General features: G+C 46.8%; 2 protein-coding genes and 1 pseudogene across 4 annotated transcripts; 2 read left to right on the forward strand and 1 right to left on the reverse strand.

The window, feature by feature from the left end:
- Positions 1–38,426: 38,426 nt before the first annotated feature.
- On the reverse strand, positions 38,427–73,142 carry CCL25 (C-C motif chemokine ligand 25). 2 transcript variants are annotated; one of them, XM_080673493.1, is made up of 8 exons: positions 72,930–73,137; positions 56,139–56,192; positions 42,847–42,882; positions 41,900–42,001; positions 39,661–39,778; positions 39,439–39,563; positions 39,034–39,138; positions 38,427–38,795 (listed from the first exon to the last, which is right to left on the reverse strand). In XM_080673493.1, exons 4-8 carry the CDS (start codon positions 41,970–41,972, stop codon positions 38,788–38,790), a joined length of 429 nt encoding a protein of 142 aa, XP_080529619.1. In that variant the 5' UTR covers positions 41,973–42,001; positions 42,847–42,882; positions 56,139–56,192; positions 72,930–73,137; the 3' UTR covers positions 38,427–38,787. The 2 variants fall into 2 exon arrangements, 1 of the variants encoding a protein (XP_080529619.1); XR_013960869.1 differs by lacking the exons at positions 38,427–38,795; positions 39,034–39,138; positions 39,439–39,563; ... (1 more) ...; positions 41,900–42,001; positions 42,847–42,882 and adding exons at positions 47,904–48,907; positions 49,257–49,422 and having other exon boundaries at positions 72,930–73,142.
- Positions 57,126–58,638, forward strand: LOC308251793 (26S proteasome regulatory subunit 4-like; annotated as a pseudogene). Its single transcript has 2 exons — positions 57,126–57,202; positions 57,451–58,638. The product of its transcript is annotated as a 26S proteasome regulatory subunit 4-like (transcript).
- Positions 73,143–73,225: 83 nt separating the features above from the next.
- On the forward strand, positions 73,226–115,493 carry ELAVL1 (ELAV like RNA binding protein 1). The gene is made up of 6 exons (XM_080673734.1): positions 73,226–73,417; positions 88,210–88,397; positions 100,171–100,274; positions 102,106–102,259; positions 107,597–107,822; positions 110,650–115,493. Exons 2-6 carry the CDS (start codon positions 88,226–88,228, stop codon positions 110,972–110,974), a joined length of 981 nt encoding a protein of 326 aa, XP_080529860.1. The 5' UTR covers positions 73,226–73,417; positions 88,210–88,225; the 3' UTR covers positions 110,975–115,493.
- The last annotated feature ends 28,246 nt before the right edge of the window (positions 115,494–143,739 follow it).

The raw sequence follows: 143,739 nt of genomic DNA on the forward strand, positions 1-143,739 counted from the left end.
TGATAGAGTGTGAGTGTGCTCAGGGTGACATGAATGGTGTGGCCATGTGACAGGACAGGTGGAAATTTATAGGAACTGAGGGTGATGGAGAGACAGTGTGACAACAACAGGTGTCACCGTAATTTTAAAAAATTCTACTGATTGGGTTGATGTTGGTAGGGAGGTGGTGATATGGTGACAAAGGACAATAAGGGGACAGTGTATGAAAATGACAGGTGACCGTGTAGAGGGAGTTGCAGTAAGAGATAATGACAATAAAACAGTCTATGACAGCCCTGGCCGGTGTGACCCAGCAGTTAGAACACTAGATTTCACACCAAAAGGGGGGGTGGGAGACAGCCAAGCCATATGTCTCTCTCACTCCTCGATGTTTCTCTCTCCCTCCCTACCCCTCTCTCTCTCCCGCCCTTCCACTCTCTCTAAAAATCAATAGAGAAAGTATCCTTGGATGAGGATTAACAAAAAAACCCACAAAAAACAGACTATGACAGTGATAGACGACAGTGTGATGGAGCAGGGACAGATGACGAGGTAGGAAGAAAACAGCATACAGAACCTTTGCCATGTACTTGGCTATCAGGTGACTCAAGTGACCTGCCCCTGGGCCTGGGAAATGCCCCCTTCAGGAGGCAGACCCACAACAGAACTTCAAGACACAGGGTCCCCGTTTTCCCAGCCCCCTCACAGCAAGGAGGGGGGGTACACATCCCCGCTTCCCAGGTGAGTTTCCCACATCGCCCTTGGAATTCTTGCCCGAGGGAGCGGGAGGAGGCTTGGAAGGATGTGGGAGAGCTACTAGGAGGGCCTCACCTGGGTGAGAGCCGAGGCCTTCAGGTCTGCCTCTCCTCCAGGCCACCCCAAAACCGAGCCCAACCTCAGGGCCACCTCCAACTCAACTTCTCTCTGAAAATGCTGTCCCCTCAGCGCCTCGCTCCAAGCGTCTGGAGCCCCCCACCCCAAGTCTCAGCCCCTGCCCTGGCTTTGTGCTCCCTCCCATTTCTCCAGCCCCGCCCCCCAGTTTCCCCCAGAACCCCAGGCCCTCCCCTAGCCCCAGCCCGGATGGGAGCCCCGGGAAACTTGGAGGCGCAAACGTGCCCTCCCCCAACTCCTGCCGCCCGAGCTCCCCCGAGTGGCAGCTCTGGGAACGCCGTGGGCTTGGCCTCCCGATTCCGTTTCTGCTCCAGTCCCTGGAGCCCGCTAGTAAGGCCTGGAGAGAAGGCTGGGGAGCCGGGGCGGGGAGGAACAGGGGGTTGATTCCCTGGTTTGCAGCCCGCTGCTCGGGCCCAGCCCCTGCCCTGAGTTGGGCACAGGTCTTGGGACACGCGCTGGCGGGAGGAGCACAGCACGGGCTGCACGCCGGGCGCAGACCCTCGGGTGAGCACGGAGCCCGGCGTGGTGGCAGCCCGGACTTGGTCTTCGGCCCTGCCTGCAGGAGAACGCGGCCCGCGGGCTCCGGGCACGCATCCCTCCACGCTTCCCGCCTGGGCCGCCTGCGCCATCCCTGCTCATTTACCAGTATGTGAGGCGGGATCCCGCCAGGCCAGGCCTGAAACACCCTGGAGAAGCATCTTGGAGTGCAAATGGGCCTGGACACCTTGGAAGCAAGAGGGGGTGACCTGCCCAGACCCCTCCCCCCTCCCCAAAGCTGACAAGGCTCGCTCCCTCCTCTGAGAACTTTGGGACCACCGGGTTGGGCTCTTGTGTCATCCCAAGGCCCAGAAAGGAGCAGCCACTGACACAGCGCACTCCCCACCCACTCCCCACCCAGGTCCCAGTCCTTTGTTTCTGGTCCTGAAAATGGGACCTGAAAGCCTCCTACCCCCAGGGCCCCCTGGCTTCCTTCCCCTCCGTGTTCAGGCTCCACCCTCCAGCCTTTGCCCACTCATCTCCTCCACCAGGAGTAGCCCTGTCCTCCTGGCCTTCCCCTTTGTTCAGGACCTGGAGAGAGCCAGCCACCTCCTTGGGGGAGCGTGCCCCTGATCTGCTTCTCCTCCCTCCCTTCTGCCTGAGTGTCAGCCCCTGCTCAGCACCTCACTAACTGTATGATGGCCTTAGTTTGCTCATCTGTGAAGTGGGCACAAAAGCTGGCCCTTCCTTGTTATGTGGAGGGGTGGGTTCTACACTGGGAAGTTCCCACCTCTGCCTGGTGTCCCTGCCCAGAAGGTCCAGCCGCCTCCCATAGACTTACCACCACCCTTCCCAACCCACTTGGCCCTCCCAGCCAGAATTCCCCATCCAACACCCATGCCTGCCCTTGTTCCTCACACTTAAAGCCCTTCAAGGGCTCCCATTGTCCTTAACCTACACGTGGACGCTCCATCACACAGCTGTGCACTCTTGTAACACTGTCCTGCTAGTCCCGCTCTTTCCTACACTCAGTGCTCCATGCCCTCTCGCCTCGGTTCTCACTGTGAATGCCCTGCCCCAGCACCCTTCTCTTGGCGAACTATCTCTGAGCCATCACACTTCCTCCTCAAAGCCTCCTCCGACTATTCACCTCCGGGCATAGGGTTGGATCCCGACCTGGGCTCCCGCAGGCCCGAGGTAGCTGTCCCCACTGCTCCTGGTTCTCCTGGTGCCCCAGGCCAAGGGCTTCTACTGGGTTAACTCCGCTTCCTGTCCGCGGCCTCTGACACGTCATGGTCTGGAGTGTCTGTGCTTGGCAAGGAAAGGAGCCAGTGCCCTCATCATGGCCTGGGGCCCCCTGGCTCTGCTCCTGCTGGTCTGGGTGGCCCTGTCATGCATGGTGGGTGTCCAGGGCCACTGGGATGGGCCATAGCGCCTGCAAGTTCTGGCTGTGTGCGCAGGCGTGGCAGCCAAGATATCTTGCAGGGGTGCATGGTACTCAGGATGCTGGGAGGTCCCAGTGTGTGGGGGCTGCTGCCGGGACCCCCGCAGGATCAGGCCTAAACCGGCTGTCGGACATCTCTCTTGTAATATGGAACCACTGGCTCCTAACCGCTCACCTGCCTGCCTGCCTGATTGCCCCTAACCACTCTGCCTGCCTGCTTGGTCACCCCTAACTACCCTCCCCTGCCACCCTGGTTGCCCCTAACTGCCCTCCCCTGCTGGCCTGGTCACCCGTAACTGCCCTCTGCTGGTCTGGTCGCCCCTAACCACCTCTGCCTCAGCCCCTGCCACCATGGCTTTTCCGGAAGGACGTCCAGAAAGGTGTCTGAAAGATGTCTGGTCTAATTAGCATATTACCCTTTTATTAGTATAGATTAGACAGGAATCCATAACCATCATCCAATCAGTCCAACTTAACTCTCTACATCGAATGTTTTCCAAGAGCCTACCGAGGCCCTAGCTGGTTTGGCATCAGTTCACCAATTGAAGGATCCTGGGTTCGGTTACGGTCAAGGGCACATACTTTGGTTGCAGGCTCCATCCCTGCCCCTGCCAGGGAGGGTGTGGGATGCAACCAATCATTGTCTCTCTCTCAGCTGATGTTTCTCTCTGTCTCTCTCCCTCCTTTCCATTCTCTTTAAAAATCAATGGAAAAATACCCTCGGGTGAGGGTTAACAACAATAACAAAAGGAAGCTACAGAGTACTAGTATACAACATCATGCTATAGGTGCCATGGGGGATAAGCAAAGCATGGTTTTTCCTTTAAGATCCTCATAAGGCTAGAAGAAAAATTTACAACTCACCTGAGCACCGGAAAGATTATGATTAGTGTTAGAAGGAAGGGACCTGGGCAGGAATGTAACCTGGTCCACGCGCCTCCCTCACAAAATCAATAACAGCAACAACAACAACAATGAAGAAGAAGAGGAAGAAGAAGAAGAAGAAGAAGAAGAAGAAGAAGAAGGAGAAGGAGAAGGAGAAGGAGAAGGAGAAGGAGAAGGAGAAGGAGAAGGAGAAGGAGAAGGAGAAGGAGAAGGAGAAGAAAGAAAGAAAAGAAAAGGACTTAGGAGATGGCCAAGCTTCCTTCCTTCCTTCCTTTCTTTCTTTTTTGTAAATATGTTTTTATTGATTTTTTTTTTTTTTTTTAGAGAGAGAGGAAGGGAGAGGGAGAGGGAGATAGAAACATCAATGATAAGAGAGAATCATCGATCAACATGTGCCTTGACCAGGAATCGAACTGTGACCTCCTGGTTCATGAGTTAATGCTCAACCACTGAGCCACACCATCTGTGCAGAGATGATTGAGTTTTCCATCCACTGCTGGGACACTGGGGCTGAACAAATGCCCCACCCTACTTACCCCTCCCACCCCCACCCCAGTTAAAGGCACAGATTATGGCGCCAGCTAACTGGGTACAAATCCCAGCACTACTATTTACTGATGGAATAACCCTGGGCAAGTGACTTACCTTCTCTGTGCCTCAGTTTCCTTTTCTGTAAAGTGGGATTAATAATAGGACCCATTTTAGGGCTGTTGCAAGGATCAAATGAGTTAACATGCTTGACACAAACTAGTAAACACCCTATAATGTTATGTTTATGATCCTTTTTTTTTTTTTTCTTCATTGTGTTGCGGCTATATAAAATGTTCCATAGATTCCAAACTGGGGACAATTTATGCTCCCCAGGGGGATATTTGGCAAAGTCTGGAGAAATATTGGGGAGGGAGCTACTGGCATCTCATTGATGGAGGCCAGGGCTGCTGCTCAGCATCCTATAATAATGCACAGGACGGCCTGCACAGCAAACGATCCACCATCAAGTGTCTAACGGTACTGAGAAACCCTGGTTTTGACGGCAGTGAGGCAGGGTGTGGGCTGGAGCTCTGGCCCTAGCTTTTGGATACCCTGGTGACAGGCTCCTCTTGCTGCGGACATCAACAAATGTACCCTTGACCCTGACCTCTGTGCCAATGGTGTGTGTGAGAACCTGCCAGGCAGCTACTGCCACCTGAGCTATGAAACAGGCACTGCCAGTGGGAGTGCACCAGTGTGTGTGCCCATGGATGCTGGGCAGGTGGTGGGTGGGCCTCCCCATTGCACAGCTCTCACCAAGCTCTCTCGTCCCACCCTGCAGATGTGGATGAGTGTGACTTCAACAGCCTCCTGTATGACAACAGATGCTGCCAGAACAGCCCTGGCTACACTGCTTCTGCCCCCAGGGTTTCAGCTTCTGGCTGGGCACAGAGACTTGCAAAGGCACAGGATCCCAGGCATGCTGCACAGGGCATACACATGCACAGACACCCACTCATGCTCAAAGGCACAAGTATACCTGCATTCACCCACACATTTACACTCATATACACTCAAAGACATATAAATATATTTACACTCAGTCTCATATACACTCATGGATACACACTCAAACACACATATACCCACATTTACACACTCACTTATTCTCATACTTTACACACTTGTATTCACACCCACACACAGTTACACCTTCAAAGGCTGCACTTTGTATGCATTCAGACACTCATATATTCACACACACACGTGCATATAATTAGAGACTCATTTATGTACATGAGGACTCGCTCAAAACACAGGCACATATTCATATTCACACAGACACTCCCAGGTACACCCATTCATGTGCACATACTCAAAGACAGATGTGTACCTACACTTGCTCACACTTTCACACATTTAGGTTCACAGTAACACACACGTGTATTTACACAACCCTCTTACACCCCCCCCCCACAGGAATATGTGCCCATTCTCACAGTCACACTCATACATGTTTAAGCATGCATACCTATTGTTGCCCCCACATACTTTGTGGTGATAACCTTGCTTGCCTGTCCCACAGGCCCCCTAACATTCACAGAAATGTGCGCACGCGCGCCTTCCACCTGACCCCATCTCTCCCCGAGCTCTGTGCCTCCTGCCCTTAAAAAAACACTTCCCACAATGCCCACCTCACTTCCACCTCACCTCACTCTTGTTTTCTCTTGTGCCATGACCCCCTCGAGGGTCACCATTCCCCTCTGTGTCTCTGCACTTTTCACACATGCACACAATCAGGACCCTGCATGCCAGCATGCTTGCCTGGGTGCACAGATTCAGTGCAAATACATGAGTGCACTCTACCCACATGCATACACCTAGTCTGTTCAGCCACATGCATGGACCTGGGTGTACCCCATGCTGCTGGGCTTTGGCAGCCCCGGGAGAGCAGGGTGCTCTGGCCAGGTGGGGCTCTCCTTCCTACAGCTTAGGACCCAATGGGGGGCTGTCCTCATAGACATTGACGAGTGCCCATCCAACTCATGTGTGAATGGTGTGTGCTGGAAACTGGCCGGCTCCTACACCTGCCAATGTGCCCCTGGCAGCCTGCTAGGGCCCTTGGGCACTGTGTGCCTAGGTGAGAGGCCCCAGTGCCACGAGTTCCAGGGACCTTTCCTTCTGACCCTGTATCCTACCAGGGTTGGGGGGAGTTTGGGCCTCTGTGGTCAGTGTGCAGGTGTGGGCCAGGCAGGTCAGACAGGTGACCCTTCTGCAGGCAGCACCGAGGGCACCTGCTGGCTGGAAGTCCAGGATAGCTGCTGCAAGGTGAACCTTCATGGAGCCACTCTGTGGTCTGAGTGCTGTGCCACTCCGGGGGATGTCTGGGGGAGCCTCTGCGAGCTCTGCAAGATGGGTAACGCCCTGGGAACACCCCTAGCGTGGGTTTCTGGAGGCCTCCCAGGTGTGGCCACTGGGCCTGCCTGGGTGTCCATTGAGAGAACTAAGGTAGAACAGGTGACTCAAGTCGGGGTGGAGAGAATAATTCTGTCCACACTCTGGTTCTCCGGTCCACAGACCCTGCCTGTGCCCATGGCTTTGGCTGCATGAAGGGGCTCACCTGCGAAGGTAACTAACTTCCTGCCCCTCTGGGGTCACCCCCGCCCCCGGCCGCACACGGGCAGCTGCATGTTCTGGGGGCTGAAATGTTTGAGATCAAGACAGACACCCGCTCCTTGGCACCTAGATCTTCCCTGTGATGTCCCTTTAATGAAGCTCATTGCAAATAGTAAAACCTTGTGAAATGACATCTGCGGGGTTGTTTGTTGTTTTTCTTGACCAGAGAAGACTGACTTGGAGAATTGAGCGTGAAGCGCCCTCAGCATCCAGGGTTCACACACGCACCCTAAATGGCTCCCCATCAGGTTCAAAGGCTCTGAGATACTTTTCCCCTGAATGAGGATTTCTTAACTTTGCCCCTATCAACACCTTGAGCCAGGCATTTCTTGGCCACAAGCATCTGTTGGCCAGTAGATAGGGTTCTGCGTTCCATAGTTTTTTTTCTCCTGTAGTCCCATCAGCTCATTAGTAGCCTTCTTGTGGGCACTTTGGGGCCCGGTCAGCTGTAATGCAGTTGGCCTTGGTGACCCTTCTCAATTGTGATTTCCTTCTAACCTGAGTTTCAGGTGGCAGCAGGTCTTTTCATTGACACCCGAAATGTGCAAGGAAAGAAAGTAACTGAGTAAAGGGAAACGTGTGCCCTGTGCTGAATTCAGGGCCAGGTGAAATGGGGACATCTGGTCAGGTGTAACCAGTAGCCTTGGACCAAGGCACTGGGTGCAGGAGAACTTAAGGGGCTCTATACAGGTTGCAGCACTTCAGGATTTTTTTTTAGAAATTCTACAGGACTCATCCTCAAATTGGTCTATTTAAACATGTGTCCCTTTTGTTAATAGAGAAATGTTGTCCTAGACGAGTAGTCAGCAAACATTTTCTAGAACGAGCCAGAGAACGAACATATTCAACTTTGTGGGCTACACAGTCTCTGTTGCAACTATTTCAGCTCTGCCATGTAGCCCCAAAGCAGTCACAGACAGGATGGAAACAAATGAATGTGACTGTGTGTCAATAAAACTTTATTTACAAAAACAGGTAGCTGGCTACCCCAGGGCCACAGTTAGCTAGCCCCTGTCTAGACACTCATGTTGTATCTGGTGTTGAGGAAGGCGTCTGCTGTCAGATTGTTCTTGGAGTCTTACAGATTAAGCACTCAGCCTCTGGAGTCAGGTGGCCTAATTTGAACTTGGCTTTACCTTTTACTAACTACCTGGCCTCAGACAAGCTATTTACCCTTTGGTGCCTCAGTGTTCTTGCCTGTAAAATGGGCATGATAATATTTCATCTTGGTGTTATTTGAAGATTAAATGGATAGATGAGTTTAAAATAGTGTCCACATAGCAAACACCCTAGTGGTGGGAGTTGTTATTAAAATGAAACTGTTGGATGACATTGAATTGCAGTGTGAGCCCATTACCCCTTTCACTTTCACTGTTGGGAGGTTTCAGATGGGGTGCTGCTGAGTGAGGCTGTACCTCCTTTCTGGTGGCAGGCACAGTGTGGCAGGGCCTGGATCGGTGACTGTCTCTCATGCCTGGAGCTGTGTTTCCTGTGCTGGGACAAGGATGGCTGTGGGGCCGCCCTGCCCGGCAAGTACCAGATGGACATCTGCTGCTGCCCTTTGGGGGTTGCATGGGGACCATGTGTGAGGCATGCCCTGAGCCTGAGTCCCTGGCATTCACTGGCCTGTGACCCCAGGGGCTGGGCTTTGCCAGCAGGGACCGCCTGTCAGGCCAGCCCTTCTATAAAGGTGTGTGGAACCTGGAGGACTGGGAGAGGCCACAACACAGGCAAAGCCTGGAGGTGGGAAAGCTCAGGGCTTGAGCCATGGGTCAGGGCACTTGGCACAACACAGTGGGCCGTTTCCTCTGCTCCTGTGCGGGGGCCTTCACCCTACATGCCCAGGAGAGGACCTGCACAGGTACATGCCCCCCTCTGCCTCTTGGGGGGTGGGGCACCTGCAGGGTTGGGGCCATGAATCAGAGGTGGAATCAAGGCATCTATGCTTAAGCACCTCTTGTCATGCCTGCCTGCCTGCTGTGGACTCAGTGCAGACCACCACCCTCTCTGGGCCTCAGAGACCTTGACTATAAAACAAGAGGCTGGTAAAGGTGACCTCCAGGGGCCTCCTGGCTAGGAGGGAATTCTTGCCCTGTCTAGTGTGCAGTCACAGCATTCCCATTCTCCCACTCAGTTCGGTGTGGCAGCTGGGGCTGCTGGGTAGCCCTGTGTGTCTATAGATGTGGAGGCCCAGCCCGAACCCTCCGTCCCCAGACATGGACGAGTGCCGCACCTCCCCAGATCTCTGCGGCCAGGGTGCCTGTGTCAACATCCTGGGCAGCTTTCGGTGCGAGTGTTTCCATGGCCAGGAGAGTGGCTTCCTGTCGATGAAGAGATGCGTGGGTAGGTGGCAGCCCCCGGGCAGGACAATGCCTGCGGGGTTTGCGGCCAAGCAGAAGGATGGTGGGGACACTGCTGTGATGGACGTGGGTAGAGGGTCAGGTGTGGGGATAGCTGTGATCCAGCTGGGACACAGCCAGTGTCACATCAGGCCTGGCCTGCAGAATTGAGGCCTGGGGACCAACCTTCCCGCAGTTTCCCCAGGGTGGGTGTAGCGTGAGAAAAGAGGGCCCAGAAGGGAAGAGCTGCTTGCCTCCTTCCTGCACTTCTGCATGTGCTTCTACCCAGGGACTGCACAAAATTCGGCAGCAGAAAGTCATATTCTTGGTCCCGTGGCCTAATGGAGAGACAGGCGTTAATAACATAAATCCCCAGAGAAATGCAAAATGGCCACTGTAGAAAGCGCTGGAACGGCCACACAGTGCAGCGGGGGCATGGAGCTGGGGGATATGTCCATTCTGTGGGCTTGAGGTTGTGGCTGAGAGAGTAGACGTAAATGAAGTGAAGAGGGGCTGAGAGAGGCCTGGAGAAAGAGCAGCACATGCCAAAGCTCTGGGTGGGCCCGAGGGAGAGAACGTGGCATGTGAGACTGGAGCTTGGGGAAGGTGGGTGGCTGGGTGCCTGTTCCCTGCACTGACACTTGGCCAGGCAGGGCCCATGCCTTCCCTCTGTCCTCTAGAGGGTGTTGTTGTTGCTTAAATAATTCTTTATTGTTGAAAGTATTACATATGTCCCCTTTTCCTCACATTGACCCCCTCCAACCAGCCCCCACCCACCGCCCCAGGTCCTCACAGCAGCATTGTCTGTGTCCACAGGCCATGCATATATGTTTACAAGGTCCTTGCTTGATTGATTGCTTCCTACCCACCCACCCACACTCCCCTGCCTTCCCTCCAAGATTCTGCCCTCTGTTCCATGCTTCCAAGTCTCTGGATCCACTCTGATCATCAGTTTATTTTGTTACATAGATTCCACATATGAGTGAGATCATGTGATACTTGTTTTTCTCTGATTGACTACTTCTCTTAGCATGATACTCTCCAGGTCCTTTGATGCTATCTCAAAGAGTAAGAGATTCTTCTTTTTTACTGTTGCATAGTATTCTGTGGTATAAATATACCACAGCTTTTTTATGCACTCATCTACTGATGGGCACGTGGGCTGTTTACAGATCTTAGCTATTGTACATTGTGCTGCTATGAACATAGGAGTGCATACATTCTTTCTGATTGGTATTTCGGGCTTCTTAGGATATATTCCTAGAAGTGGGATCACTGGGTCAAATGGCAGTTCATATTTCATTTTTTGAGGAAACTCCATACTGTTTTCCATAATGGCTGCACCAGTCTGCATTCCCACCAGCAGTGCATTAGGGTTCCCTTTTCTCCACATCCTCGCCAGCACTTATCATTTGTTGATTTGTTGATGGGAGTCATTTTGACTGATGTGAGGTGGTACCTAATTGTCATTTTAATTTGCATCTCTCTGATGATCAGTGACTTTGAGCATTTTTTCATATGTCTCTTGGCAATCAGTATGTCCTCTTTGGAGAAGTGTCTATTTAGGTCCTTTGCTCATTTTTTAATTGGATTGTTTGTCTTCTTTTTATTAGGTAGTATGAGTTTCTTATATATTTTGGATATTAACCCTTTATTAGATGTATCATTGCCAAATATGTTCTCCCATACAGTAGGCTCCCTTTTTGTTTTGTTGATTGTTTCTTTTGCTGTGCAGAACCTTTTTATTTTGATGTAGTCCCATTTGTTTATTTTCTCTTTAGTTTCCTTTGCCCTAGGGCCTAGGAGATGTATCCATAAACATATTGCTATGAGAGATGTCTGAGATTTTGCTGTCTTAAGGGGAGGCATGGCACAGGAGTTGGACGAAAGCACCCCTCACCTCCGCCTTGACTTTCCAAACAAGTCTGAACCCCCGGGTGTTTACTGGAATCTTTATGTTTAGTCTTTAGACGTCCTTGCTTAAAGGGCACTACAGATGCATGTCTCTTCTCAAGGATGCTTACCCTGCTGATAGCATCTAATAGTTAATTTTAGTTCAAGCTGTTGTTACAATAAAAGCCTAAGGAGGCAGGTGAAGGGGGCTGTTTGGTTTCTCAAGCCAAGCAGTCCCTTAGCCCTCTCTTTCACAGAAATGTGTGTCAGAGTAATCACTCATCCATCGCTCAGAGTCTGCTGGTCATCCCAGGCAGGTGGTGCCCCGTGTGAGGAGGAATGCAACGAGATGTGGCAGAAATCTCGAAAATGAAAAATAACTGTGCAGTAAGTCATTGGAGCCCGCTTGGGATTTCCAAGTTCGAGGAAATTGTTTCTCAGCTAAGGAATTTACTATCTCTGTTATGCTTCTTAAGAATGTAAGTATATTTTCCATTGGAAAAATAGGACTATTTCTGAAAGTAAGAAAAAAAACTTTTCCCCATATTTGCCTAGAAAGCAAAGGTTTTATATATATTATTAAAATAGTTATGTTATGTTCATCAGGAAGTTGATTACTTTAAATGAATAGAATACTTAATAATGTTTAATAATAATAATAATATATAATCTTTTAGTTTAATGTATTAGACTACCTTCCCAGGGTTTGAATTTTAAGAAACTTTCCTTGACCTAGAATTGGCTTTGGGTCATTCCAATGGGCTGTGGAATGCCTCAAGGATTTGCTTTCTCTCCTTATGAAGGAAAATTGTATACTTAAGGTATATGGGAAGCTCTGTCAAATAAGGAAATAATAATCATATTCTATTTATATATACACTAGAGGCCCAGTGCACGGATGGGGTTCCTCAGCCTGGCTGGTGATCAAGGCTTATTGGGGGGCAGGCCAGCAGGTGGAAGTGACCGCGGGGTAGGCTGGCTGCCCCTGCCACCCGATCAGGGCCATTAGGGGGGCTGGCCAGCTGGGGGGAGGGGCTGCAGGAGGTTGGCCGGTCAGCCCCCCGATGGGGGCCTTTGGAGGGGGCAGACCGGCAGGGGGGAGGGACCACAGGCAGTAGGCTGGCTGGCTCCACCCCCACCCCCCAATCAGGGCCATCAGGGGGGTTGGCTGGCCGGGGGAGGGGCTGCAGGAGGTTGGCTGTGGAAGGGCACTGACCACCAGGGGACAGCTCCTACATTGAGTGTCTGCCCCCTGGTGGTCATTGAGCATCATAGCAACTGGTCGACCGGTTCCGGTCATTTGGTTGTAATGGTCGCTTAAGCTTTTATATATATATAGATACTAAATACATTCTAATATGCTTTCATCTATAGATAATTGTTATTAGTTATAATATTGTGGAATATTGTATTTTGCAGAAAGGACAAGATTCCATGTCATTTGCATTGTAATCAAATCAATAATCATGTCATTTTAAATTTCTTCTCATTTGGAGACAGTCATTGTTTTGTTATGATGCATTTGAAAAAAAATAGTACATCTTCTGAGAGATCATGGAAAAAGACTGACATTTTCAGATAATCCCCTCAAATTAGATGAAAATTATTAGATCTCTATAGAGTATCTGGATTTATAAAAATACTGGCAAGAAAAATCAGTAGAAACAGAATTTGGTTATAGGACTGAATGAACTAAAAATAATTACAGTTTTTGTAATTATTGTTCACATAGCAATGAGTTTGTTTGCATGAATCCAATAAGAATCTGATTTCTTCATAACAAAACATAAGTCAGTTTCCAATTGTGGTTTTATTAACCAAAACTTTGCTGGAATGTCATGTCTGACAGAGACATGCCAGGACTCTGGATGTCACCAGAAAGGAATAAAGACTGACTATAGTACTATAGTATACTAAATTTACTACTATAGTATACTACTATAGTATAAACCCCTTGGATAAATAGCCTGGTACCTTGCTTGGTCACATGGCTCATGGTGGTCTTTCCAGGTAAGAAACGAAGGTTGCTTTCGTGAGAGATGACATGAAAGGAACCTCAAGACACCTGTGGGGGATTCAACTTAAGGAATGCACCCCAATTCTATAGGTATTTCAGGCAAAGCCTAATGGCAACTGTGTGGCTTGGCTCCTTTGCCCTAGGAATAAACTTTCTCATAAGATTCCAGCAAAGCATATTTTTAAAATATAGTCTATGTCAGTGGTTCTCAACCTTTTTAATGCTGCGACCCTTTAATACAGTTCCTCATGTTGTGGTGACCCCCAACCATAAAATTATTTTCGTTGCTACTTCATAACTGTAATTTTGCTACTGTTATGAATTGTAATGTAAATATCTGTGTTTTCCGATGGTCTTAGGCTCTACAGCAGCGGTTCTCAACATGTGGGTCATGACCCACATGTTGAGAACCGCTAGCAGGGTTGCCTAAGACTCTATGTAATCAACTATTATTCTTGTTGTGTTCATGCAAATAATTAGGCCAAATTATAAGTAGACTTAATACAGTAAATAGATTAGTCTTAATTTGGCTCTTTAATAAAAATGAGGGTGATTTTAAGAAGAAAAATTATTTCAACAGGAAATTATTAGAACTAAAATGCTTTTTCTTCCACCAGACCATTAGTCATAATTCTTGCTGTTCTAACTTTTGCCCAACAATTAATAAATTTATAGCACAGTTTCTCTTAACCAGGTAAGGAGCCCTACTCACACCTGGAGAATACCACCTCTAGGCACCAGTGCCATCTCCTTCTGTGTCCAGGCGTCATCGTCCCTCTGACAGAGAGCAAGGATCTCTTGGCTCTGAGAGAAACCTTCAACCCCTCATCAACAGGAAGCAGTTTCAGAAGGAAACCGGCATCCCCTTTCCTGAAAGAATTCAGAGCCAAAATCCTTGAGGGGGATATGGTAGGCAGTTAGACAGACATGAGCAGAGCAAGGACGATGGGCCAACTGGAGGAGAAATAGATGGAACCCTGAGATGTACTTCTCAACACTCCAACTGTTCTGAAGCTAGCAACAGAAGAACTGGTATAGAACTGACCTTCACATTTTGCTTTGTAAGAGTTAGGACACCTATTCCATTAAGTAATTGGAAAGAATTTATAGTTTTGATGTAATAGAAGATATAGAGGTGAAAAAAAAAAGAAAGTAAATTAACAAACTTAAGGGTTTGTGTAAGTTACAGAGGATCTATAAAGAATTAGAGTTCAGGAAGTAAAAATAGTAAGAAGTGATATAAAGAAAGGAATATAATAGGAAGAAAGGATATTAGAGTAGGAATACTTAATAGAAGGCATAAAGAATAGAGATACATTTTAAAGGAAAAGAAAGTAAGTTAAAGTTATAAGAAAGTTTATAAAAGTCATAGAAGGGTTATAAAGAGAAATCTTAAAAGAAATTTACTACTATAGTATAAGGTTGATAGATATCAACCAATCTACCTAATCAGAGGGGGGAATAATAAGGGAGACCTATAATCTTATAGATAGAGCACCTGTATTAATCTGAAAAATAATCATATTCCTTTAAATCTTAGAACACATATACTTATATGAATAGGGAGTTAAGTTTCTCAAATGTGAATAGGAAGTTAATTTTTTCTTTAAGTTTCTTTTTCAAGGCCTGTGAAGCAATTGGGGAGGTGACTCAGTTGTGAATCCATCAAGCAGAACCGATAAGCATGGTCAGACCGACCCATCAGGAGTCAAAATATCATCTCATCAACATCATCTCATCACCTGATGACTACGATAGCTGATGTCTGCAGACCCCAGGCCTGCATGTAGCTACATTCCTCAGCCTAGCCCCTTTCCCCTTTGTAGTCCTGTTCCCTACACCTTGCTAGAAGGCAGGATTTGATGCTTATAAATGCCCTGTCTTCTTAATCGGACTAATCATTACTATCATTATAATTCTCTTTGTTTTTCTTATAGTTTGTAAAATTGGAATGCAGTGAACACACTTCACGGACCCCAACATTCCAAAGCAGAAAGTTCGCGGCCTCCCTCTGTCTTCTGCAGCCAGCAAAATAAAATAGTGGGAGATGTGGGGAGGCATGGGACAGGAGTTGGCTGAAAGCGCCCTCCCCACCCCCGCCTGCCTTGACTTTTCCAAACAAGTCTAAGCCGCTGGGTGTTTACTGGAATCATTATGTTTAGTCTTTAGACATCCTTGCTTAAAGGACACTACAGATGCATGTGTCTTCTCAAGGATGCTTACCCTGCTGATAGTATCTAATAGTTAATTTTAGTTCAAGCTGTTGTTACAATAAAAGGAGGCAGGTGAATCGGGCTGTTTGGTTTCTCAAGCCAAGCAGTCCCTTAGCCCTCTATTTCACAGAAACGTGTGTCAGAGTAATCATTCAGCCCACACTCAGGGTCTGCCTGTCAGCCTTGGCACTGCCTAAGGTTTCTTCTAGGATTTTTATGGTTTCACGACTTACATTTAAGTCTTTTATCCATTTTGAGTTTACTCTTGCATATGGTGGTCTAGTTTCATTTATTTTTCATGTATCTGTCCAATTTCCCCAATGCCATTTATTGAAGAAACTGTCTTGACTCCATTGTCAAATATTAATTGAGCATAATGGCTTGGGTCAATTTCTGGGGTCTCTGTTCTGTTCCATTGATCTATATACCTATTCTTGTGCCAGTACCAAGCTGTTTTGATTATGGTGGCTTTGTAGTATAACTTGATATCCGGTATTGTGATTTCTCCAACTTTGTTCTTCTTTCTCAAGATTGCTGCAGCTATTCCGGGTCTTTTTTGGTTCCACATAAATTTTTGGAGTATTTGTTCTTGGTCTGTGAAATATGCTATTGGTATTTTAATACAGATTGCATTGAATCTGTAGATTGCCTTGGGTAGTATACACATTTTAATTATGTTGATTCTACCAATCCATGAACACAGTATATTCTTCCACTTGTTTATTTCTTCCTCTATATCTTTTTTCAAAGTCCTGTAGTTTTCCAAGTACAGGTCTTTTACCTCCTTGGTTAAGTTTATTCCTAAGTATCTTAATTTTTTTTGCTGCAATGGAGAATGGAATTGTTGGTTTAGTTTCTCTTTTTGAGAATTCATTATTGGTGTATAAAAAAGCCATGGTTTTTGGGTGTTGATTTTGTATCCTGCTACATTGCCAAATTCATTTATTAAATCTAGTAGTTTTTTGTGAGTGGAGTCTTTAGGGTTTGCTATGTGCAATATCATGTTATCTATGAATAAGGAGAGTTTTACTTCCTCCTTTCCAATTTTGATGCCTTTTGTTTCTTCTTCTTGTCTGATCACTATGGCTAGAATTTCTAGTACTATGTTGAATAAGAGTAGTGATAGTGGACATCCTGTCTTGTTCCTGTTCTTAGGGGAAATGGTTTTAGTTTTTGCCCATTGAGTATGATGTTGGCTGTAGGTTTGTCATATATGGCCTTTATCATGTTGAGATATGCTCCCTCTATCCCACTTTACTGAGGGCTTTTATCAAAAATGGGTGTTGGATTTTGTTGAATGCTTTTTCTTCGTCTATTAATATGATCATGTGAATTTTGTCTTTCAGTTTGTTTATGTGATGTATCACGTTTAATGATTGCAAATATTGTACCAGCCTTGTATCCCTGGAATAAATCCCACTTGGTCATGGATCTTTTTAATATATTGCTGGATCCAATTTGCTAATATTTTGTTGAGGATATTAGCATCTATGTTCATTAGAGCTTTGGCCTGTAATTCTCTTTCTTTGTAGTGTCTTTATCTGGTTTTGAAATTAGGATAATGCTGGCCTCATAAAAAGAGCTTGGAAGTGTTCCTTCCTCTTGGATTTTTTGTAATAGTTTGAGGAGTATAGGTGTTAGTGCTTCTTTGAATGTTTGGTAAAACTCCCCTGTGAAATCTTCCGGACCCTGGCTTTTGTTTGCTGGGAGTGTTTTGATTATTGCTTCTATTTCATCAGTTGTTATTGGCCTATTCAGGTTTTCTGCTTCTTCCTGATTCAGTTTTGGGAGATTGACTTTTTCTAGGAATTTGTCCATTTCATCCACATTGTCCAGTTTGTTGGCATATAGTTGTTCATAGTATTTTCTTACAATCCTTTGTATTTCTGTGGTGTCAGTGGTTATTTCTCCAAGTTCATTGCTGATTTTATTTATTTGGGGCCATTCTCTTCGTTTCTTGATGAGTGTGGCTAATGGTTCATCAATCTTGTTATCATTTCAAAGAACCAGCTCTTGGTTTCATTGTATCTTTAGTCTCTATGTCATTTATTTCTGCTCTAATCTGTATTATTTCCTTCCTTCTACTTACTCTGGGCTTTTCTTGTTGTTCTCTTTCTAGTTCTTTATATTGTAGGGTTAAATAGTTTATTGTTGATTTTTCTTATTTTTCGAGGTATGCCTGTAGTGCTATGAATTTCCCTCTCAGGACTGCTTTTGCTGTGTCCCAGAGATTTGGGGTTGTTGTATGTTCATTTTCATTTGTTTCCAGGAAGTTTTTTATTTCTTTCTTGATCACACTGATAACCCATTCATTGTTATTAACATGTTATTTAGTCTCCATATGTTTGAATGTTTTGGAGTGTTTTTACTGTAGTTGATTTCTAATCCATTCCACTGTGATCTGAGAAGATACTTGATATGATTTCAGTCTTCTTGAACTTGTAGAAACTTGTTTTGTGTCCTAATATGTGGTCTATCTTTGTGAATGATCCTGTGCACTTGAGAAGAATGTATATTCTGCAGCTTTGGGGTGAAATAAATGTCTATTAAATCCATCTGATCCAGTGTGTCCTTTAGAGTCACTGTTTCCTTGTTAAGTTTTTTCCTGGAAGATCTATCCAGTGAAGTCAGCAGGGTGTTAATTTCCCCTGCTATGACTGTATTGTTGTCTATCTCTCCCTTAAAGTACTCTAGGAAGTGTTTTTGTTTTTGTTTGTTTTTTTACATATTTAGGTGCTCTTATATTGGGTGCATATATGTTTGCCAGGGTTATATCCTCTTGTTGGATTGATCCCTTTAGCCCTTTAGTATTATGTAGTGACCTTTGTTGTCTCTTGTGATGGACTTCATTTTGAAGTCTATTTTGTCAGATATGAGAATTGCTACTCCAGCTTTTTTTCCTTTTCCATTTGCATGGAAAATTATTTTCCATCCCTTCACTCTCAATCTGTGTGTTTCTTTTGTTCTGAGGTGGGTCTCTTGTAGACAGCATATAGTTGGTCATGTTTTTGTATCCATTCAGCTACCCTATGCATTTTGATTGGAGCATTTAATCCACTTACATTTAAAGTTGATTATTGAGGGCGGCAATGGTAAGATATGTACACATATAATACCTTAATAAAAAAATTTAAAAAATAAAGTTTATTATTGATAGGTACTTATTTATTGGCATTTTAATTCTGTATGCCTTGGTTTCTCTCTCTATTTCTTCTTCTCATTACAGCTGTCCCTTTAGCATTTCTTGTAATGCTGGCTTGGTGGTGAAGTACTCCTTTAGCCTTATTTTTATTTTATTATTATTTTTTTTTGTCTGGGAAGATCTTTATTTGACCATCTATTTTGAATGATAGCCTTGCTGGATATAGTAATCTTGGTTTCAGATCCTTGCTTTCCATTACCTTGAGTACTTCATGGCATTCCCTTCTGGCCTGTAGAGTTTCTGATGAGAAATCAGTTGTCAACCTTATTTGAGCTCCTTTGTAGGTAACAGTTTTCTTTTCTCTTGCTGCCTTTAACATTCTCTCTTTGTCTTTAATTTTTGGCATTTTAAATCAGATGTGTCTGGGCATGGGCCTGTTTGGGTTCTTCTTACTTGGGGTTCTCTGTGCCTCCTGGACTTGTGTAACTTTTTCCTTTGCCAGGTTAGGGAAGTGTTCTGCCATTATTTCTTCAAAAATGTTCTCTGTTTCTTCCTCCCTTTCTGCCTCTTCTGTCACACCTGCTATGCAAATATTGTTACATTTCACATTGTCCCATAGCTCCCTTAAGCTGTCTTTCTGTTTTTAAATTGTTTTTTCTTTATGGTTCTCTGATTGAGTGATTTTTTTCAACCCTGTATTCTAATTCACTGATTCAGTCTTCAGCTTCCCCTAATCTGCTGTGTATTCCTTCCAATGTGTTCTTTATTTGTGCTATGACATTCTTTATTTCTGTTTTTATAGTTACTATATCTTTTCTCATGCTGTTGAGCATCTTTATCATCACTATTCTGAACTCTGTATCAGATAAATTTCTTATCTCCATTCCATTTAGCTCTTCTTCTGGAGAATTCTCTTGTTTTTTTATTTGGGGGTTGTTTCTTTGTCTCCTCATTTTGGCTACCTGTTTGGATATGTGACTATGTATTAGGTAGATTTGCTACACCTTTCAATCTCTAGTGCAGGACAGTGTCAATCACTGTTTCTCACTAATTAGGTCAGGCAAAGATTCAAAGCCTCCAGAGACTGCCTCTGTCTACAGACTGATAGGATTTTATCTTGTCTTACCCTCAGGCAGTCGTCCACAGGTGTGGCAAGAGTATTTTTTAATAGAGTGGGGAAGTTGCTTCTGCCTGGAGGCTAAATGTTATTCTCAGTCAGAGGGTGTTTTTCACTCCTGGAGTGTCAGCCTCATGGCCCTGATTCTCTTAAGAATTTCACTTCCCTCACCATCTGACTTGTCACTGCTCCTCCCAGCTCAAACTCCATTCCCTGGGTCATTGGAACCCCAAACCTCCTTGCTCCAGCTTGGGTGATGGGGCTGTAGGGCTGTAGGGAGAAGCTTCGAGAGCCACATCACATCCTCCCATGCCTGCATCGTCACACTTTCTGTCTCCTTCCATGTATCCAGACGTGGATGAGTGTGTGTGGGACCCACTGCTGTGTTAGGAAGGTACCTGCACCAACACAGACAGGAACTACACCTGTCATTTCCCCGTTGGACACGTGTTGACAGCCAAGGGTACTTCCTGTGAGGGTGGGTGTGTGAGTGGGGAAGTGAGTGTGAGTGGTTTGATTAAAATATTGGGAGTGTTTATGTGTGTATCTCTCTGAGTATGCACTTATTCACAGTGTGCACGTGTGTGTCAGTGCATCTGAGTGTTGCGTGCATAAGATAGTGGGAGTGTATATTCGTGTATACGTCTGTGAAAGAGAAAGTGGAAAACCAAGTATGCAAGTATAGGTCAATGTGTGTGTGTGTGTGTGTGTCTACGTAAGTGTGTATCTCAGTGTATTTACACAAGGGCAAATATGTTTGTGTATGAGTGGGTGTGAGGTGTGTTTGTGTGTGAGCCTGTGTGAACGTGCCTATGGGTACATCTGGGTGTGGATGTGTGGCTGCTGAGGGTGAGTGTATGAATATGTGAGGGTGTTTGTGTCCTGTAAGTGTACAAGAGGATGTGCATGTGTATCTGGGTGTGGGTGTGCTTGTACAAGGGTGGGTGTGTTTGTGTGTGAAAGTGTGTCTGTGTGTGGACTTGCATCCCTGGGTGTGGATGCCTGTAGCATGAGCTCATCAGCATGCATGTGTGTCCGAGTGTCTCAGAGTTGCGCAGATGGCAGAGAGAGCCCCTCACCCATCTGTGCACACTGGGTCCTAGTCAGCCATGTGCTACTTGGATGTTGATGAGTGCTCCCTGAGTGATGGGCTGTGTCCCCATGGCCAGTGCATCAGTGTCATTGGCACCTTGCAGTGCTCCTGCCATGCTGGCTTCCGGAGCACATTTGACCACCAGGCTGCAGGACTGAGACTGCATCCACCTGCCACACATGGATATCACCCTACCAGTCCCTGGTCCCAACCTCAACCTCCTGACCTCCTCCAGCCCCCCAGATCAGTCCTATGCTTGACCTTCTCCAGGCCCTGCCCCTCCCCTTTGACCTTGACCCCTGCAGACATCAATGGATGCCTCACTGGGAACGGTGGGTGTGCTGGTCGTTGTGCCGTGCACTGCGTTAACACTGAGGGCAGCTACCTATGTGGCTGCGGACACGGCTTCTCACTGATGCCCGATGGGTGGGTGTAGCCCGATGCGGGGGAGGGAGGTGTGTGCAGTCCCCTCCTACTATCTGGACGGGAGAGCCAAAGCAAAGCTAGCTAGATAAGGGACAGGCTACTGACCCTGTGGGAGGGTTTCTGGGGCTCCCCCTTCATCGCTGCTCGCCTGTAGCCCCGCCCCTATCCTGCTGCCCCAGACATGAACGAGTGTGAAGAGAACCTGGACATCTGTGATGGCGGATAGTGCACCAACCTCCCAGGAGGTCAGCATTGTTTGTGCTATGATGGCTTCATGGCCACACTGGACGTGAGGACAGGAGTTGGTGAGGAGCTGGGACTGCCAGGTGGAAGAGGCAGTGTCAAAACTCACACAACAGGCCTTCCTCAAGGAGGGTGAGACAGAGACCAGGTCCCATTCCTGTCACACATAGAGAGCAGGCTTTTCAGCAGCACTTGGTGGACTGCTCGTGGCCCCAGTGCCCTGAGCCTGCACCAAAGTTCATGGGATGTCTTTCATAGCAGCAGAGCTTACCAAACCTTGTTCCTTTGAAGTACATTTGTTCAACACTCACTGTATAGACAACACGTATCAGAGGCTCACACCCTGTTCCAAGGGCTGTATTTTATTTATTTATTTGAGAAATATCTCTTTAAATTTTTATTTATTGAGTTTTTAGACAGAGGGGGGGGGCATTGATTTGTTGTTCCACTAATTTATACATTCAGTGGTTGATTCTTGTATGTGCCTTGACTGGGGATTGAATCTGCAACCTTGGTGTGTCAGGACAATGCTCTAACCAACTGAGCCACTGAACCAGGGCCAAGAGCCGTATTTTACAATAGCCACTGACTGAGGTTTTTTAATTTGTTTGTTTAAATATGTTTTTATTGATTTTAGAAAGACAGGAAAGGAGAGAGAGATAGAAACATTGATGAAAGAGAAACATTGATCAGCTGCCTCCTGCAAGCCCCCTGCTGGGGATCGAGCCTGCAACCCAGGCATGTGCCCTGACTGGGAATCGACCAGAGACCTCTTGGTGCATGGGAGGACATTCAGTCCAGGCGCAACTGAGGGGTTGATGCAGAGGATGGTGAGCAAGATGGAAAGACACTCAGAATTATGTTCTCTGAGCCCTGTGTGGAGACCCTCTGCTATCTGGGCTGCGATGACTGTTTTCTCCTGGTTGGAGGTCACTAGGCTAGGGAGTGATGTGTACTGGGTGCCCTACTAGGACAGAGCTGAGGGCCAAGTGGGGGAATTTCCAGGAAGAAAATATATAGTAATTGCCTCCCAAGAAGTCATGCCCAGCGCAGTGCAGCTTAAAGAATTCCAGATCACAGGAGTCTTTAGGAAGCACTTAAGAAAAGGGACCAAAGATATTCAGGGAATGCTGCCTACTTCATACCTATATTGCAGATCCACATTGGCATAAAGGCTCTGAAAAGGTCTGCAGTAGCAAATCTGGTTAGCTTTGTTTAATTCCGTATTCTTTAAATGTATTTGGCCATAAAATCCTTTTGGAAATGCATGTCTGCTGCGCTCTACAAACCATTGAGGTAACACTCACAGCTGCCTGATGGTGGAACCGATGGGAGCTCCCCATCCCTGGAGATGGACAAAGGGTATCTGTGTGGCAGGGCACTCAGCAGTGCTGATGCAACTCCTCCGTGCTCACCTGCTTCCTCTCCCATCATCCCACAGATGTGAACGAGTGTGACCTGAACCTCCACATCTGCCTCCACAGACGCTGTGAGAACACAAAGGGTTCCTTTGTCTGTCCCTGCCCGCTGGGTTATGTCATCAGAAAGGGAGCTATAGGCCGCTCCAATGAGCTGGTGGTGAGAGTGCAGGTGGAGGGGGCTCTAAGGGACCAGCTCAGGAGTCATGAGGTCTGCCCTGTCCCTTGAGGCAGAGCATGGCAGACCTCATTCTTACAGATTTCTGCTGGTGAGGTTCATGTTCAAGCAGAAACAGGACCCAACTGAGAGTCCCTGGGGCTCCCCTTAACAAATAGCTCAGTGGGGAAGCCCTGGAGCCCGAAGTGTCCACAGCAACTTTCCCCAAAGCATGCAAGCCTGATGATTTTCAGTGATACAGGGACCAACATGTCAGCATTTTAGCAGCTACTGTTTTAGCTTCATAGGTTGCTGTAACCAACTACCACAAACCTGGTGGCTGAGAACCACCAGGATTTATTCTTTACCCAGAACAATAGCTCTGTAGGCCAGAAGTCTGAAATCAAGGTGTTGGTGGGGTTGGCTCCTCCTTGGGGGCTCAGAGGGAGAATCTGTCCCATGCCTCTCTCCTGGTTTCTGATGATGGCCCTCAGTTCTTTGTGCCCCTTGGCTTATAGATGCATCATTCCAAAATCTATTGGTATTGTCTCTTTCTATCTCCAAATATTTCTTTCAAAGGATACCAGTCATTGGGCCCACTGTCATCTAGCATGACCTCATTTAACTTAGTCACATCTACAAAGAACCTACCTGTATAATAAAAGCCTAGGTGGCGCGACACCCTTGTACGATGTCATCACAAGATGGCCGCCACAAGATGACCACCACAAGATGGCTGCCCTCATGACATCACAAGATGGCTGCCACAAGATGGCTGGCAGGGGAGGGCAATCGGGCCTGCTGGGGAGGGCAGTTGGAGGAAACCAGGCCTGCAGGGGAGGGCAGTTACGGGCAAGCAGGCCTGCAGGGGAGGGCAGTTGGGGGCAATCAGGCAGGCAGGGGAGGACAGTTGGGGGCAATCAGGCCAGCAGGGGAGGGCAGTTGGGGATGATCAGGCTGGCAGGGGAAAGCAGTTTGGCAGTGAATGGGCCGGCAGGGGAGGGCAGCTGGGGGCTATCAAGCCAGCAGGGGAGCGGTTAGGGGGCGATCAGGCTGGCAGGCAGAAGCAATTAGGGGCAATCAGGCAGGCAGGTGAGTGGTTAGGAGCCAGCAGTCCTGGATTGTGAGAGGGATGTCCAACTGCCTAAACCGGCAGTCAGACATCCCCTGAGGGGTCCCAGATTAGAGAGGGTGCTGAGGGACACCCCCCATGCATGAATTTTGTGCACCGGGCCTCTAGTTTCCAAATAAGGTCCTATTCCCAGGTTCCAGAAGTGAGGACTTACTAGTAAACATATCTTGTGGGGGATCACAGGGCCTATCTGTTAAAATTATACAATTATTTTAACACATATCAGGCTTAAACATTATGTGAAAGCATCAAATCCTTGACTTCTAGTGACGTGATGTTGACATAAAATTTTCTTTGAAAATCCTATATAATAAAAGAGTAATATGCAAATTAACCATCACTCTGCTACACCCACAGGCCACGCCCACAGGCCACACCCACCAGCCAATCAGGAGCGAATATGCAAATAAACCCAACCAAGATGGCTATGGCCACAGAGAGCAGGAGGGAGGCTTGGGTTTCCCCAGCAATGGAGGAAGCCAAGCTTTCCACCTGCCCTTGCTGGCCTAGGCCTCCACTCAAGGCTACAAAGTTTCAATGACAGAAGATACATAAACCCAAACAGAAATGGCGGCAGCCACGGAGCTAGAAAGAGCAGGAGGCTAGGGTTGCCCCCAGTGACGGAGGAAGCCAAGCTTTCCACACATCCTGGCCAGCCCAGGCCTCTGCTTAAAGCTACAAAGTTTCAATTATAGAAGATACATAAATCCCCCAAAAAATGGCTGCCCCCACGGAGCAAGCAGAAGGCTTGGCTCCGCTCCAGGCTACAAAGTTTCAATTGTAGAAGATAAATAAACCCCAGATACCAGGGCCTCCTCTTGGGTCACCAGGGGGTGTGGCCGGCCTGCAAACCACCACAGGCCCCTTGCCCAGGTCGCCCCACGCCCCAAGGGAACCCCCACCCTGATCCGGGACACCCTTCGGGGCAAACCAGCTGGCCCTCACCCGTGCACCAGGCCTCTATCCTATCTAATAAAAGAGTAATATGCAGATTGACCATCACTCTAACACACAAGATGGCTGCCCCCATGTGGTCAAAGATCCTGCCTCCATGTGGACACAAGATGGCCACCACAAGGTGGCCTGCAAGGGAAGGCAGTTGGGAGGGACCAGGCCTGCAAGGGAGGGCAGTTGGGAGGGACCAGGCCTGCAAGGGAGGGCAGTTGGGGGCGATCAAGCCTGCAGGGGAGGGCAGTTAGGAGTGACCAGGCCTGCAGGGGAGGGCAGTTAGGGGGGACCCAGGCCTGCAGGGGAGGGCAGTTGGGGGCGATCAAGCCTGCAGGGGAGGGCAGTTAGGAGTGACCAGGCCTGCAAGGGAGGGCAGTTGGGAGGGACCAGGCCTGCAAGGGAGGGCAGTTGGGGGCGATCAAGCCTGCAGGGGAGGGCAGTTAGGAGTGACCAGGCCTGCAGGGGAGGGCAGTTAGGGGTGACCAGGCCTGCAGGGGAGGGCAGTTAGGGGTGACCAGGCTGGCAGGGGAGCAGTTAGGCATCAATCAGGCTGGCAGGGGAGTGGTTAGGGGGTGATCAGGCTGGCAGGCAGAAGCGGTTAGGGGCAATCAGGAAGGCAGACAGGCGAGCAGTTGGGAGCCAGCAGTCCTGGATTGTGAGAGGGATGTCCGACTGCCCATTTAGGCCCGATCCCACCGGGCTTAAACGGGCAGTCAGACATTCCTCGAGGGGTCCCAGATTGGAGAGGGTGCAGGCTGGGCTGAGGGACACCTCCTCCCCCATGCACGAATTTCATGCACCGGGCCTCTAGTATATTTACATAAGTGAAAATGGAAGCAGTGGAAAGAAACGTTCAGTAAACAGTAGCTCACTTAGATGGTGTATGAGTGTTGCAGAGAATATAAAGGTGATGCTGAATTGCTGGTTCAGAAGGCTTTAAAGAGGTGACATGTACATCAGGACAATTACTCTTTTTAAATTTTTTTATTTTTCAATTACTAGTACAGTTAATATACAACATTATATTCATTTCAGGTGTAGGACAGTTACTCTTAATGTCTACTTTAAGTCTCTCATGCTGCCATTTTTTTATTTTTTTTAAATATTTTTATTGACTTCAGAGAGGAAGGGAGAAGAAGAGTGATAGAAACATCAGTGATGAGAGGGAATCATTATTGGCTTCCTCCTGCATGCGGCATGTGGCCTTGACTGGAATCGAACCCAGGACCCTTCAGTCCTCAGGCCGATGCTCTATCCACTGAGCCAAACCAGCTAGGGCTCATGCTGCCATTTTAGATTATTTCTAAGGGGTGCTGGGAGTCATGCCTGTTAGGTTTTGGGGTTTCCCTCTTGGCTCTGGTAGAAGTTCCTGGAGTGATGGGCAGACATACCTGGCTCAGCCCTGTCCTTTATTCTTTCCCCTACTACTGCACTCAAAGCCCTATTCTACAAGCCCCAGGCCTTGTGGGGGTGCTGTGTCCCTCTCTTGGTCCTGCCCCTTCTGTAACTGGGTCCCTGTCCTCTCAGATGTGGACGAATTTGAGCTTGGATGACATAGCGGTGATGGCCATAATTCCTGCCTCTACTTCCTCTGGAGTTTCAGCTGCAGGTGCCAGCCAGGCTGGGTAGGTGATGGCTTTGAATGCCACAGTGAGTGCCTGGGGGCAGGAGGTTTGGGCAGAGAAGCTGAGTTAGGTTGGGGGCAGGACTTAGGGGTGCCGATGGGGAATGTTCAGGGCTGAGATTGGGGGTCTGCCTCCTGCAACCCACTAATGCACACATACAGGGGGCTGTGGGCCCTGTACCCTGCAGATCTGCATGAATGCACCTTCCAGGAGCACCAGTGCAGCCTGAGCACCACCTGCCTCAATGCCTCCGGCTCCTACCACTGTGCCTGCCGCCTGGGCTTTGCTGGGAACCGCTTCTCCTTTGAAGGTGAGATCTGGGAGGGGTGGGAGGGCAGGAGGGGCCCGAGAGGGCAGCTATGGGGGCTGGATTCCGAGGTGGCCACTGTGGTCAGTGGTTTCCTGACTCACATTGACTCACCCAGGGCTCAGTGAGTGCTGGAGAAGATGTGCCTCCAGCCAGCGCGGCTACAGGCCAAACCCAGCTACCTGGGGCAGTCTTCTCCCTTGGGCTCTAAATACATGCAGCCTCCTGAATGTGGGGACCAGGAACAACTGCCTACTTGCCAGTGACCTTCCACTATGGATCCTGAATGTCTAGGTTTCCTGACTGCTCCCTGGCTGGAATCCCAGTGACCAGTTCCCTTTCCACTTGCTCCCTGGCCCTGACTTGGTCACCTGCCCACCTAGTTGGGGTCTGAGTTCCCAGTGCTACTGGAACCTCATGTGACAGTGAAGGGTTCGAGTGACCAGAGCCATCGGCCCACCCTGCGTGAGTCCTGGCCAGCTGGCTCCAGCCCCTCTGCCTCTTGGGGCCACTCATACAGGGACAAATGTGAGAATGGACAGTGCCTTCATATCCCCGGTGGGTACCATTGCAGATGCGAGATGAGCTCCACCCTACAGAGGACCACTGTGCCTGCCAGGGTTGGGGACAGAGCAGGCGAATCCCCACAGGCAGGGCAGGCTGACCTAAACCCCCACAGGCATGGATGAGTGCGTCTTGGGAAACCTCTGTGTTCAGGAGTTGGCGTCATCCAAGCATCCTGCTGTTGCTCACTGGGCCGGGCCTGTGGCAACTCCTGTGACCTGTGTCCTATGGCCAACACCAGTGAGTCCCAAAGTGTGAGGGACAGGTGAGCACTGATGCCTGAGCCACAGAGACCAAGCTCTTGCCTGGGCTCCCCAGAGCATGGGGGTGGGGGTCATCCCTGCTGAGGGAAGAACACTAGGAACCAGAGAGGGAGGGACTTGCCCTGAATCACAGTGTATTCTTAGCAGTTCATTATCTGGGCCTTTCTTCAAGGTGTCCTTCTGTCATCCCTTCCTGCAAATTCTTCTCTGTATGTTATATTCACTCACTCGCTCATCACATTGACTACCTGGCTACCACTTCCAAACACTGGGGTTCCTTGGGGCTGGAGACCCAGAAAAGGACCAGTCACAGTGGCTGTACAGTGTCCTTCACCAATAAACCAATGGCCCCGAGACTGAGAGTAGAGCCATTGTAAGGGTCTGTTTCAGGCACAGTGATGGCACGCGCACACACACACAGACACACACACACACAGATACTGGGCCTCCGAGGATTGGCCAATGTCTCCTGAAAGGCTAAGGAGATACAACGATGTAGTTGGTATGGTAAAGGGATGCAGGACATACTCTTGAGCCTTTCTTAGGAGTCCTCCCCTCCCTGGGGTTTGCTAAAGTGCCCTGTCCCTTGGCACCTCACAAGAGCCTGCCTCCTTTCCAGCTGAGTCTAGAACCTTATGCCCAGGTGGCAAGGGCTTCCGGTCCAACCTCATCACTGTCATTCTGGAAGGGGAGATCTTGGCAGATCATCCATCATGCACCCACTGATTGACCTTTCTTTCAAAACTACCTCATCAGAGCCTAAGCGGGCAGTGGAAGGGGGGCACCAGATCCTCCTGCCTGGAGGCCCAGCAATGAGACCAAACTGTGCTTTTAGTTTGTGGTGATTTTTTGTTTTTTTCTTTCAGCTATCTCTTCTTTCATGGATCATTGTTGACCCATCACATGTATTTATCCATCCGCTCACCTACCCATCCATCCATCCATCCATCCATCCATCCATCCATCCATCCATTCATTCATCTACTCACCTATCTACTCACCCACCCATCCATTTACTCATCCATCTTCTTGTCCATTGACCCAAATGCTAATTCACTCAACCACTACTTTTCATATCTATCCACCCACGCACCGATCCATGATGCATCCATCCATCCTTCTATGCACAGGGCATGATGAGATTAAAGAAGTCCATTGAGAAGTCCATGTGATGGATGGAGGGATGGACTATCAGATGAAGGAAAAGGTGATGAATTCAGGTGACACTGACCCAAGAGAGTCTGGGTATTGTCTCCAAGACAGACCCTAACCTGCCCTTCAAATATTTAGCAGCTCCCAGATATTTTTGAAGAAGCAGGACTAGTTCCTCTAGAGCCCTGGAGATCCCTGGATAGGGCATGGGTGTCCCTTGAGTCCTCTGCTTGGGTCTGGCTTCCAAGTTCGGCCTCGGCCTTCTCACTTCCTGACAGGTATTGATGAGTTCCAGGTGCAGCCAGGACTCTGCCAGAGAGGAGACTGTGTCAACACTTTCAGCAGCTTTCAGAGTGAGTGCCCACCTGGCTATCACCTCCATTTGGTCACTTGCATGTGTTAGAGTGAGCCTGGACCCTGCCTGCCCACCCTGCCTTCTCATAAAGCCTTATCTCAGGTACTGGGGCCTGAAATGCCCTACGAGCCTGTTCACCTGCCTTGCTGCTGAGGCCCATTGGATGTGTGGGGAAGGCTGCAACAAAATACTCATCTATACTCTGCTCTGCTGCCTCCTCCTCCTGGCTGCCTGACTCTGGACTTATTCCCACTCAGAAATGACCTGGCTTTATACAGAAGTCATGCCCTTCTCCCTTTGGGCAAAAGATGACAGAGGCCCAGAGCTAAAAGTGAGAAGGCAAAGACACAGAAGGAACAGTTTCACCTTTCCTTCAAGTATCGCTTCACTTGTCTTATTGTTCTCATTTGAGCATCATAGTAACTATCAACAGTTAACTGGTGTCTGTGACTGTGCATTACCACTGTCATGAGCACCCATATTTGTCATTCATTAATTCATTCATTCATACATTCATCACAACAGAGATATTCCTTTTACGATTTCATTTTTCAGATGTAGCAACCAAGGCTCAAGGAGGTTAAGTGGCTTATTGAGAGGTACCAGCTAATAAGTGATGGGAACTGGCTTTTAGCCCAACCATTCTGATCCTTGAGCCTGAACTCTTTCAATGCAATGTACCAAATTCATTTATTCACCCATCAATCCATTCTTTTTCTTTCAACAATATTAGCTGAGCACATATATGCAGCCCGACACCAACATCAACACACAAGGATAGCATACCTTTTGCTCTGAGCAGCACTGTTTAGAAACTCAAATGGTGAAGGAAGGGAAAGATTTAAGATCAAAACACCTATTTCCTCTGTATGTGGAGGTGGGAGCTGTCAATCCAGATTCAGAACCCAAAATGCTTGAAAAATATCTCTTCCCTTCCTGCCACCCTTATCCCATAGAATATCAAGGAAAAAAGAGAATCGACATCAACAAATAGGACCGTGTGCCAAGTTTTTTGAATGTCACAGGGATGGGAGGCTTTAACCTGAATGCTGACCTTGGATGTGTAACCTTGTAGGGTCAGTTTGTGCAATTGAAAGCTGCAGCCCTTGCAACCCTTTCCAGCACTCAGACTCAAGGGCCCTGTATTCCAAAGGGCCCGGCTTGCTTTAATTCTTTACCGTCTCTATCTTGACATTTTTTCATATATTTTGAGCAAGAAAGCTCTTTTGCACTGAGCAAATTCTGTCTCCAGTCCTTGCCAAAGAGTTTGTCTCACTCTTGGAATCACTGATTCATATGCTAACACTATGTTGACTTTTTGAGGAACTGCCAAATTGTGTTCCCCAGTGACTGCACCATTTTACATTCCCACCAGCATTGTACAAGGGTTCCTGTATACTTATTTTCCATTGTTTAAAGCTATACCATCTTAGTGGGTATGCAGTGGTATCTCATTGCACTGATCTGTAGTTCCCTAATAACTAATGAAGTTGAGCATTTTTTCATGTGCTTATTAGCCACTTGCATATCTTTTGGAGAAATATCTATTCAAGTTTTTTGCCCAGTTTTAAATAGGGTTGTTTTTTTAAAATTGTTGAGTTCTGAGTGTTTTTTATATATTATGGATATAAGACTCTTGTCATATATGATTTGCAAATAGTTTCTCCCATTCTGTGGTTGTCTTTTTACTTTCTTGATAATGTCCTTTGATGCACACTGGTTTTAATTTTGATGAAGTCCAATTTATCTGGCTTGTGTTTGTTTTTTAGCTTGTGCTTTTGGAGTCATATCTAAAGACCTGCTAAATACAAGGTCTTTAAGATTTACCCCTATGTTTTCTTCTAAGTGTTTTAGCTCTTACATTTAGTTCTTCTATGTTGAGTTGATTTTTGTTGTTGTTGTTGTTGTTGTTAATCCTCACCCAAAGATATTTTTTCCATTGATTTTTAGAGAGAGTGAAAGGGAAGGTGCACGCACAAAGGGAACAGGGGGAGAAAGAGAGAGAGAGAGAAAGAGAAACGTTGATGTGAGAGAGACACATCCATAGGTTGCCTCCCACACGCACCCTGATCTGGGTCAGGGGTCAAACATGCAACCCAGGTACGTGCCCTTGACAGGAATCGAACCTGAGACCCTTCAGCTGAGGGCTGATGCTCTAACCACTGAGAAAAACCAGCCAGGGCCCAGCAGGGGCAGTTTCTGAAGATTCTCTTCCTGGCCAATAGATGGGTGACTGTCTTCTCATGCACATTCACAGGGTAGAGAGAAAGCAAGCTAATCCCATCATAGCCACCACCCCCCATGACCTCATCTAATCCTAAGCACCTCCCAAAGGCCCCATCTCCACTAGGGGTTCAGCATACAAATTTAAGGGAGTCACAAACATTCAGTCTGTAACACTGGCTGACATCCTATGATTGTCAGGTTTCCATGAGGACAGAGCACAACAGTTATCCCGAGTCACTTTCCCATGAAAAGGAAAAGGGATTTTATTATTATTTTACTCCCCTGCCAAGCACTGTCCTAAACCCTTTACATGATTAGGTTAATTTAATTCTCAATGAGTGGGTATTGTTACCTGCATGCTATAGCTAAGGAAACTGAGGCAGAGAGCGGGAGGGTAAGTCAGGCCACACAGCTTTGAGGTGGTGCAGATTCAAATGAGATTCAAATGAAGTTCTATATGTGTGTGATCTCAGATGTCTGTGGCAATTCTGTGAGGCAGGAACTGTTACAGATCTCATTTCACAGAGGGGCAAACTGAGGCACTGAGAGGATAAGTGACTTGCTCAAAGCTATACATTTGATCAGGTGGTAGCCCCAGCGTCATGGTGCCTGACATTTTCCCCTAACCCCCAGGTGGCCCTGCCCATTTTCTGTCCTCTGCAGATAATGTGAATGCTTGGCCCAGCCTGCCCTTTATGGCACCTGTGGACGCTGCCACAATGCTCGAGGCAGCTTCGGCTGTGACTGCTATCAAGGTTTCACCCTGGACAGCTCAGGGTGTGGCTGTGAGGGTAGAGCTGGGCTTTGGGTGGAGTCTAGGCCTGGGAGGTGATCCTGAAGGATGCTGGGTGAGACCTTTATCCAGACTGGGCAAAGGTGAGGGGCTTGAGTGGGATGTACCCAAACTCTCAAACCCTGGGGTGTCTGCACACGGGCAGGCCTGTGCACACATGTGTATACACATGCACAGAAAATGGGCACAGAGCCCCAGCAGCAACTGTACATGTGTACACACAAGCTCACATACACTGTGGTATAATTGTCCTCATGGCACTCCTGCATGATTGCACATCCACAGGATGGATGCACACTTCTTTAATGACGTGCACATGAGCACAGCTCACACCTATGTCCACAAGCCCAGGCACCCTTGTGCATCCATATATCCAATATGCATGTGTGCAAGCACACGTTGACATCCCAGCATGCACGCAGGCTTGTACATGCACTCGCCCCTGGGTACACGAAAGTACATTCATATACTCTGAGTGCATGCAGGTTCACACGTCTCTGCCCAGTTAAGCCAAGGATGCATGTTCCCGTGCGTGCGCGCGTACACACACGCACACACACACGCAGACACACTCCTGGAGAGGTTCACACACAGCCACACTGACACATTTGCATGACACCACTTGCGCCCAGGAGCAGTGTGGCTACAGATGAATTATGGGGGTGGCAGGGGAGGCCTGCTGCCTCCACCTCCATCCTGGCGTAGGCACTGTCTTCAGCCTGAGCTTCAGCCCCAGATCTCAGAACACTCCGGATGAGAAGAGCTGCTCTCACCTAAAGCCTGCTGTGAGTGCAAGATCAAGGGCCTCCCCCCATAGCACAGCACGTACAGGGACCACCAGGTGCCATGGAGAATGCACTCGGTGTGGCAGTACAGTCAGTAGTGGGGACAGTCAGAGGATGAGCCAAAGGTGGGAACACCAGACTGTCAAGCTCGTCCCAGCGTTGTGGTACCTGCCTAGGCCTTCCTCCACTTCCTCAGCTCCTGGATTCCCCTTGGGCTCTCTGGGGTAAACAAGCCCCACAAGCACCCCACTTCACTCGCGGTAATGAGTCAGATACCTTCCACATAGACTCTGGCCAGGCGTGATGCCCCCCATGATCCTTTCCATGGCACTTGGATGCCCCCCAACCTTATTTGCACCCCAGAACTTGTCACCCCTCACCTCTTTGCTGGCAAAGCCTTCCCTCAGAGCTCCTCTGAATTTAGCACCCATGGGGCCCAGAGTAGCCAGTTTAATCCCTTTGTTCATTCATAGGTTAGTGGTCCTCAATCACTTCTCTCCTCTCCCCCTTCAGATCCTCCTCCTCTGTACCTCTTTCCTGCACCTTTGACGTGTGGAACTCTTGAAGCCACCTCAGCTCTAGAAATCTCCCCACACTCTCAGAGACAGCAGAGCACCTGTAGCTTTGTCCCTCTTGTCCTCTAGGGCCACTCCAGCCATGACCCTGACCCCAGGTTGTGTAGAACAGTGATTTTGTCCCTGAGGCCACTGCGGGCCAGCCTTGCCATCATCCCCCAAGGGATCTGAAAGCTAAACATTTATTAAGTGCCTGCTGGATGCACACACTACTCCAAGCACTCTGCATTCATGGCCTCTCAATGTTTACCACAGTCTTGAGAGGTGTAGATGCCTCTATCCCCATTTTACTAATGAAGAAACTGAGGCACTAAGAAGTTAGGTCACACTGCAGTTCTGCTCACATTGCAGAACTTAAAAGTGGCCAAGCAAGGGATTCCAGAGTGGTAGCACATGGCCTTTTCTTTACCAGCAGCCTTGGTCTTCACGACCAGGCATCCTAGGCCCCTCTGCAGTCACTACCCTCTGAGACCACCACGTTATGCTATTTCCAAAAATAATTGAGCACAGAGGCCATTACCCACATCTGGGACCAAACTTCTTCACTCCAAAGGTTTTTCTGAACACTTACTGTGCACTGGGAACTGTAATGGAGCAACAGTAAACAGCAAAAAAAAAAAAAAAAAAAGTTTCTGCCCCCATGGGGCCGATACTCTAAAAATAGGGAGACAGATAATGTAGAGGGCTGCCTGGGAAGGCACATGGGCATTTCTTTAAATTGTTGTCAGCTGAGCCCGAGGCGACTGGCAGAGCCGCGTCTCGGTTATGCCCTCCCCAAGAAGGTGGGGGGCGTTATCAGTACTGACTTTTTACCTTTGTCCAGGTGCTGGGGAGCGGGCTTTGATATGTAAATCCAGGCAAGCACCAGGAATACTAGGGCGTACTCAAGAATGCAAATAAGCTCCTTTGATCCTAAGTTTTGGTGATACTTCCTGGTATTTGGGGGTATAAAATAAATGTGCTGCGTGGGCTCCGGGGTCCCTGCCTCTCCATCAGAGAGGATGGCGTCCCACCTGGCTCCCAGCTTTGTTTCTATCTTTCTATCTGGACTCTTTCTTTCTTTTATTTCTTAATCCCCAGCTCCTCCACTCAGGAACCAGACCTGTTCCTTTTCCATGCTGGACGCGGAAAAGAGAGAACACCTCTACAGATAAGATACAAGTAAAACATTGTATTTTGTAACACATGATAAAATATGATACATGATAAATGCTGGGGAAACAATGAAGGCAGAACTAGGATATGAATTGGATCTGAAGGGCTTTTAATATTAGATTAAATATGAGTGGATTACTTTGCCCTGTTTTTTCCCTTTTGTTTTTTTTTAACCTCTTGCTGGAAAAAAACAGTGACTGTATGTGTTATCCCATTGTTACCATTATTTTCTGTAAGCTTTGCAAGGGCAGGGTCATGTGTCTGTAAGGCTTGCCACTGTGTCACCAGCCCTTCCTTGATTCTCAGAGGGAAAGGAGTGGTTGTCTGGATTCTGTGACTTTGCCTGCAATACCCACAGACTGCCAGTAGGTGCTAATAGGAGCACATGTCTGCAACACTTAATGGGCGGGACGGAAATCTCCAGAACTCAGGGGTTAGGACACAGGAATAGCTTTCACTTTTAATGCAACAGCAAAACACCCCGGCAGCATATCAATTAGGCAAAACAAACACAGCACTGCCCGGAGTAAAGGAGAAGAAAACACAGTTAACCTCCTGTGTGACTGAATATGGCATCCAGCCCTGGTTAGTCTGCCATCGCGGCTGGCTGACTTAATCAGAGCCCTATCTGGCTGCCAGGACCAGGAACATACTCACAGGAGCTCAGATAAAGCAGAGTTTGTCATCTGCACACAGAGGGCTCTCAAAAAGCCCAGATGCAGAAAGTGCAGCGGGCCTCCAGGAACCGGAAAGCTATCTGGCAACTCCTCTCTAGCCCAGCCGGATCTTGTGTTTCTCTCACTGTGTTGGGTCAGGCATCCTCTCGTAGGCTGGCTTCTGCTACAAGGCCCTTAGTCATAATTCCAGCCACCTCATCCACCTTTGGGATCTGACGCTGTCTGACTGAGTCTTATATAGGACTCTTAGGTCATATCCTCAATCCTCTCTGCCCAGACTGGCAGGAATCTCACTAAAGCCCCTCTACTGAGATTAGGAGTCTGGAGTTAGTGTGTAAAACTGGCGGCCTACCTTCCCTCTTTGCTTTCCATCTGAGAACCAGCCTCTGATTTCATGCCTCTATCTCTAGCCCACGTGCTGTCCATTGGCCTTGTGGATGGAGGGCTAGACAGAAGTCAAGGGCAGAGGCTGTTCTGTGTTTTCCTCCTCTTTAGAGATTGGCTAAAACCTACCCTTGGCCATGACTTCGTGGCCCCCTATTTACCGCATTCCAGTTCTGCCAGCCTCTAACCATCATCCACTTGGTTTTTCTTCCCCAGGTGAACCTAGCCAGCTTTGATGTGGAGGTCCTGCTGACCTTGGGCTTGAATCTCTTGTGCCTGGGCTAGGCCAAGCACATCCTGGAGCTGCAGCCAGTGCTGGAGAGTTTAAGAGGCCAGGTCCACTATGTTATTGTCCCCAGCAATGAGCAGTTTCTTCCGCATGCATTGCCTCTGTGGTCGCAGGTCCCTGCAGCTGGGCGTCAGAGGCGAGAGCCTGCAACCTACCAGCTGGAGGTGGTGAGCATGGCAGGGCCTGGTGCATCTGGCCAGAGGGACAGCCGAGGCCAAGGGTCCAGGCCCCTCCTGCAGCCCCCTGTCCAGACTCACCACCTGGGCACCACCCAGCCACAGCCTCATTCCATGGGTTTTGGGGGAAACAGATAAAACTCTGCTCACTACACACTGCAGGGAGACCCTGGTGACGAGCTGGGGCCTTACTAAGGCCTCCATGCCTCCTCCTCTCCAGAGCCAGGATATTTGGGAACTGCTAAGAATCCATCCTGGTTGCAATGGCTGACCAGGTGGAACCCTGAAATTCAGGAAGAGTGACATGCTACGTTATTACCTCAGGCGAGACGAGCCTCTCCCCAGCACTCTTTCCCGGAGACAAATGGAAGTTGTGGCCTGCACCTCCACCTCCAACACTAGGGTCAAGCAGGGCCCTGTGATTCACTGTATCTGGTCAATCTCATGCTAAACTTTTGCACTGCACCAGGACTCACCCCACACCCCCGGGCTTGGTGGGCATGGAGACAGAAGCAGAGGTGGGCATATGGCTCATCCCTCCAAGCTGAAGGGCCCACCAGGCCCCAGCCAGAGCTGGTGACACACAGCCATGTTCATGCCCCCTAGGGTTCCAAGGATGCTTTATATTAGAAGTGGAAAAACAATAGTTATTTTTTGGGTTATGTCTGCCTCCTTAGCACGTTCTCGAAGTAAATAGACACTGAAGGGCTACGTGAAGAACCGGAGACCCTAGGAGGGCGGAAGCTATGGGGAGGATGAACTATAGCGCAGGGCTCTGAGCAGAAAGCGTATAGGTGAGAGATGGATGGAGACCACCTTCCATCTGGGGGTGGAGACCCGGTCCTGGGGTACATATAGGCTCTGCCAATTCTCAGGCCTGTGTGTTTGGCATCAACTGAGCCATCGTGGGTTCACTCAATACTGATAAAAATGGCCTGGCGGGTGTGGCTCCATGGTTGAGTATCGACCTATGAACCAGGAGGTTGGGTTTTGATTCCCAGTCAGGGCACATGGCCGGGCAGCCTACCAATGATTCTCTCTCATCATTGATGTTTCTATCTCTCTTTCTCCCTTCCTCTCTGAAATCAATAAGAATATACTTTTTTAAATATTGATGAAAATGGCTCACATTTCCAGACCACATACTACATATCGGACACCATTCTAAGTATTTTCCAATTATTGACCCATTTGTTACTACAGCCTCATGGAATAGAGACTGCTATCCTCATCCTTTCAATCATTTTGCAGATTGAAAAACTGAAGCTCAAGGAGGTCAAGCAACTTACTAAGGTGACTCCAGGTTGGAGGCAGCAGAACTGGGTTCATCACCTGCCTGGCTCCAGGTTGGGCCAATTCTACCGAGTTTGATGGCTGAGGTTCTCATCCTATAACATGTAGTCAATGTGTGTGTATGTGTGTGTGTGTGTGTGTGTGTGTGTGTGTGTGTGTGTGTGTGTACAACACAGATAGGAATATATTTAGTCCCCACAAATTTGTATGAGGCAGGCAGTGCTATCACTCCATTTCATAGGGGGGAAAACTGAGGTTTAGAGAGTTTGTGGAATCTGCCTGGATCACAATAGCATAGTGAGACCTGGATGTGACCCAGTTTCCTTTAAGTCTGGCCCCTGGCCCCAAACTACCTCTTGTCCTCTAGAGATGGTACATTTGCTTTCATTCAGAACATTCTTTGTCATGGATATGGGCTGCCTGAGGACAGCACATTTGGGTACATTGAGTTTGAGTGGTGACCTGGACCCTGAAATTTGCCCCTTCCTTCTTCTGCAGAGCAGTCACTGAACTGTGTCCTACCTGGGGTCTGGTTCAGCCAAACTATCAGGAGCTTCTGGGCACCCATCAGAACTCACAGAAGCTTCATCCATTAGCTGGTTATGACAACCCAGGGACCTGGGCAAAGCAAGCATGTGACCCCACTTTAACAACCAGGAAGGAGGCAGCAAGAGAATGAGAGGTTTGCTCAAGGTCACCAGCTGAATATGCACCTGGTCCAACATCTAGCAATCCAGTACTCGGCCCCCGGGAGGTGTCTGCTATTCTGGAGTGAGAGGGGATCATGTGAAATTCAGCACAGGTTGGGACTGGCACCCCATAATGAAACGTGACAGAGACAGGAATGATGTCCCACCAAAGGTTTATTTTTAAAAGCACAGCTCAAGAGGGGTGTCCATGGATGGACTAGAACTTTGCAAGGGCCCAGAGGGACTCAGGCAGGTGTGGCCCCAGAGTCGGTGACAAAAGACTGCAAATGGGTGGTATACCTTGATGATTTTCTATCAGAACCGTTGGCCAGGGCTGGCTCTGGTTCTCAAAGAAAACAAAGGGCTTGAAATGAGGCCAGCTCCCTCCTTACAGCTGCCTCAGGGGCAGGGCTTTGAGAGTTGGCTTGGAGGATAGAGCAACTGGGGGGCGGCAAGGCCATAGTCAGATGGAGAACTCCAGTCCATTTTGTGTTGATTGATCCTGGAGATGTGCAGTCTCAAAGTCCTGCAGGCGAGATGGGAGAGGGCTGGAGAGGACGGCAGGTGACAGAGAGTGGAGTGGAGCTGAAGTTTCCTGGGCTGGGTCAGTTGTGGACACCTAGGATGCTCTCATGTGAACCTGTGGGACTGTCCACAGAACCAACCCTCCTTGGTTCTGCTGATGAGTCCCCGACCCAATCTGGGCTCATCATGAGCCCTCATCATGATGAGCCCAGAGATGGTCACATGATCCAAGTCCTTACCTGGATTAGCTGTTGTTGGGAGGGAGGCATTCCTCTCGCTGCTTCTGATGCCAGGTGGAACCCTGTAGGTTCCAGAACTCAACTTCTTCCCAATAGTGTGAGAACCTGTTAGAAAGATGGAAATAGAAATGGATAATAGATTCACCAATACCTTTTGAGCACCTGGATCCAGACAAGCCTAAAGCCATTGGCTGGTCATTTGAGCTTATGAGTTTCCCATTTGCTTGACTTTCCCATCTTTGGCAATAGAAAGTGTTTTGACTAAAAGAGTTGCTCAGTCTCCCACTCGCCAGCAACTGGCTTTCTTTCAGGTAGGGGCAGCTGTCAGCATGCTGGGCTGCAATCCCCTCCTTTGGGGGTTGAGAAGCTCAGGAGCCTGCAGCCGGGCTGGGGTCTCACACCCACCTTGGAGGTTTCCCGAGGTGCCTTGGTGATGCTTTTTTCGATTATTCAGTAACTTCATCCCATTTTGTACCCACTTGGCCTCTGGGTTCCCACACACCATCTTATGTCTGCGAGGGAAGTGGAATCTGTGCAAGTGGGAGTGAAGTGCAAGGTTAATGTGTAAGTGGGAAGCAAAGTTATGTGTGAGCTCCCACCCACCCTAGCCCCCATTGTCCCACTCACATCACAGCGGGTAGGTTACAGCTCCCACTCACATCCTGGCGCTGATAACTGTGGGCCCGCCGGAGCACAGTCTTCTTAATATGGGGATGGTAAGCCAGGCAGCAGTCCTCAAAGACGCCTGCAATCACACAGTCACCCCAGGCTCACTTTTCTTTTTTGTATTTTTATTTTTGTTGTTAATCCTCACCTGAGGATATTTTTTCCATTGATTTTTAGAGAGAGAGGGAGGAAGGGAGGAAGGGTGGGAGGAAGCAAAGAGAGAAACATCAATTTGAGAGACACATTGGTTGCTTTCCCGCATGTGCCTGCAACCCAGGTATGTGCCCTTGAATAGAAATGGGTGCACAGGCCAACGTTCTAACCAATGAGTAACACAGCCATGGCCAGGCTCAGTTTTCTGTGTCTGTGTGGCTGCATTTGCACTGGGTATGCAGGCACGGCCACTGATGTAGGCACCCTCAAACATATCATGACTGTCCCAGGCCCCATGGAGGCTGAGGGACAGCCCAGGTAATAAGGAAGCCATTAGGCTCACCTTTGGTCCTTGATTTGGGGACAGCTGGCAGGAGTTGGAGAGGGCCTGAGACCCTGGATAGGAAGGGCCCAGGACCTCAAAATCAATGGGAGACCAAGGCCATTTCTACTCCTGCTCTGGGACAAAGGGCAAGGAGGGCAGATGCAGTACCCTGAGGAGGGGCCAAGGTCCACCACTCCCATCTGGGTCCCTCCTCCTAAAATGAGTGGGCTGGCCTGCTGTTCCTGATGTCCTGGTTCCTACTCCAGATTGGCCTTTCCCCACCTAGGTCTACCTCAGGTACCTCCTCTCTGTCCCCATCAGTGACCTCTTTGAGTCACCTGACCAGAGACCGGGAGGTCTCTGTTCATTTACCCTTCAGTTGAATGAAAGCATTTAGAGTTCCTACTCAGGGCGAGATGTCTGGATAAACAGAGGGGAATTGGACCCACTGTTGTCATCGGGGATGTCCTGGCCTAGCAAGGAGACCAGGAAGTTGATCTATGCTGGGAGGGGGAAGTTTAGGAGGGGAGGCCCTCAGAGGAGGAGGTGCTGGTGCCAGAGGTCTGGAAGCAAAGGACGAATTGATGCAAAAGATGGTACAGAGGCCTTCAAGGATCTGTCCCTCTATTGGCCCCTGGAGTGGCCATGACTAAGCCCTGGCAGAGTGAAGCCAGAGGGAGGAGTAGAAGGGAGGGCAAGAGTGGCCCCAGAGAGCAAGGGGCAGTGAAGTCAAATGGATCCTGGGGCACAGTGTCAGGCAAGCAGTTCCTCAGCTGGGGGCCACTCTGCCCCCAGGATCAAAGGGCCTGGGCTTGCCTGGCTGCTGGAATGGGCCTCTGATACCAGGGCAATGGAAACTAAGCCCAGCCCCCTCTGGGGCAAAGGCTAAGATCTGCTGGGGGACAGGAGAAGGCCTCAGACCTAGTAAGGGGTGGGTGGGGCAGGCGGGTGGGGCCATGGGACCTCGACCCTGCCCTTTCAGCTGCTGGGGTTCAGTTGCCTCCCCTGGGTCCATTGGGATGGAGGACACAGTGGCGGGGCTCCTCTTCTGGGGATATTGCATGCCCAGAACTGGCTTTTAGTCACCAAAATCCTCAAGTGCCTAATCTAGGGAGAGGAGGGAAGGTATTTCCCAATAATAACAGTAATTATTGTTGCTGCTGGCAGGCACTGGGCCAAGAGTTTTGCAGGCATTAGTCCATTGGGTCTTCATGCCCCTCTCTCTGCAGTGGGAATTTGGAGCCCCAGTTTGCAGAAGAGGAAACTAAGGCCCATAAAGGCTGAGTAGTGACCCTCAGCCTGACCACAGTTAGCCTGGGTTGGGGGAAGCTGGGAAGGGGACCCTTTCTGCTAGTCTCTAGGGCTCTACAGGGTGAAGTCACTGCAGTGTGTCCCTGGTGATAAGGGGCTAGGCCACTACTGGGAGCCACCCTCTGTTTCCCACATTCCCTGGGCTGACTGGAGTCCCTGCAGGAAAGACTTGGGTCATGGGCTTTGGTGGAGGCACCACAGGGATTCTGCAGCCCCAAGGAGCTGCACAGATGCCAGGAGTTTCTGCATGCCTGGGGATGGGGTAGCTGTCAGTCAGAGAATCTGATGGTGGAAATCAGCTCAGGCTTTTGGAGGAGGGGATAGGCAAATGGGAGGTGGGGGGCAGACAGAAGGATGGATGGGTAGGGGGAAATCTGAGGGGAGGAGAGTAGGTATGGCCCCAGACAGTACCTTGAGCTTGGACAGCGGGGGCCCAGGTGTCTATGAAGCAGGTCACTAGGCAGGCCAGAAGCCACAAGTTCATGGTGCAGATTTTTTCTTCTCCTCCTGATCCTTGAGGAGTAACAGGGGAGGTGGGAGGTGGGTAAGGAGGACCCCAAATGGACAGTAGCATGCACTGGGAACACCCCGCTCCCATCTCAAGCCAGGACCCTCTGCAAGGGAGGCAGGCAGCAGAAGATGGGGCCAATTGGCTCCTGGGAGATCAGCTGCTGGTCTCAGTGCAGCGAGGGGACACTTACCAAAGCTTATGGGGCTCCTGTAGCCTCTGGAGCGTATGCCCAGCTCTCCTACCCACTAGCCAGCAGGCTTTCTCACTTTATAGATGGAGCCCCACCCTGCCACCACCTGCCCTTCTCCACCCTCCTCACCTGTTCTCCACTCCACCTCCGGGTTTCTCCCTCCTGCCCCGCCCTCCTCTCTTCTCCCGTTTCTCTTTCTAGCTCCTCTCTCCAAGGTCAGGATACATGTGGAAGGAGTTGGGGGCAACTGGGAAAAGGACCCAAATCAGGAAACAATGACTCCCTCAACTAACTACTCAGATGTGGAACCGACAGGGGTTTGGCTTCCTTGGCAATAAGAGGCTGAAGATGCATGCAGATGGACAGCCCAGCCTTGCCAGGCCACTTGAAGGCTGGCTACCCTGTGACTCCCCACGACTTCCTTCCCTATCCCAGGCCTCTCAGCCAGCACCCTGCTTTCTCCCTGAAGGACCCTTTCTTCTCCTCCTATCCCCTCTTCTGTCAAACACCTGGGTGGCTTCTTGTGGACAGGTGTCAGGCTGCCTAGAGCCCAGGAAAGAGGCTTTACTTCTGCTCCCCACTCCCAAGCCACCTGTTCTCTCGGGGCCCTGACTTCACATGGCTTTTCTCTCCTTCCACACAATGGGGGTGACTTACGTCACAGAAATGATCTGGTGTTGAGAACAGGCAAATCTATAGAAACAGAAAGTAAAATTAGTGGTTGCCATGAGCTGGGAGGAGGGGAAACTGAGTGACTGCAAAAGGGTTATTGGTGGTGTGTTTTTTGTTTGTTCTGAAATTAGATAGTGGTGAGCATCCAGCAACCCCGAGAATACGGTAAACACTACAGAATGGCCCACTTGCAATGGGTGCAATATACATATGTGAATTTTATCGAATATTCTTGAAAATAATCTCAATAAAACTATTAACCACAACAAATAAATGTTCTGGTTTTGGAAGAAAAGTCAGGAGCCCCATGTAGCCACACCACCAGGAATAAACGCCACACTAATAGGCGTCCCTTCTTTCCCTGGGTCCCATGGCCCAGCTGAAATAGGGGTGCGGGTGGGGGAGGGAAGATGGGGTGCAGGTGGGGGAAAGGGAGCTCTGCAGAGTACTCACAACTGATTGCTTTTAACTTTTAAAAATGTTTTTATTGATTTTAGACAGAGGGGGGAGAAATAGAAACATCAATGAGAAACATCAACATCAACGTGAGAGAGAAACATGAATTGGCTGCCTCCTGCATGCCCCCTGCCAGGGATCCAACCTGCAACCGTGCATGTGCCCTGACAGGGAATCAAACCTATGACCTCTTGGTGCCTGGGTCGATGCTCAACCAGGGAGCCACACAGGCCCGGCTGCTTGTAACTTTTAGTTTCCGTCATTCTTAGCTGTAGACAACTCGGTGTTTATAACAGCTTGCACCCCTTTTTCATTTCTCCTGCTCCACCGGGCCGTGGTGGGGCAGCTCCTCGCCCCTGCAGTAGCTGAGTCGAAGCTGGCTGGTTGGGGCTTGGCGTGGGGCGGGGCTTGATGAAGGCGCTGGACTTCGGGGCAGAGCTTTCTGGGTGGGGCTTACACCTCAGGGCGGAGCCTACAGCCCCGCCCCGTCCCATCCCCGCTGCTGCAGTCCCGGGTGGGTGAGGCTGGGCCCCGCCGCGGCTCCGCGTGGCTGCGGGCGTGGGGACGCGGCGTGGCGAGCCCGGGCCAGCCTCCGGCCCACTGCCCCTGCCTTCCCCGCCCGTGGGCAGCGGCCAAGACGTGTAGTTATCCAGACTTAGCCCAGGTCCCGGGCGAGCGAGTCCCTCTTCCCGCCCACTCTCAGTTTGTTCCAGCGCAGCCTTACCAGGAGGGCGGAGAAGCTGAGGACCCAGAACGCCTATCAGACAGGGATTTGCACGTTCTTGGACTTGGCTCTGGACCCAGGTGTCTGGGCAGGAGACAAGATGTTCGGAAGCCCTAAATGAAAACCCCCAGTTCTAAGGACCACAGCTGCTGAATGTGAGGAGGACCACATATTCAGGTCAAGGCTCAACCGGGAGAGGGAAGGCCTCTTCCGTTCGTACAGCTGCCTCCAGGGGACCTTCTTTCTCATCACGTGTGAAATGAGTGCAGCTGTGGCGACAAAAGCATCCTCCTGCTTCCTGGTCACCAGTTCTGTCACCAGTCCTGACAATGGAAGCCGATGGGGGTGGTCTCCAGCCTGGAGCTGAGCCAAACTTAGGGACTGATTACACCCCATGGCCTGCAGGGCAGGCTGCTGCAGTACAAGGGTGGTGGGCAGGGCCCCCTGTGAAAAGCACCCTAGTGGGTATACACAGGTGGCCCTACTGTAGAGCTGGGTGGGCAGTGGTTCTGTGAGAGGAAATACCAATGGCTCTGCAGGCTGAGTATTTCTTATTTCTCTGCTTGAGGATCTCCCCAGGTGCTCAGCGTTGGCCCACTTTATAGAGGAGATGATGGAGGGTCAAGGAGGCCAGTCATTTGCCTCTTTTTGGCCAGGAAAATTAACTTTTCTTAAATACTGTGAAGGAACGGGGGAAAATCCCTTCCCTAATGGCAGAGGGCCATTGAGCAGAGGCCTAAGGGTCATCAGGAAAGATACTGGAGAAGTACAACCAGCTGAAGTGGGGGTCCTTCTGCAGTTGCTTTTGCATATCAAATCCCCCTCATCCCCAGGAGCTGCCTACAGTCTTCCTGAACCTCTGGTGCCTCAAGGTCCCACCAGTTCAGGTGGCCTCCGAGAGAAGCAGCTGGGGACCCTTCTCTCTCCTCCTCCCCATCATCATGCAGCTCTTGGGGAGACAGGTGTCCTGTCTGATGGGCCTGGTCTCCTGTTATGCCCTGTTGCCTCTTGCTCTGGTCCAGATCCACAGTGGTTGCCAAGTAACTAGAGGAAGGTTGGGAGGAGGGGGGGGGAGGTGTCTTGCCAGCCTCTGACCTGACTTTCAGGGACTTGGTTTATAGATTGTGTCTGTGTGTTCCCAATATGGTTGGTCCTGGTCCCTTCTGCAAGTCCAGCTTTGAGGGGCTTCCACCCCCAGGCTAACCAGCCACTTTTGTGTTCCAGAGGGCAGCTGCACTGATGGCCAGGGTGAGGGAACTCAGGCTACTGGCACTGGTCTCAGCCTTGGCCTCAGTTGTTATGCTTCTCCTGCTCTTACTGCATTTGTGGGGGCCAGGTGAGGCTGGGGCTGGGGCAGGGGTGGCTTCAGAAGGGAGATTGGTGGGCCCTGAGGAGAGGGTCCTATCCCATCCCAAGAAGCTCTTAGAAACTGCTAAGCTCCATTCACCCCTTCCACACAGTTTTTCTGGATACCTTTTACATACCAGCCCTGGGGTGACAGCAGTAAGGAAGCAGGTATGTCCCTAACATGAAAGATGACAAGGATGTCACTGATCCTCACTGGACACCTGTGTTGGGGCCATTTGCTATCTCATTCATTCTTCACTTAGCAAGCAGCACTTTCTATATGCCAGGCACTGAGCTGGGTGCTGGGTCAGGCAGTGAAAAAGACAGATGGTCCCAGTGTAGAGCAGACAAGACAAGCAGCAAAACAACAAAGCAAGAGCCCTAGCTAGTTTGGCTCAGTGGATAGAGCATTGGCCTGCAGAATGAAGGGTCCCGGGTTCAATTCCAGTCAAGGGCACATGCCCAAGTTGTGGGCTTGATCACCAGTAGGGGGCGTGCAGGAGGCAGCCGATCAATAATTCTCTCATCATTGATGTTTCTATCTCTCTCCCTCTCCCTTCTTCTGAAATCAATAATATGTTAAAAAGACAAAAATGAAGCAAGATGCTGTGAGGTTAGAATCACTGCCTCTAATCCTGAGTAATAGGGAGATGCTAGGGATGAGCTGCTTTTTTTTCTTCTCTTTTCTTTTCTTTCCAGGCATAATTGGAAGCTGGCTGTAGATTGAGAGACTGGGCCAGCTTTTATTTTGTGTAATTGGCAGGGAGCGGAGGAAAGGAAAGGAGAAGAAAAACAGACCCACTTTAGACCTGCTAGGAGTGGGGAAACTATAGAAATTTAAAGAGAAACACCCTAGGGCCAAGGGCAGGATCCTGGATCTGGAGCCCAAAAAGCCATGGCCAATGGGGCATGGAATCACAGCCATGATGCACATTTTATGTTGGAGGGAGGTGCCCCCGCTGGTCCCGAACTGCATTTCTTTAAAGAGAGTGGTTTGAATTAACAATAACCCTAGTGGATTACTATTTATCCCCATGTTACAGGGAAAAAATAATCAACTGAGGTCCAGAGAGGTTAAGTTGCCTGACCAAGTAAGTGGGGTCCAAATTCCAAGCTTAGGTCTGACTGCTTCATTCCACATATACATACTATTGAGTGCTGTATTAAACATGTCTTTAAAAAATTTTTAATAATGTAGTCCTGGCCAATATGGCTCAGTTGGTTGGGCATTGTCTGTGCACCTAAAGGTTGCCAATTTGATTTCAGGTCAGGGCACATGCCTGGGTTTCGGGCTTTATCCCCCATGGAGGGTGTACAGGAGGCAGCTGATCAATATTTCACTCTGGCATCGATGTTTCTCTCTCGGCCCCCCCACCTCCCTAAAACTCAATTTTTAAAAATCTTTAAAAAAATTTTTAATAATGTATTTTGTTTAACCCCATCTCTCATGTTGAAATAGTAATACAGGTGTGGGCAAAATAGGCTATAGTTGTGAGTACGCAACAGTTTTTCTTGTATTTATTATTAACCTACTTTTGCCCACCCCTGTATTATTTCAACATGTAACCAAATAAAAATGACTGAGGTATTTTCCTTTTTGCATAGTAAGTCTTCAAAACGTGGTTTGTGGTCCACCTGCAACTCATTTCAAGTGCCGAATAGCCACATGTGGCTGGTGTTCACCTTACTGGATAGTGCAGTTCTAGCCACAGATAATGATCAGCTCATAATTTTTTGTTGTTTCTTTTTTATATTTTTTATTAAGACTGTTTTTTTAAATATGGTTTTATTAATTTTAGAGAGAGGGAGAGGGAGGGAGACCCTTTGATGTGAGAGAGAAACATCAATAGGCTGCCTCCTGCACGCACCATGAGCCCACAACCTGGGCATGTGCCCCAACCAGGAATCAACTGGTGACCCTTTCAGTATGAGGGACAATGCACAACCAACTGAGCCATACCTGCCACTGAAAGACTGTTTTTTATTATTTTTTAAAATATATTTTTATTGATTTCATAGAGGAAGGAGAGGGAGAGATAGAAACATGAATGATGAGAGAGAATCATTGATCGGCTGCCTCCTGCATAGCCCACACTGGGATTAAGCCCACAACCTGGGCATGGGCCCTGATCAGGAATGTGCCCTGACCAGGAATCAAACCATGACCTCCTGGTTCATAGGTTGACACTCAACCACTGAGCCATGCCAGCCTGGCAACTCTTTTTTAGAGCAGTTTAATTTTCCCAGCAAAATTGAGGGGAAGGACAGAGAGTTTCCATATACCCCATGCCCTATGCTTACACAGCCTTCCCCATTATCAACATCCTCACCAGAGGGTATATTTGTTGCCACTGATAAACCTACACTGACACATCATCATCACCCAGAGTCCATCGTTTACATTACAGGTCCCTCCTGGTGTTGTACATTCTGTGTACAGTATGTGTACCCATCGTGATGATAAAATAGAGTATTTCACTGCCCTAAAAACTCTGTGCTCCAAGCATGTCTTTTTAAAAAATATATATTTTTTATTGAATTCAAAGAGGAAGGGAGAGGGAGAGAGAGATAGAAACATCGATGAGAGAGAATCATTGATTGGCTGCCTCCTGCATGCCCCCTACCAGGGATCAAGCCTGCAACTCAGGAATGTGTCTTGACCTGGAATTGAACTGGTGACTTTTTGGTGCATGGGACGACACTCAAACAACTGAGCCACATTGGCCAGAGCAGCAAAATGTCCTTTTAAGGGCAACCATCTCCTGATAGGTTGACTTCACCATACTTGCATCATAATAAAACCTATATTTTAAAACAGATGCCAAGTGATGTGCAGAGAGCCAGACACACAGGCAGACAATAGATGCACGGCTTCCCAATGGGGCTTGAAACCAGTGTGTGTGTGTGTGGGGTGGGGGGGCGGGATGATATTCATAGGATGTTGCAAGACTGCATGGTCAGTGTTCTAGAGGAATGTCTATACGTACATAGGCTGTGGGGTACAAAGGGCACCTCACCAGGTCTCTGGAGGGAACAACCACTGAAGAACTCAAAGACATGCAGGTGTCAGAGGCCAGCTCAGCTCAGGATGCCCAAGGGACCTACAGGATGGCCGAGGTGGGATACTGAAAGATGGAAGGGGGACAGGTTACCCAGGGCCTCACATGGGAACTAAGAAGGGTGACCTTTATCGAGGGCACTGGGGAGCTGCTGAAGGATTTAGCCAAGGGAGAATAGTAGTAAGGTCTATGTTATAGCTCTGCCAAGGTCATGTGGAAGATGCACTGGAGGGCCATCAGCTCAGGCAAAAGAAGATTCAAAAATCAACAGACTCTCTTCCCTGGAGGGCTATGGCGAAGTCGCTTTCCCAGTTCTTTTACAGCCCTACATCAGCGAGAAATAATTCAGGAAATATTTACTGAGGTCTACTATACGCCAGGTTGGGTAGTCATTTTTATTTTTCTAACAAAGGGGTTATAGTAGCAACTGATGAATGCTGAGAAGACGGAAAACAGGGACCTAGAAGAGAGAGAAAAAAATAACTAAGATTAGAAATCAAAGTGGGAACATAACTACCGTCCTTATAGAAATAAATAAAAAGGACATAGTAATAAAAACAGAATGGTACTGGCATAAAAAAAAGACATATAGACCAATGGAACAGACTAGAAAACCCAGAAATAAACCCACCCCTTTACAGTCCATTAATATTTGACAAAGGAGGCAAAAACATGCAAAGACAGTCTCTTCAATAAATGGTGTGGGGAAAACTGGACAGATACATGCAAAAAAATGAAACTAGACCACCGTCTTACACTGCACACAAGAATCCTATCTAATAAAAGAGAAACATGCAAATTGACCATACCTCCGCTACGTCCACAAGCCACGCCGACCAGTCACGTCCACCAGCCAATCAGGAGCGAGTATGCAAATTAACCCAACCAAGATGGCAGTTAATTTGCATATCCAGGCGCAGAGCGAAGACTGAAGACAGCGTAGAAGGAAGCCAAGTGCTGCAGAAGGGAGCGAAGCTGCAGAAAAGCAAGCAAGCGGGGCAGTGGTGAAGGGAGGGAAGCAGATGGGGAGGGGGGAGAAGGGAGGAAAGCAGACCACCGCAGGAAGCCCTATTGCAGGAATCTTCCTGCAACAGGCCTCTAGTAAACTCATAAAAATCCTAGAAGAAAACATAGGCAGTAAAATCTTGGACATTTCTTGTAGCAGTATTTTCTGATATATCTCCTCAGGCCAGAGAAACAAAATTAAAAATTAAAAAATGGGACTCATCAAACTAAAGAGTTTTTGCACAGCAAAGGAAATCATCAACGAAATCAAAAGACAACCCACCGAAAGATACATCTGATAAGGGGTTAATATCCAAAATTCATAAAGAACTATAAAACACAACACAAAAAAACTCAAACAATCCAATTAAAAAATGGGCAAAGGACATGAATGGACACTTCTCCAAAGAGGACATACAGATGGCCAATAGACATATGAAAAGATGCTCACTAATCATCAGATAAATGCAAATCAAAACCATAATTAGATATCACCTCACACCTGTCAGAATGGTTATCATCAATAAATCAACAAACAAGTGTTGGTGAGGATGTGGAGAAAAGTGAACCCTTTTGCAGTGTTGGTGGGAATGCAGATTGGTGCAGCCACTGTGGGAAGCAGTATGGAGTTACCTCAAAAAATTAACATGGAACTGCCTTATGACCCAGCGATTTCATCTGAAAATTTATCCAAAGAAACCTGAAACACTAATTCGAAAGAATATATGTATCCCTATGTTCACTGCAGTGACATTTGCAATAGCCAAGATTTGGAAGCAGCCCAAGTGTCCATCAGTAGATGAGTCAATACAAAAGCTGTGGTACCTGTATACAATGGAATACCATTCTGCTGTAAAAAGGAAGAAAATTTTACCCTTTGCAACAGCATGGATGGACCTGGAGAACATTATGCTAAGTGAAATAAGGCAGTCAAAGAAAGACAAGTACCATATGATTTCACTCATATATGGAATTTATTGAACAAACTGAACTACCAAACAAAATAGAGACAGGCAGACAACGCTAGTGGTGGTGGGCTTATTGGAGGTAGGGGGGGGGGGGCGGGGGGGAGGTGGGGAGGAGATTGAGTAAAAAAGAAAAAAAAGAGAGATAGAACTCATGGTCATGGACAACAGTGTGGTGAATGGAAGGGTGGAGGTGGAAGAGGGTATATCAGGGATAAATGGTGATGAAAAAATAAAATAAATTAAGTTAAAAACAAAAAAATAAAAAACCAATAATAAAGTACATAGTAATAAATGTTAACTAAGGAAATGTAAAACTTACAGACTAAAAACTATAAAACATTGCTGAAAAGAATTCAAGAAAAGCTAAATAAATGGAAAGATAATCCATGTTCACAGATTGGAAGACTTAACATTGATAAGATGGCAATACTGCCCTGGCTGGTGTGGCTCAGTTGGTTGAGCATTGTCCCATGCACCAAAAGGTCACCAGTTTGATTCTAGGTCAGGATACACACCCAGATTGTGGGTTTGAGGCACCCAATCCATCCATGTTTTTCTCTCTCTCTCTCTCTCTCTCTCTCTCTCCCCCCCCCCCTCACCCACCCTCTCAAATCAATAAAAACACTTTTTTTAAAAAGATGGTAATACTCCCCAAAGTGATTTAGATTGATTCAATGAAATCCCTATCAGAATACCAATTACCTTTTTTGCAGAAATGGAAAAGCAGATCCTAAAATTCATATGGACTTATAGGGGACCCTCAATAGCCAATCAAACAGGAGCCCAGGCTAAGAGTGGGACCAGCCCTTTTCCTCCTGCAGGGCCAAAGTGAAGGCCTGCTCAGCCGGGCAGGACTTCTGTCAGAAACAGCAGCTCCCTCTGGCTGCCACAATTGGACATGTCCTTCCTCAAAGCAGGCCCAGCCAGGCACTGCCCCTCACTCACCCAGCCTGATGCCTCCACCTCACCAGATTCTTCTTCACAGGATTATCAAGGTCAAATCCAAGGGTATTCAACTCTTTAAGAAATTCTGTGCAGAATCTTTCATACCCCCCCAACAGAAAACAAATGAAAATATAGTTGACCTTTGAATAACATAGGGGTTAGGGTGGAAACTCCCCTTCCCTGCTGATGCAGTAAAAAAATTGTATATAGCCCTGGCTGGTGTTGCTTGGTGATTAGAGCATCAGCCCTCACATCAAAAGGTCATGGGTTTGATTCCCAGTCAAGGGCACATACCTGGGGTGCAGGTTTGATCTTTGATCCCCATATGCAAGAGGCAAACAATCGATGTGTCTCTCCCACATCGCTGTTTCTCTCTCTTCCCCTCCTCTCTCTCTAAACAATATCCTCATGTGAAGATTAACAACAAAAATCTGCATCTAATTTTTGACTCCACCAAAATTTAACTGCAGTGATCCCTCAGTATCCACAGAGGATTGGTTCCAGGACACCCCTCGGATACCAAAATCTTCCAATGCCTAAGTCCCTTATATAAAATGGCACAGAACAATGTATACAGTTGGCTCTCTGCATCCATGGATTCCCCACTGTGGATCAAAAATACCGGTTTTTGATGTGCAGTTGGTTGAATCAGTGGATGTGAAACCTAGGGATACAGAGGACCGATTGTATATTTATTGAGAGAAAACCACATAAGTGGACCCACACAGTTTAAACCCGTTGTTCAAGGGTCAACTGTAAATAGAGCTGTGTGGTTCAACCAGGACCTGGGGGCCACAAAGCACTCCCATCTCATCGTCCCCATCCACTCCAGATATGTGGCAACACTTGAGACTCTGAAAATACTTTGAAAACCATCTGTTTAGAGGGAAAAGTAAAACCATAGAACTTGGATTTTCTATTTTCTTCTTGAATCAGTTTTGGTAGTTTGTTTCTATGAATTTGTTAACTTCATATAGGTTATCTAACTTGTTGGCATACAATTGTTCATAGTTACTCTTATAAACCTTTGTATTTCTGTCAAGTATTTGTTTTTTCTTTCTTAGTCTAGGTAAAGCTGTCAATTTCATTAATCTTTTCCAACTGTTGGTTTTGTTGATGCTCTGTATTATTTTTCTATTCTCTATTCCACTAAAATCTTTATTATTTCCTTCTTTGTGCTAGCTTTAGGTTTAGCCTACTCGTCTTTGTCTGGTTCCTTAAGGTATAAAGTTAGGTTATCTATTTGAGATCTTTCTTCTTTTTTAATGTAGGCATTTACAACTATAAATTTATCTCTGAACACTACTTTTGCTGCATCTCATAGATTTTGGTATGTTGTGTTTTTGTTTTCATTCATCTCAAAGTATTTTAAAATTTCCTTTTTTATTTCTTCTTTGATCCATCCATCCATCGGTTATTTGAGAGCGTGATGTTTTGCAGTTTTCCCTCTGTGATTGATTTCTAGCTTCATTCCATTTTGTTCAGAGAAGATATCTTCAAAAGATTTCAATCTTTTGAAATCTATTGAGACTTATTCTGTGGCCTAGCATTTGGTCTATACTGAGGAATGTATTATATGCATTTGAGAAAATGTATATTCTACTGTTACTGGGTGAAATTTTTTTTAATATCAGTTAAGTTACAGCAATATTGAAAGTGGAATATTGAAGTCTCCAAATATATTGCAGAATTGTCTATTTCTCCCTTCAATTATGCCAGTGTTTGATTCACATATTTTGGGCCTCTGTAGTTTAGTACATATGTGTTTATAATTAATATATCCTCTAGATCAGTGGTTGGCAAACTGTGGCTCGCGAGCCACATGCGACTCTTTGGCCCCTTGAGTGTGGCTCTTCCACAAAATACCACGGCCTGGGCGAGTCTATTTTGAAGAAGTGGTGTTAGAAGAAGTTTAAGTTTAAAAAAATTGGCTCTCAAAAGAAATTTCAAACATTGTACTGTTGATATTTGGCTCTGTTGACTAATGAGTTTGCTGACCACTGCTCTAGATAGATTGACCCTTTTATCCTTCATTGTTTCTTTTAACAACTTTTAACTTTAAATCTTTTTTTTTTGTCTGATATTAGTATAGCTATTCCAGCTCTTTTTTGGTTACTATTTGCATAGAATGTCTTTTCCTGCCAGGGGAGGGAAGCAGGGGATGGGTAGAGGTAGGCAAAGGTGTGTGTGTGGGGAGGGGGGGGGAATGGAGGACATCTGTAATAGTGTCAACAATAAAAAATAAAAAATAAGATATTCTTTTCTCACTCTTCTGTTTTCAAATTTTTTGGGTCTAAAATGAGTCCTTTTTAGACCTGGAGAGTATCATACTAAGTAAAATAAGTCAATCAGAGAAAGACAAGTATCACATGATCTCACTCATATATGGAATCTAAGTAATAAAATAAACTGATGAATGAAGTCGATCCAGAGACTTGGAAGCATGGAACAGAGTGCGGAATCTTGGAGGGAAGGCAGGGGAGGATGGGTGAGTGGGAGGTAATCAACCAAAGACCTTGTATGCATATATGCATAACCCATGGACACAGACAATAGGGTGCTGAAGGCCTGGGGTAGGGGTTAGGGGTGAGCTGGAGGGGGTCAATGGGGGAATAAAGGGGACATATGTAATACTTTAAACAATAAAGAATTATAGCCCTAACCGGTTTGGCTCAGTGGATAGAGTGGCAGCCTGCAGACTGAACGGTCCCAGGTTCGATTCCGGTCAAGGGCATGTACCTTGGTTGTGGGCACATCCCCAGAAGGAGGTGTGTAGGAGGCAGCTGATCGATGTCACTCTCTCATCGATGTTTCTAACTCTCTATCCCTCTCCCTTCCTCTCTGTAAAAAATCAATAAAATATATTTTTTAAAAAACAATAAACAATTATCCTCTTATCTAATAAAGAGGGAATATGCTAACTGACCATTACTCCGTCACAAAGATGGCTGCACTCACAGCTGAGGCCAAGTTCCCATAAGGAGCCTTAAGGAGCAATCAGCAGGGACCTAAGGCTACGCCCTCCCCCACCCCCGTGGGGCTTGACAGGGGACCTCAGGCCATGCCCCCTGCCCTGGAGTCAGGCTGGAGGACCTCAGGCCGCACCCCCTGCACCAGTGCCAGGCCAGGGGACCTGAGGCCACACACCCCGCCCGGCAGGGCTTGATGGGGGACCTCAAGGTGCACTTCCCGTCCTGGTGCTGGGCTAGGGGACCTCAGGTTGCTCCCCCCGCCCCAGCGCCAGGCCGGGGTACCTCAGGCCATGTCCCCCACCCTGGCACCAGGCCGGGGGACCTCAGACTGCACCCCCCGCCCAGCAGGGCTTGACAGGGGACCTCAGGCCATGCCCCCTGCCCCAGCACCAGGCCAGGGGACCTCAGGCCGTGCCCCTAACCCAGCGGGGCTTGACAGGGGACCTCAAGGTGCACCCCTAGTGCTGGGCCGGGGGAACTCAGGCCGCGCCCCCGCCCAGTGGGGCTCGACTGGGGACCTGAGGCTGAGCCCTTCCCCCCCCACCCCACCCCCCCGCCTGGCAGGGCTTGACGGGGGACCTCAGGCCATGCTCCCCACTCAGCGGGGCTTGACAGGAGATCTCAGGCTGTGTCCCTCACCTGGTGGGGCTTAATGAAGGACCTGAAGGCACGCCCCCGCCCTGGTCTGGGCTGGGGGACCTCAGGCCATGCCCCCCGTCCTGGCGCCAGGCCAGGGGACAGGAGGCTACGCCCAGGCTGGGTCTGGATTTAGCCCAATTGGGTGGGGGGGGCGGCTGGGTCTGGGTCTCACGCAATTTTGAGGTGCAAGTGGGCGGGCGGGGATTTGACTCTGGTTCCCGTGGTGTGCCCCAGACTCTGACAGGAGAAAGGTTTTCATATACATTTTACTAATTTTCTTTAATCTCTGACACTTCTATTATAGAGAAAGGACAAGTAGCAATATTAAATTATTTCCTCTAATTAATCCCCTTTTAATGTGCACGAATTTCGTGCACTGGGTCACTAGTTAATAAATAAAATGAGTCCCTTTTAGACAGAATAGTCACATTTTTTTACCAATTCTGTCAGTATCCACTTTAAAATTATTTGGAGAGTTTAATACTTTTACATTTAAAGTAATTATGATAAGGAAAAACTTAGTTCTTACTACTTGTTTTAAAGGAACGTCTTATACCTTTATTGTTCCTCAATTTGTCCAATACCACCTTTGTGTTTACTTGATTACTTAAAAATATATGTTATTGATTTTAGAGAGAGGAAGGGAGAAGGATAGAGAGATAGAAACATCGATGAAAGAGAAACATCTATGGGCTGCCTCCTGCACATCCCCTATTAAGGGACTGAGCTCGAAACCTGGGCACATGCCCTGACTGGGAATCGAACCAGCAACCTCTTGGTTCATGGGTTGATGCTCAACTGCTGAGCCACACTGGCTGGGCCATTTGATTTTTTAGTGTACCATTTGATCCCCTTATTGTTTCCTTTTCTGTATATTTTTAGTTATTTTCTTACTGGTTACCTGGGGATTACAGTTAATATCTTCAATTTGTAACAATCTAGTTTGAATTAATACCTACTTAACTTCAATAGTATGTAAACTCTGCTCATATACAGCTTCATTCCTTCTCCTTTGTGTTATTATCACAAATTACATCTTTATATGTTGTATTCTCACTAAAATAGCTTTATAATTATTGTTCCATGCCTTGTCTTTTAAATCATATAGAAAAAAAGAGGAGTTACAAATCAACAATACAATAATACTGTCTTTTATACTTACTTATGTAGTTACCTTTACCAGTGTTCTTTGCTATCTAGTGTCCTTTCATTTCTCCTAAAAGAAGAAAGACACGTTTTAGCATTTCTTGCCGGGCAGGTCTACTAGCCACAAACTCTCTTAACTTTTGTTTATCTGGGAATATCTAAGCTTCATTTTTGCACGTCTTTTACCAGATACAGAACTCCTGGTTGACTTTTTTCTTTCAGCACTTTAAATATCATTCACTGTTTGCTGGCCTCCACGATGTCTGATAAAAAAATATTGGCTGTTAATCTTTTTGGAGATCTCTTGTATGTGATAGAGTTACTTCTCTCTTGCTGCTTTTAAGATTCTCTTTGTCTTTATCTTACAATCTGATTATAATGACCTAATTTTAACTTGACTTACAATCTGATTATAATGAGTTATCCTGCTTAGAGTTTGTTGAGCTTCTTGGATGTATAGACCCATGACTGTTATCTAGGAAGTTTTCAGCCATTATTTTTTCAAATAGTCTTTCTCTTTGCCTCTTATTCCTCTGGGACTCCCATTACCTGTATGTTTTACACTTGATAGTATCCCAAAGGAGTCTCATGTTCTGCCATGTATCTTCATTGTTTTTCTTTTGACTTCTCAAATTGGATAATTTTAATTGACTTTACTGCAAGGTAAGCATATTTGAAATTGGCCAGTGTGAATAATTTTAGCTGGCTCTGGGGCACAGGTGCTGTCCCTAATTGCCTGATACCTGGCCCTGGGGTGATTACGGCTGGGGGATATTGCCTCCTGGAGTGTGAGAGCCTAATAAAGAAGGTGGTTGGAATAGGAGTTCTAGAGTGTGAGCTCTGGATTGGTTGTTTGAAAAGCCCACTCCCAGGAGAGTCATTTGCTATCTCTAGGAATTAACTAGCTTTGTGAGGGGCAGTCAGGCCCAGATCAGCAAGGCCTCAAAATGTCAAAAACATAAAATACTGAAAATAAAAAACATGATTGAGCAGATGAGTCAAGATGGACCAACGTCAGAATGATGGTCATGGTCTTCGAGGTGGCAAGAAAGATGACAGGACAAGAAAAACAAACATGAACCTCCTGCCCTGGCTGGTGTGGCTCAGTTGGTTGGAATATTGTCCTGTATACCAAAAAGTTGTAGATTTGATCCCAAGTTGGGGCACATATGGAAGTCAACCAATTGATGTCCTCTCTCACATTGATGTTTCTCTCTCTCTCTCTCTCTCTCTCTTTCTCCTTTCCCCGCTCTCTAAAATCAATAAGCATATCTTTCAGTGAAGATTAAAAAAAAAATAACCTCCTGTACCAACTAGTAGGGTAAAAGAAGAAAACAAAGGGACCAGATGCTGCCAGCAAACTGCCACTGGTGATACCTCACATTCAGTGCTGGTTAAAATTATTTAAGTTAGAATTAAACACTATCTTCTCATGGAGGAAGAATTCATGAGAAATCAAGAACAAAGGAAGCATGTAGAAGAAAAGCAAGAGGAGGAAAGAGCAAAGAAGATGATCTGAGGGGGACCCCAATGTCAGTTAAAACCTTAGAAGAAATCATTGATGACAATCACACCATACTGTCTACATCTGTGGGCTCAGAACACTATGTTAACATTCTTCCATTTGTAGACAAGGATCGGCTGAAACCGGGCTGCTCTGTCCTGTTTAACCACCAGCACCTACCATGATAGGGGTGCTGATGGATCACACAGTTCCCTTGGTCACAGTGATGAAGGTGGAAAAGGCCCTTATGACTTCATTTGGTTGGACAACCAAATCCAGGAAATTAAGAAATCTGGAGCTTCCTTTCACTCACCCTGAATATTATGAAGAGATGGGTTTAAATCCCCCTTCGGGCGTCATTCTCTATAGTCCACCTGGCACGGGCAAAACCTTATTAGCCAAAGCAGTAGCAAACCAAATCTCAGCCACTTTCTTGAGTGTGGTTGGCTCTGAACTTATTCAGAAGTACATAGGCAATGGGCCTAAACTCATTTTGAAATTGTTTCGAGTTGCTGAATGCACCATCCAGCATGTTTATTGATGAAATTGATGCCATTGGGACAAAAAGCTATGATTCAAATTCTAGTGTGGAGAGAAATTCAGCGTACAGTGTTGGAATAGTTGGAACTGTTGGAGAGTTGGGTGGATTTGATTTAAGGGGAGATGTAAAAGTTTTCATGGCCATAAACCAAATAGAAACTTTTGATCCAGCACTTATCAGACCAGGCCATATTGACAGGAAGATCGAGTTCCCTGCCCAATGAAAAGAATGAGAAGCATCTTTTAGATCTGGACAGGCAGAATGATGCTGGCTGATGACGTAACACTGGACAACTTGATCACGGATAAAGATAACTTCTCTGGTGCTGATATCAAGGCAATCTGTACAAAAGCTGGTCTGATGGCTTTGAAAGACAGAGAATAAAAGTAACAAATGAAGACTTCAAAAAAATCTAAAGAAAATGTTCTGTATAAAAAACAAGAAGGCATCCCTGAGGGGCTCTATCTCTAGCAAACCACAGTTGCCTTCAAGGAAATGGTTGGAAGTGCTTTGACCCCTTGGAGGTTGGAGAATAAGGTTGGGGAAGTTGCCCAGAGGAAGCTACGTTACTGTTGATCATTAGCAAAATATCCTGTATACTATGTACCTTTCTCAGCATGATGTGTAGAATGCCCATCATGCAGTGCTCTCTTCCCATTAAAGTGTGTTCTTTCTAAATAATAATAATAATAATAATAATACAAAGACACTAACATGATTAATATGCTCATCAGCACTCTTCTCTCACCACGTATCACTTTTTCCTGTTTCCACAGCCACCCCTTTTGGCAATGGATAAATGCCAAGAACAGCTCTCAAGTCTCCCCAACCCCAAGAAACCCAGCATCTCTGATCCTTTCTTGCCTTACTCCCTGCCCCTCTTTCCCTGTCACCTCCCACTCCTGAACTCCTGCACTAGCTTTAGATTGAAACCTAATAGCTGCCCGTCACCCTCAGCCTCCCTAGCCATTCCTTCCATTAGGCTCTCTCCTCCATTGCTTCTGAGACACAGCCCCTTTGTGCCCTGTTCCCTCTACATACACACTTTTCATCATTTGTGAGACAAGAACATTTTTTCAAGATTCTGTTCCTGATCCCTTTCTCTGGGATCAGGCAGAGACCACACGAAACCTCCTTTGGTATTTTAGCTACCTGTGAAAGGTTTGGAGATGCTTCATATATTGTGCCCATTTGACAGTTAATTTCTGCAACAAAAAACTCATTTTCCCTTTAACGTTGGCTATAAAGATCAAAGATATCTTCTCTTGGGGGAGGGAGGTAATTGGCCCAGGGCGTGTTGAATGTGGGAAGCTTCAAAGTCATCTACGTGAAGAAACAATTGGGACTTTTTGGTCTTTATAAGCATAACCTTAAAAAAATGCTTCTCTTTCTAAGCCTAGGAAGTCTGGTACACTCAAGTCCGGACCCCCAACCTTTTTTGTACATTGAGTCCTCCCCACCTAGTGGGAGATAGACAGCACCACTGTGCACCATAGCTCATGCCAAGAGAGGCAAATACCATCCTGACCACCCAGCAGCTCTCCCTGACTCGGAGTTTCAGAGTAGATGCCTGTATGAATTCCCTGCATTTGCTGTAACAAATTACCACAACTTTAGTAGCTTATAACATCACGAACTTATTATCTTATAGTCCCGGAGGGCAGAAGTCCTATAATTGAGGCATTGGCAGTGCTATCTTCCTTCTGGAGGCTCTAAGGGGCAATCCATGTCCATGCCTTTTCCAGCTTCTAGGGGCCATCAGCATGCCTTGGCTCACAACCTTTTTCTCCATCTTCAAAGTCAGCAGTGTAACATCTTCTAACTTCTTTCTCTGACTCTGCTTCCATCCTCACATCTCCTCTAACCTGAACCCTACTGCCTCCATCTCATAAAGAGCCTTGTGATAATACTGGACCCACCTAGATAATCCAGGAAAATCTCCCCATCTCCACTGCCTTAGGTCATATTCCCAAGTTCTGGGGATCAGAACATGGACATCTTGTGTGGGGGGACATGCATTATTCAGCCTGCCACAGCATCAATGGGGCCACATTCCTAATATGGGGACCCATGGACCACCCTTTGGGAGAAGCAATGTGTGGGCTTGGTTCTGGAAGATGGCAGGTGGGGCTTTGGGTTAGGGGACAGAAAATGAATACCCGAATGGATGTGACCTGAAGGCTGTTAACCTCAGCACAAGGAACAGCGCAGGGAGAGCCTGCTCTTTCCAGGCTCGGTTCTGCAAAGTGGGGGTTCTCCTATGGGTCACTTCTGCCCCCAGGGGACACCTGGCAAAGTGTGAAGACATATTTGGCTGTCATAGCTGGGGAGGAGTGGCCAGAGATGCTGCTAAATAACCTACAATGCATAATATTGTCCTCACCACAAAGAATCCTCCTGCCCAAGTAAGTGGCATTGAGAGTGAGAAGTCCTGCTTAGTCACTTTCTGGCTGTCTCTCCAGACCCAGAGGGACTTCCCCACTTCTTCATGGAGGTTTCTGCTCAGTGACCTTTAGCCTTTCTGCCCCCATCCTGCCTTTCTTGGCAAAAGCTGTTTTTAGTGACTCTTGGCCTGCCTTTGTGGAGGTTGATAGCTCCTACCTCTGGAGTGTGAAGGCTGGGCCTGACATGGGCCCCATGAAGATGGATCTAAGAACACTGTTTCCTCCCCGCCACCCCTGCCCTGGGCCTGACCTGCTCTGACCTCTGGGTCCCTGCACTGGGCAGGTGAGTGAGGCAGATGGTGTGCTGACACCTGTTGAGACTGTGCCAATCACTGGATGGGGAATAAGTTTGGGGAACTCAAATTCATTTGGCAGCAGGTGACAGGGCCCCTGACAGCAGGAGGACGTGATTGGGTTGAGGCATTCCCTTTCAGCTCATTCCCACAGTGCTCCTGTCAGTGGTGACCCTGGAGTTATACGTGTTCTCCTTGGGCCAGGGCAGGAGTGGGGTACCCACCTCACCCACAGTGGAAGGTACCCCAGTCTGGGTGGCCTAACCCAGTATGTGTAGGGGGGAACAGGGTAGGCTCTGCCAGGATGTGATAAATCCCGGCTAGTGTCTTACTGCTCTTGGTCCCTGCAAGAAGGTTCTGCTGCTTGTCCATTTGGTCAGCAAACTATTGACGCCTATAGGCTCCGTGCTTTGTGCTGGGGATGCAAAGATGGACAGGACCCAGCTGTCCCCTCTAGGAACTCTCTACGATTGGAGAAAGCAGGGCTCATGCTGGCTGACTGCTTAACCAAGAACCAGCCCCTGTATTGGGTGTGCCTCATCTCTCAGTGGGAGCAGAACAGCTACATTTCTGGAGGAAGGGATGGGGGTAAGGGACGGAAAGAGGGCAGCAGGGATATGGGTAGGGAAAGCCCTGATACAACAACTCAGAGGGGAGGAGGAAGGTGAGCATGTGTCCAGTGGGACTTCCCTGGGGGTAAGCCCAGGAAAAACCCTGCTCCTGGGAGTGGGAGGGCTGGTCTGGGGAGATGGCCTATCCTGACTACTACAGGCTCCTGAGTTTCTCCCTCACTGCCCCTATGCTGGTTGTAGCTGCCTGGCCAGCCTCTGTGCATTTCCATGTAGCCCCTCACTAAGTCCAAGCCCTTGGTGTATAGTACTGTCCTCCTGTTGGGGTCCAATGTCAGCCCTAGCTGCCAGAGAACGGGGTGTCCAAACCTCAGAATCCTGGCTCCTTGACCTGTGGAAGACCAGGCAGTACCCTCAGGTGACCAGGGTCACCTGAGCTCCTATACCCACCCCTGCTGACACCCAGTGAGCTGTAGCGGAATCACATGTTTTCCCCGTGTTATATATGGGCTGCATTGTATCCTCCCCAAATTTGTATGTTGAAGTCCTAAACTCCAGGACCTCAGAACATGACTGTATTTAGAAATCGGGCCTTTAAGAGGTAGTCAAGTTAAAATTAGGTCATTAGGTGGGCCCTGATCCAACCTGACTGGTGTTCTTATAAAAAGGGGAAATTAGGACACAGACACACACAGAGGGAAGATCGTGTGAGGACACAGAAAAGATGGCCATTACATGCCAAGGAAGGAGGCCACAGAAGGAACCAACCCGCCAACATCTTGATCTTGGACTTCTCACCTCAGAACTGTGAGAAACTAAATTTCTGTTGTCCATAAGCCATCCAGTCTATGCTTTGCTATGGCAGCCCTAATGAATTCATACACCCAGGATACAACTGAGTAAGACGGCAGCGCATCTGGAAGTGGGAAGGTACAAAGATGAAGGCAAACCTTTCTCCACAGCCTTTGGATTTTCTGTCCCCCATGTGGATCTGAAGCCATCACTTTAACTGCACTACTGAGGCATCCCCTTGCCTCAAACTCAAGCATCTTAAGCCACTGGGCCCTGGTTAGGTGGGGGAGTGGAAATAACACCCACAGATGCCACCACAGACAAAAGACTCCCACCAGGCTGTGCCTTCCTTCTGAGTGGTCCATGTAAACCTCCCTCCCCTTCCCACCAACCCCTCTGTTCTCCCAGGCCCCCACCACCTATCAGAATCCTGCTTAGTCCTTTCTCCTGCCCATTGGCCCTGGGGCTGGGCCTCCCTCAGTGCTGGCTGGACCATCTCTTCGCTTTCTCTGTCCCCCACACCCTCCACACCCATCCAGCCAAAGGTGGAAGACCCTCAGAGGATAGGTACAACTCTGTACCCTGCACTTATCTCTTAAATCATGAGCACTTTTAGCATCAAGGTTCCATGCATGAGTTCTGAGCTCCATTGATCCTGGCCCTTGGCCCCCTTCTGCTCCTCTTCCAGGAGTGTGTGACCTTGGGCCCACTTGATCCTTCTATAAAATGAGGCTAATAGGACCCAACTCACAGGCTCACCATGAAGATTAAACTGCATCCCCAGAGCTCAGCCTAGGGAGCTACTCTTACTCTATGTGGTTGGGGGCCTCCTACTGTCATTTTTAGTGCATGAACAATTCACCAAGCCAGCTTCATCACTGGGTGTCTGGATTGTTGCCAACCCAAGGGTACCTCATTAAAAACTGTAAGAAATGTCTTACTTTGGATAGACCTTCCCTGGGTGGTGCAGGATAATTTTCAGTGGTATAACCACAAGGTCAGACTATGAGCCCTTTCATATGCTAGCAAGCATCTTCCACAGGGTCTTGCAGATGAACATGACCACCACCCCTGAGGAAAGCTGATGTTGGGGTCCTGGCAGCACTGCAATAATCTTCACCTTGACCAGCCCCTGCCCATGGCCCCACTGTTACAACTCTGTGCAGACACTGATGTTTGTTGACTCTCTTCCCCCTCCTGTGAAGTGTCAATTTCTGATCTTTGACCCTTTGGTTCTCATCAATTTGTGTGAGCTTTTAGTAGACTGATAACACCTGACTTGTTCATCTCAGGACACTCACAGCACATTACCAGAGTTTAGTATGCCTGGAGGCTCTGAGTAATGCTGCTGAGTGTGATTTCGGATCTTCGGTCTGGGAGGCTGGGAGATGTGAGGGTTTTGTAATACACAGGGAGTTATGGGAGTTGCCAGGATCAGGCAGAAGGATCAGGATGGGAATGGGAACACCCATCCTTGGTGCTCCTGTCCTAGCACATGGGGGGCAAGTGAGAGGCACCTCACAGGGAGAGCTGGCAAATCTGTGGGCCTCTGGCCTGTTTCCCATGGGATGCTGGACCAGGTGCAAGGCTGGAGAATTGTCACAGCAAATTGACCACTTGCCTTCAATAAGCATGAAGCCTCTATCTCATTTATAAAGAAAAAATTGGGGGGCACAGTGATCAGCTATACTCAGTGAAAGAAGCCAGAAACAAAGGGCCACATATTGTATGAACCCACTTATATAAAGTAATCAGAAGAAGCATATTCATGTAGTAGAAAGATTCGCAATTCCCAGGGGCAAGCAGGTGACTGCTTATGGTCACGGGGTTTATTTTAGGGGTGATAAGAATGTTCTGGAATGATACTAAATATACTAGAAACCACTGAATTTCTGCTTTAAATTTTTTTGTTGTTTGTTAATCCTCACCTGAGGATATTTTTTCCATTGCTTTTCAGAGCGAGTGGAAAGGAGGGGTGAGGATAGAGAGAAACATTGATGTGAGAAAGACATCAATGTTGCCTCTGGCACATGCCCCGACTGGTGGTGGAGAGTGAACCTGCAGCCCAGGTACATGCCCTTGACCAGGAATTGAACCCAAGACCCTTCAGTCTACAGGCTGACGCTCTAACCACTGGACAACCAGTTAGGGCTGAATTTCTGCTTTTAAAAAAATTTTAAGCATTGCAAAAAGCCCCACAAATACATGTAAAATATTTAGAGACAAAGCAGAAAAGAGAATGTGTATGGCATGAAAAAGAACAGCTGGATAAAAAAACAAATCTTTAAAAAAAAAAAAGTGATACTGGCTACTATGAGTCACTGGTAGGAATGAGGAGGGTGACAGAGTGACAGACAACACCTGGAAGGGAAAGTGGTCACCACCCATATTGCTCTGGGACAACAGGAGCAACCAGGTCACTCTGTGACCCTGGGAATCAGAGCTGTGAAGTCTCTTCTAATCTTTGACCCTATGGGAGATAAAATGCCCACTGCTGTCCTTGCCAGAAAGATATCGGAATCAAAGGGTAATGGGTCAGATCCAGGAGGATAATTCTGGAAAACAAAACTTGCCAAACTCGTTCAGGCCAGTGCTCCATGTTATCTCACGAGGTGGTGTTCAGGAAGCCGTGATTCTAAGACAAGAAGCGAAGCCCTTCCCGCTCTCTGGGGCATTAACCACAGAACTTTCTTTATGGGCCTATTGATACACAGTAGTCCTGATGTGTTAGATGTTCTGCTCAGTGCCTGCTTTACACATGTTCCCAAGGTAGTAGTGCCACATGCCTTTTGCAAACAAGCAAAACTTCGCAGAGGTTCAGGAAAGTTATTAGCACAGCAGTTCCTGAGGGCGGCCTTGCACTGCTGTGCCCCTCTGGGGCCAGGCTTTCTGGGTCAGAAATAGGAACCATACGTGACCCCTGCCCTGAAGGAGCCACTACTTTTATAGCTCCAATTCTGACCTAATCAGGGGCATGAATTCTAAACTGTTGCTAACCTGAAAATAAACTCAGCTGCCTAAGAAAAAATAAATAAAGCTTCCTGGTTTTCTATATGACTGACATACTTGGCACTTGAGGTGAAATCAGACTGAAGTAGGATCCCCCAAAAATTCGAGTGCCAGAAGATTCTTTTGGCTTATTTGGGCCTACCCAGCTTCTGTTCTCAGAATGAGGGTTCCACTTTGATGTTAGGGATTTAAACCCATTTCTTATGTCCACAAAATAAACCCACCCACATATGAAGCCCCATAAATGGTTCAGATATCATGGCTTTCCACCACATCAGGTCAAAAGTCAGAAATTGGTCTTACTAAACTAAAGTCAAGGTATCAGCAGGGCTACAGTCCTTCTGGAGGTTCTAGGAGAGAACATTTCCTTGCCTTTTCAAGCTTCTAGAGTCTAGACACTGCCTGCCATCTGTGGTGGTGGCCCTTTCCTCCATCGTCAAGGCCAGCAATGGCATCACTGACCCTCTGCTTCCACTGTCACATCTCCTTCTCTGACTCTGACCTTCCGGCCTCTGTCTTATAAAAACCCTTGTGATAACACTGGCTTCATGCAGGTAATCCAGGATAATCTCCCCATCTTGATACTTAACGTAATCTGATCTGCAAAGTCCTTTTGCTAAGTAAGGTATCATAATCACAGGTTCCAAGAGATTGGGACATGGACATCTTTGGGGTACTGCTATTCTGCCCACCACAGGAGGACCAGCATACACTTTCTGAAAAGGGCTAGTCAGTGTGGAGCTGCCCTCTTAAACTGGCCCCCACAAGCTGTAACTTCCGTGGGCGCAGATACCACAACTGGCATGGTCACTATTGTATCCACAGGGCTGAACACCTGTACTGGGTGTGTTGTGGGCAATTAAAAAGGATTAATGGCCTAAAAGAAACAACAAGCACTCCTAGTGCTCACATCTTAGTTTCTAACACCATTATCTAATAAAAGGAACCAGTCTCAAAGAAATGGCTGATTCTAAGACTGGGGGAGGAAATACATGAGACGAGCCTGGTATCTTACAGTACCAGAGAAAAGGAAGTGCTCCAAAGAAAACAAAATGAAAAAAGCCAAAATACATTGATGGGGGGTGTCAAAGGGTCACAGGAGCCAACTAGAAGAGATCCCAATGGCTAAAGTCAGAACAATTTGAGCAATAAAAGAAATAAAGTAGTATTAAGTTAAAACCCAGAATATAAAATATGCAGGAGGCCATACAGATATAATTAAATGATTGGATAAACTTATAAATGGGGGAGAAAAGAGAAATCTCCCATGCAGAATTCTAAATAATTTATGTAGTTATCCACCCTTAAGGAGGAGGAATATAACTCTCTGCTCTTCAAATGTGGGCACATAGTGACTTCCTTCCAAAGTATTGGGGGGGGGGGGGAGGGGTTGCAATGAAGCCTGACAGATATTTCACCACCAGGTGTTCAAGGCCAACATCAACAAGCATAGATAACGTGCCCTTGACAGGATGTGATGGGATGACCACTTTACCTCTGTGGTCTTCCTCCCCCAAACCCATCATCCCAGTCTTATCATGAAAAAAACATCAGACAAAGTCCAATAGAGGGACATCCTACAAAATATCTGACCAGTTCTCAAAACCACCAAGGTCATCAAAAACACAGAAAGTCTGAGAATCTGCCACAACCAAGAGAAGCCTAAAGAGACAGGACAGCCCTAGCTGGTCCAATCAAGGGCACAGACCTTGGTTGCAGGCTCCTCCCCAGCACAGGCCCTGGTTGGGGCTCGTGCAGGAGGCAACCAATCAATGTGTTTCTCTCACATCAATGTTTCTCTCTGTCTCTCTCTCTCTCTTCCACCCTTCCTAAAAATCAATGGAAAAATACCCTCGATAAGAGAATAAAATTTAAAAGTTCTCATCACATGAGTGGATAAAAAAGCTGTGGTACATTTTCACCATGGAATACTATGCAGCTGTAAAAAATTATCTATTACCCTTTGCGACAGCATGGAGGGACCTAGAGAGTATTATGCTAAGTGAAATAAGTTAGTCAGAGAAAGACAAGTATCACATGATCTCACTTATATATGAAATCTAATGAACAAAATAAACTGACAAACAAAATAGATCCAAAATCATGGAAGCATGCAACAGACTAAGGATTCTCAGAGGGAAGGGGCAGGGAGAAGAGATCAACCAATGAACTTATATGCATACTAGAGGCCCGGTGCATGAATTCGTGCACGGGTGAGGTCCGGCTGGTAGATCGGGGCGATTGGGGAGGGCAGGCCAGGGGGAGGGGACACAAGGGGCAGGAAGAGGGGCCTCGGGCTGTTGGCTGGCCCCGCCCCCAATGGGGGTGATAAACTCCTTTCCCTTTTTCTTGTCTGTGAAGCTCTTTATCTGGCCTTCAATTCTAAATGAGCTTTGCTGGGTAGAGAAGGGCGTGGCAAGAAATATTCAAAGTGCCGAAGAGCGACTGACCTTCCTTTTGAAAGGATGTGGCTGCTCCGGGGGCAAGGGTTCGATCTCCATGAAAACCGGGTCAGTCTTTGCATCAGGCAAGTGGAATCGCTGAGGCCTATTTGAGAGTCGCCAAGGCTGGGAGCGTGATCTCAGAGCAGTTAAAAACACATTTGTGAAGGGATGTTATGGGTTCTCTCTCATCACCAACAGGGTTGCTTTAACACTGAAGCCTCCATCCGCAAGCCCACCCACCTCCAGGAGCTGGCGGGAGGCTGAAAGTAGACGCGTAGTGCCAGGCGACCTGGCAGGTGTCAGCAGCTTGGCCGTCTTAGCCCCAGGGCATGGGGAGACGAGCTCTGACATCACCATCGCGCGGAGGATTTGACGGCATCAGCAGCAGCTTCAGAGCTTGTTGCTATTTTGTTTTATTTTTTATCTCCTTTTCCCTTTAAACCTCTCCAGGTTGCATGCGTTCAAGAGAGGAGCAGCCTTTGCAGCCTCCTCAGTGGAGAGCACGCCTTTGATCTGGGTTCTCACGCAGCGGGACAGAGTCCTGTTTAGAAACAAGTGTGGGTCTTGCATTATTTGTGCTATTACTGATAAAGAGATCTTTAGATTCTGGCACGTAAATATGTTTCCTGCTTATCCACGAGGGCAGGAGGCTGAGCACAGCCACAGGCACACAGCCACAGTTCTTCACTCCTTCACAGGCCTCTGTCCAAGGGTGGCGATGCAGGTGCTTCACACACAGAGGGGGCCGGGGAGCAGGGTCGGGCAGCAAATGCAGAACACACCATCCATCCGCGGCCCTGCTTTTCCCAGGCCTTCTGTCTCAGTCTCGATCTTCCCATTCTGGGTCTGTAGCGTCTTCCTCTTAAGGTGGATTCAGGCGTCTGCAGGACATGATGTTTATCATACGCTGTTTCTCTGTGTGGGTGGTCAGGACGGGGGTCCTGAATCAGGCTTCCTCAGCATTGTGGTGGTGGTGGGGAGGGGGGGGGGGACAGCATGAAGGTGCGGACACAACCCATGTGGATTTCTCGCTGAGTGCCTTCTGTATACCTTCTGTATACCTGGCGGGCGTCTCCCCTCAGATGGGGTGCCGACAGCTCAGTCACATGCTCCCAGTGTCCGCGACCAGCAGGTTGGCGGTGGGGGGCCTGATCGGGGGTGGGGCCGGCCAGAAGGAGGGGCCACAGGAGGTTAGTGGGGACTGATCAGGGCCAGATCAGGCTGGTTGGCTGCCGCAGTGCGCATCATAACCACCAGTGGTTCCGGTCGTTCTGGTCATTCCACCTTAACAGTCACTGGGCTTTTATATATATAGACTAGAGGCCTGGTGCACGAAATTCTTGCACTGGGAGGGCGTCCCTCAGCCTGGCCTGCATCCTCTAACAGTCCGGGACCCCTCGCTCCTTACCTCCCACCTGCTTGCTGCTCCTTAGCACTACCGTGGAAGCGGGAGAGGCTCCTGCCACCGCTGTTGCACTCGCCAGCTGAGAGCCCGGCTTCTGGCTGAGCAGCGCTCCCCCTGCGGGAGTGCACTGACTACCAGGGGGCAGCTCCTGCATTGAGCGTCTGCCCCCTGGTGGTCAGTGTGCATCACAGTGACCGGTCATTCTAGTCGTTCTGCCATAACGGTCACTTAGGCTTTTATTATATAGACTAGAGGCCCAGTGCACGAAATCGTGCGGGTAGGGTCCCTAGGGCCTAGCCTCCTTCAGTCAGGGCCATCTTCTGCCCATTCACCAGTCCCCAGGCCGAACGCCGCCTCCGCTACAGGGCTGTCAGGCTGTTGGGATCACCAGCTTATCCCCAGCTGCTCGGGGGCTCAGGCCTGTGGGAAAGCAGGTGCCGACGACTTCACCTCCATGCGCGTGTGCCAGGCCGGCCACTGATGGAACACGCTGCCCACTCAGGGCTGATCACGTGGGTGCCGCTGCCGCTGTTAGGGCTTGAGGTGCTGATGGAAGCTGTGGGGCACACCCGCGACCTACCTGCCCTGGTGTGGCAGCGCGTTCCATCAGCAGCTGGCCCAGCGCACACGCATGGAGGTGAAGTCGCCAGCGCCTGCTTTCCCGCAGGCCTGAGCCCCCAAGCAGCCGGGGATGAGCTGGTGATCCCAACGGCCTGATAGCCAGCCTGGTCCTCCTGCCACCCACCCTGATTCCTCCATTCACCATCGCTGATCCATCGGAGCCTGTGGGCTGGGGGCAGGGACCAAGAGGTCAGCCGTTCAGCCTGCTTGCCAGTCCCCAGTCCCGCCCCGCCCCACTTGTGGGCAGGGGGTGGAGAGGAACCTAGAGGTGCTCAATGCACCTCATGATGACTGGTTGTTTGGTCGTCATGGTCATCACGGACACTGGCTTTTTATATATATATTAGAGGCCTGTTGCACGAAGATTCATGCAATAGGCCTTCCTTCCCCTGGCTGCTGGCACCGGTTTTCCTCTGGCACCCGGGACCCAGGCCTTTACTCCGGCTGCAGCGGAGAAGCCAAGCCTCTTCAGTCTTCAGTCTTCGGTCTTCAGTCTTCAGTCTTCAGCTTTCAGTCTTTGCTCCGTGCCTGTGTATGCAAATTAACCCACCATCTTTGTTAGTTGATTTGCATACTCACTCCCGATTGGTGGGCATTGCGAAAGTATGGTCAATTTGCATCTTTCTCTTTTATTAGTGTCGATATATGCATAACCCATGACATAGACAATAGTAGGGTAAAGGCCTGGGGAGGGGATGGGAATGGGAAAGAACAGGGGGGCGGTCAATGGGGAAAAAATGGGACATTTGTAATACTTTAAATAATAAAGATAAAATTTTTAAAAATTCTTATCACAAGAACAAAAAAATTATAACTAGGTGTTGTGATGGATGTTAAACTCACTGTGGTGACTATTTTGCAATATATACATATATCAAATCATTATGTTGCACAGCTAAAACTAATATAATGTTATACCAGTATATCAAGTATTTTTTTAAAAAAGAGAAAGATGGGGGAGGGGGAGAACAACTAAATGTAATATGGTATCCTGGATGTGATTCTGGAAGAGAAAAAGAACATTATGTAAAAACAAAGGAAATTAAATTATGAACTTCGGTTGATAATACTGTATCAATTTTGGTTCGTTAGTTATAACAAATGTATCATACTACTAAACGATGTAACTAATAGGGGAAACTGGGTGTGGGGAAAATGGTAGCTCTGTACCTTCTTTTCAATATTTCCGTAAATCTAAAACTGTTCTAAAAGATAGTCTATTAATGCCAACAATAAAGTGTAAGGTCTGGGGCTGGGAAAGCAGGAACTTTACAAACTTTGCTTTCTAGCCTGCTTTAGCCTGCTTGAATAATGAGGAAAATAAACTTAAGCTGTCTGACCTTGTAGGCCAGAGACTAGATATGCCCATAATTTCAATGCCATGCCAGGTGCATTTTTTAATTGGATAGAACTGTGTTGTTTTCAAGGCCAGCAGCGAGATAACCACTAAGTGCACATAGGGCTGGCTCTTTAATAAAAAGGGAAGTTCTGCTTGTAACCTTGCTTAGAATTTGAATTCATTTTCTCTAAGCCCACCGGTGCAGCCCACCGGTGAATAAGTGTGACTCCCCTGGCCTGTGCTCTCGGACCGCGGGACCTCACCCGAGAGCTTTCAATAAACGCGATTTTTCGCTTTTAACCTGCTTGTCTTGGTCAACTTATTGGTTTCGGTCGGGTTAAGTCTTACATCTCTGATTAAACCTTACATAAAGTATAGATAAATAAATGAAGGACTTCATTCTTCATGGTGACAATGATCATTGCTCCCTTCTCACAGAGATGCTTCAAGAATTACACAGGAGAACCTGCAAAAGCATTTAGCACACAGTACATGCTCAATTCAGAGCACTTGCCACCATTCTCGTAAAGCTATGTCATCTGCTATGGAAGCCACTGGCCCTATTGTGATTATTTAAACTTCAATTAAGTAAAAATTAAATATATTAAATTCAGTTCTTTAGTGTAACCAGCTACATGTTAAGTGCCCTAAAACCACATGGAGCTAGTAGCTACTAATTTCGTGCTGATAAAACACATGCCCTTCAGCACAGAAAGTTCTACTGCACCTACACTGCACTAAACAATGAGTACCATAATTCTTTGTTCAGTCTTTTCAACTCCTTCCTGTCCTTGCGCAAATGCCATCTTCTCAACCATCCTGACCACTATCTTTCAAATTGCTACCCCCACATTTCCCCTGCCATTTCCCCAATTTATTTTTCTTTTTACCACTTTTCACCACTTGATGTGGAACTCCCTTGATTTCTTTTCTGCCTCCCCTATACAGCACTGCAAGGTCAAACGCAGCACCACTGGCAACATGTGGCTGTTGAGCCCTTGAAATGTAGCCAATCCAACTGTAGATGGGCTGTGAGTGTTCAAAGAAAGTGTGAAGAAAAAAAAAAAAGATCTCATAACCTTTTTCTTTAATCCTTACCTGAGAATATTTTTCCCATTAATTTTTAGGGAGAGGAGAAGGGGAGGAGAGAAAGAGGGAGATAAAGAGAAATATCAATGCGAGAGAAGACACACATGGATTGGTGGCCTCCTGCATATGCCCCGACTGAGGCTGGAGATAGAACCTGCAACCCAGGTACGTGCCCTTGACCGGGAATCGAACCCGAGATCCTTTGGTGGGCAGGCTGACGCTCTAACCACTGAACCACAGTGGCCAGGACATCATAACTTTTTATATTGGTTACACGTCAAAATAACATTTTGGACATAAATTGGGTTAAATAAAACACATTATTAAAATTAACATCACTTGTTTCATTTTACTTTAACATGGCTACTAGAAAATTTAAATTATGCATGTGGCCAACACTTGTAGCTTGCTTACATTTATTTCTACTGGACAGCGCTGGTCTAAAATGTGAGCCCAGTAAGGGTAGATATTTTTGTCTGTTCACTGCCCATTCAGTGCCTGGCACATAGTAGATGCTCAATAACATTTTAATGAATGAATGTTGGGCTGAGTTTTGGGAATCCAAAAGCAATAATAGTCAACACTGTTGAAATGCTGACACGTCCCATGTCCCGCCTTCACACCACACCAGATAAGGAAACTGAGGCCCAACGAGATGACGTCAGGCCCTGCCAATCGCACGTAGTGCGGAAACGTAGGGGCCAGGATTCGAACCCGGGTTCTGTCCCCATAGCCCAGACGCGCTGACCGTTCCTACCTCACAGGGCGGTGGACGCCGGGGACAGGACAGACAACGGTGGGAACACAACATGTGCTCCACAAGGTGCGTGGCTCTCCCACCACCGCCTTCAGTTGGCCTCCGTGATCCGACACCATCTGGACCATACCGCAGCCATCGCTGGCCACCCGGGTCTCACCTGCCATCTACCCCTTCGTAGGCAGCGCCAGACGGAAATCCCTCCTCCACCGCGCGCCCCAGGGCGCCGCGACAGCCACGCTGGCCAATGAGAAGCGCGCCGTGGCGAACGCCGGCCAATGGGTGCGCGCGCCGAGGGGGCGTGTCCGGGCCGCGGGCCGGAGCGAGTCGTGCGCGCCGAGGAGGAGCTGCCGCCGCCTCCGTCGCCGTAGCCGCTGCCGCTGCCGCTGCCGCCGCCACCGCTAGCGAGGCCGAGCGGAGCCGTTAGCGCCGCGCCGCCGCCCCTCGCCCACCTCGGAGCAGCCCTGGGCCCGCCCGCCCGTGTCCAGGTGAGGCTGGGGCCTTCGGTGGTGCTGGACTGGGTAGGCCGCGGCAGGCCAGAGCTCGCCTCGCCGGGCCGCGGGCGTCCGCGGGCCTGCACCGGCTGAGGCCCAGGCCGCGCACAGCCGGTCGGAGACGCGCGCGTCCGCGGCTGGCGGGCGGGTGCTGGCCGGTGAGGGCGCGGGCGGCAGGCCCCGGACCGGATTCCTTGGCCGCCTCGAGGAGCGGGCGAGGGGGACCCAGCGTGGGCACGCGCCTGCCGGGCGGGCTCCACGACTCGGGCCTGGGCAGTCTTGGAAGCCAGGGATCCGGGGCAGGAGATCGAAGCCAGAGGCGAGGTAGTGGGGTAAGCGCCTTCAGCACCCAGAGGTTACGGCCCACGGGCTCGGTCCCCTGGAAATCCCGCAGATTCTTTTGTGGTCGTTGTCAGATGACCGCGGCTAACCTGAGGTCCTTTGAGAAGTGTGCAAACCCTTCAGTACGAATGGGAGTCCTAGAAAAGTATATGTTTTTTGAACGCCATCCCTAACAAGGCTCTTTAGGGGGCGGGGGACATTTGGATTTGTAAAGTCTGTGTTTGTGTGTGTGTGTGTGTGTGTGTGCGTGCGTGTGTGTGTGTTAAAAAGACAAACTGCAGGCAGTTGAACAATGGGGGATGGATACTCTTCCTTTCTTTTTTGGAGTCCTCTGCTGCTAGGCTCATTAAAATGGGTTTTAAAACCTACTGTGTGCAGAGCAGGTAGGGAAGAACTTCTGCTTGCGCTGCCGCTGGGGGGAGAGTAGAACCCCTTTACCCAGAGTGTTCATGTGGGATCCAGATGGCCAGTGCTCCAGAAGTGGGAAGATGGGGAGGATGATTACACAGGAGAAGGGTTTCTCAACCTTGGCATTACTGACATTTTGGGTCTGAACATTCTTGGTTTCTGGCTGTCCTGTGCATTGTAGAATGTTGAATAGCATTCCTGGCCTCTACCCACTAGATGCAGACACCCCCCCCCCCCCCCCCGTTACCCCCTCACCCCATGAATATAAAAAATGTCTTCACATTGCCAAAAGTCTGTCTTTCTGTCTCTCTCTCTCTCTCTCTCTCTCTCTCTCTCTCTCTCTCTCTCTCACACACACACACACAAACACACACACACACACACATTCACTCACTCATGTGTGAGAGCCGCCACTGGACTAAATAATCTTCCACTAAAGGTTCCTCCAGTCCTATCTCTGACACCTTGAGATCGAAGGCCCCAAAGACCTTCAACAAACTCATCTGTGGGGGGCCTTAGATTTTCTTATCTGTAAACTAGGATTGACAGCAATATTGCTGTACAGATTTAAGCGTGTAGGAAGCCCCTAGCATTGTGCATGGCCTGTGAATGGCCGGCACTGAATAAATGATGTTTATAAAGTGTCAACAGTTTTTATTGAGGATTTATTTTATGCTTGACACTTAACAGACATTTATCTCTAGCCTTTGTGGTAGGTACTGTTACAGTGTTCATTTTATTTGTTTGTTTGTTTGTTTTATTATTATTATTATTTTAGTCCTTGCCCTAGGATATTTTTCCATTGATTTTTAGAGAGAGTGGAAGAGAGAGGGAAAGAGAGAAATATCTATGTGAGAGAAACACACTGATTGGTTGCCTCCTGAACATGCCCCAACCAGGGCCCGGGCAGGGGAGGAGCTTGCAACCGAGGTACATGCCCTTGACTGGAATAGAATCCGGGACCCTTTGATGCACAGGCTGATGTTACCCACTGAGCCAAACTGGCTAGGGCTACAGTGTTAGTTTTAAGGACAAAGAAACTGAGGCTTAGATGGGTCACTTGATATGACCAGCATCACACCATAAAGTGGCTTGTGCAGGATTTGAACTCAGACCCTCTTACTCAGAGTCCTTATTGCTCTTAACCACAGGAGATCCCCCAAAATTGCATTCAGTTGCCATTGAGCATCTCTGTGTGCAAACCCTATGCTGGGATCCATTATAAAACTCTGCAACTTCAAGATCCTGAAATATATGAACATCTCAAAATGTGGACATAAATGTTTATGTTGAAACACTGGTTTTGAGGGGGCAGAATTTCAGTTTGGATGTGTTGAATCTGAAGTCATGAGGCAGCAAAAGGAGAATTATGAAAATAGCATCTTTCTAATGCTTGCTTTGTTGCCTCCCATTTTGTTTGTTTGTTTGTTAATCCTCACCCAAGGATATTTTTCCCATTGATTTTTAGAGAGTGGAAAGAGGGAAAGAGAAAAACAGAGAAACATCGATGTGAAAGAGACACATGGATTAGTTGCCTCCAGCACGTGTCCCAACTGGGACCAGGGATCGAACCTGCAATCCAGGTACATGCCCTTGATTGGGAATCAAACCCGAGACCCTTTGACACACAGATTGATGCTCTAACCACTGAGCTATGCCGGCCAGGGCTGCCTCCCATTTTTTATCCTTTTTCCTTACTCTAGCAAGAGTTGTCATAAACAGCCCTAGTCAGTATGGTTTAGTGGATAGAGCGTCGGCCTATGGACCAAAGGGTCCTGGGTTCAATTCTGGTCAAGGGCACATACCTCAGTTGCAGGCTTCTCCCCGGCCCAGGCCCTGGTCAGGGCTTGTGCAGGAGACAACCAATCGATGTGTTTCTCACATCGATATTTCTGTCTTTCCCTCTCTCTTCCACTCTCTCTAAAAATCAATGGAAAAATATCCTTGGGTGAGGATTTTTTTTTAAAAAGGTTGTAAACACAAATCTGATCATGTCACTCCTAATTTAAAGTCTTTGGGCAGATAAAAAAAACAAATTAATATTTTAAACCTCTTTAGGTGGCTTAAAAGCTAAAGTTTGGGATTCCAGATCTTGCATATTCTAGCCCTTCCTTAGTGATTTCACCTGCACAAACTCCAACCCTCTCTCTGCCTGTTGCCCCTACTGCCTGGAATGCTGTTCTCCTCTTGCTCTGTGGCCCGGACCAGAGCTCATTCACCACTTGAAGCCTCTGACTGCCTGCCAGAATCAACTGTTCCTAGTTTGTGTCCTCCCCATCCATTCAATATATTGAATCAAATTACCAGTAAATGGTGAATGGTGAGAGAGGTGCAGTTGCTGTCTTCTCCCCTAGGTGGCAGTATGAGGCAGCCAGGCCGACCTCTGGCTTTGAGTCAGGGAAAGATGGGAGGAAGCCAGCCTAGGAAGGGAATTGAGTCTTGCTTCCCTCCTTTAACCAACTCTCCCTGCTGTGTCCCAAGCCCTGAGCAAAGGCTCTGGGGAAGCAGTGGTGGTTATATCCTGTGCATAGATCGTTTTGGCCCACTCTGGTTAGTGCATTGATGGTTGTAAATGGTTGCTGTGAAAGCACCAAAAAGGACACTGTAACCAATGACAGAGTGCTTCCCGAAGGAGGTAAATTTGTGCTGGGGAGGAATTATCCAGGTAAAGATCCTGGGGAAGGTCTTTGCAGGATGCAGGAACAGTACTGGCAAGGGTACAGAGATGGAAACATGTAGGCTTTTTCAGGGAACCACATGGGGTCTGGTACTTCAGGGGCAAGAAAGGTGAAGTGAGTAGTGGCCAAAGAACTCATATAGCTGGTTTGCAGAGGGCTTGGGTGTTGTCCTGTAGGCCACGCCAGGGTGGCTATTAGGCAGTTTTAGTCTACAAAGTGAAGGAGTCAGATCTGTACAGAGGAGGAAGAGTTGGAGGGGGATAATGCTGAAGGTCAGCAAACCAGGTAGAAAGTGATTCCTTTCCTTTCAATAAAGAAAATTGGGAATATGACCCTGGAATGTAGTAATAGGGGAAAAGAGGGGGTGGGTTTGAGATGGATGTGGTTAAGAGCTAAAAGATACAGAACTCAGTGGGTAATTAGATGTGGGACATGAGCAAGAGATGAATGATTCCAGGTCTCTGCCTGAGTGACCAGTAGATGAAGAGAGGAAAATAGAGAAAGTGAGAGTAGCTGTTTAGAATGTGGACATCAAAGGGAAAGCACATCACTCAGGTAGAATGCGTGTGCATGGGTGTACAGTGAAACAAAGGTGGCAGAAAGAAGTGTCCATGTTCCTGCGTTTTGGGGGGGATTCACTTATATGATCATTGCCCATCCCCACTCAACCTAGAGAGCCTTCATGTATTGGTATATTGGCCAACTTCATGATCACACTTTATAGCCTGAAAACATGAAGCATAACTGTCTGTCCAATGTCACAGGGAATGGGGAGAAGTGGAAGAATTTGCCTCCTCAAGAAACTTACAACCTGCACTAGCCAATTTTGCTCAGTGGTTAGAGAGTCAGCTGTGGACTGAAGGGTCCAGGTTCAATTCCAGTCAAGGACACATGCCCAGGTTGTGGGCTCAATCCCCAGAAGGGGGTGTGCAGGAGGCAGCCAATCAATAATTCTCTCTCATCGATGTTCCTATCTCTCCTCCCTCACTCTGAAATAAATAAAAATATATATTTTTAAAAACACACACACACAACAAAAACTTAACAACCTGAGCTAGGGAAAAGTAGAGGGTGTGAGATTCAACAACAAGAAGTTGAAGCAGCAGGTCATGACAGTATTGAGAGAGTGTGAAAAGAAATAATTACCCATTTTTTGGTTTTAGGTTTGGATGAAAGAGTTGGTGTCCAAACTGTGTCGTGATTAGAGAGATGTAGGCAGGAGTTTCCAAGTGCAGCCAGAGGCCCAAGTGAATAAGAAAGGAGAGCACAAGGAGGTTCAGAAGACCACGTGGACTGTTTGGGCAGGCAGAGGTTCAGAAGGTGAGCTTGGAGATAAATCTGGAAAAGCATGCCAAGGTCTGGTGATAGAGGCACAGTCAAAAGGTGATCTTGGAATATTGCTTTTCTAGGGAAGAGATAAGGATGGATTGACTGGTCAAGAGGCTTTTGCAGTACTGAGGTAGCCTGGTAATGGCCTGAACTTGAAGGTTAGCGTTGCACCTGATCTGCTTATGTTCCAGGCGTCTCAGCCTGGCAGATACAGATTTGCCATGACTTAGCTGGAGCCACCCCAGCCAGGCGACTTTCCCCTCTATGAGCTGTGGGGAAGGGAGAGTAAGAAAACGTGTACTGTGTCTACTTGAGCCTTCATCTCTCATACCAGTTTTAATTGGGTCAGGAGATACATTCAGGGTTTTTTGGTGTGTTTTTTTTCCTTTTCTGGCACCAGAGTATTTCCTGGGGGACCTTATATTCCTAAGACTTTTACCCTGAAGAACTCCAAATTTTACATCTGGAATAATTGATTCCAGGCCTCTCCACATGATATATGAAATCTCAAGATTGAGCCTGCAGATACATTTGATTGTTCTAGTTTTCTTCTTTCTCAAGTAGCTTAGAAAGTCTGCTCTGTAACCATAAAATGAGACAGATTCTAAGGGGTACCCAATGGAAACCAGTCTTGCTGCTTTATGTATGTACTACCTATGTATATTTTAATGTCATTTCTATACATATCTCTCCCTTATACATGCAGTAGGTATGCTACTGATGTGAACAACATTGCTGAAGTCACACAGACAACCAAGACTGTTTAAAATATTCAGTGGGGCTGAAAACCCTCAGATCATCCCAAGAGGACTTCTTCTTGATACATTCGGTTTATGGGAGTGTTTTTAAATCAACAGAAGTCATTTTGATAAACTCAGAGTCTATCTTTTTGTTCCTTGCAATTGACTTAGATACTGTGGGATAGGACAGTACTTACTGATAATCCTAAAAAAGATACTGAATGTGTTAACAAGCTGTCAGGACAATTGCCAACTGCCCTTCTTTAATATAAAAGAATGCACCAAATATACATGCTTCCTGGGCGAGTTGAGACCCAGTGTCTGTCCCACCTCTGCTACTGTGTGTACCTGTGTGATGCACCTATAGTTTGCTAAGTACCCTGGGTTTGCCTGGCGATCCTTAGGTGATAGTGATGTGGCCCTGGCCCCCAAGGCTTTCACCAATGATATAGGTGAAACACAAATAATTATGAGTCAGAGTGATTCATGCAGTGATAAAGGTTTACACCAGTGGTGTGTGGGCACTGAGAACAAGAGCAACCTATATAAATGAGATGATGGAGAAGTGTACAATCTGCAAAGGGAGCAGCTATGATAGAGACATGGGGCCATGAAGGTCTGTGATATCCTGGGGAGAAGCTAATGATGGGAGTAAGGACTGGAGCCCCAGGCCAGCCCCAAGATGAAGGGCCTTATGTTTCATCCTTGCTCTGTGACAAGCTTGAGACCTGACTCTGCCACTTATTAACAGTGTGATGGCTGACCACGAGCAATGAAATCTCTGAGCCTCAGTGGATGGTGACACCATGGAGGGGAGGAGCTAGCTTGGTGAGGCTGAATGTGCTGACTTGGAGGAGTCCCCAGGACATCTGCATGGAGAGACACACTAAGTGAGAAGAGATAGGGTCAGGCGAGCTGAGACAGCCAGAGGTAGTCATTGACTGTCAGGTTGAAATGAAGGCTGGCTGTGGTTAGAGATTATGAGGACAGAAGCTGGTTTGGAACAGTTAGGGGAAGGGACCCAGAGAGCAGGATGGAGTGGCCACAAAGCACCAAGGAATTGTGCTCTTGGGATTTTGGTGTCTACCTTGTTGCCAGTTGACCAAGAACTGGGCCTGCTGGGAGCTGCTCAGCCCCAACTGAGCATCTGAAAGAGCTGGCATACTGGGGAACAGGGCTGCAAAGCAGAGAGTGCACTTTTTTATATATGTGTTGTTTTTATCGATTTCAGAGGGGAAGGGAGAGGGAGAGTGAGATAGAAATATCCATGATGAGAGGGAATCATTGATTGGCTGCCTCCTGCATGCCCTACACTGGAGATCGAGCCTGCAACCCGGGCAGGTGCCCTTGACTGGAATCGAACCCAGGACCCTTCAGTCCACAGGCCAACGCTCTATCCACTGAGCCAAACCAAGCAGGGCAGAAGATGCAAGGTTTTTTAAACCTTGAAATTTTATTTTTCATTCACTCTTTGGTGTAGAGTTTTTTGAGTTTTGACAAATGTAGAGTCAAGTGACTACCACCATGATCAAGATATCAGAAAGTTCCGTCATCCAAGAAACAAAAATACAGTTGACAATGAGGGGTCAGGTGTGCCAACCACCCGTGCAGTCAAATCCTCATGTAACTAAAGTGGGTCCTACATATATGTGGATTTCCAACTGTGGATCGAAAATACTTATTCCTCAGTGTTCCCCCTGTGTAGTCAACTCTTCCTCTGCTTTCTGTCTCTGGCAACCACTGATCTAACACTCTGGTTTTGCCTTTTCCAGAATGAAATCATGTACGTGTCTCAAAATCATTTTCCCACTCAGCAAAACGTTTTTGAGATACATACAAGTTGATTTGGGTTCCAGTTTTTGGTGGTTATGAATAAAGCTGCTATAAACATTTATGTATAGGTTTTTATATAAACAGTAAACACCCAATGCACAAATTCGTGCATGGGTGGGATTCAGCCGGCCCAGCCGCAATCAGGGCAGATCAGGGCCAGGCCTGTCAGGAGGAGGAAATGGCGGGAGGTTGGCTGGTGGGCCCCACCTCCAGTTGGAATCAGAGGGGCGATTTGGGGGGGGGGGGCGTCAATGGGCAGGGGCTTTGGGTGGTGGGCTGGCCGGCCCTACCCCCAAATGGGATGGGGGCCGATTTGGGGGCCAGTGGCCTGGGGGAGGGGCCATGGGTGGTTGGCCGGCCAGTCCTGCCCCTGGTCAGAGTGTGGGGGCGATTGGGGGTGGCACTGGCTCGGGGGAGGGGCTGCAGGCTGATAGGGTGGTGGGGGCCCATCAAGGGTGGGGCTGGGCGAGGGGAGGGGCTACAGGAGGTTGGTCAGCTGGCCCCGCCCCTATTAGGGTGGGGGGTGATCAGGGGTGGGGCCGGCCAGGGAGGGGCCGTGGGAGGTTGGCCAGCGGCCCCACCCCCCAATCCTGCTGGTTTGCTGGCTGCAGTGGGCATCATAGCGACTGACTGGTCGTTCTGGTCATTCTGGTGTTCTGTTCGCTGGCTTTTTATATATAGATGACTTTCATTTCTTTTGTATGAAGGCCAGGAATAGGAACTGCTAGTCTGTTTTCCAAAGTGGCTGTAGCATTTTTACATGTCTACCAGCGATGTATGAAAGTTTTGGTTTCTCCACATCCTCACCTGAACTTGATATTGTCTGTTTTGTTGTTGTTTGCTTACTTTTGTGTGTGTGTGTGTTTTTTTATTAAAATACTAGAGGCCCAGTGCATGAAATTTATGCACGGGGTTTGGGGGTTCCCTCAGCCCAGCGGGCTCCCTCTCGCAGTCCAGGAGCCTTTGGGGGATGTCCAACTGAGGGACCTAAGCTGTTAGTTGGACATCCTTAGCACTGCTATGGAGGCTGGAGAGGCTCCCGCCAGCACTGCTGCGCTGGCCAGCAGTGAGCCCAGCTACTGGCTGAGCGGCTCTCCCACTGTGGGAGCACATTAACCACCAGGGGGCAGCTCTTGGCGTTGAGCGTCTGCCCCCTGGTGGTCAATGCGCATCATAGCGACCAGTTGTTCTGCCCTTCAGTTGATTTTCATATTAGCCTTTTATAATATAGGACTAGTGACCCATCGCGTGAAATCGTGCAAGATCCGCCCCCCCCCACCCCTTGGCGCCATGGGACTGCCTCGAGTCCTGGAGTGCCGCCCGATGCCCCGCCTCCAGGCCGAGCGGAGCAGCGGAAACCCCAGCAGCCGCTTGTGATGGCTTTATGGCGGGAGGGTTAATTTGCATATTACCTCTTTATTATATAGATAGTTGACATACAATATTATATTAGTTTCAGGGATAGTTTGCTTTTGTTTTATTTTGTTTTAGCCTTTCTAAATGGGTAATAGTATCTCGATTCTCACCCTAAATGGGGAGAGGTTTTAATTTGCATTAATGACATTGAGCATCTTTTCACATGTTTATTTGCCATCCATATATCTTCTTTGATGCAGTGTCTGTTCACATCTTTTGCCATTTTTTAAATTGGGTTGTTATTGTTATTGTTAAGTTTGGACAGTTTAAAAAATATATGTTCTAGATACAAGTACTTTTGCAGATATGTGATTTGCAAATATTTTCTTCCAGCCTATGGATTGTAATTTTCCTAGCAGTGTCTTTTCACAGAGCAAAAGTTTTAACATTTGATGGTATCCAGTTTCAATTTCCAGTTTATCAATTTCCAGTTTCAATCCAGTTTATCAATTTCTTTTATATGGATTGGGCTTTTGGTGTGGTGTCTAAGAAATCTTTGCCTTGTCTAATGTCACAAAGATTTTCTCCTAGAAATGTTCTGTTTTTACATTTTAGAACAGAGGTCAGCACACTTTTTCTATAAAGAGCCAGATGGTAAATATTTTCAGCTTTGTCACAATTACTCAATTTCTTAGCTATAGGGCAAAAGCAGCCCAGACAATACATAAACAAATTAGAGTAGCTGTGTGCCAATAAAACTTTATTTATAAAAATAGGTAGTGGGTCAAATTTGGCCCCCAGGCTATAGTTTGCTGACCACTGTTTTAGAAAGTTAACTTTTACCAGGAGTAGAAAATATACTACACCTCTCTGGATAATGAGAATGAGGTAATTATTGTTCATCCATGAAGGCAGGCTGAAGGAGAAGACAGAGAGTAGATGCTTAACACAGAACAAGAGTGAAGAGAGGGAGTGATAAAGAAAAAAGAGGAAAGAAGAAGAAAAATGTTAGAATCCTATTGGGAGCAAACTTCAGTGTGCATTTATTTTTTTATTTAAAAAATATTTTTTTTCAGTGTGCATTTTAATTTCTTAGAGTTTACCCTTGCACTTTGGTTCAGGTTTCAGCAGATGTTTTTGTTTGCTTTTGAGCTAATGATCTCAAAGTCTCCTGGTCACAGACAGTTTAACAGGTTTATGGAGTTTTTCATAATTAAACCTGTTAATGCTGATGGTCCTGTGCTTTCTACTGAACCATTCCCCATTAATGCATATTTAGATTATATTCAGTGTTTTACTTTTACCAGCCAGGGGGTTATGTGTTCTTATGCATGTTCCCCTGCACATGTGTGTTTATTTCACTAGAACAGACTCCTACAGTTCTGAGTTGGAGGGTAGTATTCACATAAAAAATCTTGGTAGGCACTACCAAGTTATCCTTTAAAAAGGTGGTACCATGTCAAACTCATAGCAATGGTCTATAGCAGTGGTCAGCAAACTGCGGCTTGCGAGCCACCTGTGGCTCTTTGGCCCCTTGAGTGTGGCTCTTCCACAAAATACCACAGCCTGGGCGAGTCTATTTTGTTGAAGTGGCGTTAGAAGAAGTTTAAGTTTAAAAAATTTGGCTCTCAAAAGAAATTTCAATCATTGTACTGTTGATATTTGGCTCTGTTGACTAATGAGTTTGCCGACCACTGGTCTATAGGGTATTTCCCCTTTATCTTTAAACTAGATTTATTCATCTAACAAAAAGAAAGTAGCATCTCTTAATTTCACATTTCCTTCATTATTTGTGAACTTGAGCTTCTTTCCATAGTTTCCTAGCCATTTGAATTGCTGGCATCTATTAGTTGCAGTTAATATCCTTTGACCACTTGTCTGTTAGTGATATATATATATATATGTATGTATGTATGTATGTATGTATGTGTGTGTATGTATGTATATATATTTTAGAGGCCTTCCTTCCCTTGGCTTCCAGCACCAGTTTTCCTCCGGCACCTGAGACCCAGGCCTTCGCTCCGGCCAGAGTCTGCCTTCTTCGTCTTTGCTGCAGACTCGGGCTGGAGTCTGCCATCTTCGTCTTCGCTGCAGACTCCGGAGTCTGCAGTCTTGTCTTCGCTGTGGCACTCCGCTCCTGTAGATCCCTTTGCCTCCCCCCCCTCCCACCCCCGCCTCCCTCTCAAAGCAGGCATCCTGCCCCACCCGGCCACTCCACGCCTGGAGCAGCTGGGCGGCCGCCATCTTTGGCCTAATTTGCATACTCACTCTGATTGGCTATGGGCGTAGCGGAGGTACGGTCATTTTACATGTTTGTCTATTATTGGGTAAGGTTTTTTTAAAAATAAATCTTTATTGTTCATATTACTACAGTTGTTCCTCTTTTTTTCACCCTGTAGCTCCCCTCCACCCAGTTCCCACCCCACCCTCTGCCCTTACCCCCCCCCCACTGTCCTCATACATAGGTGTACGATTTTTGTCCAGTCTCTTCCCGCACCCCCCACACCCCTTTCCCCCCAAGAATTGTCAATCCACTCCCTTTCTATGCCCCTGATTCTATTATATTCGCCAGTTTATTCTGTTCATCAGATTTTTTATTCTCTTGATTTTTAGATTCACTTGTTGATAGATATGTATTGTTGTTAATAATTTTTATCTTTACCTTTTTCTTCTTCCTCTTCTTAAAGAATACCTTTCAGCATTTCATATAATACTGGTTTGGTGTTGATGAACTCCTTTAGCTTTTTCTTATCTGTGAAGCTCTTTATCTGCCCTTCAATTCTGAATGATAGCTTTGCTGGGTAGAGTAATCTTGGTTGTAGGTTCTTGCTATTCATCACTTTGAATATTTCTTGCCATTCCTGTCTGGCCTGCATAGTTTCTGTTGAGAAGTCAGCTGACAGTCGTATGGGTGCTCCCTTGTAGGTAACTAATTGTTTTTCTCTTGCTGCTTTTAGTATTCTCTCTTTGTCTTTTGCTCTTGGCATTTTAATTATGATGTGTCTTGGTGTGGTCCTCTTTGGATTCCTTTTGTTTGGGGTTCTGTGTGCTTCCTAGACTTGTAAGTCTATTTCTTTCACCAGGTGGGGAAAGTTTTCTATCATTATTTCTTCAAATAGGTTTTCAGTATCTTGCTCTCTCTCTTCTTCTGGCACCCCCATAATTCGGATGTTGGTACGCTTGAGGTTGTCACAGAGGCTCCTTACACTATCTACATATTTTTGGATTCTTTTTTCTTTCTGCTTTTCCAGTTGGGTGTTTTTTGCTTCTTCGTATTTCAATTCTTTGACTTGATTCTTGTGATCCTCTAGTCTGCTGTTGGATCTCTGTATATTATTTTTTATTTCAATCAGTGTATGCTTAATTTCTAGTTGGTCCTTTTTCATATCCTTGAGGGTCTCGCTAAATTTATCGGCCTTTTCTAGAAGATTCTTGAGTAACCTTATAACCGTGGTTTTGAACTCTATATCCAGTCGTTTGCTTTCCTCCATTTCTTTCATTTGTGACCTGTTTCTTTGTCTCCGCATTTTGGCTGCTTCCCTGAGTTGATAGAGTGGCTTTGTGTGCTAGGTGTCCTATAGGGCCCAGTGGCTCAGCCTCCCCAGTTAACCTGAGGTGGACACTCTTGGTGCACCCCTTTGTGGGCTGTGTGAACAGTCTTGTTGTAGTTAAGCCTTGATTGTTGTTGGTATCACTGGGAGGAATTGACCTCCAGGCCAATTGGCTGTGAGGATCAGCTGTGTCTACGCTGGGAGAACTTCTGTGCTGGAGACACCCTTCTGAGGCAAGACTTGCTTTAGTGGGGCTTTGATGCTTACTGAGTCTGCCCCCTGAGTGTGTCCCTTATGGATCTGAGGAGTTGTAATCTGGATGATCCCACTCTGACTGCTGGGTACACTGGCTCTTGGATCTCCAAGGAGGTGCTAATTTAGTCTCTGCCTTAGGCCACCCAGCAGGAGCTACGGAGAGATTTGCAGATTCCTCTTCTTTGTTTGGGTTTTGGAGGTGCCTAGATGAGGCCCAGCTGTGAAGCAATGCAAGCTGCTATGGGGCCTTGGGCCTTCTTTTGGATGTTCTGGGTCTCACTGACTCAGCTGCAGTTTGTTAGGTAAGTTTAGAATTCAAAGGACCCAGCCATTCTTATGCAAAAGCCTCTGCGCTCAGCTTGGATGGGGCAGAGTCTCAGGGCAAAGCAACCAGCAATGGCTTCGTGGGTCAGGATCTCAGGGCAGAGCAAACAGCGATGGCTTCCTGTCAGCTCTGCCCTAAGAGGCCCCTCGGGTCTCAGTGTCCCACAGCAATTGCTGCAAGCACCTCTGAGAGAAAGCCGCCCTGGAGTTTCGCCCTCTGCCAGACAGTCCAGTTTCTCCCCGTATGAGTCTGGGTCCCCAGAGTCTCGCCCGGAACTGGAGTTCAGAGCAGTCAGGAGCTTTTTGTCTCCCTCCCTCTTGAAAAAGCCAGCCGCGTACTCAGTTGCCACCCCTCTCCTGGTGCGCCTCCATACCTCTGCCTTCCGCAGCTCCTGTGAGTCTCAGTGTGCTTTTCTCTTTCCTTCTAGTTGTAGAATTTCCACTCAGCCAGCCTTCCTGTGGTTCTGGATGATGTCCATTTTGTCTTTTAGTTGTAGTTTTGAAATTGTTGTGCGAGGCAGCAGTTTAGGTTTTACCTATGCCGCCATCTTGGTTTCTCCTCTGTTAGGTAAGATTTTTTAAATTAATTTGTAGATGCTCTAAATGGACTTTTCTCAGCAACAGCAGTATTGACATTTTTGGGCTGGATAGATCTTGGTAGGGGCTGGCCTCTACCCACTAAATGCCAGTGGCACGTGCACACACACACCCCGCCCCCCAGTTGTGATATTCAGAATTGTATCCAGACATTGCCCAGTATCCCCTGGGGCAAAATCACCCAGGATGAGAACCACCAATCTAATTAATATAATAGGTAGCAAGTACAGTTGACCCTTAAACAACACGGCTATTAAACGTACTGATATCCTATGTAGTCAAAAATCCACCTTATAAAAATGCAGTTGACCTATGAACAACATGGATTTGAACTGTGTGGGTCCACTAAAGGCATTCCAAAGCCTGCATGCTTTCAATTCTGTGTTAAGGTCAACTGTATTTTCTCCCATACAGTTTGCTTGTCTGTTTCTGACGCCTTTTGACATGCAATGTTTTGAAACTTATGAAGTCTAACTTTCTAATCTCTTTTTTTGGCTTTTGTGCCAAACTACTTTATAAAGAGCAGGGAACAGAATATTTGCAAATAAGTAAAAGAAATGCTGGGAGATTGGACTAATGTTGCACATCGTATATGGAACTTAAATGATGGTGCTGAAATTGTGTCTTTTTTGAAGCCCTCTTAGTAAGTGGAAACGGTTGAACTTGGAATTGTTTTTTTTTAGAGTAGTTTTAGGTTTATGGAAAGATTGCTAAGAAAGTACAAAGTGAGTTTCCATATACCTCTCCTCGAACACAAAGTTTCCCCCATTATTAGCATCTCACGTTAGTATGAACCATTACTGATACATATTAACTGAAGCCCATAGTTGCTTTAGGGTTCCCTCTTGGTGGTGTACATTCCATGGGTTTGGACAAATGTAGAAAGACATGTATCCACCATTATAGTATCAAACAGAATAGCTTCACTGCCCTAAAAATCCTCTGTGCTCCAAATATTCATCCCTCCCAAAATTCCAGCAACCTCTCATCTTTTTATTGTCTCCATTGTTTTACTTTTTCCACAGTGGTGTATAATTGAAATCATATAATATGTAGCCTTTCAAGCTGTTTTCTTTCATTTAGCGGTGTGCATTTAAGGTTCCTCCATGTCTCTATGGCTTCATAGCTCATTTCTTTTTATTCCTGAATACGCATTTGTGTAGATGTTTTATTTCTCCATTTACCTACTGAAGGACATTGTGGTTTCTCCCAGTTTGGGGGCAATCGTACATAAAGCTGCTGTAAATATCCATGTGCAGGTTTTTGTGTGGACATATGTTGAAGAGAAAACTAAGTGCTAATGCAGTCATTAGTTTTGTTTCACATTCTGCAATATGAACATTGGGAATTTACTTGATTTTTTCCCCCTGCAGATTTTTTAAAAATACAATGTCTAATGGTTATGAAGACCACATGGCCGAAGACTGCAGGGATGACATCGGGAGAACAAATTTAATAGTCAACTACCTCCCTCAGAACATGACCCAGGATGAGTTGCGAAGTCTGTTCAGCAGTATTGGTGAAGTCGAGTCTGCAAAACTTATTCGGGATAAAGTTGCAGGTAAAGAAACCAAGACGTTTTTGTAGAGGGAGTGCTTGTGGCTGTCCTGCTAAGCACTGTCTTTTTTACCTGTGACTCTGCAGCATTCCTCAGTGTAGAAGAGCTGCAGCCTTGCAGTGATACTTGTAAAGTTTCATTTTTATCTCAGACTCTAGTTTGCCACCACCATGGTATAAGATTAGATGTAGGTTCCCAAAAGAGGTAAAAATCAACATTAGACAGAGAGCATGTCCAAAATAAGATGGTGGGAGGGGAGGAAAAATGAGACACCAGAAACTGGGTCTGCTCTTGAGAGCTGGAAGGGGCCAAAGAAGGACAGCCTAGCCTGGTGTGGGCCCATTTATGGAAGGGACTCTGGCCAGCGCCCTGCTCCAGGCAGGCCCATTCATCTTCCCAGGCTCCCACACATGGTCAGGCCCACTGAGTCCCCAATGAGTGGCCCCTCATTAGGTTTGGGCGACCTTGACTGTTTGTTGTCACTCCATCAACCTGAACATCTGAAACACACTAAACTTGACCTCTGTGTGGGCGTGGGAGCATGGCAGTGGTTCAACAGGCTGGATGTGGGGTTGGTAGGCTGGTTCAAAGCCCTGCTCTCCACTCCCTTGCAGTATGACTTCTAAGCCTCAGTGTTTCCACCCATAGTGTGGTGCCTACCTCCTGATGCTACCTACTTCACAAGGGTTTGGGGAAGGCCCAGTAGTACCTGGTAAGGTTGTTATTCTGAGAGCATGGTTTCAAGGACTCTGGAGAAAAATAAGGAAAGACCAGGTACTAGGATTCTTTTCTCTCCAGGGAGGTATACTTTTTTTAAAGAGTCCTCCCCCTCTTTGTACCCCTCCCCCTCTTCCTCCCCTTCTCTCTCCTTCCTATTCTCCTCCTCTTCTTCCTTCTCCTCCTCATCCCCCGCCTTTTCCTTTCTGTCTCCTTTCCCCTCTCCATCCTTCTTCTCCTCCCCCTCCCCTTCCTCCTCTCTGCTCTGGTGAGCTGAGGAATGGACAGTCTTCCCAGGATGGCTTTGGCTGCCACCTGGATTGTGGGACTATTTATGATTCCCTACACTGAAATTAATTTTAAGTAAAACAGCCCTGGCCAGTGTGGTTCAGTTGATTGGGCATCGTCCCGTGCACCAAAAGGGTGCTGGTTCAATACCCAGGTTGTGGGCTCAATCCCCAATGTGGGGTGTACAGGAGGCAGCTGATCGATGTTTCACTCTCACATCAATGTTTCTCTTTTTCTCTCTCTAAATTTTAATGAAAAAATATTTTTTAAGTAAAACAGTATTTTTATTATAGAAATACAATAATATTCAAATTTACATAACAATAGCCTAGCCAGAGTGGCTCAGTTGGTTGACCGTCCTCCTGTGCACCAAAAGATTGCCAGTTTGATTCTTAGGGCACATACTTGGGTTGCAGGTTCAATCTCCCCAGAGGGGGCATTTATGGAAGGCAACCAATCAATGTATTCTCTCATACATCAATGTTTCTCCCCCTCGCCCTCTCCCTCTCCCCCTTCCCCTTCCTCTCTCTAAGCATGTCCTTGGGTGAGGACTTAAAAAAAAATTTTTTTTTCATAACAGTAGAGTAAGATATTGAACCACATGTACCCATTGTCAACTCCCAGCATTTGCCAGAGATGGGACAATGCCCATGCCTGGATAATTCCTGGAGAGGCTGGCTGACCCCGTATAAGGAATTGGTTCGTCAGATGAGGGCTTGGAACTCAAAGTATTTTTAATTAATTAATTTATTTATTTTTAAAATATATTTTTATTGATTTCAGAGAGGATGAGAGATGGAAACATCAGTGATGAGAGAGAATCATTGATCACCTGCCTCCTGTACTCCCCTTACTGGGGATCGAGCCCGCAACCCAGGCACGTGCCCTAACCGGGAATGGAACCGTGATCTGGTTCATGGGTTGACGCTCAGTAGGTTAGAGCAGCAGTCACCACTGGTGGTCCGTGAGATCCGAAAGGTTGGCGACCGCTGGGTTAGAGTGTGTCCCATAGAGGGTCACAGATTCGATTCCCAGACAGGGCACATACCCAGGTTACAGGTTTGATTCCTGGTTGGGGTGAATACGGGAAGCAACCAATCAATGGTTCCCTCACATCAATGTTTCTCTCTCTCCCTCTTCCTCTCCCTGCCTCTCTCTAGAATCAATGAAAAACATATCCTTGGGTAAGGAGTAAAAAAAAAATTCTTGCTAAAATTCTCCAGCTTCCTGTAGCTCAGGTTTTCTCAACTTGAGCGCTATCACTATTTGGGACTGGATAATTCTTGGGGTGGGGCATTCTATGCGTTGTAGGATGTTGAACAGCATCCCTGATCTTCACCCACTAGATACCAGTGGCACTTTTGAATTGTGATAACCAAAAAAATGTCCCCAGACATTGCCAAGTATTTCCGAGGGGGCAGAATCACTCACACTTGAAAACCACTGTTCTAGCTATTGCTCTTCTCCTCCTGTTCACAGACACAGCGAATTACTGTCTCCTCTTCTTCTAGAAGCTTCTGCCCTGCTCTCTGTTCTGGTGTTTGGTCCTTCTGCAGATGCCATATGGCCCCTGGGGGACCAGGAACCAGCCTCTATCCTCCTGGACTGTCTGTCATACTGGCCACTTGGTCTTCAGCCTCTGGTTCAGTTTTGCTCAGCTTCTGTCTCATTGCTGTGCACCTCTGGTCAGGATAAAGCCCTTAACCCTGCCTGCAGCTCACAAGTCTCCTGGAAACCTGTCCCCTTATCCCAGCCACTGCACCTCACACACACTCTCCTCTCGGATTGGACTGAGCTACTTGTCATTCCCTAGACATGCCCACGATTGCACACTTGTGATTTCATGAAGACTGTTCCCTCAGCAGTAATGTTCTTCCACACCTGGTCAGCCTGATCACTTTTTTCCTTAATGCAAAATAACCTTTGTTCCTTATAGAAAAAGGTTTCACATGAGATAAGAAAAGTTTAAATTACCCATAATTTCACAATTGTGGTTCAAGTCCTTCTAGACTTATTTCTTTGTACAGTAGGTCCTCGGTTTACGTTGGAGATCCGTTCCTACAGTGCGACGTAATTAACGCGATTTTTGCCGTAAGTCGGAACCCACCTACATAAGCACCTACATCACTCACATGGAACACATACACAGCAGTAATGAAGTGAAACAGTAAAAAAAAATTTAAAAGAAAGATAACAGTTCCTGACCTTTTGGTAAATACAGTAAATAATAAAAAACATAAAAGCACATATGTACATACGTCGAATTGACAGAACTTTTTTTTTTAATAAATAAATGGGAGATGGCACGTAACCCGAGGACTGCCTGTATATTCCTTGCTGTAAGCAATTGTGTTCTTTTACAAAAATGGGCTTGCACCACCCAAACTATGTGGAAACTTTTCTTCTGGTGTTTGTGAACATTTTTCTCTGCCATTGAACATAGCTATCTCCTCAGCATAACGGTTACATAGTATTCTGCTGTATGGAGTTCCTGAGTTTATACAACAGGTTACTGTAGCTGTTTTTCTATATTTATTAGCCTCACTGAGATAAATATCCTGGCACAAATCTTTGCTCACTGGTTATTTCCATAGGAAATCTTCTTAGAAGTGAACCAACAAATGCGATGGTGTATATAGTCGTCCCCCTTATCTATGGTTTTGCTTTCCGTGGTTTCAGTTACCCATGATCAACTGCTGTCCAAAAATATTAAATGGAAAAATCTGGAAATAAACAGTTCATAAGTTTCAAATTGCACATTGCCCTGAGTAGCGTGATGAAATCTCTTAGCATCCTGCTCTGTCCCGCCAGAGATGTGACTCATCCCTTTGTCCAGCGTCTCCACGATATATATGCTCCTTGCCTGTTAGTCACTTAGTAGCCGTGTCGGTTATCAGATCAACTGTTGTGGTATCTCAGTGCTTGTGTTCAAGTGACCCTTATTTTACTTCATAATGGTCCTAAAGCATAAGAGTAGTGATGCTGGCAGTTCCGACATGCCAAAGAGGAGCCGTAAATGCTTCCTTTAAGTGAAAGGTGTGGCCGAAACCGGTTTGGCTCAGTGGATAGAGCGTCGGCCTGCGGACTGAAAGGTCCTGGGTTCAATTCCGGTCAAGGGCATGTACCTTGGTTGCGGGCACATCCCCAGTAGGGGTGTGCAGGAGGCAGCTGATTGATGTTTCTAACTCTCTATCCCTCTCCCTTCCTCTCTGTAAAAAATCAATAAAATATATTTAAAAAAAAAAAAAAAGAAAGGTGTGTATGTATAAAAAGAAACATAATATATGTAGGGTTCAGTGCTGTGCTGGGTTTCCAGCATTCACTAGGGGTCTTGGAGGTAATACCCTGAGGATAAGGGGGGACTACTGTACTTTCTAAAACCTCTTGACCCCTATTGCCAGCTTGTCCTCCAGTTTACACTCCCTTCCCCCTCCAGCCCTTCCACCCCCTGGTGTGGCAGGGTTTCTCATCTTTGCCAGCCAGCCTAAGTGAAGAATGGCATCTGATTCTGGTGGTAATTTACATTTCTAGGAAAATTTATCTGTTTTCCTGTACTTACTGGCTGTTTGTACTCTTATAAAATACCCTTATTGTCCTTTGACCACTTTCTTTCTTTGGGGGCATTTGTTGTTTCTTATTTATTGCCTGCTTAGTTCACTCATCCCCCCAAGAACCAGTTTCTCTCCTTCAGTGAAGTCTTCCCTTGAGCCCCCATGGAGGGCTAGGTGGCTCCTGCACTCTGATGTTGCAGGGGAGGCCTCATCCATAAGGCACTCACCTACCTCAGCCATGGACTCCAGGTCAATTTGAGAAACACTAGAGGATTAAAATAGTAAATCTGGCTGCTCTTGTCTACAAATAGAAGATGAAATGCTGTGTAATTATCTATTAGTTTTAACCCTTGTCCAAAGAGAGAGGAAGTATGTTTAGAAATGGAAAAGTACTTGCCCAAGGTAGCCTGACAGGGCATGAAGAGTGCTCCATGAGGAGGCAAGTAGGCTTGCTTTTCTCCAGACAGTGGCTCTTGGAGCGCTGGATCCTGACCAGCTGCAGAACATGGTGGCAAGGAAGAGGGGGTTGGACACGGACCCCAGTCTCTGGCCCCACCCAGATGCACTGAATCAGCCAGACTCTGTTTGAACATCTGACATTTAACCTTCCTGGAGGGAGGGCAATGCTAGGGCCTTGGCAAATCAGAAAACCAGAGCTGAGCCCTAGATGGTTTGGTTCAGTGGTTAGAGTATCAGGCCCGCGTACTGAAAGATCTTGGGTTTGATTCCAGTCAGGAGCACGTACCTGGATTGCAGGCTCGTTCCCCAGCCTGGTCTAGGCTCGTGTGGGAGGCAACTAATTGATGTGTCTCTCACATCAATTTTTCTCTCTCTTTCTCTCCCTGCTCCCTTCCACTGTCTTTGAAGGATCAATGGAAAAAAGTATCCTCTGGTGAGGATTAACAAAAAAAAAAAACAAAAAAAAAGAAAGAAAGCCAGAACTGAGAAGCACTAGGCCTGTGACCAGAATGGTGGTGGTGGCACTTTTCCTACAACATGGGAAGTGAGAGCTGGGAGGAGTGCTGAACTCTGGGACATCCTTTGACCTCAGACCCAAGGTTTATTTATGCTTTATCCCTAGCCCTTCTCCCTCTCCTGTTTCTTTCTCTCATTTTCTGCCCCCTCCCCTGTCCCCCACATCTCCCCTCCAGGGCTCTGGTGGCCCTCATCCTCCAGCCCAAAGTCCAGAGAGGCCCTGTTCTCCTCAAGCCCTAGCAGTCTGTGCAGGATCCTTGCCCTACCCAAGCTCTGACACTGAGCATCCCTGCTCCTCTAGCCAGACCTCAGAATTCTCTCATTTGGGGCTGGTCTTCCATCATCCTGAAGGGCAGATAAATAGGCCTTGATGGCACTGAGTCTAGCAGGCTCACTGTCTCTAAGAGGAGGAGAATCATCTGTAAGGAGCTGAGAAGCATTGATTCCCATGCCTGCCTGACATCCTAGGTCCCCGGACTCTGAAGGATTCTAGGGAGTTGCATCATTACCTGCATGACTTGTGGACCCTAATAGAGAAACAGTAACAGAGACTGCTTTGGGAAGTGAGGGTCTTCCCCCAGGTGCCTGGGATTCCTCTGTATAACTGAGAAATCCTGCTCTCTGGGGCTCCCCACCTGCACTTCAAGCATCAGCTCTCAACCTGTGTACGTTGGAATCTACTGAAACTACTGAAACCACCGCATTCCTGCTCCATTCCACTCCCACTCCAATTTCATTGCTCTGGGATGTGGCTTGGGTAGTGGTCATTTTTTAGAAGCTTCCTGGTGATTCTAATGGGAAGCCAAAGATGAAAGTGATTGGTTCATGGTGAAGGAAAGAATGGAGGTTGGTGCTCAGCACTGTGTTAAGCACTTTGCTCTACAGCATCATCAATTGGGTGAAAGTCAGGGACTCCCATTTGTTCCTCCGCCACCTTTCTTCTTGGTGCACACAGGTGCCCACCCCAGAGGTTAGAACAGGTTGAGGGAACAGAGCCAGCCCTGGGGGCAGGGGTATGCAGAGATCCCTCCCCACCTGGCCCCAGAAGGCTCAGCCCATTCCAGGAGTGCTGGCACTTTAGGCTCCTCTGAAGCTCTCTCCTGCATCAGCCCATCTGCAGGTCTTCTCTGTGGATCTTCCTTCTGCTGCCTCCTCTCTGGTGCACACTGCCCTCATCTCAGACCTGCTCAAGCTCACAGACTCCATAGGGTCCTGTCTAGCTTGACCTACTGAATCTGCTTTCCACCCAGCAGCAACCTCTGATCCATTCCCCCATTTCCTGGAACATACTCATTGTCTCTACCTCAGAGACTTGGCACTTGCTCTTCTGTCTGGAATACTTGCCCTCAGCTATCCAAAGGTCTTGCTTCAGATATCACCTCCTCAAAGGGTGTTCCTGTCCAGCCTGTCTACTGAGGGCCCATCCTGTCAGCCTCTCACCACAAGAAAGATTCTCCTCCTAGCACCTATGCAGTGGTTTGTTAATTTCTTTCTTGCTGGTTTGTTATCCAATTTGCCCACTGGGATATGAGTTTTATAAAGGTAGAAGCTTCCTCCTTTGTGATCATCATCAAAACCCCGCCAACCTGGCCTGGAATCTAGCACATACTAGGTGCTCAGTTATTATTGGCGGACTCATTCAGGAAAACTGGAGTTGGTGTAGGAACAGGAAAGGGAGGCAGTGGCCATCTGAGGGTGTGCAACTTCCTAGGTGACATTAGAAGGTGCAGGCACACAGATGGTCAGAGAGGTCACCCAGGAATACTGATGGAGATAAAGGACTAAAGGCAGAGTCTTGGGGACCATCTTGATGAAATTGGCAGAGGAAGAACCTGAAGAGGGACAGCTGGGGAGAAAGAAAACTTGGCACTGTTGTCACATTCTGGAGGAGGTGGCACTTCAAGTTGAGAGCTCAGGGAGCTGGGTCCTGAAACCGTTATGGGGCAGCACCCAGGGACCCGGGACAGCCTTGGTGAGTGTAGTGCTAGCAGTCAGCAGTGACCACTTTAGGGAGCCAGCCAGGGCCACCAAGCACTGAGGTGGGGCAAGGCCCATGTTTATATGCTGAGAGGAGCCAGCTGTAGCTGAAGACACAGGAATAGGGCCTGGGTGAGTCTTCATTGGTGTTTGGTTTCCCCAGCATTACTTAGACCACCTGAAGCACCAGAAGGGAAGGAAGAAGACTTGTGGTACTGGGTGGAATTGGCCTTGTGGGAGGAGCAGAAAGACAGGGAGACCGGTGTGCAGGTGCTGCTGATCAGAGAGGAATGGAGGAGCCTGTCCAAGGCTGGGCCAGAAAGGATGGACTCTTGGCCTGGCTACAGTGAGAGATCGACAGAGTGAAGTTGAAGAGCAGGCATTTGGGTGTAAAAATCCCAGACAGGCTGGAGTTTGGTTGGGAATCTATCACAGACCTCCTCTGCATCCTCAACTCTCACATTTGTGGTCTGGAATGGTTGCAAGGACCTTAAGTCCCTGACCTGGAGCTGATTGTAGTTTTCTGAGTTTTGCTATGACTCTCCTGCTAGATGGGCCTGGGCCCCACAGCCCTGCTCTCCAGGGTCCTCACTGTTCAGTCTTAGGAGCCGCGTCTCTGAGGTCCATGGGGTTTTGTTAAAAATATAGGTCTGGCCCTAACTGGTTTGGCTCAGTGGATAGAGCATCAGCCTACGGACTGAAGGGTCCCAGGTCGGTTGCCGGCACATCCCCAGTGGGGGTTGTGCGGGATGCAACTGATCGATGTTTCTCTCTCATCAATGTTTCTAACTCTGTCCCTCTCCCTCTCTGTAAAAAATCAATAAAATAAAAAAAAATAAAAATATATGGGTCTGGAGGGTCAGATTTTGTTTTTGTTTCTTTAAAAAAGAAAGCGGCTATGTAAATAAGTTATATAGCTACTCCATCCTGAAGGAGGCAGAGTGGAATTCCACAAGGTACTCCCTAAGTGTGGGCTGCGGCATGACTTCCTTCCAAAAACTACTGTTTGGAGTGGGGGAATGACCTTAGAGTGGAGAAGAAACCTGCCAAACGGACTGCCTCTGCCAGGAGATGAAGGTCAACATCATATGTGACGAGTCACATTGACAGAATACACCCCCTGATATCATGAGGACATTCATTGCACTATGTGATCTTCCTCCCCAAAACCCCTCATGCCAACCTAACCATGAGAAAAAGTATCTGACAAGCCCAGATTGAGAGGGATTCTACAGCATTCCTGACCAGCCCTCCTCAAAACTGTCAAGGTCATCACAAGCAAGGAAGGTCTGAGAAATGGTCCCAGCCAAGAGGAGCCTAAGGAGATGTGATGACTAAATGTTACATGGGATTCCGAATGGCATCCTGGGACAGAAAAGAACATTAGGGGAAGATAAATACTATAGAAATCAAATGTGGATTGCAGTTAAAAATAATGTATCACCTGGCCGGTTTGGCTCAGTGGATAGAGCATTGGCCTGCCAACTGAAGGGTCCCAGGTTTGATTCTGGTCAAGGGTTGCAGGCTCGATCCCCAGTAGGGGGCATGCAGGAGGCAGCTGATCAATGATTGTCATCATTGATGGTTCTGTCTCTCTCTCCCTCTCCCTCCTACCTCTGAAATCAATACAAATATACTTTTTAAAAAATAATGTATCACTGCTGGTTTATTACTTGTAAACAAGTGTTCCATCTATTCTAGTATAAGTTGTTACTAATGGGAAACTGGGTGTGGGGTATATGGGAATTCTGCATTATCTTTGTAATTTTTCTTTACATTTAAAAAATAATTTTTTTTTTAAGTGGCAAAACTGAGTTAAGCTGTCCTCTGGGTTCCAAGTCTCATTATCACAGAAATGGGCCTGGGTTCCTCTGGCACTTCAGATTGAGTCAGCATAGCTGCAGTGAGGATCTCCATCTCTGTGTGGCTCGGGGCCTGGTTGTATTTTTTATTTATTTATTTTTTAATCCTCACCTGAGGACATACTTAGAAAGAGGGAGGGAGGGAAAGAGAAACATCGATCAGTTGCCTTTTTTTTTTTATTAATATGTATTTTTTTATTTTAGAGAGGAAGGGAGAGGGCGAGAGAGACAGAAACATCAATGATGAGACAGAATCATTGATCGGCTGCCTCCTGCACGTTCCACTCTGGGGATTGAGTCCACAACCTGGGCATATGCCCTGACCAGGAATCAAACCGTGACCTCTTGGTTCATAGGTCGACGCTTAACCATTGAGCCATGCTGACCGGGTGATCAGTTGCCTTCTGTATACTCCCCAACTGGGGACCAAACTCACAAGCTAGGTATGTACCCTGAGCAGGAATCAAACCCATAACCTTTTGGTACACAGGATGATGTTCAACAAACTAAGCCACTCTGGCTGGTCAGACGCCCTGGTTGTATTTTTCACCTGCTCATTGTAACCCTCTGCCAACCGGAGGAATGGAACAAAACTCAATGAAGGTGGCCCTTGGTCTTACACACAGCTCTGTTTCTGCCCAGGGCAGTGCCTGTGTGTAGTGGGTGCCCCCTACTGTGGCATGTGCATGGGTCAGATGTGGGCACATTGGTGGTTCTCTTCTCTGCACCTCCTCCCGCTCCCCCTGTAGTGAAGGTGTAAGGCTCCTTCCACTTCTGACCCTCAGCCTTTGCTCCTCTCTGGCTTCCTGGGAACCCACAGTGCCTCGCCTACTATGCTGAGTCCCTTGTGGGTATCCAGTTGGTGGTCACACCCACTTCTAAAAGTTTCATAAAGAAGGGGCTGGAGCCCTAACTGGTTTGACTCAGTGGATAGAGCAGCCTGCGGACTGAAGGGTCCCAGGTTCGATTCCGGTCAAGGGCATGTACCTTGTTTGCGGGCACATCCCCAGTAGGGGGTGTGCAGGAGGCAGCTGGTCGATGTTTCTCATCGATGTTTCTAACTCACTATCCCTCTTCCTTCCTCTCTGTAAAAAATCAATATATTTTAAAAAAAAAAGAAGAAGAAGAAGAAGAAGGGGCTAGAACAGGTTACCTGTAACCTTGGCTCTCTTTGGGAAGAACTCAGGTTCTTGCATCCCTTATGACTCCCCCAGACTTCAGCTGATAATGCTGTCCCAGTGGAGGGCCACTATCAAGGGGACCCTGCAAGCTTGGCCAAGGCTGTGAAGGTGGTACAGGGGCTGCCCGGCAGGGCTGGAACTTCTCTAAGTGCTGTCCTCTCCTTGTGCTCCCCACTGGGTTGCAGATTCAGGAAAGTAAGAGAACTGACACTGGGTGGCACCAGAGCCCAGCAAGCTTTCCCTGCTCTGGGGTAGGAAGTGGTGGAGAAATATCTGTCTACCTATCTGCCACCTGTAACCGTCCTTCTCCCCTTCCCAGACCCAGGCTCCCTCAGAACCCCACAGAGTAGCCATCACTAGTGGCACCAATCATTGTTGTTGCTTTAGTGATGGGTTCCCCAGGATGTAGTCAGTAGCACAGTTTTTCTTTTTCAATAACTTTTTTAAATTACAGAAGCAACATTTGTTCTTTGCAGAAAATGTACAAGTTTGCCAAAGAAGTGTACCAAATAAACCATTAATATAGCCTGGCAGGCTAGCGTGGCTCTGTGGTTGAGCATCAACCTATGAACCAGGAGGTCATGGTTCAATTTCTGGTCAGGACACATGCCTGGGTTTTGGGCTCGATCCCTGGTGGGGTTGTGCAGGAAGCAGCCAATCAATGATTAGCTCTCATCATTGATGTTCTATCTATCTCTCCCTCTCCCTTCCTCTCTGAAATCAATAAAGTACATATTAAAAAACAATAATAAATAAACCATTAATATACACTGAGTGGCCAGATTATTATGATCTCTGAATGCATAATAATCTGGCCACTCAGTGTATATCCAATATAATAAAAGGCTAATATGCAAATTGTCCCCTCGACCAGGCCGGCCAACCGCCCATGTCCCCTCCCCTGGCCAGGCTGGCTGGACCCCACCACCCATGCACGAATTCATGCACCGGGACACACACACACACACACACACACACACACACACACACACACACACACACGCGCCAGATTATTATGCGTTCAGAGATCATAATAATCTGGCCACTCAGTGTAAATTATAAATTCATTTCCTGCAGACCCTGGCTCTTAAGGTTCCTGTGTTTTTTCTTTGTCTTTTCTCTGACCTTATCCTTTTGAGCCCAGCCAGACATGGGAGGGCATAGTCCTTTTCATCCTCTTGGTCTCTCTCAGTTGGTTTACCAGTGTTTACATGTTCTCCCACAGGACACAGCTTGGGCTATGGCTTTGTGAACTATGTGACTGCAAAGGACGCGGAGAAAGCAATAAACACACTGAATGGCCTGCGGCTCCAGTCCAAAACCATTAAGGTAAAGAGTGGTGAGCACCACCTCTTCAATTCTGTCCTGGGCTGGGATCTCTGCCAAACCTGACCTACCTCACCATCACTGTCAAGGGCACTGTTAGCATCTCAGAAACCTGGTTCTTCCAGGGCCTCTGAGGAGCCTCCTGACTGCCCAAAATTGAGGTATTGCATCTCACATGTGTGTTGAGTGATGACCATTCCAGGCCTCATGTTGTGGCTCATGGCTTCCTCGCCCCACCAGAAAAAGGAAGTTCCCCATGAAGGGCATGTAAAGAGGGGAGCCCCCTTCTCGGCCCAGGCCTCCCCTGCCTGTCTCATGTCTGGCTGTGACATTCCCATTCTTGTGCACTCCCATTTTCATGCCCTGCCTTTCCCGCTCCTGGCATACTGTAGTGGCACAGCAGTGTCACCCTTCCAGCCCCATAACAGCCACTTTATTTGACATCCACTTAGTACATGTTTATTGAACACCTACTATGTTGAACAAATCAGACAAACTTCATGCCCTCATAGAGCTGGGAGTGGGGTGTTCTTGGCACATAGAACTACACTCCTGTCCTTCCTAGCAGGACTGAGCGTTCTGGTAAGAACACACCTGTTGTCCATGCCCTTACTTGCACCCTAACCAGTTTGGCTCAGTGGATAGAGCGTCAGCCTGAGGACTGAAGGGTCCCAGGTTCAATTCCAGTCAAGGGCACATGCCTGGGTTGTGTGCAGGAGGCAACCAATCAATGATTCTCTCATCATTGATGTTTCCATCTCTCTCTCCCTCACTCTCTGAAATCAATAAAGAAAGAAAAAAGAATGAATTTTATGATGAGTTATATCTCTATAAAGCATTAAAATATCAAAATAGCTCATTGGCTGCATGTAAAATTTAAAAAAAAGAGTTCATCTTTGCTCCTGTGTTATGGTTTCAGGCTCCTCATCACATCAGTTTTGTGACCCTCAGAGAGAAAGTTCTGCAGTCCCCACCTTCTGGAGCACACGGTTCTCTTGTTTCCTCCCCTTCCGCCTCTGTCTCTCTGCCTCCTCACTGAGTTCTGACTATGTTGGGTGTGACTGAGCCCCATTTCCCTAGATTGCCCCTTTGTGGGCAGAAGCCTTCCTCCCAGCTTCCCCTTCCCAGTGAGACCTTGGTCCCTCCTTGTGGCCTGTAGGGTCCACACAGCTGTCACTTTTTCTTCAGAGACTTTTTTTTTTTTTTTTTGAAGAAAGGACCAAAGACCTTTTCTTACCATTAGCCCCTGCAGCCTCTCCTCACCACCTCTAGTACATACATGCCATTTTCTCTAAGCCACTACAAAAGTTCATGTTAGGCATTCTTCAAGTTTGCAAAACATAAGCCTAAAAGACCTAAAGTCATTTAATATTGAATAGTTGTGTGTGGAACTCAGGGCTCCCCTAGCACTCACATCCCCATCTGGGCTCCTGTGGCGAGCTTGCCTATTGGCAGGTGAATGTTACATTCCCAGCAGCACCCAGCTTTCTTGCCCACCACTCCTCATAGGCAGGTCTTGTTCCCAGCCCAGCTCATCATCCAGAGAGGGATAAGGCCTTGGTAAGTGCACAGGTAACAGGGTTCAGTCCCTGCTCTGCCACAAACAAACTGTGGACCTTCAGTTACTTTGTAAAACAGGAATAATATTCCCTTCATTGAAATGTGAAAATGCTGCCAGCTATCAGCTCATTGCCTGGGAAGCTGCCTCAGGTGATGAGTGTTTGTGTTTTCTCCCACCATAGGTTGGCTTTTTCTCACCCCAAAATTTAACACCCTTCCTTGATGCTTTGGCCACACACCTGTCCTAACCCCCGAAAGCGGTTTTGTTTTCAAGGTGTCATATGCTCGCCCAAGCTCAGAGGTCATCAAAGACGCCAACTTGTATATCAGCGGGCTCCCCAGGACCATGACCCAGAAGGATGTGGAGGACATGTTCTCTCGATTCGGGCGAATCATCAACTCCCGAGTCCTTGTGGACCAGACGACAGGTACAGAGGTGGCCTGGGATGCACAGTGAGGTTTTCCTCTAGGCCAGGGGCTGGGTTTTCTAGGGAAGACAGATCATGTTTGATTTTAAATGTCATTAGTTGTTCCACCAATGAAAACAGAATCAAAATGATATGACATAGGCATTTGTTCTATGAGACTGGAGAGATAAAGTGGCATGAAAGAGCCCTTCAGTCAGGCTGGCATTTATGGTGAAAACACCAAGACATTGTGGTAACAAGACATACCTTCCCTTAGGCACCCAAATGTCCCAGCCTGGCCTGTGAATGGGTTACAAGGATTTGCTGCTATTCTTATTGCAGGCATACAATGTGTGATGTGACAGTCTTTACTCTTGGTCTAGGCCTTTTTGTCCCAAAACTACAAGGGTGACTGTTTTGATTATTTAGATGCCCCACCCACAGAACTCAACAGTGGTGAATTTTACTCGCTGATTATCCCAGCCCCTCTCAGGTCATCTCAGTTCAGGACATTAGCTACTTGGGCTTTGCTGAATCAGCCTTGGGCAGGCAGACTGGCAGGAAGCTGGGCTCTGGCCCTGACTGTGTGGCTCGCATGCCCTGCTGGCCTGGGAACTGGGATTAGGATATCCTTTGCCAAGTCCTATGCATGCCTCCAGCTGGGGAGCAGAGAGCTTGGGCCATGCCCTCTTTTGGACTCCTCAGAACTGTTCCTGCCAGGAGTGGGGATCTGCTGACAAACTAGAAAGGAAGCTTCTGCCTCCGGAGCTCAGTGAAGCCGGTAGAATTGTCTGTATTTGATTTTTATGTTCTTCCTACACAGAGTATTCACCACCCCCTTGGCTGTGGTATTAAAACTAATATTGGGTAATTAGGGCACAGGAAGTCATAGCTCTAAGATGACCTCCCCTTTGCAGAGCAGACCCTGGAGAGCAGATAGGTGGGGTCACACACATTTTTTCACGTTCCCCCCAAGCTGTGTGCTTTGGGGCATCTGGCCTTGTCCCCTGCTCTCCTTTCTCTAGCCCCAACTGTGGAAGCTGAGATTGGTGCCTGCTGAAGCCTGGCCTTGAGAGGAGTGGGCAGCTTGATTGCCCCCGGGGCCTGAGGAGGAGTAGCAGCTTGTGGAGTATAGTCCACAGGCTCAGGTCACTGGCATTTCATGGGAGCTCTGGGTATACCCCTAGTCTGGCACAGACACCAGATTATGCTGGAGTGACATGAGTTCCACCCCATGCATATTGCCTCCTACATTCTGACCCTTTGCTGGAGGGTAGGGGGTGGGCATAGGGTGAGGATACCATTTATTTGGGATAAAACCCCCTGGCCTGCACCAGATTAGTTTCCTAAAGCCCCCATTGAGAGAAAATAAATGCAGTCAGCTGGTCAGTGCATGTATTTATACCCAGCTCCACCTGCATAGGAGTGTCTGAGTGGGTGGCCTGGGGACCCACCTTCCTGCTTCCATGGCCCTGCTTTTCTAGATTGCACAATGACTGCTTTGCCTCTGCTGATCTCTGTCCAGCACTGCTGAATGGGGCCTTGCTCTCTCGAGCCCAGCGACCTTGAGAACATACCCCTGGCCATGTAGCTTTTGTTTCACTTCTGTAGATAGCTCCCTCAGCCATTTGCTGGGGATTTGGCCTCCTTTCCGTCTGCAAGGCTTTTATCTCCTAGTGTTGGGAGCAACCCTGAGGCTCAGCTGTGACCTTAGGGTGGTGTACTGGATCTTCACTCTTTCTCAGGCCTCCCTGCCAGCCTCTGCTACTTCAAGGAAGGAACTAGGACCCCCACCCCACCCCTTTTCTGTTAATGGTGTCCTTGCAAGAGGATAGGAGGGAAGGGAGAGATGAGGGGCTCCTGGACTCCCCCACCCAGCCCTGCTTCCTGACCTGGGGCTATAATTAGCAAAAATGTGAGTCCCCTGGGGCTGAAGGCTCCCTTCTTCCCCTTGCTCTAGAGGAGGGTACCCACCCAGGGCCCCTGTACTGGGACCCCATGGAGCCACAAAGGAATGAGGCAGAGAACAGCATGGCAGACAGATTTGCCTTCATATGATATGATTTTTAGTGTTGAAGAAAGGGGAAGCTCTCTTAAGAAACCTTTACATCCTGAGCTAACAGAACTTAATTTTTTAATTTTTCTTTGATTTATCCATTTTAATTGTGAACTTTATAGTTTACTCATTTGAAGATTGTGCCATTTATTTGTCTCTGCTCTTAATTCTAAAAAACACTAGCGGAAAAGAAGGATCTCTTACCCTTTGAGACAGCATGGAGGGACCTAGAGAGTATTATGCTAAGCGAAATGAACAAGTCAGAGAAAGACAAATATCACATGATCTCACTCATGTGGGATATAATGAACAAAATAAACTGATGAACAAAATAGATCCAGAGACATAGCATAGAACAGACTGTGGAATCTCAGAGCGGGCGGGGAATGATCAACCAAAGAACTTACATGCATATGTACATAACCCATGGACACAGACAATAGGGTGGTAAAGGCCTGGGGCAGGGGTGGGAGCAGGTTAGAAGGGGCAGTGGAGGAAAAAAGGGGACATATGAAATACTTTCAACAATAAAGATTTAATTAAAATTTTTTAAAAATAAATACATAAAATAAAAAACACTAGAGGGAAAAAACAGCTATCTTCAGAAAAGTGTAGATTCATCACATTAGTGAATTAACATTTTATTGTGTTAAATAACATTTTCTCGGGTTTTGTTCATTGCAGTCGGGAAGTTTTCATTTGAAAGTCATTTTACAAAATCAAACAGGGAAATCCCACTTGCACACATGCTCTCTCTGCTTGATCTTGAGGTTTTATAAATAGAATAAAACCATCTCCCTGAAGGCAGCTTCCTGTAGGAGCCAGCCAGCTCCAACTTTCAGCATTATTTATCTAAAGTTAGATTTTGTTCACGTTTCCATCTGTCTAAGCTATTATTCATGCCCTTTAAGAGTGAATAAAAACAGTATTTTCAGGTGTTCTTTTGAACTGAAATAAAAAAAATAAGCTCAGGTTCTAGAATTTTCTGGGACATACATGTGATTACAAGGTCTGATCTCACTAATTCAGTGAGTGTCTTTGGCTGTGTGAATTTTAAAGAGTCCTGGAGCCAACATGGGGGCAGCCTTCAGACTGCTAGGAGCTTCTGTATGATCTCCCAGGGCACTGTGCTTGGGGCGGGGGGCTAAACTGGGACAGGGAGCTTCCCAGTTGGAGTGTTGTGTGCTTTAAGACCCAGCATGGGTTGTCCACAATATGTTACAGTTGTAAACAAAGAATCCTTGGCCTGAGGGTCCCTGACTATTCACTGTGTGCTTCAGTGGGGCCCACAGTATCACATCCAAGTCAGGCCCCAACATGGGATTCCAGGCCCAGAGAGGTGTCAACCATGCTTTGCAGTGACACTTGTCATCTGATGTGCCTGAGTCTCTCTGTGCTCCTCCAGGGCCTCAGGACCAGCCAGGGAGACCCATGTCCCATGCCCATCATGGGGGAGGCAGTTGGTAGGAGGGACCCTGTGGGAAATGGTAAGGAAAGCTACTGGAACATGGGAGCTGAATGGGGGGACATCTGGTGTGCTCACTTAGCTGATGGCCCTGTAAATGGCAGGCAATATGAAAGTGACTAGCATAGCGCTATCGACCACAGCCATCCCACCAGTTACACCTGTGACTCCAGCCCAGCAATGTCACCCTCAGACTGGCCCTTGCTGTCACCTCTCCACTACATTTGAACCTTCACTGTGTGTTTTTTGTTTGTTTGTTTTGACCCCCTGTTTCTTCTCAGGAGAAGGAGCAAGGCTCTTCTGTGACTCCAAATTCCCTCACCCCAGCCCCACCCCATTCCTTAAGTTCTTCAAGGGCCAAGATCTCCTCATCATCCCCCCAGACCCAGAATGTGGATGGACAGGGTGTTGGGGGCAGCTGAACCCTCTGCTACCTGGTTTGCTCAGGTCTCACACTTATGCCAACTGACCAGACACTGCCTATAGCAGTTGGGCCTTAGATCTCAGGCAGCCTGGTCCTGTATCATGTTTCTGCTCTGTTGAGGGACTCAGCTTACCTAAAGGTGCCTCAGTCTATATAGCAATAAAAGGTACTTTCTCGAGACAGATGGAAGCCACGACAGGGGCCCTGGCCCTTCCCATACAGGAACAAGACCAGGTATGGAGTAGGCCGAAGGCAGGGAGGGACTCTTAACCTGCCAGGCAGTCTATGGGGAACTGTCAGCACTGCTGTGTGTGCCTGGTCAGTTTAGGGGGAAAGAGTGAGTGGCATCACTTGATTCTGAGGGCAGTTTGGGGCCCACAGGAGGTTCCAGGATTTTAAAGTATTGAATGAGCTGATGGCAGCAGGAAAGTGCTGTTTGGGTAAGGCTTGGTTACTGGGACTCCACGCCCTTCAGGGATGAAGGAGAAGGCTGAGCTGGGCACCTAGTAACCAGGGATTCTGTTGGGCCCACTGGAAAGGCAGCAGGCTGCAAAAGCCTGTCCGGGCTATGAGTTCAGGTTGCTCCTTATTCTCTACAGGCCCTCAGAGGCACCACTGCTCCTCAGGCACACTGGGAGGGCAGGGCAGGCATGGGGGTGTCCAGAGCCCAGGGAGAATTCTCAGACGCAGCCCTGCCAATCCTGGTTGCCTTCCCTCCCCAGCCCATCTGGCACCTACACCACAGTGGGTACCTGGTGTCAAAATAGTGATGGGAGAGGCGGGGTGTGATTGCTTCTAATGTGGACATCTGTCACCAAAATATCTTTTGGCACTGAGTCAGAAGAAAGTCTGAAACCTTAATTTTTTATTAGTCATTGTTGGGGTTTTTTAATTCTTTTTTTTTTTTTTTAGAGAGTCATAGAACTATTTTTAATCGGATTATAAATATCCCTTCATTCTTTTTTTCTTTTTTTAATCCTCACCCAAGGACATGCTTAGAAAGAGGAAGGGAGGGGGAAAGAGAGGGAGGGAGTGAGGGAGGGACATCGATCAGCTGCTTTCCATATATATTTCAATGAGGGCTCGAACTCGCAACCCAGTTATGTGCCCTGACCAGGAATTGAACCAGCAACATTGCTGTGCACAGGACGATGCTCAACCAACTGAGCCACTCTGGCTGTGCTGTCCCTTTATTCTTAAACATGTTTAGCGTTCCCAAAATTCACTTCACACAGAATAATGAAACCTTGACCCAGGTGGCTTGAGCATATTTAGGTTTAATTTTTGTCTGTCTCATTAAGTAAGCATCCAATTTGAAGCACAGTAGACTGACTTGCTTGATTTTTGTTTTTCAGTTTTAAAAAATCCTTGCATTTTTCCCCCTAACTCCATTTTTGTTGGTTTGTTAAAAAGGTTTGTCCAGAGGGGTTGCGTTTATCCGGTTTGACAAACGGTCGGAAGCAGAAGAGGCAATTACCAGTTTCAATGGTCATAAACCCCCAGGTTCCTCTGAACCCATTACAGTGAAGTTCGCAGCCAATCCCAACCAGAACAAAAATGTGGCGCTGCTCTCCCAGCTGTACCACTCGCCAGCTAGACGGTTTGGAGGCCCCGTGCATCACCAGGCACAGAGATTCAGGTGGGTCAGGAGGGCAGTGCTCTCATCTACCTACCCAGTCTCTTCCCACCATGGCTGGCAGTGCTTTGAAGGCTGTTAGAGCCTCACTGGCTGGGTAACCACACACAGTGGGAAACACTGGGCATGCCAGGCTGATCACATCAGAAGGTTGCACTCAGAATCATTTCATGTCTCCATGTCCCCACCTCCATTATAAAAGTGTCCATATGAAAGCCATCTCTTTCCAATTGAGTGTTGTCTTTAATTAGAATAAAAAAGATGATGCCAGCTCCAACCTGAGAGAGCGAGTGATAGCACTCCAGCATATAGTTTCTAGAGAGATAAGAGTATAGCCGTGAGTTTAAAAGATCATTCCAAGAAAACATGTATATATAACATAGACACAGACATTTGTGTGGTAATAGCCAGAGGGAAAGGGAGGTGGGAGCTAGGTATAGGTGGGCAAAGGGGGAAATGAGGAAGGAAAGAGACATTGCTTGGGACGATGGGCGCATGGATGCAGTGTGTAGATGATCTTTTATTGAGTTGTTGTACAACTTGAAACCTGTATGGTTTTGTGAACCAATGTCACCCCAATAAATTCAATTAAAAAAAAAATTCTAAAAATATATGCATCATTCAACTCCGTAAGAAAAGGATGCAGCTTTAGGTATGTTAAGTGATAGCTGTTCTCCTTCCTGAGTTTTTAAACAGGTTTTAGGCATTTGGTCATCAGGCCTAAGGCAACCCTTTCTCATACACCTTGTGGAATTACTTTGATATCTAAATACTGTATGCCTTCTGTTTAAAAGCCCTGTCCAGAGTTCTCAACCATGTCAGGTTCTATAGCTGGCTCTCCTAGTTACTAGACAAAGGCAGGGGAAATGCCTTCAGACAGAAGCAAGTATGGAAGTAAATCCAGTGTGGAAGTCAGATAACACAGATCACCTCACTACTGATTGTGATGAGTGGATGGCAGTGTTCATTGAGTTATAGTACCTGGCAAACCAGGGACGGTTGGAGGAGGAGAAGGGGGCCTTGGTAACAGCAACAAGGAGTAGAAAAGAAAGGGGAGACCAGAGGAGCCAAACTGCTGGTTAGGCAAAGAAGGGATCATGACAGCCAGAGGAACAAAGCAAAAAGAGATGGAAGGAAGTAGTGAGTGGGAGAGGCAGGAGGGAAGATTTACCACCAGAAGGCAGACTAAGAAAAGAATAAGAGAAAGACCCGGAAGAGAAGAAAGTGCCTCTATTGTTATCACATTGGGGAAAGAAGGGTCAGCTCTCCTTTTGTGCCATGGAGAAGGGAGTTAGGGGTGGGTTTCCTGACTGTCAGGATGAAAGAAATCAGCTCCAATTGGCAAGAGAAAAACCTTAACAATAATTCATAAGAATGAGAATCATGTCAATAAAAGGCAATAAAATACTTTCTCAGATTATTTGTAGTATAATAGCTACATAAGGAGGTTAACTATAATAAGTCATGTCCATATTGGGTACCTATAAAACTTGGAGAAAAGTATGTCCTTTTAAGGGGTCCTTTTAAAAGTGGGAATCCCTTTCCAGTTCTCATTGAGAACCAGCTGGGTGCCTTTTCTCATCCCCATTTCAATGCTGTTGTGGTCTCACTGTCATCCCAACAGACTCAAGATCACTGACAAGCCACAAGTCATGTAGCCAACTCAGGCGTTCTGATGCAGGCTGTTTAAAATTATTCGCAAGAAGTCAAAGCCATGGCCAATAATGTGTCTGGATTCTTCCATACCTGTGTTGAATACAATCCTTGGATCAGGGGCTGGTCACTCTGCCAGGGGTCATGTCTATCGAGAAAGTGAATTTGTTTAATGGCCCCTTGAAGGCACCCCCCTACCTCTATGTCAGCCCCATAGCTCGAAGCCCGGTTTTATTTTGGAGATGTAGTACTTCTCCGTTTGCATGGTGTGGCTTCACAGATACTATATCACAGTCAAATCTTTTTAAATTGACCTGAAACCATGACTTTTTAATTTGTGAACCATCTAGAGGGCCACATGGCTTCAGTAACAATTTTATTATCTCCCTTAATCCTTATTGCAATGGCTACACATTGATAGAAAGCTTAGTTTTGATGTAATTAAAAGTGTCACTTTCAATTACATCAAAATGTTCCACATTTTTGGTACAGTTCAGTGACCCTGCAGTATGGCCCCTGGCCCTTCTGGGATGTTATGAGCCAGCAACGGAAGGTTCCCAGAGCTTTGGGAAGGAGTTCCCTTATGCTGGCAGTGGCCCTTCATCGGAGCATGTGTAACCCGGACACCGCTTGGCTGTGAACCCTTAGAGATGGCAGGTCATGATCAGGGAAAGGTACAAAATTTGGAAAAAGAAGAAAAAAGTACAGGCCTCCCCAAAAGATACACATGCAGTGTGAGGAAAGCGTTTCCTCCAGGGCAATTTGAGGGTATAAGAGCACCTCAGAGGATGTGGAGAGGCTTCCATCCTTTAAAATGTGGGAAGCACAGAAATGGCAAACAGGAACCACACACACACAGTGGGAAGAGTGGAGGAAGTGGTTGGTCAGCCACTAACAGGCCATCATTCTGAGTGAAATCAGTTGAGGCTCTGAACTTCCACAGGCACCAAGTGTCTCAGAGGCGACTCCCTTCCTCTGCCACCATATTGAATTCCTCTCAGTTAAAAAAAAAATCTTGCTTGTGACTGGTGGGGTGTGGCAGCCTTGAGAACTCCACCCCTGGCTGATGGGAGAGGGAAGGGCCTGAGCCAATCCCGCCTGTTCCCCCAATAGTGTTGGCATGCTGGCCAACACTGACCTTGATCTTGACCTGAATGCTGTGCTCTCTGTTTGCTAGGTTCTCCCCTATGGGTGTAGATCACATGAGTGGGCTTTCTGGTGTCAATGTCCCAGGAAACGCGTCTTCAGGCTGGTGCATCTTCATCTACAACCTTGGTCAAGATGCCGATGAGGGAATCCTCTGGCAGATGTTTGGCCCCTTTGGCGCAGTCACCAATGTGAAAGTGATTCGCGACTTCAACACCAACAAGTGCAAAGGCTTTGGTTTTGTGACCATGACAAACTATGAAGAAGCCGCGATGGCCATAGCAAGTCTGAACGGCTACCGCCTGGGGGACAAAATCTTACAGGTTTCCTTCAAAACCAACAAGTCCCACAAATAACTCACTCATGCTTTTTTGTACGGAATAGGTAATTCAGAGTGAAGAAGTTGAAACTTTTTTGTTAGTGTACAACTCATTTTGCGCCAATTTTCACAAGTGTTTGTCTTAGCCTAAATGAGAAGTGAAAAGGTTTTTATACTCTGAGATGCAACCAACATGTTCAAATGTTTGAAATCCCACAATGTTAGACCAACTTTAAGTTTCTTAAGTTATTTTCTTTAAAATATATATTAAACAGAAATCTAAGTAGACTGCATTGACTAACCAGTCCCTCGGGATGGTGGTGAAACTGAAGCATGCTTTAACTTCTAAGACTGTCTAACACCCACTTCATTCGGTGTCTCCACAAACTGGATAAAAAAAAAGAGAGAAATGACCTTTTAATTTTCGTTTTTAAACTAAAGATGTTAGACAGATGCTGAGTGTGCGTTTTCTCAACTGCTTCAACATTTTAAGCAATTTCTGCTTTGGTTGACATGAAATTGCTTCCCCAAGCAGGTCCCATTGCCACCTTCCGGTCACTCAGTCCTGGGTTCTGCCGAGTGGTCCTGACAGTGGCCGAGGGCCACCACCAGGGATGGGGCCACAAGCTGGGCCAGGCCCTCTAAAGGAGGACACAATGTTTTCTAAGCCCAGACATCAATGGGAACGGACCAAAGAGTTTCAGGGAAACTCCATATATTCCTGAATCAGATCTAAGCCCCAGGCACTCCTGAATATGTGTTGCTACTCTGACATTCTGAGTTCCTGTCCACACATTGCATGCACAGTGCCCCACACATCAGATATTGTTGTTCACAGTCATTTCTCCAGTTTCCAAAAGCATTTAACATAGCTCGAATGCATAAGATAGCTCTATTTTTAATAACATGAACATTTGAGCATTGTATTTCTCATATCCCTTCTTGTGAGTGCTAGACTTTTTTCTACTTTAGTCGGATTTTGTTTTGAAACTTTGCTTTCATATGAACATTCAGCAGAAAAGTACTTACTTCTTGCCAATTATCTATTAACAACAACAACAAAAACCTTTGATTTGTAGTTTTAAAGATTAACCCTCAAAAAAGTTCTCTTCATTATTGCTTTGACATTTTGGGTTGTTCTGTTCTGTTAATTTTCTTTTGCTTTTTTGTGTTTTTTGTTTGTTTTTACTTTTGCATTTAAGACCATTAAATTTGATTTTGTTTTGCTCAAATTTTGTTTTGTTTTTTATTTTACCTTTTCTTTCTTTTTGGCTAGGCGAGATACAGATGGCCCAGCATTCAGGGAGGATATATAAGAGCTTAAGGAACAAATACTTGCCTCAAGACAAAGCATTTACAAATCTGTCATATAGGAATGTGCAGTCACAGATGGTGTGTTTTTAAAATGGGGAGCCAGTAGGGAGAATCTGACAGGGCCTGCGAAGTAGCCAGGGCTAGGTCTCCGGGCAATTCCTACGGAGCATGATCCGATTTTTATAAATATCTAGTGTACAGTGAGAATAAAAAACAGAATAACTTAGTACCAGCAGTTTTTAACTTTGACACGAGACTAAAACGTAATAATAGGCTGTTTTTTAGTTATTGAGATCATGGAGTTGCAGCATTATTTATCTATCTGTCTGTCTGTCTATTTATTTAAGTGGGGGAAAGGCCAATAGGCACAGCCTTCTCCAGAAAAGATCAGTGTTCTGAGAAGCCCAGGAAAAAAATTGGAGGCTATTACTCTCATATTTTCTTGAGGGGCTACCAGATGCTTGCATTATTCTCCCAAATTTAAGATGTTGCCATGTCCTTTTCCCACACAAGGCCAAGTTCATATCTTGAGGCCTTGTCTCATAAGTTGCCATGGAGGGCCTCCTCCCTCCAGCAGAATTTCCCAGATCCTAAGTCAAAGCCAGCTTGCGTGCCTCCTAGAACCCAAAACATGGAGATTGTCCCCAGTATGTTGTCCCAGAGTGCTCTTCACCCTGGGACTGGCATGTGTTTTTGGAAAAATAAGCCTTTCAGGTGGTACAACCTTGGGCCAACATTTTCTCAGAGATAAGATTCCCAATTCTGAAACCGACCCTTTAATCTCATTGACACACATTCCTGTCAGCCCTCACTTGTGCTCATTGTCTTATAAGGATAATATAAATGCAAATTGAGATGATGGTGGGCTCGCACCCAGCACCGCAACGTCTTTCCTCCCCTCCCTTTTATTTGAACCACATTGATTGTTCTGATATTAGGTCAGATGAGGAAGAGATGTAGAATACATATGAGCCTTTGAAAGTTGAATTTCTCAGGTCATTAAAATTCTCCTGTTACATGGTCACCTCACCACTCTTTGAATAACCTTCTAACTAAAAACCCCAATGTGTTTTTTTGGGAATTTTGACATATAGGTGTGTGGAACAATTCTCTTTTTGACATATTCCTCCTGAAAAGCAGTTGTCACTCCCATCCAGGTACCAGATGTTGGCCCTGTGTCTATAAAGTTCATTACATCTCTAGGCTTGTTTGCAAAAGGAAGATTTATTTTTTAAAAGTCACAATCCAAAAGAAACCATTTTTCAAAATTTACATTTTTATTTATATTTGTATTTTGCAAAATGAGTGATTTGGGAATTTCGATGAAAAAATAAGAGTAGATAAAGTTAATTTATCAGAAGTTTGGTTTGGTACATAAATACCAAAGAAGCCTTGGTTGAATTCTCTTTTGTCCTATAACTGCCCTAACAGTTGTTTGCTAAACATCTCCCAACTTGTGGACCTGGTTCCAGTTGAGTTCTCTTGTTTTTAACCCTTGGCTTCTGGAGCTTTTCAGTGGAATATGCTAGGCCATGATCTTCTGCACGGCTGTGCCTCTTACCAGCAGGTGGGGCTGGATTGGCTGTGCCATCTTTGTTCAGAAGGTGAGTCTTTCCCTTGCCAAAGGCAGCTGACTTAACTTTGGAGAGTCTGCACTTGGTGTTAATGCTAGAAACCCAGCATCCAGGGTCTGCACCAGTCTGCTGCAGGAGTTGGTGCCTCTGAGCTGGCAGCTGAGAGGTCCCTACTGGATCAGACAAGTAGAAGAATCCTATGAAAGTTACTGGCAATAACTTATTCTGGTTGGCCTCCAAACTAGGGCCATTGACTGACCTGAGTCCACTGTTGGGCTTGAAAATCGGTTAGCATCACCCAGCTAGCTGTTCCATTTTACATCTGATGCAGCCTGATTTTTTTCTCTCTACCTTTTGCAGCCTTCCTGTGTTGGATAAAAAAGGAATAAGAATAAGCTGTCCCTCAGCCCCCACCCCAGTCCTCCACCAGAAATTCTTCCCAGGACCTAAGGCACCTCCCTCCCTCCCATTTATCAGATTCCCAGACCAGCCACCAACTGAGGTTGCAAGTGCTTTGTGTTGAGTGGCATTGCTAATTGACCCTTTCTTACAATAGCAGTAGAACTTGGATCCCAGATCTTCAGCAGGGTTCAAGGTTCTAAACCTTTTGATTTGCCTCTGACTTCTAATGATTGTATTGTATATTTTCCCACAACCTTTTGGTGACATAGTTCAATTTTCTGCTTGGTTGTCTTTAAAAAAAGGAAAATTTACTTGTAAGTCACCACCAGGACCTATGTTAGGCTAACCAGTGGTCTGAGCAGTGATTTTGAGAGGACTGTATTTCACTCCCCCATACCCCCAGAAAAGAAAGCTTGTCCATTGGTTGGGACCACCTCGTTACCATGTAATGTTCTGTTTATAGTGACTTGCTCTGGGGGAGGGGGACTTTCCTGACTGGTCCCCATGTTGTACAGTAGATGAGTAGACATTTTGTATATTAGTGTTTTAAGTTACTGATTTGTTTTATATGAAATAATTTATTTTTCAGATACCATTTTTCATTTTAACTTTGTTTTTACATGGGTTTGTTTTCAATAAAGTATGACACTGCTGTCCAAAGTCAACAATAAAATGAATCCCATTGTGTTATTTTGAGGATGCTTATGTAACTAGCTTTTTTTTATTATTATTATTATTAATTTTCAGGGGGAAAAAAAGCCCTCAGTTTTCCATCTTCCTATTTCCCTTTTTATCCTTGTGAATAAATGTTCTTTAGTGTTTTAAGAGGAAAAAGCAAACCTAGATTTTGATAATACAGAAGATTTCAGATTAATAAAGAAGCTTTGAAAGAAGACCATTTTTCAAATTTTAGTGAAGTACGAATATTTTTTGTCAATGGCTTTCTCAAAAAGAATGAAACTTTTGCACCATTTTCAGAGTTTTTATAGAGATGCCAAATTGATATATTTACATGTAATGGAAACATGAAAAAGTTTTATTAAACAATTGTTCATAGCTGTGTAGACATTTTAATTCAGTTTCCAAAGCTCTCAAAGCGTATTTTTGGAGTACGGAGTGATAACAGTTTGGGATATGATTCCAAACATTCGATTGTCCAAATACTTAGTTCTTTCCACAGGTATCAGGTTTGTGTTAAACACTGTATGTGAACTATGACTGGAATTCTGTGATATTTTGGTAATAAATGAAGTGGGATCATTGAGACGTGGTGGTGTAGGGTGATGGTGTGTAACTTATAAGCAGCGAACACTGCCAAAGCGCCAGCTGGGGTTGCAGGTGACTTCCTCCTAGTTATACTTGGGCTGCCCTCTGCCAAGCTCACCCTGTATGCCAGGTATGGCCTTGACCCATGTGAGGAGGTAGGGGACCCTCGGACAGCCCAGCTTGGGGTATTGAGGGAAAGGCACCAGAATGTCCTCTGTGACCAGATCTCCCACAACCCTCTGCTACACAGATTTTGCCCCCTCCCCTGGATACACAAGCCAGTTCCCTCCCCTCAGAGACTCAGAGGCCCCTCTTCTCCAGGTTCAAATGATCTTGGGCTTTCTTCGTTATTCCTGAGAGTTTCCTGTCCATCTGCTCCTCACTCCTGAGCCCTGTGGCCATTCTAAGTGTCCTGACACTAATCTCCTTGGTGATGGGAAAGTAAATTCTGACTGAGAGGCAGGATGGAGCACAAGGATCTTGGGTTTGAATCCTGGCTTGGCCCTCTTCCCAGTGTGCATTGGGGGCAAGACACTGACTTTCCAAACCTCAATGTGAAATGGGATCCTTAACACCCACCACATAGGATTCTTAGAAAAGAAAAATAGATCAAGTAGGTGCTGCACTTAGCACAGCTGTTCTGAATCCAAGAAGCATCAGAAGCGAGGTTGGGGTCAGCAAAGAGGAGCAAGCCCCCACGCTGCCCGACAGTCATTGGGCTCCACTGAAACCTATAGATGGGCCTCTTCTAAAGTCTCTGGTTTTTCTTATGTATGTGTGTGTGTATCTTGTAGTTCTGTGTTCATCTTCCTCTTTCTAGATGTGGCTAAACAGTCCTGTGACTTCTGGGAATACCTCAGAATATCCAGCCTCTGTCTGCCATAGGGGGGCATCTGGGGAAGAAGGAGCATACTCCAGCAGGAGGTGGTTCAGGGTGTCCCCTGCATGCTCAGAACCAGAGGCCAGTGCAGGGCCTCCAGCAGGGGCTCCTTGGATGGACTGAGTTCCAGGCGTCTGCATCTATGCACTGAGGAGAAGGGACCTCAGTGTCAGCCCTTCCCAGTGCAGCGGAGAGCAGGGCTTCTTGGCCTGGAGTGCATCCTCCTTCCCCAGGGGCCCTGTTGAAAAGCATATTTACCATCAGCAGGTGTGGGGTAAGCCTGAGATTGTGCATTCCTAACAAGACCAGGCGATGCTCTAGGAACCCACTTTTGAGAAGCAAGAAATTTAAGAAGGTGCCTTAAGTGGGGGTATGTTTTAACAAAACCTTGCTGGCCTCATCTCCACTCTGGTGCCAGGACAGCTTCTGATTCCCTCTCACCCAGAATTCAGAGCCCTGTGAGGCCGAATCCATGTGCAAGGCAGGAGAGTTCTTGCCACCAGACTGCCCAGCACAGGCTGTTTTCATGTTCAAGGCTCTGACGGCCTAACATCTACATCCCTATGACTTTAGGTTTTTTTATTGGTTTAACTTCAATAACTTCTTAGCACAATTTAAGAGGATTTCAGGAAGAGCAGGGAGAAAATCATAGTCACCAGTGTTGTCCCAGAGAACCTCAGTTTGTGTTGAGTAATAAGCAGGACCAAGTCGCGATGTGTTTACTGGGATGGGGAAAGGGGGAGGGGCACAGTGAATATACCCCTTGTCCTCTTAGCCTAGTGCCCCCAACAAGCAGGACAGTGGTGGTGGTTACCATCTTCTGACAAGTGAAAGCCTGGACTTCCCACCCCATCAGCTCCTAGAAGCCACACACAAGTCCTGCAGCAGAACTAAAGCTAGCCAGGGAGCATCTATTCCAAGTTAGGAGCTGCTTTGCCCACCTGCCTCATCTGGCGATGGTGAGTACATTTTATCCCACACAGGGGTCCAAAGGAAAAGACCAAAGATCCCTTACCCCATGTGTGGGTAGTGCTGAGTAGGGGGTGGGACAGCAGGGTGTCCCAGGGGCTGGTATTGTCAGGATTTAACAGGAGAGAGTGAAAGGAGCTAGCGATAGTAGTGGAAAAGATGCTGTTAGCTGTGAGCTGTGCTTTGCACTGTACAAAGTACTTTTCTCACATTACAGGTGTGTCAGCCCCATGAGGAAGGTGTCACTGTTACTGTTGTTCATATACCCACTTTACAGATGATATGCCGAAGCTTAGCCCGCTGGAAAACGGGCTATTTAGTTCTGTTGATTTTTCCCCCCAGGTATAGAACATCCTGGGTTTGGGCTCCCTTTTAGTTTTGTGCCTCTGAACTACACATTTTGGGATTCAGTTTGGGATGGAAAGTTTGGATGCAGAGGAGGTGTGGTGGTTCCTGCAGGTGTGACCAAACAGGGAAGAGAAGGGGCTCAGGTGCCTGCAGGCACATGCCATGGGCCTGGAGCTGACCCCAAGTTCTCCCCAGGTCTTTAGGCCACCCCAGAGCAATTGAGGCCACTTCTTGAGTAGCCAGCCAGCTCCTTCCCGTTGAGACCTCCTGGGATAGTGTCCTCTGAAGTCTTCCCATAACCTGCCAGCAGAACTGGCTCAGAATGTGCAGGGCCTCTTTGTTCAGAAAGCATTAAGAATGCCATGGCCAGTGTGGCTCAGTGGTTGATGTCGACCTATGAATCAAGAGGTTACTGCTCAATTCCTGGTCAGGGCATATGTCAGGGTTGGCAGGCTCCATCCCCAATGCAGGGCATGCAGGAGGCAGCCAGTCAATGATTCTCTCTCATCATTGATGTTTCTATCCCCCTCTTCCTTCCTCTCTAAAATCAGTAAAAACATTAAAAGTAAAAAAAAAAAAAAAAGAATGCCCTGGCCAGTGTGGCTCATTTGGTTGAGCGTTGTTCCATGTACCAAAAGGTTGTCGGTTCAACTGCCCATTAGGGCACATGCCTGGGTTGGGGACTCAACCCCCAGTTCAGAGTGTGCAGGAAGCAGCCCAGTGATGTTTCTCTCCTCTCCCTTCCTCTCTCTATTAAAAAAAAAAAATCAATAAAAACATTTTAAATATATATCTACACTAATAAAAGAGAAACATGCAAATTGACCATCACTCCACTACACCCACCAGCCAATCAGGAGCAAATATGCAAATTAACCCAACTAAGATGGCAGTGGCCACGGAGCTGGAGCGAGCAGGTGGCTTGGGTTGCCCCTGGCGATGGAGGAAGCCAAGCCTCCAGCCCGCCCTGGCTGGCCCTGGCCTCCGCTCAAGGCTACAAAGTTTTAATTATAGTAGATAAATAAATCCCAGATACCTGCTTCCAGCTGACCCTGGCCTCCGCTCAAGGAGGCGTTGAAGAAAAACAAAAAAGAAAAGAAAAAGAGGAGGGCCTGGGAGCTTGGGTCACCGGGGGGCGTGGCCAGCCTGCAAACAGCCATCAGCCCCTCACCCAGGCTGGCCAGGCACCCCAGTGGGACCCCCCTACCCTGAAGGGGCGATGGCCAGCCTGAAAATGGCCCTCAGCCCTTCACCCAGGCTGGCCAGGCACCCCAGCGGGACCCCCACCTGGATCCAGGACACCCTTCAGGGCAAACCAGCCAGCCCCCACCCATGCACCAGGCCTCTATCTATACTAATAAAAGGGTAATACGGCTAATTAGACTGGGAGGCCTTCCAGGAGACCTTCCAGACGTTCTCTGGACAAAGCCATGGTTGCGGGGCCAAGGTAGAGGCAGTTAGAGGCCAAGAGGGGAGCCCGGCAGTTGTGGGTGATCAGGCCAGGATGGGATGGCAGTTGTGGGTGATCAGGCTGGTGGGGGGCGGGGCTGGTGGGGGTAAGCAGACCAGCAGGGGGGCCAGTTGGGGGTGAGCACTCCGTCAGTGGGGGTCAGTTGGAGGTGATCAGGACAGCGAGGGACGGCAGTTTGGACTGAGCAGGCCAGCAGGGGGGCAATTGGGGGTGAGCAGGCCAGTGGGGAGGGAAGGCGGGGGTGAGCAGGCCAGCAGGGGGGACAGTTGGGGGTGAGCAGGCTGGCAGGGGAGGCAGTTGGGGGTGAGCACACTGGCACGGGGGGGCAGTTGGGGTGATCAGGCTGGCAGGGGGGGCATTTGGGGGCGAGCAGGCAGGGGGCAGTTGGGGGCGAACAGGCCGGCAGGCAGAGTGGTTAGGGGCAATCAGGCAGACAGGTAGGCAGGTGAGCGGTTAGGAGCCAGCAGTCCCAGATTGCAAAAGGGATGTCCGACTGCCGGTTTAGGCCCAATCCCTGTAAACCAGCAGTAGGACATCATTCGAGGGGTCCCATATTGGAAAGGGTGCAGGCCAGGCTGAGGGACACACACACACACACACACACCCCCGTGCATGAATTTCGTGCACCGGGCCTCTAGTATATACATATACATATATATAAATATATATATATATGCTTTAAAGAAAAGCATTAAGAATTTCAAAACAGCAACACCAGAGCATTAAGCTGAGCACAGGGCTCTCTGAGTGTGGGATCTGTGTGCCTGTGTGGGTAGCATGCCCACAACACCAGCCCTGCCTGCCACCTGTCTCTGTTCATAAGTTTTCAAGTTGTCTTGGGGCTTCTTGGAGACTATGGAATTTTTAAATTTGCCTTTTACCTTTATTCCAAGAACTACATTCTGTCCAGTTGGTTTTCTCAAGTTGAAGGAGTTGGTGCAGGGCCTAAAAACTCCGTGTGGCAACATCTGGGGCCTGGGTGTCAAAGGAAACTGCAGCTTAGAGAGCCACTGCTGGGGGGAGGGGGTGGCCGGGCTGGGGTAGACCGCAGAAGGTCCTTTCCAGTTGGAGGGATTCAGAACAAGAGATGGGGGTGGGGACAGGGCTGGAGATGGGGGTTGATGTTTCTATCTCCCTCTCCCTCTCCCTCCCTAAAATCAGTGCAGGGAGCTGTTCTGGTGGCACAGGCATGAAGACCCTTTTCTCTGTCAAGTGAAGCCTCAAGGAGAGGCCTTGCTGGGCAACAGTGTAAAACACCCACCCCAGGCCTACATCAAAGAGATGGCCACTGGAAAGTGCATAGGGTATGGGGAAAGTGAGGCCCCAGAAACAGTTGGTGCAGGGACTGGAGCCCCAGAACCACCAGAGGCCCCTCAGGAGAGACTTTGGAGTCGAGGGGTGGAGTCCAGAGCATACAGCCCCAGCTAAAGCAGTTGTTGTTTTTAAGATATCAAGGAATCCCAGCCTCGATCCTTTTTTTTTTTTTTTTTTTTTTTTTTGAGAGAGAGAGAGAGAGAGAGAGACATCTATTTGTTGTTCTGCTTATTTATGCATTCATTGGTTGATTCTTGTATGTGCCCTGACTGGGGATCAAACCCACAACCTTGGGGTATCTAGATGACGTTCTAACCCACTGAACTATCTGGCCAGGGCCCAACAGTACAACTATTTAAAGTTGAAAATGTGCCGAAACCGGTTTGGCTCAGTGGATAGAGCGTCGGCCTGCAGACTGAAAGGTCCCAGGTTCGATTCCGGTCAGGGCACGTGCCTTGGTTGCGGGCACATCCCCAGTGGGGGGTGTGCAGGAGGCAGCTGATCGATGTTTCTCTCTCATCGATGTTTCTAACTCTCTATCCCTCTCCCTTCCTCTCTGCAAAAAATCAATAAAATATATTAAAAAGTGGGACTTTACTTAAAAAAAAAAATAAAGTTGAAAATGAAAAGTGAATAAATAAGGGAAACTTAGAAAGGGATGTGTCAAAGATGGAGGTAGCAAGGTCTGAGCATTGTACGGAGAGTGAAGATAAAATAAGGAGGAAGATAATTGGTTGTGAAGGCACCTGGGGCCCAGACCCACAGAAAAACAAGCACAAACCTTACATGTGCTTTGTAAATAGGCTTTCTGATTTTATTTTGGTAAATTTTTAAATCCTAAAATATTTCATTCATCTGCTTCTGTGACTGAGGAAACAAAAGTGCAGTGTTTTGCAAGTTATTTTTAAACCCTTCAGTTTAAAACTGCAGTCTTAAACATTTTTAAGTTAGAGAGATGTGTATAAAGCACCCCCTTCCCTCTCCTGCACCCTTTTCAAGCCCTTTAAGCCCCCCTTTCCCGCCCTCCCCCCTTCATGCAGGTTATAGCCTTAAAAATCCGACAGTCAGACTGGACGGTGTGGGCAGCATGTCAAGGAGGACAATGGAGGCAGGGAACAGGGGGAAGGAGAAGGCCAAGACCTCCCAAGACATTCCTAGGTGTCCTCCAAGCAGGCAAGTAGAAGGATATATGTAGACACTGCTTGATTTAGTGTGACAGAAGCCAGCAGGTCAGGCTACATACTTTGTGAGGCCCAGTGCAAAGATAAAATGTTCAAAATTAAGAATTTCAGATAAGCAAAATGTGATCCATTCATACAATGGAATATTATTCAGCCTTAGAAAAGAAATTCTGACAGTGCTACAACTGGATGAACCTTAAGGACATTATGCTCAGTGAAATAGCAGTTACAAAAGGATAAATATTGTATGATTCCACTTACATGAGGTCTCTAGAGGAGTCAGATTCATAGAAAAAGAAAGTAGATGGTGGGTGCCAGGGGATGGGGGAAGGGGAAGAGGAGTAAGTGTTTAATGGGGACAGAGTTTCAGTTTGGGAAGATGAGGAAGTTCTGGAGATGATGGTGGTGATGGTTGCACAACAATGTGAATATACTTAATGCCCATGAACTGTGTAGTTAAAAATGGTAAATGTTATGTATATTTTACCACAATCAAAAATAAAGTTTAAAAAAATTATTGAGAATTTCAAGACAGCCCTGGCCTGTGTGGCTTGGTTGGACGCTGTCCCGTATACCCGGAGGTTGTTGGTTCGATTCCCAGTCAAGGGCACACACCCATTTGTAGGCTCAATCCCCAGTTGGGGGCATGCAGGAGGCAGCCAATGGATGTTGCACTCTCACATCCATGTTTTTCCTCTCTCTTTCTCTCCCTTCCTTTCTCTAAGCATGTCCTCAGGTGAGGTATGTATAAATAAATAAATAAATAAATAAATAAATAAATAAATAAATAAATTTTCTGTTATGTGAATTTCACCTCAATTAAAAAACAAAAATCATGCCACGGCTGAGTAGCTCTGTTGGTTAGAGCATTGTCCCGACACACCAAGGTTGTGGGTTTGATCCCTGGTCAAGTCACATACAAGAATCAATCAATGGCCCTGGCCATTTTGGCTCAGTGGATAGAGTGTTGGCCTGCGGACTGAAGTATCCTGGGTTTGATTCTGGTCAAGGGCACGTACCTTGGTTGCAGGCTCCTCCCCAGCCCAGGCCCTATTCAGGGCGCATGCAGTAAGCAACCAATTGATGTGTTTCTCTCACATGGATATTTCTCTCTGTCTTTCCCTCTCTCTTCCACTCTCCCTGAAAATAAATGGAAAAATATCCTCAGGTGAGGATTTAAAAAAAAATAAAAGAATCAACCAATGAATGCATAAATAAATGGAACAACAAAATTGATGTTTTTCCTCTCTTTCCCTCCCTCCTTTCCTCTGTCCCTCTAAAGTTAATTTTTTTAAAATTAAAAAAATATTATCTTAGGGGCTTAACTGCCAAAAGTTTGACATGCACGATAGACCAGTTGGCTGAGTTGTGTGTGCTCAGTGTTTATGATCTCTCGCTTCACACTCAGTCCTGCCAAGTGGGCCAGCTCACATGGGAACGTTGAATGTCTATGCACTCTTTCAACAGAAGGTCTATGTATTAGTTTGCCAGGGTGACTTCAACAATGGAAATTTAGGATCTCACAGTTCTGGTTGCCTCACCGAGATCTCTGCCTTCATCTTCAGATGGCATCTTCCCTCAATGTATGTCTATGTCCAAATTTCCCCTTTTTATAAGAACACCAGTCATATTGGATTTAAGGCCCGCCCTACTCCAATATGACTTTATTTTAACTGATTTCATCTGCAACGAATCTATTCCTCAATAAGCTCATATTCTGAGGCACTGGGGGTTAGCACTATCTATATGTATAAAACCCTAATATGCAAATAGACTGAACGGTGGAACAACTGAACAAATGAACAACCAGTCACTATGATGTGCGCGACCACCAGGGGGTGTGCACAAGACATGGCGGGTGTCAGCAGCAGGCAGCAGAGCATGGAATATGGTGGGATGGTGGAGCAGGAGAGCAGGGGCACCAGACGAAGGCGAGGCACTGGTCACTGTCATCGGGGTGAGCCTCTGGTGGAGCCGCTGCTCGCATCTGCTGCTGGCGCCTGGTGCCTGGCACCAGCCCTGATCACTCAGCACTGTCAGCTGGTGCGAGTGGCAGCTGCCGGCCCTAATCGCCCCTCAGGGCTTCTCCACCTCCCCTGCTCCTGAGGGGTTATCGGGAACGGCAGCCGCCACTCACACCCACTGCCAGTGACAGCCCCACTCGCACCTGCTGCCTGTGCCAGAGCCACTGCTTGCACCCACTGCCAGCACCAGCCCTGCTTGCACTCGCAGCCAGTTCTAGAGCCACTGCTCACATCTGCTTCCAGCGCCTGGCACTGGTCCTGATCACTCAGCGCTGTTAGCAGGTGCGAGCAGCAGCTACTGGCCCCGATCACTCCTGAGGGCTTCTCCACCTCCCCTAGCTCCTGAGGGGCGATTGGGGCAGCAGCCGCCACTCACACCCACTAATGGTGCCGGCCCTGCTGCTGGTGTAAGCAGGGCCGGTGCCATCGGCACATGGGAACAGCGGCGGCAGGAGTGGGGCTGCCGGCAGACAGGACCAGGGGCTATGGCAGGAAGGGCCAGGCGGGGGCGCGGAAGATGGGCCGAGACCTGCCCCTGTGCCCACCGCAGCCTCACACCCACAGTTTCTTTCAAGGTGCACAAATTCGTGCACTGGGCCCCTAGTAACATAAATTTTTGAGGACACAATTCAACCCATAACAATCTCCTGTGTGCCAGCTCTGAGAGTACCAAGACCAGCCAAAATGACACCATCTCTCTCCTCATACTGCTACCCACTCAAGGTTGTCCACAGGCTTCAAGCAGAAGTGTTTAGAAAGGTATAAAGCAATTTGACATTGTCTCTACATCTAAGTCCATTCTCTCTTTTTTTTTTTTAATAAATCTTTATTGTTCAGATTATTACAGGGGTTCCTCTTTTTTTCCCCCCATAGCTCCCCTCCACCTGATTCCCCACCCCACCCCATACCCTTACCCCCCGCCACTGTCTTCATCCATAGGTGTAAGATTTTTGTCCAATCTCTTCCCGCACCCCTCACACCCCCTTCCCCCTGAGAATTGTCAGTCCACTCCCTTTCTATGTCCCTGATTCTATTATATTCACCAGTCCATTCTGTTCTTCAGATTTTTTATTCACTTGATTTTTAGATTCACTTGTTGGTAGGTATGTATTTGATGTCATTTTGTTATTCATAATTTTTATCTTTACCTTTTTCTTCTTCTTCCTCTTCTTAAAGAATACCCTTCAGCATTTCATGTAATCCTGGTTTGGTGGTGATGAACTCCTTTAGCTTTTTCTTGTCTGTGAAGCTCTTTATCTGACCTTCAACTCTGAATGATAGCTTTGCTGGGTAGAGTAATCTTGGTTGTAGGTTCTTGCTGTTCATCACTTTGAATATTTCTTGCCACTCCCTTCTGGCCTGCATAGTTTCTGTTGAGAAATCAGCTGACAGTCGTATAGGTACTCCCTTGTAGATAACTAACCGTTTTTTTCTTGCTACTTTCAAGATTCTCTCTTTGTCTTTTGCCCTTGGCATTTTAATTATGATGTGTCTTGGTGTGGTCCTCTTTGGATTCCTCTTGTATGGGGTTGTGTGCGCTTCCTGAACTTGTAAGTCTATTTCTTTCACCAGGTAGGGAACGTTTTCTGTCATTATTTCTTCTAATAGGTTTTCAATATTTTGCTCTCTCTCTTCTTCTGGCACCCCAAAAATTCGGATGTTGGTATGCTTAAAGTTGTCCCAGAGGCTCCTTACACTATCTTCATATTTTTGGATTCTTTTTTCTTTTTGTTTTTCTGGTTGGGTGTTTTTTGTTTCCTCATATTTCAGATCTTTGGTTTGATTCTTGGGGTACGTTGATCTACAGTTGAGTTTCTGTATATTCTTTATTTCAGACAGTGTATGCTTAATTTCTGACTGGTCCTTTTCCATTTTTTTTTTTTTTTTTGGCATTCTCATTAAGTCCCTTAAAGGTCTCACTAAGTTCCTCAGCGGTTTTTAGAAGATTCTTGAGTAACCTTATAAATGTGGTTCTGAACTCTATGTCGTCCAGTAGTTTGCTTTCCTCCATTTCTTTCATTTGTGACATGTTTCTTTGTCTCCGCATTTTGCTGCTTCCCTGTGTTGATCGAGTGGCTTTGTGTGGTAGGTGACCTATAGGGCCCAGTAGCTCAGCCTCCCCAATCACCTGAGGTGGACGCCTTTGGTACACCCCTTTGTGGGCTGAGTGCAAAGTCTTGGTGTAGTTAAGCCTTGATTGCTGTCGGTACACTGGGAGGAATTGACCTCCAGACCAATTGGCTGTGAGGACCCGCTGTGTCTATAATGGAAGAAATGCTGTGCTGGAGACACGCTTATGGTGCAGGACTTGTTTCAGTGGGGCTTTGGTGCTCACTGAGTCAGCCTCTTGAATGTGTCACTTATGGATGTGAGGAGTTGAAATCTGGTGTCTCACACTGACCACTAGGCACACTGGCTTCTGGATCTCCAATGGGGTGCAGGTCAGCTACTGTCTGAGGCTACCCAGCAGGCGCTACAGCGAGAACTACAGTTTTCTCCTCTTTGCTTGGGGTTTGGAGGTTTTGGAGCTGTCTGACCCGGGCTGCAAGTTTGCTAGGTTAAGCTGCATTAGGGCAGGTCATTCATATGCTAAAGCCGCTGCTTGGAGCTTGGGTGGGTTTGTAGATTGTGCGGGGCGGGGCCTCAGGGCGTGACTAGGCTAGGGTGTGGCAAACAGCAATGGCTGCCAGTAAGCCAGCTCTGTGTCTCCGACCCTGTCCCAGCATCCCGCGCCCCAGCACAGTAAGCAGTTATTCCTACGCAGCCCTGCAAGCAAGCCACCCTCACTTTCCGACCCCACGGCAGACAGTCCAGCTTCTCCCCGTAGGAGTTTGGGTCCCCCGTGTTTCCCCAGAAACTGTAGTTTGGAGTAATCGGGAGCTTGTCCCCCTTCGGGTTGAAAAAAGCAGCGCTCCCAGTTGCCCGTCGCCAGCCCGATTCGCGCACCTCCGTACCTCAGCTTTTCAGCGCTTGTGCACCTCTCAATGCTGTTTGCTCTTTCCTTCTAGTTGTAGAACTTACACTCAGCCAGCTTTCCTGTGGTTCTGGGTGATAGACGTTTTATCTTTTAGTTGTAGTTTTGAAATTGTTGTGTGAGGCAGCAGTTTAGATGTTTACCTACGCCGCCATCTTGGATCCTCCTCCCTAAGTCCATTCTCAATTGACTCATCTCCTTGCCCAGGGTTTAAACCAGGGGTGGGCAAACTTTTTGACTCGAGGGCCACAATGGGTTCTTAAACTGGACCGGAGGGCCGGAACAAAAGCATGGATGGAGTGTTTGTGTGAACTCATATAAATTCAAAGTAAAGGAGCGGAGTGGAGACCAAGAGAACCAGATAGAACAGCCAGATCCGGCCCGTGGGCCGTAGTTTGCCCACGGCTGGTTAAACCAATCAGGATGTTGTCTGAGTTATTTTGTGTATGAACTGTGTATTACTTCTCAACAGGTTAGAATTTTTTTTATTGATTGATTTTTTTAGAGAGAGGAGAAGGGAAAAAGAGAGAGAAATCTCTTTGTTTTCCACTTATTCATGCATTCATTGGTTGATTTTTGTATATGCCCTAACCAGAGATCAAACTCACAACTTGAGGTATTGGGACGATGCTTTAACCAACTGAACTACCCAGCCAGGCCACCAGATTAGAAATTTTAAAAAGAGGCAAAACCTAAAACCCAATCCTTCACTACAAACTGTTAGAGAAGGTCTTGTGGAAAAGTTAGATGTCCATTAATAACTGAATGTACCAGCCAGGAGGACGAGCCAGAGACAGAGCCCTGGACCCCAAGCTGATAATTCCCTCAACCCCTCCATTCCAGACAAGGCTCAAAGGCAGAGGGCATGGAAGGGATACAAGGTGGTTCCTGCATTGAGGCCCCCAACCTCCTACCTGATTTGTATCTTAAAATCTGCCATTTCCCACTGGGATGGTGACTTCCAGCCCCCAGTCCTGTTCCAGCTTTCTTGTCTGATGCTTGGCAATGCTGCTCCTTCTCTTTGCTTGTTGATCATATCTTTTATTTTCTATATTCTGATGCTTTGATACCCGGGGGTCTTGCTGGCCTTGAGGGACTGCCCCTCCAAGGGCTGCCCAGTTCCTAGAGACATGCCAAGTAGCAGGCCTTTCATGTGCAGACCAACCAATCCAGAGCTGATCCTCCCAATCACCTCTGTCATCAGACTCTTACACCATTCCTTGGCCTTGATCACCCCAGGGCCACGTGCTAGACAACCAGAGACAGAACCTGTGCCCCAGAGCATGCTGAAACTATTCACATGAGCCAGATTCCTCTCTCTCTGGTTTCCTATCCACCCAGCTCTCCTCCCTCATACTGCCTATGTATGTCCCTCCAGAAATACCCTGTCATTCAAGTAAATCTACCAGTCTATATCATAAAGTATTTTAAACAGGGAGTGAGGCCTTCAGATCTGTGTTTTAAGCCCACCCAGATGCTAAGAGGAGGAATGGCTTTCTGTACATAGAGCTTCATGCATTTCAGAAATGAAATTATTGGCTTGGCCCTCGCCAAGTAGCTCAGTTGATTAGAGCATCATCTCAATAACCAAGGTTGTGGGTTTGATCCCTGGTAAGGGCACATACAAGAAGCAACCAATTAAATAAGTGGAACAAAAAAAATTGATGTTTCTCTCTCTCTCCCTAAAATCAATTTTTTGTTTTTAATAGCTTTATTTAAAATCAATTAAATTTTTTAAAAGAAATTGTTGCCCTGGCCAGTTGGCTCAGTAGATAGAGCAATGGCCCTTGGACTAAAGTGTTCTGGGTTCAATTCTGATTAAGGGCATGTACCTTTATTGCAGACTCAATCCCCTGCCTCAGTCTGGGCATGTGTGGAAGGCAACCAGTCGATGTGTCTTTCTCACATTGATGTTTTTCTCTCTCTTTTTATCCCCCTCCCTTTCACTCTCTCTAAAAAAATCAATGGAAAAAAATATACTTGGGTAAGGATTAACCAAAAAAAGGAAGGAAGGAAGGAAGGAAGGAAGGAAGGAAGGAAGGAAGGAAGGAAGGAAGGAAGGAAGATAAAAGGAAGAAGGAAAAAAGTTGTTGGTTCATTTCACTTAACAACTGTTTTCAGGTTCATCCATGTTGTAACATGTACCAGAATTTCATTCCTGAGGGCTTCCAGTCAAGATGGCAGTGTAGGTAAACGTGGTACTCAAATACTCTTACAACCACATAAAAAATACAACTAATCTTCAGATTAACTATCAGTCAAAACCTCTTAAAATCTAGCTGAATGGGAGTCCTACAACTAGGGAATTAAAGAAGAAGCCACATTCAGACTGGTAGGAGCAGTGGAGGCATGGAACAGGCTGGTCCCACACCCACATGTGGACATTTTTAATCAAGAGGGATATCTTGGCTGTGGAGGTCCCCCCCTGAGGAGCAAGGGGTCCCTGCCCCACACCAGACCCCTTAGCCCAGGGTTTCAGTGCTGAGAAGAGAAGACCCATAACCATGGGCCGTAAAAACCAGCATGGATTGAGGCTGAAAGAGATGGAGGGTTGGTAGGGTTGCAGCCAGTTCCTCTTAAAGGGCCCACACATGGACTTACTCTAACTCACTCTGAGCTCCAGCTTGAGGCAACAGCTTGAAAGGAACTGGGACATTTGGGGAGGAACTAACTTGTCTAGCATCAGGGCAAGAGCTGGGGGGCAACTTTTTCCTAGACAAAAGTGCTGGCAGAGGCCATTGTTCCTTTGCTGAGCCCTTTCCCCCAGAGAGACAACAAGTGGGTGCCATATATGAGTCTCCATCAGCCTGATTCACACTGTTCGCCCCACCCTGGTGATTCCTTGAGACCTAGCCCCACCCAATTTTCGGGCTCATCTAAGTCCTTTCCAGTGGCCTTTGGGTTTTCCTAAAACATCTCAAATAAGCAGCATCTACCCCATAAGTGGCCCCAGGCCCAGCACTAGCAGCAGCCTGCCTTGGTTCACAGCTTGTCTTCTCCAGGCACCTCAAAGTCCAACACAAGTGGCAGTCATCTTCAGATATCTCTGTAGCTTGTGCTATGTGACCCCAGGGAGGGCACAGGCAGTGGCTGGCTTTACACCTCCCAGGAAGCCCCAGAGCCAGTGCACATGGTGGATAGCTTCAGACCATGTCAGATTACAACCCTATCACCTCCACCAGTAACACACTCAAAGAATGGATTCAATGAGCACCAAAAAAAACCCACTGAATCAAGTCCTGTTCCATAGGATCGACCCCTGCACAGCAGCTCTTCCACAGTAGTCGCAACTGGTCCTCACAGCCGATTGGCCTGGGGACCAATCCCTTCCAGTGATGCCAATAGCAATCAAGGCTCATCTATAACAGGACAGTGCACACAGCCCTCACAGGGGCACACCTGGAGCACCCAGCTCAGGTGACTGGGGAGGCTGTACCACTGGTGCTACAGAATACCTATTATATCAAGGCTACTCTACCAAGATCAGGAGACATAGCAGCTCTACCTAATACGTAGAAACAAACACATGTTAGCAGCCAAAATACGGAGATAAATAAACATGTTCCAAATGAAAAACCAGGAGAAATCTCCAGAAAAATAACTAGGTGAAATGGAAGCAAACAAACTACCAGATACAGAGTTCAAAACAATGGTTATAAGGATGCTCACTGAACTTAGTGAGAACTTCAACAGCATGAAAAAGGACGTAGGAACCATAAAAAAGAACCAGTACAAAATGAAGGATACACTAAATAAAATAAATAATTTACAGGGAATCAAAAGTAGAGTCCTAGCCATTTTGGCTCAGTGGATACAGCATCGGCCTATGGACTGAAGGGTCCCTGGTTCAATTCTGGTCAAGGGCACATGCCTGGGTTGCAGGCTTGATCCCCAGCAGGGGGCGTGCAGGAGGCAGCCAATCAATAATTCTCTCTCATCGATGTTTCTATCTCTCTCTCCCTTTCCCTTCCTCTCTAAAATCAATAAAAAATATATTTTAAAAATAAAGTAGGGCAGCAGTTGCCAACCTTTCAAACCTCACAGACCACCAGTCATCCATGGACCACTGGTTGGTGACCGCTGCTCCAAAGGTTTCCTTAAACCAGCAGTCGCCAACCTTTCGGACCTCACGGACCACCAGTTGGCAACTGCTGGAATAGAGGACACCATGAACCAAATAAGCGATTTGGAATATAAAGAAGCAAAAAAAAAAAAAATCCAACCAGAACAGAAAAAAGAATCCAAAAATATGAAGGTAGTGTAAGGAGTCTCTGGAACAACTTCAAGCATGCCAACATTCGCATCATGGAGGTGCCCGAAAGAGAAGAGAGGAAGCAAGAAAACGCAAACCTATTTGAAAAACAACAATGAGGTACCATCTCACACCTGTCAGAATGGCTATCATCAACAAATCAACCAACAACAAGTGCTGGCAAGGATGCGGAGAAAAAGGAACCCTCTTGCACTGCTGGTGGGAATGCAGACTGGTGCATCCACTGTGGAAAACAGTATGGAGTTTCCTAAAAAAATTAAAAATGGAACTTCCATTTGACCCAGTAATCCCACTTATATGAATATATCCCAAGAAAACAGAAATACAAATCAGAAAGGACATATGCATCCCTATGTTCATGGCAGCACAATTTACAATAGCTAAGATTTGGAAACAGCCTAAGTGCCCATCAGCAGATGAGTGGATTAGAAAACTGTGGTACAGCTACACAATAAAATACAATGAAGTTGTGAAAAAGAAGGAATTTGTACCATTTGCAACAGCATGGATGGAACTGGAGAGCATTATGCTAAGTGAAATAAGCCAGTCAGAGAAAGATAAATATCATATGATCTCACTTATTTGTGGAATATAATGAATAATATAAACCGATGAAAAAAATAGAACCAGAGACATAGAAGCATTGAACAGAATGTCCAACCTGTGAGTGAGGAGGTAAGAGATCAACCGAAGGACTTGTATGCATGCATATGAGCATAACAATGGACATAGACAATAGGGGGGTGAGGGCATGTGCTGGGGGGTGGGACATGGCCGGGGAGAGGTCAAGAGGAGGGAAAAAGGAGACTAATGTAATATTTTATATAATAAAGAATTTAAATTAAAAAAAAATAAAACCTATTTGAAGAGGATCCAAGATGGCAGCGTAGGTAAACACCTAAACAGCTGCCTTGCACAACAATTTCAAAACTACAACTAAAAGACAAAACATCTATCACCCAGAACCACAGGAAAGCTAGCTGAGTGTAAGTTCTACAACTAGAAGGAAAGAGAAAAGAGCATTGAGACGTGCACAAGCACTGAAAAGCTGAGGTATGGAGGTGCGCGATCCGGGCTGGCAGCAGGAGTTGCTTTTTTCAACCCGAAGGGAGACAAGCCCCCGATTACTCTGAAATCCAGTTTCTGGGGAGACGCGGGGGACCCAAACTCCTACGGGGAGAAGCTGGACTGTCTGACATCGGGTCAGAAAGTGAGGGTGGCTTGCTTCCAGAGCTGCGCGCAGAAATAATTGTTTCCTACACTGGGGCGCGGGATGTGGGGATGCGGTCGGAGATGCAGAGCCGGCTAACTGGCAGCCATTGCTGTTTGCCACACCCTAGCCTAGTAACGCCCTGAGGCCCCGCCCCACACAACCTACAAACCCACCCAGGCTCCAAGCAGCGGCTTTAGCATATGAATGACCTGCCCTAATGCAGCTTAACCTAGCAAACTTGCAGCCCGGGTCAGACAGCTCCAAAACCTCCAAACCCCAAGCAAAGAGGAGAAAACTGTAGTTCTCGCTGTAGCGCCTGCTGGGTAGCCTCAGACAGTAGCTGACCTGCACCCCATTGGAGATCCAGAAGCCAGTGTGCCTAGTGGTCAGTGTGAGACACCAGATTTCAACTCCTCACATCCATAAGTGACACATTCAAGAGGCTGACTCAGTGAGCACCAAAGCCCCACTGAAACAAGTCCTGCACCATAAGCGTGTCTCCAGCACAGCATTTCTTCCATTATAGACACAGCGGGTCCTCACAGCCAATTGGTCTGGAGGTCAATTCCTCCCAGTGTACCGACAGCAATCAAGGCTTAACTACACCAAGACTTTGCACTCAGCCCACAAAGGGGTGTACCAAAGGCGTCCACCTCAGGTGATTGGGGAGGCTGAGCTACTGGGCCCTATAGGTCACCTACCACACAAAGCCACTCGATCAACACAGGGAAGCAGCAAAATGCGGAGACAAAGAAACATGTCACAAATGAAAGAAATGGAGGAAAGCAAACTACTGGACGACATAGAGTTCAGAACCACATTTATAAGGTTACTCAAGAATCTTCTAAAAACCGCTGAGGAACTTAGTGAGACCTTTAAGGGACTTAATGAGAATGCCAAAAAAAAAAAAAAATGGAAAAGGACCAGTCAGAAATTAAGCATACACTGTCTGAAATAAAAAATATACAGAAACTCAACTGTAGATCAACATACCTCAAGAATCAAACCAAAGATCTGAAATATGAGGAAACAAAAAACACCCAACCAGAAAAACAAAAAGAAAAAAGAATCCAAAAATATGAAGATAGTGTAAGGAGCCTCTGGGACAACTTTAAGCATACCAACATCCGAATTTTTGGGGTGCCAGAAGAAGAGAGAGAGCAAAATATTGAAAACCTATTAGAAGAAATAATGACAGAAAACGTTCCCTACCTGGTGAAAGAAATAGACTTACAAGTTCAGGAAGCGCACACAACCCCATACAAGAGGAATCCAAAGAGGACCACACCAAGACACATCATAATTAAAATGCCAAGGGCAAAAGACAAAGAGAGAATCTTAAAAGTAGCAAGAGAAAAACGGTTAGTTACCTACAAGGGAGTACCTATACGACTGTCAGCTGATTTCTCAACAGAAACTATGCAGGCCAGAAAGGAGTGGCAAGAAATATTCAAAGTGATGAACAGTAAGAACCTACAACCAAGAAGAAACCAAGATGGCAGCATAGGTAAACACCTAAACTGCTGCCTCGCACAACAATTTCAAAACTACAACTAAAAGACAGAACGGACACCATCCAGAACCACAGGAAAGCAGGCTGAGTGAAAATTCTACAACTAGAAGGAAGGAGAAAAGCTCACAGAGAATTGGAGGTAAGGCAAAGGGGCTTTGTGCGCGCAGAGAGGAAGGGCGGCTGAGAGCCTGGCTGACTTCCTCTGGCGAAGAGGGAAGGAAGCCTCCGACCGCACTGAACTCCAGTTCTGACTGCACTGAACCCGAGTTCCGGGCGAACCCCTGGGGACCCACGCTCTTACGGGGGGAGTCTGGACTCTCAGGCGGAGACTCGAGCTGGGAAAGGCAGAAGTCTGAAGGCGCACGTGGGCCAGTGCGCACAAAGGCTGCGGAGGTTGCCATAGGCTTCCCCTAGTGGAGGGGAGTCAGAGGATTCTGACTGCACTGAGCCCCAGTTCTGACTGCAGTGAACCCCAGTTCCAGGCGAGGCCCTGGGGACCCACGCTCTTGTGGGGGGAGTCTGGACTCTCGGGCGGAGACTTGAGAGCCGGGGAAGGCGGAGGACTGAAAGTGCGCACGCGCCCGCGCCGGTGCGCACAAGGGCTGCGGAGGTTGCCACGGGCTTTCCCTGGTGGAGGGGAGTCAGAGGCTCCTGACGGCACTGTGCCCCAGTTCTGACTGCAGTGAACCCCGGTTCCAGGCGAGCCCCTGGGGACCCGCGCTCTTGTGGGGGGAGTCTGGACTCTCAGGCGGAGACTCGAGCTGGGGAAGGCGGAGGACTGAAAGCGCACGTGCGCGCAGGGGCGGGGCTGACAGGAAGCCAAGACTGAGGCTCCACCCCATCCAAGCTGAGCACAGAGGCTATTGCAATTTGGCAAGTCTAATCCTATAGGGCTGTCTCCAGCATCGGGCTTCCCCCAGCATAGACACAGCTGATCCTTACAGCTAACTGACCCGGAGGTCAATTCTTCCCAGTGATACCAACAACAATCAAGACTTAATTACAACAAGGCTGTACACACAGTCCACAAAGGGATGCACCAAGAGTGTCCACCTCAGGTTAACTGGGGAAGCAGACCCACTGGGCCATATTGGAAACCTAGCACAAATATCTACCTTACCAACTCAGGGAATTAGTGAAAATGCGGGGTCAAAGAATCAGATCACAAACGAAAGAAATGGAGGAAAACAAACGACTGGATATAGAATTCAAAACCACTGTTATAAGACTTTTCAAGAATATCCTACAAAAAGGCCGATAAATATAACGAGACCCTCGAAGATATGAAAAAGGACCAACTAGAAATTAAACATACACTGACTGAAATAAAAAATATTATACAGAGACCCAAAAACAGACTAGAGGAACACAAGAATCAAGTCAAAGAATTGAAATACAAAGAAGCAAAAAACACTCAACCGAAAAAGCAAAAAGAAAAAAAAAAAATCCAAAAAGTTGAAGATAGTGTAAGAAGACTCTGGGACAACTTCAAGCGTACCAACATCAGAATTATGGGGGTGCCAGAAGAAGAGAGAGAGCAAGATACTGAAAACCTATTTGAAGAAATAATGACCGAAAACTTCCCCCACCTGGTGAAAGAAATAGACTTACAAGTCCAGGAAGCGCACAGAACCCCAAACAAATGGAATCCAAAGAGGACCACACCAAGACACATCATAATTAAAATGCCAAGAGCAAAAGACAAAGAGAGAATATTAAAAGCAGCAAGAGAAAAACAGTTAGTTACCTACAAGGGAGCACCCATATGACTGTCATCTGATTTCTCAACAGAAACTATGCAGGCCAGACGGGAGTGGCAAGAAATTTTCAATGTGATGAATAGCAAGAACCTACAACCAAGATTACTCTACCCAGCAAAGCTATCATTCAGAATTGAAGGGCAGATAAAGAGCTTCACAGATAAGAAAAAGCTGAAGGAGTTCATCACCACCAAACCAGTATTATATGAAATGCTGAAAGGTATTCTTAAAGAAGAGGAAGAAGAAAAAAGTAAAGAGAAAAATTATGAACAACAAATACATATCTATCAACAAGTGAACCTAAAAATCAAGTGAATTAAAAACCTGAGGAGCAGAATAATCTGGTGAATATAATAGAATCAGGGGCATAGAAAGGGAGTGGACTGATAATTCTCAGGGGGAAAGGGGTATGGGGGGCTCATGAAGAGACTGGACAAAAATCATACACCTATGGATGAGGACAGTGGGGGGGAGGTAAGGGCAGAAGGTGGGGTGGGAACTGGGTGGAGGGGAGCTATCGGGGTGGGAAAAGGAGAAACAATTGTAATAATCTGAATAAAGATTTATTAAAATAAAAAATAAAATAAAATAAAATAAAAGCTAAAGGAGTTCATCACCACCAAAACAGTATTATATGAAATGCTGAAAGGTATTCTTAAAGAAGAGGAAGAAGAAAAAAGTAAAGAGAAAAATTATGAACAACCAATACATATCTATCAACAAGTGAACCTAAAAATCAAGTGAATTAAAAACCTGAGGAACAGAATAACCTGGTGAATATAATAGAATCAGGGGCATAGAAAGGGAGTGGACTGATAATTCTCAGGGGGAAAGGGGTATTGGGGGGTTCAGGAAGAGACTGGACAAAAATCATACACCCATGGATGAGGACAGTGGGAGGAGGTAAGGGCAGAAGGTGGGGTGGGAACTGGGTGGAGGGGAGCTATGGGGGGGGAAAGGAGAAACAATTGTAATAATCTGAATAAAGATTTATTTAAAAAAATTATGAACAACAAAATGACATCAAATACATACCTACCAACAAGTGAATCTAAAAATCAAGTGAATAAAAAATCTGAAGAACAGAATGGACTGGTGAATATAATAGAATCAGGGACATAGAAAGGGAGTGGACTGACAATTCTCAGGGGGAAGGGGGTGTGAGGGGTGCGGGAAGAGATTGGACAAAAATCTTACACCTATGGATGAAGACAGTGGCGGGGGGTAAGGGTATGGGGTGGGGTGGGGAATCAGGTGGAGGGGAGCTATGGGGGGAAAAAAAGAGGAACCCCTGTAATAATCTGAACAATAAAGATTTATTTAAAAAAAAAACTATTTGAAAAAATAATGACAGAAAGGGACTCACATTCACCACACTAGAGAAGCTCCCAGGAGGCCCGGGATAGACATACCAAAGGACCAGATTCAACAGTATCTGAACAAAATCGAGCAAACTCTACAAATGGTGTACCCAAAGCAACTGTATAACAGCTGTTACGAGGTCATTGGGGTTGAACCTCATTTGTAGTAAGTTGGAAGGAAGAACCCTCCCATGAATGGGACAACAATCAAGTCCCAATTACAACAGGAGAGCCCAAACAACACACAAAGGGGGCATTCCTAGCGCATCCAGCTCAAGTGAACACAGAGACTACACCACTGGACCCTTCAAGACACTTTCTACATAAAGCCATCCCACAAAGACTGGGATGCATAGCAGTTCTATCTAATACATAGAAGCAAATACAGAGACAGCTAAAATGGGGAGACAAAGAACAACCCCAAATGAGAGAAAAGAAGGAATCTCCAGAAAAAGAACTAAATGAGATAGAAGCAAGCAACCTATCAGACATAGAGTTCAAAGCAATGGTTATAAAGATGCTTAAAGAACTTAGTGCAAATTACAACAGCATGAAAAAGGAAATAGAGGCCATGACCAAAGAACCAGCCAGAAATGAAGAATGATATATCTGACATCAAGAACACATTGGAAGTTGTTAAAAGTAGATTGGATGGCCCTGACCGGTTTGGCTCAGTGGATAGAGCGTCGGCCTGCGGACTGAAGGGTCCCAGGTTCGATTCCAGTCAAGGGCATGTACCTTGGTTGCAGGCACATCCCCAGTAGGGGTTGTGCAGGAGGCAGCTTATCGATGTTTCTACCTTAATCAATAAAGAAATTAAAAATAAAAAGTAGATTGGATGAAACAGAGGATCGAATCAGTGATTTGGAAGACAAAGTAGAAATAAATACCCAATAGAGCAGCAAATAGAAAAAAGAATTAAAAAGCAGGAAATAGCTTAAGGGACCTCTGGGACAACATGAAACATAACAATGTCCACATTACAGGAAAACCAGAAGGGGAAGAGGGTGAGCAAGGAACAGAGAACAATGAGAACAATTTCATTGTTTAAAGAAATAATGACAGAAAATTTCCCAACCTGGGGAAGGAAAATGTCACACAAGTTCAGGAGACACAAGAGAGTCCCAATCAAGATGAACCCAAAGAGACCCACACCTAGAAATATCATAATTAAAATGGCAAATGTTGCCCAGCCAGCGTGGCTCAGTAGTTGAGCATCGACCTATGAACCAGGAAGTCACAGTTCAATTCCCTGTCAGGGCACATGCCCGGGTTGTGGGCTCAATCCACAGCAGGGGGCGTGCAGGAAGCAGCGGATCAATGATTCTCTCTCCTCATTGATGTTTCTATCTCTTTCACCCTGGCAAATGTTAAAGACAATAGAAGAATCTTAAAGGCAGCAAGAAAGAGACAGAAAATTACCCACAAAGGAGTTCCCATTTGAATTTCAGCTGACTTTTCAATATAAACATTTTAGTCCAAAAGGGAGTGGCATGAAGTACTCAAGGTAATGAAAAGCAAAGGCCTAAATCCAAGAGTACTATATCCAGTGAGACTATCATTTAAAATTTAAGGTGAAATAAAAAGCTTTCCAGACAAAAAAAAAAAAAAAAAAGGTTAAAAGAGTCCATTACAACCAAACCAGCAATGCAAGAAATGTTAAAGGGACTGCTTTAAGAAGAAGAAAAGGAGAGAGAGGGGATCATAGCCATAAATAAAATAAAAATGGCAATAAATAAATACCTATCAATAATAACCTTAAATATAAATGGACTAAACGCTCCAGTGAAAAGACATAGGGTGACTGAATGAAGAAGAAAACATGACCCATATATATGTTGTCTACCAGAAACCCACCTCAGAACAAGACATACGCAGAAACTGAGAGTGATGGGATGGAAAAATATATTCCATCCAAATGGAAATGAAAAAATAGCTTCAGTATTAATGCTCATATCAGATGAAATAGACTTCAAACCAAAGGCCATAACAAGAGACAAAGAAGGCCACTTCATAATACTAAAGGGGATGATTGAACAAGAAAATATAACCCTTGTAAACACATATGCACTCAATATAGAAGCACCCAAGTACATAAAAAAACTCTTGATGGACTTTAAGGGAGAGATTAACAGAAATATAGTCATAGTAGGGGATTTTAACACCTCACTAACATCACTGGATAGATCTTCCAGACAAAAATGAACAAGGAAACAAAGGCCTTAAATGACACACTAGATCAAATGGATCTAACCAATATTTACAGAACATTTCACCCCAAAGCAACAAAATAAACATTCTTCTCAAGTGCACATGGAACATCCTCAAAGACAGACCACATGTTAGGGCACAAAACAAGTCTATACAAATTCAAGAAGAATAATATAATACCAAGCATTTTCTCAGCTCACAATGGCATGAAGTTAGAAATCAACTACAGTAAAATAAAATAAAAAAAACCTCAAAAACACTCAAATACATGGAGGCTAAATAACATATTATTAAACAATGAATGGGTTACTAATGAGATCAAGCAAGAAATTAAAAACTTCTTGGAAACAAATGAAAATGAACACACAACAACACAAAATGTATGGGATATAGTGAAAGCAGTCCTGAGAGGGAAGTTCATAGCACTACAGGCCTACCTTAAGAAACAATAAAAAGGACTAATAAACTGCCTAACCCTACAACTAAATGAATTTGAAGGAGAACAGCAAGAAAAGCCCAGAGGAAGTATAAGGAAGGAAATAATAAAGATCAGAGTGAAATAAATGACAGAGACTAAAAAAAAAGTACAAAAGAATGCCAAAACCGGTTTGGCTCAGTGGATAGAGCGTCAGCCTGCGGACTGAAGGGTCCCAGGTTCGATTCCGGTCAAGGGCATGTAGCTTGGTTGCGGGCACATCCCCAGTGGGAGGTGTGCAGGAGTCAGCTGATCAATGTTTCTCTCTCATCGATGTTTCTGACTATCTATCACTCTTCCTTCCTCTCTGTAAAAAATCAATAAAATATATTTAAAAAAAAAGTACAAAAGATCAATAAATCCAAGAGCTGGTTCTTTGAAAGGATAAACAAAATTGATAAACTATTAGCCAGACTCATCAAGAAACAAAGAGAGAGGACCCAAATAAATAAAATCAGAAATGAAAGTGGAGAAGTAACCACCAACACCACAGAAATACAAAGGATTGTAAGAAAATACTAAACAACTATATGCCAACAAGCTGGACAATGTGGATGAAATAGACAAATTCCTAGAAAAATACAATCTCCCAAAACTAAATCAGGAAGAATCAAAAAACCTGAATAGGCCAATAACAACCAATGAAATAGAAGCAATAATCAAAATACTCCCAGCAAACAGGGTCCGGATGGCTTCACAGGGGAGTTTTTCCAAACATTCAAAGAAGAACTAACACCTATACTCCTCAAACTATTTCAGAAAATCCAAAAGGAAGGAACAGTTCCACACTATTTTTATGAGGCCAGCATGATCCTAATTCTAAAACCAGATAAAGACACTACAAAGAAAGAGAATTATAAGCCAATATCCCTGATGAGCAAAGATGCTAAAATCCTCAACAAAATATTAGCAAATCGCATCCAGCAATATATTAAAAAGATATTCCAGGGATGCAAGGCTGGTACAATATTCTCAAATCAATAAATGTGATACATCACATAAACAAATTGAAAGACAAGAATCACATGATCATATCAATACACAGAATAAAAGCACTTGACAGCCGAAACCGGTTTGGCTCAGTGGATAGAGCATCGGCCTGCGAACTGAAGGGGTCCCGGGTTCAATTCCGGTCAAGGGCATGTACCTTAGTTGCGGGCACATCCCCAGTGGGAGGTGTGCAGGAGGCAGCTGATCGATGTTTCTCTCTCATCAATGTTTCTAGCTCTCTATCCCTCTCCCTTCCTCTCTGTAAAATATCAATAAAATATATTTTTTAAAAAAAGCACTCAACAAAATCCAACACCCATTTTTTATATAAAAAAAAAAAACTCTCAGCAAAGTTGGAATAGAAGGAACATATCTCAAAATGATAAAGGCCATACATGACAAACCTACAGCCAACATAAAACTAAAAGCATTTCCCTTAAGAAAGGGAACAAGACAAAGATGATCACTTTCACCACTAGTACTGAAAATCCTAGCCAAAGCAATCAGACAAGAAGAAGAAATAAGAGGCATCCAAATCAGAAAGGAGAAAGTGAAACTGTCGTTATTTGAAGATGACATGATATTGTTCATAGAAAACACTAAAGACTCCACCAGGAAACTACTAGACTTAATAAATGAACTCGGCAAGGTAGCAGGACACAAAATCAACATCCACAAATCGATGGCATTTTTATATACCAATAATGAACTCTCAAAAAGAGAAACTAAAAAAGCAATTCCATTTACCATTGCAACAACAACAAAAAGATACCTAGGAATAAACTTAACCAAGGAGGTAAAAGATCTGTACTTGGAAAACTATACGACACTGATAAAAGAAATAGAGGAAGATACAAACAAATGAAAGTGTATACCATGTCCATGGATTGGAAGAAGGAACATCATTAAAATGTCTATACTACCCAAAGCAATCTACAGGTTCAACACAATCCCTATTAAAATTCCAATGGCATACTTCACAGAGCTAAAACAAATACTCCAAAAACTTATATGGAACCATAACAGACCCTGAATAGATGCAGCAATCTTGAAAAAGAAGAATGAAGTAGGAAGGATCACAATACCAGATATCAAATTATACTACAAAGCCATTATAACCAAAACAGCCTGGTACTGGCACAAGAACAGGCATATAGACCATTGGATCAGAACAGAGACCCCAGAAATCAACCCAAGCCATTATGCTCAATTAATATTTAACAAAGGAGGTAAGAACATACAATAGAGTAAAGACAGTCTCTTCAACAAATGGTTCTGGAAAAACTGGACAGATACAAGCAAAAAGATGAAACTAGACCACCAACTTACACCATACACAAGAATAAACTCAAGGTGGATAAAAGACATAAATGTAAGGCATGATGAAACCATAAAAATCTTAGAGGAGAACATAGGCAGTAAAATCTCAGACATCTCACGTAGCAACATGTTTATGCATACATCTCCTAGGACAAAGGAAACTAAGGAGAAAATAAACAAACTAGACTACATCAAAATAAAAAGCTTCTGCACAGCAAAAGAAACCACCATCAAAATGAAAATAGAACCCACTGTATGGGAGAACGTATGTGCCAATGATACATCTGATAAGGGATTAATACCCAAAATATATAAAGTACTCATTCAACTCAACAAAAAATCCAATTAAAAAATGGGCAGGCCGAAACTGGTTTGGCTCAGTGGATAGAGCGTCGGCCTACGGACTGAAAGGTCCCGGGTTCGATTCCGGTCAAGGGCATGTACCTTGGTTGTGGGCACATCCTCAGTGGGAGGTGTGCAGGAGGCAGCTGATCGATGTTTCTCTCTCATCAATGTTTCTAGCTCTCTATCCCTCTCCCTTCCTCTCTGTGAAATATCAATAAAATATATTTTTTTAAAAAAATGGGCAGCTGAAACCAGTTTGGCTCAGTGGATAGAGCGTCGGCCTGCGGACTGAAGGGTCCCAGGTTCGATTCTGGTCAAGGGCATGTACCTTGGTTGCGGGCACATCCCCAGTAGGGGGTGTGCAGGAGGCAGCTGATCGATGTTTCTCTCTCATCGATGTTTCTAGCTCTCTATCCCTCTCCCTTCCTCTCTGTAAAAAATCAATAAAAATATATTTTTAAAAAAAATGGGCAGAAGACCTGAATAGACATTTCTCCAAAGAGGACATACAAATGGCCAAGAGACATATTAAAAAATGCTCCAAGTCAGTAATAATCAGCAAAATGCAAATTAAAAGCACAATGAGATATCACCTCACACCTGTCATAATGGCTATCATAAAAAAATCAAACAACAACAAGTGCTGGCGAGGATGTGGAGAAAAGGGAACACTAGTTCACTGCTGGTGGGAATGCAGATTGGTGCAGCCATTATGGAAAACAGTATGGAGTTTCCTCAAAAAATTAAAAATGGAACTTCCATTTGACCCAGTGATCCCACTTCTGGGAATTTATCCTGAAAACCCCAAAACATCCATCAGAAAGAATATATGCACCCCTATGTTCATAGCAGCATTATTTATAATAGCTAAGATTTGGAAACAGCACAAGTGCCCATCAGTAAAGGAATGGATAAAAAAGCTGTGGGACATTTACACTATGGAATACTATGCAGCTGTAAAAAATTTGTGCACGGGTGGGGTCCGGCCAGCCCACCCTGATGGGAGCTGATGGGGGCTGGGCTGGCCAGGGGGAGGGGCTGCAGGAGGTTGGCCAGCCTCGCCCCTAATGGGGGGGGGCGATGGGGGGGGCAGGTTGAGTGGGGAGGGGTGATCAGGGGCGGGGCCAGTGGGGGGGGCTGCAGGAGGTTGGGGGGGCCGATCGGGGCCCCTGTGGGGCTGGTTGGCCACTGCAGTGTGTGTCATAGCAACCAGTCGTTCCAGTTATTCCGTCTTTCTGGTTGCTTGGCTTTTATATATATAGATATGCATAGCCCATGGACACAGGTGATAGGGTAGCAAAAACCTGGAGGGGTGGGTAGGGGCTGGGAGGAGGTGAGGCAAAGGGGGGAAATGGGAGACATCTGTAATACTATCAACAATAAAAATACATTTAAAAAATATTGTGAGAAGGAATTCAGACAAGTGACAGAGAACAGTGTTGAAACAATGCAAGCAAATATTTATTAAGGAAGGAAAGCAAGAATTTATTAAGAGTGTACTTGGCACAGAGAGTAGGGGGGTGAGGGCATGTGCTGGGGGCGGGATTGGTCAGGGAGAGGTCAATGGGGGAAAAAGGAGACATATGTAATACTTTCAACAATAAATAATTTAAATTAAATAATA

This window comes from Plecotus auritus (assembly GCF_963455305.1).
Source record: "Plecotus auritus genome assembly, chromosome: 6".
Lineage (NCBI taxonomy): Eukaryota > Metazoa > Chordata > Mammalia > Chiroptera > Vespertilionidae > Plecotus > Plecotus auritus.

Bases quoted from the DNA above. Each gene is read 5' to 3' on its own strand.
- CCL25 (XM_080673493.1), bottom strand. From the start codon at position 41,972: ATGAACTTGTGGCTTCTGGCCTGCCTAGTGACCTGCTTCATAGACACC. The intron at 39,779-41,899 runs GTACTGTCTGGG...GTGTGATTGCAG, and splicing joins CCCCGCTGTCCAAGCTCAAG to GCGTCTTTGAGGACTGCTGC. The intron at 39,564-39,660 runs GTGAGTGGGACA...CCACTTGCACAG, and splicing joins TGTAACCTACCCGCTGTGAT to ATTCCACTTCCCTCGCAGAC.
- ELAVL1 (XM_080673734.1), top strand. From the start codon at position 88,226: ATGTCTAATGGTTATGAAGACCACATGGCCGAAGACTGCAGGGATGAC. The intron at 100,275-102,105 runs GTAAAGAGTGGT...TTTGTTTTCAAG, and splicing joins TCCAGTCCAAAACCATTAAG to GTGTCATATGCTCGCCCAAG. The intron at 102,260-107,596 runs GTACAGAGGTGG...TTTGTTAAAAAG, and splicing joins CCTTGTGGACCAGACGACAG to GTTTGTCCAGAGGGGTTGCG.